General features: G+C 35.1%; 2 protein-coding genes across 5 annotated transcripts in view; both read right to left on the bottom strand.

Annotated features, from left to right (window-relative positions):
* Positions 1–6,151: 6,151 nt before the first annotated feature.
* Positions 6,152–68,432, bottom strand: LOC145684305 (uncharacterized). Of its 4 annotated transcripts, none has more exons than XM_081756482.1 (2): positions 68,096–68,432; positions 6,152–9,276 (listed from the first exon to the last, which is right to left on the bottom strand). In XM_081756482.1, exon 2 carries the CDS (start codon positions 8,997–8,999, stop codon positions 8,001–8,003), a length of 999 nt encoding a protein of 332 aa, XP_081612608.1. In that variant the 5' UTR covers positions 9,000–9,276; positions 68,096–68,432; the 3' UTR covers positions 6,152–8,000. The 4 variants fall into 4 exon arrangements, with proteins under 4 accessions (XP_081612608.1, XP_081612609.1, XP_081612607.1 ...); XM_081756483.1 differs by lacking the exon at positions 68,096–68,432 and adding an exon at positions 33,261–33,373; XM_081756481.1 differs by having other exon boundaries at positions 6,166–9,276; positions 67,902–68,432.
* Positions 68,433–107,756: 39,324 nt separating this feature from the next.
* The window catches only part of LOC145684304 (uncharacterized), a 55,258-nt gene continuing 41,118 nt past the window's right edge, over positions 107,757–121,896 (bottom strand). Inside the window, exon 2 of the mRNA XM_081756480.1 lies at positions 107,757–108,240. Coding sequence (XP_081612606.1) covers positions 107,907–108,240 — 334 coding nt within the window. The 3' untranslated portion in view covers positions 107,757–107,906. The remainder of the gene's footprint in view (positions 108,241–121,896) is intronic.

Below are 121,896 nucleotides of genomic sequence, written 5' to 3'. Positions count from 1 at the left end.
CTCCGGAAGTCATAGAGATATGAAGAGGAAAGAACATTATTGTGTCCTTGAAGAACCGGGTAATAAATTTCTCAGCTATGTCTCTTTGACAGTTTCAGCATCAGCAAAGAATACTGCTAATTCCATCTGCCGGGAATTACAAGAAAATAATGTGAACCTATCAGATATGGTAGCTATGGGCTGCGATAGTACTAATACTAATGTTGAGTTGATTAGAGTGCTCGAAAACCATTTAGAGTTCCTTGCAGTGATGCATACGTTTATTGCACATCATTGAACTACTACTACGTTTTTTACTGAAAGAAATCCATTATGTATCTACTGGTACTTTGTCTGATCATATTGGCAGATCATTGGTGAATTGAGAGACGAATCCAGTGTGCAGCGTCGGAAAGATTTCTTCAGAACTCCCTACATACCTAAACGTGCGCCATCTCAGTTATGATCAAAGATATTTGTATGAAATATATCAATCTGTCATAAGAGGAAGCTGTGATAAAAACCTAGCAGATAAGAAACCTAGGAAACTTGCGCATACTCGCTAGTTAACAATGGCTTGTAGACTTTTGCGTCTATGTATATATACGCCAAATTCTTGAGAGAAGCTCTAAACTTTCGTAAAGTTCGTAGTAAAAGTATATGCACCAGTCTGGTTCAGCATAAAACTGAAACATCTTGCCAAATACGTAGCTAAACATTTGTTCTTGACCCAAGAAACATACAAAACTTTTATCAGTAAAGTAATTTCCAGAAATGTATTCTATTCGAATTCTGAAAATATTCTTATTGCCATGATTGGTGACTACAGATCAGCAACGTGAATCCTTGCTGCCGATAAAATCTTCAAATCCAGAAAACAATGTAACATTGTGAAACTCGTTCCTTCCAAGTGCCAGTGTTAAACTTCGAGGCTAGTAATTACACAGAAATGATAAACTAAAATGGGTGTAACAACAGAACCGCCAATACTGACTCATATTACAGATGATAAATTGCGGGAAATATGTTCTTAAGAAAGTACAAGTGTTGGTTGATTTCCCTGAGTTTCCATGTTATACGCAAGCAGTGGAAAGATTAGTGAAAATACTTAGTGAATGTTCTTCGTGAGTATGTGAGCCACGAGAAATTTCTTTATTTGTTCCAAATTTGACTTAAGAAAATACATGACTAGTTTTCAGATAAAGTCGCGGTATTTTGCTTGAAGACGTGAATGAAATTTATTAAACATTCAATCTAATACTGACGTAGCTGTAACATAGAATATGAACTTTGATAGCTTTAGAAATTCACCTGGACACGACAACGAATCTTAACACCTTCAAATTATAGTCTCCTTCAAGAGAAGAATTGCCTAATAATTACACAAATGAATAATAAACGTGTATTTATTCTCAAAATCTATCAAACTTAGGGCCCATTGCGCCCCTGCTAAAGAATATTTTAGAGAATTGAAATTTTGCATGGTAAAGTACTACGATATGATGCAACTTTTGCCCCCTATCCAAAATCGAATTTCGAAAAAAAATTTTTTGGCCTCTTTTCACTCCTCCCTAGTGTACAGTCGGTTTCCTGCAATCATCCAATCATTTTATAGTCTCCTGAATGAACTTTTAAAGGAGCGATTAACAGTAACATCAAGGGGCTGAAGCATGGAGGTAAGGTCCCCAGGAAAACAGCTATGCCAGTTTTACACTCATTTAATTTTCGCTTTTCACAAGGAGTCACGTGAGCTCGGAAGCTATCCCAAACTAACAAGCTCTTAGGTTTCAGCAAACCATCAGGTCTTCTATTGCCCACCATTCTTAGCCAGTCCAACACCAGATTCTCTTCCATCCATCTTTTTTCCTGAGTACGCACAAAAATGCCCGGCGGTATGTCTTTTGGTAGAGTCTTTCGGTTCAAGATAACGTAGGGTGGTAGTTTTTTTTTCCATCTGCCAGAACAGCCAACATAAAGGTACATCGCTGCTTCTCACCACCTGTAGTAGACACAGGCATGTCCCAGTAAATGGGTGTTTGATCAGCATTGGCGATTTGGGAGAGCGCATACCCATTGGCTTGTCGCTTACGGATAATAAATCTCTGAAACTTCAAAATTTCATCCTCAAAGTCTGCTGGAAGACGTTGAGCAACTATTGTCCTACGACGCATGAAACGTGCACAACCTCCAGGACTTGCCCGAAAATCGTGGCTCACTCCCAACCGACGGCCCTCTTCAAGAGCTTGAAACGGTATCATAACAACTGTAACAGCATAACCTGAACTTCTATTCTCATTAACGTTAGATAAAATATTTTCTTCCAAATGTGGATACTTACCTGCTTTTCCTCTTGCCCCTTGTTACTTAATGTTCATTCTTCTGCTTTTTCCAACGTCGCATGTTGAATTCATCCATGTGAAAATGACGTGCAGCAGCTCGGTTCCCGTTTTCCTCAGAGAATCGGATAACTTGCAATTTAAAATGTGCGTCGTAGCCGAGCCGTTTGGACATTTTCCTTAGAAGAAATCCACAAGACCCGCTCTTCGTAACGTATAGGTGCAGCGCACGAGACAGACTGCCTTCTCGTAGAAAAAAAACTCTTGAGTGCGCGATTGTTATCGCAGAGGAATCCTTTGTTCGTTTACCGGTAATTGTTGATTCAAATCAACAATAGCGGTATTTGAGTTAACGTGTTTGTTCCTGTGTGGAATTGTTGTTTCGTCTGATTTTGGCCTTGTGGATTTGTTTTCTATACGTGTTTCTTGTGATCTACGGTAAATACCGTACAAGAAACGCAAAAAATTAATACCGTAATTATCTTTAAGGCATTTTAAATCATTCCCGTGTATAAGTTGCACCTTATATTTTCGTTTGCTTTTTCATGAAAAAAATTGCGGCTTATACACGCGAGAATACGGTATATATATAAAAATCACTACCTTTTTGCATCAATAATTCTTGCACTACCTGGACGATCTCAATCGAGTTTTCAACATACATGACGTTCGGGTCTTGCGGAGTGATTTTATTTTTTCACTTTACGGTGCAACTTAGACGTGCGGAGATGGAGATACTTAAAAATGATAGAAAATAACCGATATTAGTGTCGAATACCTAGTTTTGGGGGTCACAGAGACGAACAGTAAAAGTTCTGATGTCGTTTAAATCCAAATCCTCCCCTTTATGTCGAAAATGAAACGTATTCTTTCAGTGCGAAGAAGAACGGGTTTTCTTTTAGTATATAAATAAATGAAAGTGACTATGGGTCTTCGTGACTCGTGAACCACCAGGCAGATCAAAATTTGAGTGGGCTACACAAGGACACCATTTTGGTATATTCACAATAGCAGTGTAGTTTTTCGCAGCTCAACTGAAAGAGGTGGCTTGCCAAAACCAGGGGAGGGAAAAAGCCCCTCGAAAGTTTCCCTGAAAGTTGATTCACCTAACTGATAAATCAAGTTTACTGACCCAGCCCATTTCTTTGTATCGTTATGCAACGTGTACAACATCTCGTGCTTCGTCCATTTTTGTTGCTTCTGTACAAAGAAGTGTTATATTCCACAGAATTACGTTATACGTGGAGGAAACACTTTTATGCAGCTTGCTTTTGCCCAACGCAATATTTGTATTCACGCAATATTTGGAAAACCTTGTACACTGGTTCATCACATATGATCTGCGCATTTTTGACACGTGTTAGATTCTTTACATGCCGCGAGACTCGTAGGCAAAGTCGTTCTAAACATAATCTGGTTATTTTACATTTTCACACACTCGTACCCTGAAAAGGAAGGCGTTCTTTTATCATCCGTTACTATTAAGCCAGAAGATTTATCTGTGAAACGTTAAAGAAGTCTTTTTATTTAAATTCTCATTCCAAGAGTATTTTGTAGTGAGACTCAATAGATCAATCACAGTAATGTACCTATCTTTCTTCGAGTTCTGTGTGTTCTTTTAACTTGAACAATGCACTATTATATTTAATGTTGAAATCATGTACTTCATTGTTTCTGATTTCCCTCATTCAACGCCTGATAAAATACTCAAAAGAATGCTCCAATTAATTTGGGAGTAACCCTTGCGCCATTACTTCACTATATCCGATTATACACTAACGGAATCTACTGAAATTAATGGCCATTCCCTTTGACCGGAATTCGAATGGACGTTCTGTCCTTGAGTTATCGATGTTTTTACGTTGCTCCGAGAAATTTTAGGGTAATCAAACACTGGTACAAAAAAATTTTATACCAAGTTGATCTATACTTTCTTTTTATCTCGATGTCAGGAATAACCTCTCGACATTTGTTATATTAAGTTAGAGCCTGTATATATACCGGAGATATTAAAACCACCGAAATTGTTCAGTAACGTAAATAGCTAAACTGTGAAAACGTCTTTAGAGAGTAACACATTTTTTCCTGTAATAATTTTTTGGTCAAAGTGAAGCTAAACATATACCAATAAATCAATACAGCTGTTTTAGAAATATAATAGGCACTGATTAATCGAACACTGCTCTAAACCATACAGGAACAATCAAACTGTTAAATAAAGAACTCAAAAAAATCTTGAATTGTTTATCTTTTTAAGGATTTTTGGTAACTTTTGTCACCATGTCGTAGTATCATCTTTCACGGCTTATTTAGGTCCTATAACAGGTATTTAAACCGGTTTATTTTTATTAGGCAAGTCAAGGATGCACCAAAGAACACACCAGATGCGTTTTGAGCCTGATGGTGAATTTGGCGGAGCCAAAACATTTTTGCGATTTCAGATTGGATCTTTGCATACCGATTGTGTGTACGCTCGGGTATTACTGCAATTTTTCTGACATTTCCATGTGAAACTGCAGCCGGAGAAGAGGTCCGAAAGTGTCCCGACGGGGTGATTTTCCGAGACAAATTTCTCGTTTTTCCCGATTTTTCCGCTTCGTGTATACGACGCGGACATGTTAGTGATACCGTTTTAAATGAACCGCTTTACTGTAGAAAACCACGTTTCAACCATGACTTTACGCCAAATAGTAATGTCAGTAAATTTTTATATATCTATATCTATCTATCTATCTATCTATCTATCTATCTATCTATCTATCTATATATATATATATATATATATATATATAGAGAGAGAGAGAGAGAGATAGAGAGACTAAATTCTCATTTTCAAAAATTTTTTCAGCCCTTTGTTTTCAAGATAGAAGATATAAATCTTGCAAACGTCTCACGAACGTTACAACGTATTTGCATCGAAAACTTCACATCACTGTCAACCCAGGCCCGGGACAGATTATTTTGGAGTGATTTAAGAAAGAAATTCTGTATATTTTTGGATTTTCCGGTTTATGTGTGTGAGATGGACATGTGAATGAAAACATTGAAAGTTCTAGTTATGCTGAAGAAGACGGCGTTTGATCCATGATTTTAGATGAAATAAGAATGAGGCATATATGAAAAAATGCCTCACTTTCACTTTCAACAATTCTCCCAACCTGTTTTTATAATACAAGAATGAGCGTTTCCACACGTATTACGTACAGAATGTCGTAATTTGTTAAAAAAAATCGATTCCTATGTGAGCCTAGGCCAGGAGCAGAGATCCGCAAATATTTCGAAAAAATTTTTTTCGAAAAATTTCCAGTTTCCTCCGATTTTTCAGTTTCTCGGTGTATAATACGAACAACGACGTGATACCGCTGGAAAGTATAATCGATCGTGAAAAAATGAGGTATGAGCTGTGATCCTACGATGAATATAAGGAAGGAGTATCTGTTTGAGTGAAAGTCCAAAAGTTACCTCAAAATGTGTAAATCCTAAAAGGCTTGAACTGCGCTATATCGATTGTGCTTAGTTTCTTCAAACTTTCTTGGCAATAAATGAGTAGCAGCACAAAAAGGTCCTACATTATATTACCAAACAGAAATACATATAATTCCTTTACTGGCTTTGTACACGTTTTTTAAAAAGTGATTGTTCTCTTTAACTGTTCTCTGCGAGAAGGAACTGTATGAATGTATATTGCCAAACTGGTATGTAGAAGAATTAGAAAGTATTTATAATGTGGTATTTCGAAGGCCGCATTTTGTAAGAGGACACAGTTCTTTTTTACCAATAGCCACTATATGAATATACTATACAAAACTGGTATACCGAAAACCAACCAACACCACTTATCTGTAATGTGATGTTTCGCAGGGCGCACTGTAAACTTTACGAGCGTTTTTATGAACAGTACGTATTTATGGTACTGAATTTTGCTATACTGTAGAATAAATAAAATTGTTTATTAATTTTTTTTGTGATTTCGCAAGGGCGCCTTCTGTAAAGAATGCACTGCACTTAACCGAGTGCTTTACCAGTAGAACAATAACTGTAAACATTCATTATATAGAAAATTCTTTCTATAAATGTGATGTTTCGAAGGGCGCTCCTGCATATGTCTCGGTGGGCGAGCACGGACGTGCTAGGAAAAGGCGAAAACGCTTTAATTTTAGATCTTGTCTTTGCAGAACAATATAATCAGGAAAACTTCAGGAAAGGTTTTACGGTCCGAATCACTGATTACTTCCAAATTGACGTTTAAAACGAAAGATCCGTAACTTGTTACTTGTCCCGCACGGCAACTGTGTTCCTCCAAAACCACTTGACCTCCACTGTTTATTAGCTCTCTCTTTATTACCCTTTTGTTACAAAATTCATGGAGAAAACCATGATCGAAAAAGCACTGAAGTAGAAAGATCAATAGTATCTTGTTTTACTTATTACGACTACTATATAACCCTTGTCGAAAAAGATTATTCGTATTGCAAAACCCATAACATTTAAGAAATGCCGTAATTTAACTGATCTTGAGAGATTAAATAACAATAATCACCCTTGTCTCTGTCGCATAATATATACTAGCTACAGACCCACGTCATACGAGTTTCCTGCTAAGTGGCAAGTACAATATGAATCCCAAGTTCAAGGCGCAAGATAAAACAACGAGTGCTCGCGCTTGACGTGATCAAAATTGTTGAAATTATGATTTTGCGATGATTTACGAGAAAGAAGAGTAAAAATAAAAATTGTCCCAAAAGATACTGTATGCGTAAGTAAAATATCTTTTTCAAGTAGAAAACCTCTTCAAGTATTTCAGCATTTTGACACATGATATCTCTAAAAACTTTTAGAGACGGAATAACAATACACGGCTGGTAATGAACTTCTGAGGAATTGCATATTCCAAAGATAATTTAGTAACACTCATGCTTTAGTTTTATCAAGTGATAGTGACAACGATACGGTGTTCGTCGTCCAGGTTTCCTCACGGTATGACATGCAAACATTGTGGTGTTGAACAAAGGTTAAGTAAAACCTTGAAGACGTCGTTGCAAGAAGAGTACAGCTCCATATTTTTACGATTTTGTGTTTTACACTGAAAGGTATCAAGAAAAATATTCTTTTTTTTATAGCGTTGTAACAGGCTACATGTTTTCTTCCTAGCACGAAATATTGTTTGGTTTATTATATGTATTTGAACAAAAACAAGACATCTTTAATACGTAGTAATTAATTGCACATAGTTAAAACAATATGATTGAAATTGGTTACAGAAAGTTGAAATCTAGCAATACTAAATAAAAGACAAGATCCCACAGACCTATCATTTGTGAGGCTTGTCACCTGTGTGTGTGTTACAGCGTTTTTCCAAAGAATATTTTTCAATAAATCCCTCACCACAAACTTCACATGTCTCTGATTTTTCACCAGTGTGTAATAACACGTCTTACCAAAGTTGATTTTTGAGTAAATCCCTTTCCACGAACTTGAGAGGTGTGACTTTATTTACCAGTGTTGATTAACACATCTTGCGAAATTTGATGTTTCACTGAATCAAATTCCACTGACTGGGCAAGTGTGCGCCTTTTCACCAGTATGTTTTAAATTATGTTTTTTTAAATTATACTTTTTAATGAATCCCTCTCCACAGATTTGGCATCTGTGAGGCTTAATACCTGTATGTGTGAACATGTGTCTTCAAATTTGAGGATGTTCAGAATATCTTTGCACAGACGTTGCACTTGGGAGGTTTTCATCAGTATGCACTAACACATGTGTTTCCAAACTTGATTTATAAACGAAACTCTTTCCACAGAGCTTGCATGAGTGAGAATTATCACCTGTATGTTTTAAAATGTGTCTTGCTACATCTGCCTTTCTAGGAAATCCCTTTCCACAAACATCGCATTTGTGAGGCTTTTCACCAGTATGTATTAAAATGTGGCTTGCTACATATGCCTTTCCAATAAATCCCTCTCCACAAACATCGCATTTGTGAGGCTTTTCACCAGTATGTATTAAAATGTGTCTTGCTAAATCTGACTTCCTAATAAATCCCTTTCCACAAACATCGCATTTGTGAGGCTTTTCACCAGTATGTATTAAAATGTGTTTTGCTAAATCTGACTTATTACTAAACCCCTTTCCACAGGTATCGCATTTATGAGGCTTAATTGATGTGTGTGTTAACATGTGTTTCCTCAATTCTGATGTAGTCCGGAATAACTTGGCACAGACGTCGCACTTGTGAGTTTTTTCACCAGTATGTATTAAAATGTGTTTTGCTAAATCTGACCTTCTAATAAATCCCGTTGCACAAACATCACACTTGTGAGGCTTTTCACCAGTATGTATTAAAATGTGTTTAGCTAAATCTGACTTATTACTAAACCCCTTTCCACAGGTATCGCATTTGTGGGGCTTAATTAATGTATGTATTAACATGTGTTTCCGGAATTCTGATGTTGTTCGGAATAACTTTGCACAGACGTTGCACTTGTGAGTTTTTTCACCAGTATGTATTAACATGTGTCTCTCCAATCGAGATTTTTGAAAAAAACCCTTTCCACAGACTTCGCACAAGAGAGCCTTTTCATCTCTGTGTATTAACATGTGACACTTTAAACCATGGTTATGTTGAAATACCTTACCACAGAATTTGCATTTTTCAGGATTTCCACCAGAGTGTATTAACATGTGTCTATTCAAAAAAGATTTGTAAAGAAACTTCTTTCCACAAATTTGACATTTATGTCGTTTTTCACCTATGTGTATTGACAAGTGTTTTGCGAAAGACGTTTCTTCAGCAAACAACTTTCCACATTTTTGGCACGTGTAAAATATTTGTTGCTTAGCCAAAATTTGTCTTACCAAATGTGATGGAGCAAAACCTTTGTTAAGGGTCTTGCATGTATTAGATTTGACATCTGTTTGAAAAATAGAATTCTTCTGTGTAATAAACACATTGTATTTTCTGCAAAGGACATAATTAAGGAACTTGTAAGGAATTTAGTAAATAAGGAAACGGAAATCGAGATATATAATATGAAAGACTAATGAAGTACAAACGCTTAAATGTAAAATACAACAATAATGAGAACTTACTTTCGTTATAAGTGTTATTGATACAGAATAAATTTTAGTAATTACGAGGACCTGTTTTAATGATAACTACCGAACACTGTTATTATGACAAATAAAGAGTAGATGGGTTTAGTGTTTATTAATAATTTTTCAAATTATATATAATATAAAACTTTAGGCTGTATAACAATCTTTATTAGTTTATAATATCCTCTGAATGCTGAGATACATGAAATTTTAATCCATATAAAGATCTTTACGTCTGTTGAAATATATCAACGTGATAAGATATGATAGTAAACATTCGTTTTGATATTTTACCATGTATTTCTTAAACCAAAGAAGATCTCGTGGTATATGACTTTTTATGTATATCTACGTAGTTTTAAAGGTTTCATATATAACTTCCTTAAGCAAACTTTTGGGGAAGTAAAAAATGTGATTCTATATGAGTAACATCGTGAGGAAAATACAACATTTCTATATCCCAATAATACGGAAACTTGAAATGGATTTCATGTACAAAATAAAGCTTTTGGAAATACCTTCCTTCCTCGCCTTTACCACTGCATTATAAAATTGTTTGGCCGCTTGAACCAAATAAGGAACTTCTGCATAAATTCGTCAAAGCATGACTGACGACGAAAAAGTGTTGATATTTGTAAGAGGATACAATTTCGTTTAAATTTTTGCAGGAATTTGCATTGTGTACTTTTACCAGGTTATAACAAACACTAAAGAAAGGGAATATATCCTTTACGTTAAACATTAGTACTGATTTGGTACTATATGAAACTCATTCATATTGTGATTAACCGAACCCGATGCCCCATAGCCTCTGAAAGAAACCTTCACTGCTTCATTTCATTCTGGTCTAATGGAAGCCACTCTGGATTCATATAACTTACTTCAATATGACGCTGCTGTATATTGTAATTTTAACGGTTTTGGATATACTAAACTGTCTGCAAATATTTTTCTCGAACAAAAATTTTACGATTTCCATGCGCATTATTAAAACAAGCGACGTGACGTATCGCATTACTAGAACAAGCAACGTGAAGTATCATAAACACCAGGACATTTTTTCTGTATAAAAATATATGATATGTTCCTATTATAGAGATCAACTATCCCTATAGCGATGTACATTTTCTTTTAGTTCACCTCACGCTAGACAACTTACTTAAATTTTGGTTTTAAAATTCTTGAGTCCGTTTCCTATGTGTGTGTTAATATGGTTTCCATATAATACGATATCCTGGACCTCTGACACTGTTATGTTATCCACGGTGATTAAAGGCAACATGAGTGGAAGATCTTTCTTTGCACAACGTGGTCTCATGGGAATTATTTACAGTTGAGATATTATCATGAGAATTTTGTCAAAAACAGTTTAACATTCGTACTCAATTGCAAGAAATATTGAAAGGTAGTGTTGTAAAAAAACGTTTTTTTTTTCTCTCTGTTAAGTTTTATTCAATAAAAACATTGTTCTTTTTCATGTTTTTTTCAAATACCTGTTTTTTTTCTGGCAACTATTATTTATTGATTTATGTTGCAGATAATTGAAATAATCAACAGAACTTGAGAAGCACTCGTAACTTACAAATCGTTTGTTTCTTTGTACCTATACGAGCAAAATTGTGTGATTATTCCATTCTGCCCCAGGTCATTTTCGGCGTTTTCCTACATTTCCAGTTAGTGACTTATTGCTCAAAAACTATTCATTCGATTGATATGGTTAAGGTCTTGTTTTTTAGAAGATGGATGTGGCTATTTTTTTGTGTAAGTTGCACTGAAGTGTTGCCAACGGGTGGGAAATTATTGCGGGAAATGTAGAGGTGAAAATTTACAAAAAATTCCCTAACCGAATTTCAAAATTCTTTGTATCTAGCACCACTGCTGCTATATGGGTTGAAGTCACCTAAACAAGTCTTTGGTGTGTTGACAAGGTACAGTGAAATCCTAAAGTCGCTGGCTTCCATTTAGAGAGGGAAAGAAAAACTTCTGTCATATACATGAAATTTTGACACTTTTTACTCCTCAGAAGCAAAAATCAAATATGTTGGGGCTACAGCCTCTCTAATTATCCTATTGAAACTTTTCACGATGCGTTCTGTAAGGCAAAGAGGACGCTTTCAGGTAGTGGTACGTTTGTTTCAATGTAGCCAGTGAGAGGGCAATTATAGAGGGGAAAATGGAAATTTTCCGAATTTTTCACATAATAGCGGGAATTAATTGTTTTGGCTGGAAACGCTGCCATCAGACAGACGAAAACTATCTGAAAATAAACCGTAGTACTCCGAGAATATCCTACAAGTATCATGGCGATATATAACAAACCGAGCATGAACTTTTAAAAAATATCTCATTGTACCTCAGAAATTCACCATTTCCAGAGCAGGGTTGATTATAAACCTCAACTGTAGTTCCCCTAATTATTCTAGTGAAACTTTTTATGGTGCGCTGTGTAGGCTAAGAATAAGGCTGTTAGACACTGGTACGTTTGTTCGAATGTAGCCAACAAGAAGGAAATTATCAGGGTTGGCAAGGTAATTTACTTGTTACGTATTTTAAATTAATTACGCGTAATTTACTAGTAATATACGTCATGTAGAAAACCAGTTTTTTACGCAGACGTAGAAAACTATATTTATTTCATTGAAACTAAGATCATTTTAAATAGTCGGTTATATTGTAAGCTTAGTTTTCTTATTTAAGCATTAAAACTATTATATTCTAAAAATTATATTTAAAAGTAATCATTTCATGCCAAATCATAGTAATAAAAGATAATTTTGGATAGCCCCTTAAAAATATGTGTTGGTTCGGATATGTTTGAAAATATCAAGTAACCTTTTGATTATAACAATTTATTGTTATACCTTTGCAGCTTTTAATATAAAACTCGAAACATTTCATTATACTTTGAAACTTTTATTAGAAAAGAAAAAGAGATTGACTGTTAGGCTGATTTCATTTTCATATTACACACTAACTCACACACATAACTGATACGAAAAATACTGAACAGAATATTGAAATAATTTAAATTTTAGAATAAACTGATTTCTTTTATTCCACGTGCCAACGATACTATATATACCACTTCAATTAGCACTGGGACATATTGAATTTTCGATGTAAATGTTATTAGATTCTCATTTTAAACACACACAACTGAAAAAATATAAAAGCATCCAACAGAACATTATACTACATTTTTCGGAATGAACTCATTTATTTTGCTCTTTTCTTCCAAGTTCAACAACAACACTAAATATATTACTTCCCTTAGCACTTGACTATCATTTGAACTTTTAATTTAGAATGTTTTTATGCTCATAATAAATAGACAAAACTGAAGAAAATACTCAACAGAATATAGAACTACTCGTTTCTTCGGTTTTTTTTTTTTGGAAAGAAACAATTTGTCTTCCTTCCTAGTTCGAATACTGGATATATTTCACTTGGTTTCAATAACACTGAGTATATCATTTCAGTTACAACTTAGCCATTATTTTAATTCTAAAAAAAAAAAAAAGAATGTTACATGCCATTTCCATTATAGTTTGGTACATTTCGAACACAATACTCTTATTCATAACTTGAGTGGTCTTGTAATTTGAAGGTGTAGTATATTTGAAGTAGTTTCTTCGAACGTTCGAAGCTGAGCCGGTTCCTTGTGACGTTATGAACAAAGGACCAATTTGAGGAAAGTCTTTCAATTTGCGCTGAAGATGCTAGGATGTTCAGTAACTTCATAGCAAATTCTGACAACTCCTTATATTGCCGAGTAGCGAAATACCAGAATATGCGTGGTATTGTAAGTCCCTTCTTCATAAGTTCTTCAAATTTTCAACATTTTCCCCGATATTGCTGGTAGCTAGTTATTCCTGAAGGGCCAAGGTTTTCCAGCAGAAACTTCTCTACTTGTTCGTGATGCTTTTCTCAGACATTGCAGAGAGTCGTCAGAAACGGAGACCTTGAAAGCTTACCATTGTTGTTGTATTGCACAATAGTTTCTCCCACGGCTTCTCTAGCATAATTTTTTTCTCGAATACAGAGGGTTTAAAACATAAAACATGATGAAATGGGTTTTGAACAGTCACGCGTGCAAACCGTATTATACAATGCTACTTAACAAAGCCAATAAAAAAATTCCTAGTTTATGCTTACGGATTAAGTTTTGCAAAATCCAGCTAGATTTCATACAATTTTAGGAAAAAGTTTTTTAAAGCTCAGCGCGTAGAACATTTTCTTTTAATTTGTAGACCTGGTTCTAATTTTTTACCTATATTAGGTATTTTACGTAAATTACGCGTTTTTACGCGTATTTTACGCGTCACGTAGAAAACCTTTTTTACGCGTGATTACCCAACCCTGGAAATATTAGAAATAAAAAGAATTTTTTTTCCAAAATTTGCCTCTAAAATCTGGAATTAAAATTTTATGTAGCTGGCAACACTACTGTCAGACACACACAACTATCTTAAAATAAGCTTTGGTATCCCTCTAGTATATCCTACAAGTATTGTGAAGATATCTAATAAAGTAAGCATGTCAATAAAAAGTATTTCATTCTACCTTTAAAAATCACAGTTTTCTTTCCAATTAGAGAACAAGGTCTAACGTAAACTTTAACTGTACCTCCCCTAATTATCCTATTGAAACTTTCTATAGTGCGTTGCGTAGTGCAAAAACGAGACTTCCAGATACTGGTACGCTTGTTCCGATACATCCAACAAGAGGGAAATAATAGAGACAAAACAGATAAATTTTCCAAAATTTCCCCCTAAAATATGGAATTAAAATTTTCAGTAGCTGGCAACACTGCTACCACACAAACGCAAACTATCTTAAATTAAACATTGGTACATCACTAATATACCCTACAAGTATCATGGCGATATTTAAGGAACAAAGCTTCTAATTACCAAAAATATATTACGGTAAACATAAAAGTAGGGAAAAACTGGAAAAATCAAGGGTTAGAACCTAAATACGAATTTTTCGTGCGCCCCCTAATTACTTCATTGTAACGATCTGTACTTGTATTTGTCAAGTAAGGACAAATGTTCGATTGGCGTAAGTTATCTTGCACTCGGACGTATAGATAGGGATTTATAAAGAAAGATTTCTAATTTTTCTAATATAGGAGAATTTTGATTTCCCTAATTGGCAACACTGCGCGCAGGCCCATCCAATTGATGTCAGCAGTTAGGTATCCATCCGAGGTATCTACCTGGCAAGTCTTAAGGATGTCTTTCTACACTGGGAGAAAAGTAAAGAAAATTCGAAATTAGAAAATTCTCGAATTTTTGATTGGGGTGAAATTTGAGAAGGAAATTAGACACCAAAAGAAAAAGAAATTAATATGATAAACTATAGTCCAACCATATTTTGCAAGAATAATATCCTGATATGTTAATTAGTGTTCACACCGAAGCGGATTAAACAAGTGACACCCATGTGTGCCACTTTGGCCACCTGGGCCACCGAGTATACATTTGATTACATTTTTTTACTACTAACTCGTGCTGCTGTTGTAGTTATAGTCTTGACTGATAATAATATCGTTGTAAACAATAATTTATAAGGAAAATTTTCTCTCCTTTTTACATCTTAGTTCCAACACTGTTGATGAGAAATGCAGGGTGTTTCAAAATAAATTTTGGGGTTTTAAGTCTTCGTTGTACTTATTACATTTTACGTACAATTGTAAGCTATGCATCAAGTAAAAGAGCACCTCAAACATTCTTTGCTACAAGTGTTCAATGAGAGATTCATTCGTCACATAGCACACACCTAGTCGATAGGCGAGAAAGGCCCATAAACTTTCCGCCATATGGCACAAAACACATTGAATTTAGGGGAGTCTCGTTTCAACTGTACCATCTCCTGAGTATTTGCTGACGGCCAGATGCAAACATTATGAGTGTTTACATGAGTTCTTAGGTGAAAGGTTGATTTATCACTGAAGACGACACGATCCAGAAAATCTTCATTGTTATGCAGGAATATTTCACTTGCGGAATTAGCACGTAAACCGTAGTCTGTAGACTTTAGACCTGTATGCAACTGCAAACGATAAAGACGTAGCTGCAAGCGTCTCCTTACTATTCTTCATACAGACGGTTGCACTGTACAGATGTAGTCTTTATTAAAACACAAAAAGCTCTCTGCTCTCTAGTCTCCATCTTTGTTACTTGCTCCTTCTAACGGCAGACAGAAGAAACAATGCATGTACATGCGTGCGTACAAAACTGTTTGAGTTTCTCTTTCATTTGATATAATATTTACAATTGTAAGTTAATTGTAATAGATACTACAAAGTTTCAAACCCCTAATATTAATTTTGAAACACCCTGCATTACTTCAAATTGAGTCATTCTATAGTCATGCTTTTATGTACATATCATCAGGGCCGGTCCTAGTCAATTTGTCGCCTGGCATAATTTGCCGCCTCCCCCTTTCTCCAGAAAGAACATACCTTAAAAGTCATGATTTTAAGTATGCTACTCCAGCATGAACAACAAAGGTGAGGGTAAGTGCAGTCGCACTTAGAAAGGCTTAAATACTTACTAAAAATACAATCCCGTTGTGTCTGTTTTCTTCTTTAAATATTAATCTATTGTGTTAGTGGAAGATAAAGTAAACACACCTGCAGAGAAAAGATGGTAATCCTTTTTATAGAATCCACTATCGAGCTTCAATCTCAATGTATCAGTTTGTAATTCCAGTACAACTAGCTCTTTTATCTTTATTTCTTGTTTTTTCTTCTACATCTTCTAACATTTTTTAAAAAAAAACTTGTTTCTATTTTCAATGATAAGGAACTTGTTTGTGACAAAAGCAAGACTAGTTTCATATCAAAACTGTGATAACTTACTAAATGGAACAGATATTCACTACTATTCGAGAATTTAATTCTTGCATTTGACAACAATCAAGCAATTTGTGCTCGGATTTATTCGACCATTTGCTTTAGCATTGTCCATATAGCCTTAAACTAATGCAACCTAAACATAATTTATGAATTTAGTATTCAAATAGAAGGTCAGCTTAGTAAATGTAACTACCATCATCATGAAGTCTGTTTCCAGCAAGAAATATTTAATTTAAATAATATACTTATGACAGATTTTGCCGGACCATCCAAGCTTGCCGCTCCACGCAAATGCACGTGTTGCATATATGGTAGAGCCGGCTCTGCATATCATATATATCTAGTCGACAAATTATTTATATATGACATTTAGAAAGATACTATTAGGCAAATTAGTATTAGTTTTTACCTTTAGACAAGTTATTGGAATTTTATACTGTTCGTGACATTATTTTCGTACTTAGCCTGATTTCACGAAAAAACAAAATTTCATTTCTACTTTTATTTCTTAGTTGATATTGATGAAAACTGCTGAAACCCGAATTGTTAATAGGTATGATATTTATGTAAATTGTAAAATATTTGTAGCGTATCAGTATCTAGCGTTTAATTTATGTTGCATTTTACGGTGATTACACCTACATAAAAATATTTCATACTTAAATAGACGTAAGATGCATTACAAATGAGTATTAAAAAAAAAACGAAATTTAGAAAAGAAACAAGAGGCTTTTTTTTCTAAAAAAAGGTACATTCCTGAAAAAAATACGAACCGTTTTTTTTCTATTTACAACACTATTGAAAGGAAATATGTTAAAAGACAACTTTAGCTGCGTGATAGGCTTATTCCAGTATCTACATTTACTCCCATGATTACAGCAACAAATATCACTCACATAATTATTATAGATGCAAAGCAATTTTCCCTTACAACGTGCCGTAATTCGTACTAAGCTTTAGAATTTTCCAAACCAGGAAACTCTGGTGACACATAGGCCTACCTGAAATGGGTTCATTCAACGGGAAGAAAGTTTATTGAACTAATCATTCACGCTCTAAGAAAAAGATCATTACATACTTAAAACGTTTTGTCCCAAACGTGAATCGAACTCGTGATTTTGTGCTTGTAAGTCAGGCGCTTTTCCACTGAGATAATATCTTAAACTTTTATTTATAAGCTAGTTAGCACAAACATAGAAGCGGACAAGGTCTTGAATACATGTCGCCTGCTTATTTCAAGAGTGACGTAACTCAAAATTCTTAACTTTTCAGGAGAGACGTTTGAACTTTTGAAATGCAGTGTCTCTTCTATATATGGAAAAACAATTATGCCTCTCTAGCTCCCAGCATTACACGAGTTATCTGTACCAATATCTAAGATAAACAAGTGGATATCGTTTCATAGTGTGAATCTGTGACTATTAACCCTTTCACAAAGGAAGTCGTCTTTTGTCGACTTTTAAGAAAATTTCCTTAACATGCGAATGTCGACTATAGTCGACATGTTAAAATTTGTTTGTCCGTATCTTGGCTTTGTCGAGAGTAGTCGCCAAAGTTGTACCGTTCAATTTTTTGTGTTCTATTGTTTTCGATAAACAATAGAAATCACCCAGAAAACCTTTGGCGACTACAATCGACAAAACCAAGATACAGACAAATTTTAACACGTCGACTATAATCGACATTCGCAGGTTAGGGAAATTTTCTTTTCGTCGCCTTCCACAGTGAAAGGGTTAAAATATGCGAAATTTATATTCCAACTTGAAGAAGTACATCAGTAACTATAGGTGGCTATAGAGTAATAAGATCAACGATAGAAATTGTTCCTTGGATGCTGAATCCGTTAGCTTTTCGGTTCGTGATAAGCAAATCGTGAAATAAATCATCCTATTAATTTAAGATGCTATCTGTATCAGTGAGAACAATTCTGTCAGCTTTCTTTAATATATAAGCGAGAGGTTCACAGCCTTTCTTAAATTCGTTGATACTTTTATACATGTCCCGAGTCTTTTTACTTTTACTATTATCTCCAAGCTTCTTAATTCTAGCTATAAAAAATCGCGTTTCTTTCTTCTAGAAATTTTGAAAATTACCCCTGATGTCTGCGAAATTTTGTGTAGTTATTCCATTCGTTTTTTTTTTGCCAAGGTAATTTTCTCTATTTTCTCTTCTCCAGTAATTTAAAGCATTCCTGATCAAATCATGATTGTTCCTACGTATTTCCGCGGGTCCCAATTCCTCTTAATATATGCAATACCTGCATATACATGTCCGAACATATATACACCTGTATACAGGAATAGGTATAAAAAGCGTGAGTGGTTTCAAGTATTCAATTCAGAAATCTGTTCTTATAAGTGTCAACGTTCTTCATTTTAGATTTTTTGTATAAAAGTGATGGATATGGCGAATAAACGTGACGAAACTTTGAAAAATGGAAATTAATTTGATTTTATCAACCATTTCATAGTAGAATTTTATATTGACAAAAACGTTCCTTTATATTAAAAAAGAAAACTTTCTATAATCTGGCTCGAACTACTTCCCTTCTATTCTAGAATTTAAACAGGATTTTTAAAACACTTGACTAGGGGTACACTTGTAACATCAACTGTTTCAATATTGCTAATACAGTAAAAGCTCCTTATTCGCGCTTCCTTCATTCGTGTTTTCACTATTCGCGGATTAAAAAAATGCGACCCAATTCCTATATTCGCGGCTAAAGATTTGTTTATTCGCGGATCTAATCAGTACGTACATACATAATAATAAAAAGGATTCCAATAGGTATCCAGAAAATATACTTTGTAAACGTCGTCAAATGGACTAATAAAATGTAAAATAGACCTTATTACAACTTTGCCTAAAGTATGTTGTTAAATGATATCGCCGATGTAAAGGTTCTACTTTGACATAAGCCGCTTTCGCCGCGATCGGTGTTTTTGAGAATGTAAACAAACAGAATGAAACCAACCTTATTACTCAATTAATAAAGTATATTTTTAAATGCCGCTACATTATTAGACGTTCTGTCCTTTGGTAAGAGCTGCTTTGCGTGTTTTATTGTTTCGTCTTTCCATTCATTACAAAAATTGTGATCGAGTAACACGTCTCTACCGCTGTCTTCCTAATTTATTCAGTAATGTCAACTAAAAAAACTGAGAAACGAGTTTCCACATGAAAAAAATCTGTGTTACCGCTTAAAGTGAAAATAGAAATGCTTGATCGTTTACGCCTTGGAGAGTCATTTGCATCCATATCAGGCTCATTCAATGTCAACGAATCAACTGTAAGATCGACAAAAAAATCCGAAGATAAAATAAGGTCGTCTGGAGCTTCAACTTTACTGTCAGCGAAAATTGTTTGTGATCCAGCAATAGAAGAAACTGAAGTTGCGTTATCATTATGGATCGAAGAGCGCAATCAAAAAAGAGTGCCCCTGAGTGGTCCAATGGTCCGGGAGAAAGCAAGCCGTCTTTACGCTCATTTTAAAAGACCTGTTGGTAGTTGTAGTGGTGAATGTACAGATGGAGGATTTCAAGCATCGGAAGGTTGGTTCAATAAATTTAAGGTGAGATAATCATTGCATAACATTAAAATCGTTGGAGAAGCTGCATCTGCAGACACTGCTGCAACAGAACGATATCCAGAAGAATTTGCTAACTTAGTAGCTGATGAATGATACAAATCTGAGCAAGTATTTAATGCAGACGAAACTGCACTGTTTGGGAAGAGAATGCCGAAAAGCGAAAAGTCTGCTCCTGGATTTAAGGCAGCAAAGGATAGAGTTACACTGCTGCTGTGTTCTAATGCATCTGGAGATTGTGTCATTAAACCACTGATGCTATAAATCGTTAAATCCTCGGGCTTTAAAAAATCAAAACAAGGACAACCTGCCAGTGCTTTGGCGTGCTAATAAGAAAGCGTGGGTTACAAGCGCTATTTTTTGTGACTGGTTCCGGAATTGTTTTGTTTCTGAAGTTGAAACTTATTTAAAAAAACAGAATTTAGACTTTAAAGCAGTTCTAGTTTTGGAGAATGCACCAGGTTATCCTCGCGAACTTGAAACTATGCATCCAAATATAAAAGTGACATTTTTACCTCCCAACACGACGGCTTTGCTTCAACCTATGGACCAAGGAATAATCCAGGCCTTTCAGCTCTATTACATTAGAAGAACCTCAAAATCGTATTAGATAATATGGAATGTAATCCTGATATGAATGTTATGGAATACTGGAAGAAATTTGACATAGCAAAATGCATCGTAAACATAAAAGAATCATTGGAAGAACTGAAGCCACACACATTGAAGTCATGCTGGAAAAAACTGTGGCCTGCTCTGACTGCGTAAAATGACGAAGAATGTGTGCAAATTCAAACTTTGACTGCAAACATAGCCGAAATTGCGAATGGAATAGGATGAGATGGGTTCAAACACATTCAGGAATTCCTTGAATCGCAAAATGAAAATTTGACTGAAACCGACCTGGAGGAAATGTTAAATTCACAGCCCATTGAAGAAGAGGCTTCAACAAGCACTGGAAACGTAACATTTAATTTGAAAAATCTTAGTGAATGTTTAAGAATGGCAAATGAGCTTTGTGATTTCTTTATGAAAATTGATTCGTCTATGGAATGAAGTCTTATTTTTAAGAGGCAAATTGCTAACAGCACTGCTGAATATCAGTCTGAATTGAAGGAGCTTTTAAAAACTGCCAAGCAAGAAAAAAATACAAAATTTTTCAAACCATTGCCTAAGCCTGAAGATAATAATTAATCAATATGGTCAAAACTTCAATTACAATAAATTGATTCTTTTTACATATGTATTTGTTTTATTTTGCCACCTAGGAACGTATTCCCTATAATTCCATATAAATTACCATTCCGTATTCACGGTTTCTGTATTCGCGGCATATTTATGGAACATATACCCCGCGAATAAACATCACGCGCATACTGTACATCACTGCAAACTTAGGTTCACACATGGAGTTGCAAATAACCATTTTCCGTGTTTTTCAGTATCTTAAACTGAAGATATTGCTTGAATTTGCACACTGGAACTATACTTGAAGTGTGGATTGTCTATTCATCGCAAAAAAATATTGTTTTAAGTTCTTTTCACTTCATGTATTAATTAGTGTTCCTAATACCTGTGCACTTTGTCGTTTTCCGTTAAATTTCCCCCAGAATATTCTTCGCGTAATTATTTGCCTTACTAACGTTTCATATGAATAAAAGTTTTTTGCTTACACTTTCGTATTTCGCTTTTATTTTTCTTAAAAATCATAAATAATTATTTATTACTACATTCCTTTGTCAAGGAAAGTACAAAGACGCAATAATACTTAAGAAAAGTAAGTTATTAATGAAAATGTAAACGTTCAGTGTATGTGAATTTTTTTCTTTGCGGATTACTTTACATATATTAAACTATGGAATGAAAATCTCAATATTATAGGTGAAAAAGAAAGTTCGATGTCATTGTAAATGTTCATGTAATAAACTCATGTGCCATAAAAGTTAGTAATTACAAGGGTTGGTTCAAATTACAACTATCAAAAGCTGTTACTATAATAACTTAGAAACAAAAGAAGGGTATAACAGTTTTTATAATTTTGCACGAAATTTATCATTTTATGTTGTGTACCAATCTCTACTAGGGTTTATAATATCCTTTGAATGTTTTGAGGTATTAAGTTTTAGTGTACACTACGGTATCTATCCCTTTTCAAATATATCTATGTGATTAGATGTGATACATATAGACTTGTTTCAATATTTTAACATGTGCCACGTCTAAAACTGAAGAACTTTTTTTCATATCCCTTAAGAAACCTTATCAGGCAAACATGGTATTTTCATCATTTTCATTCCAAATAATAAAATATTCCCGTTTGTCATGTGTCCCTTTACATATGTTGAGTATTCTATCTCTAGAAAAATATATGCCAAAGAATCACATTTTCTTGTTGCGTAACTCACATTCATATTACCTGTTTCACTAACGAGTTTTTACCATACAAGACTTTCTGAATACACCTTATTAAGAATATCAACGTAGTTTTAGGGGGTTGATACATGGTATTATTTTGGTGAACACACACTTGCGGGAGTGGAAATATATGATCCTATACGTCTAATATTGTGATGAACAGTCAACCCCTATATCGTCGAAACTGGAAAAGGTGTTCAAATTTAAAATAAAGCTTTAGGAAATATCTTCTTATGCATCCCCTACCAATGCATTCTGAAAAGAGTAGACATTACATTAATTATAGTTCAGATAAAGTCCCTTTTCTTTGTAGAAATGCGTTCTGAAACTTGGCAATAGTTTACTCCACTAATAATTAACATCAACAACCTGCACAAATCTTGAACAATACTCATAACATTACTTCTGTTGTATTAATATAGCGATTTGTGAAATTCAAAAGTAAAGTTTTCTGTACATACTGTTGCAAAAGTACCACTCTCGTGATCAGGTGTGTGCTTCGCTAGCTAAAGGGAAATATAGAAGTTGCGCATACGTTCACGAAAGTATGAACAGCCCCGAACTTAATTTGAAGTTTCGATAGTAATACACAATGTGTATTTTTACCAGAATATAATAAACACTAAAGAAGATACACTTGACGTTTAGAGCAGATTCGGTAATATGCGAAACTTTTTCACCTTGCATTTAAAGAAAACTAGGCCCATAGCCTCAGAAATAAAACTTCTTTACTGGGTACCATTCTGGATTTATTCAAGCCAACCCAGACTACTATCACCCATTTTAATAGAATCAACACAAATTTTGCGATTTCCATACGTATTACTGAAATAAGCGACGTAACCCTATCTTGAACATTTTCATATCGTTATTTTAGTAAAAGTTTGACATGTTTCTATTGTAAATATACTTATAGTGACCTTTAATCTCATTAGTTCACCTCACGCTTGGTAAGTTACTTAAATTTTGCTTTCAAAATTCATCTGTCTTCCTTTTTCCCAGATAATATCGTATCTATATAACACAAAATCATGCACTTGTTGGAATAATACCTTACCCAGCGTGTCTGAAGGTGACGTACATGTGAAAATTAGCTTTTCTCAACGTAATGTTCGTGTGAATTGTTTACAGTCGAGATTATATCTTGTGAATCTTGTCAACATAGTTTCTCTTGAGTACTCGATTGCAAAAAATGTTGCCAACTCATACGTTCAAAGACAAAAGTGTAATTGCGTGATAGTCCTATTCCAATATCTACATTATTCTCATGATTATAGCCACGAATATCCCTCACATATATTATTATACATGCAAAGCAATTTTCTCTGACAACGTGAAAACCGTTGGTATTAAGTTTTAGAGTATTACAAACCAGTAAACTCTGGTGACATATACGAATAAAAGTTTATTCAACGGGACGAAAGTTTATTAATATAGTCATTCATCCGCTGAGGATGATATAATTACATACCAACGGAAATCGACGTCAGGACGTTGCGCTTCTACGCTCAACGGTTTACCACTGAGCTAATATATTTAGCTTTTATTTATAAGGTAGTTAGCACAGGCATGGAAGCAGACAAAGTATTGCACTCGTACGAAAAGAAGGAAATAGAAAAGTATTTATAAAACTCATCGAATCATTTTCTTTACAGTAGGATAGAAAAATACTCAAGTTAAGAGTTAAAAAAATATTTGCGTACATGAACAAAGTGATAGGACTTCCCAGGAATGTGCCAGATACGCAAGGTAACTTGTTTCTTGGACACTGAATCCATTTCAAAAAAGATACTTAGCTTAGCCTTATTCGTTTTCATCTATGGAGATACATGTTGAAAGAATTGTTAATTTGAAGCACTTCAAATCTGAATAGATCGTTACAGGAGAAAATAGAACCTGTCTGGTGATGCTGAACCGATTGCAAAAGACTTCTCAGGAAATATTACAGCTATTCTCTACGAAAATGTAATACCAGACGTACTAATAAACAAATTCCTTATTAATATAGTGATAGGGGTTGCAATGAAAAATATATGTACGATTGAGAAGTTGTACGCATTGCGCTTACCATTGTGTTCTCTGGTAATAATTTCTGAAGACAGGAATGAATAACTTAAGCCACTTCCTGTTTGAACTGAGGTTTAGCATAAAAGATAGAACTTATTCTTAGCAAAGTAAATTAATTTGAAAAAATAACGCATTTAGGTACATTTGACCGCTTTCGCTCTATAGAAATAAGTAATGAAACTGGTAATAATTATTATACTGGAACCATTTACTTTTTTGCTAGATTGTTGTTTATAGTGATGCTATGTTGTTTGACACGCTAAATCGTTTGTAAAAAAAAGCTCCTTCATATTAGTTACTCTTCTCCTTTTATGTTGATAAAAGCTAAAAATGCCATTTAACTACTTCTGGCCTGAAGAGAGCTCCAATGGTAAAGATGGAACATTTTCTTGGCAAGCTGATCCAATTGCAAAAAACACCTCATCTCGATATTTCTTAGCATTTTCGCTATACGGAAATCAGTACTGAAACGTAAGTAGTAGGCTGTCTGTAGGCTAAATGTTGAAATCGGAAATGGCTAATTTGTAAAACTTACGGTTTGAGTAGAGGGTTATCGGAGAACAAGGAATCTATTCTTGGGAAATTGAATCGATTGTATGAAACCATATCTCGAAATCTCTTAGTATCCTTACTCTATGAAAATCAGCATTGAAACCAGCCGTAGTATTAAACTTCAACCAATTCCGATATTGGTAGAATGATGTGGCTTTTGATATGTTCCCTTCAGACCCTGAATTGATTACAGAAAATCATTTGTCGTTAGCTGTTGTCTTTCTGATTCTATGGTGACTAATATTGAAACCAGAAATGGCTAATTTCAATCGGTTTGAATAGAAGTTAGTGGAAAATGTGGAACTTTATCTTGCATCCCCTAATCGATTGGAAAACCTCATCTCTATATTTGTTACTGTTCTTGCCCAATAGATATAAATATTAAAGCCGGAAATATTAAATTTGAACCACTTCTTGTTTGGTAGAGTGTTACCAATAGTCAGGGTGCCTTTGACACTGAATCATTTGGCGAAAGATTTCTTGCTGTTTCCTTTCTATTGCGATAAAAGTTCAAACAGCATTCAATGGCTAATTTAAATATTTCTGTTTTGAATAAAATTTAAATGCAGAAAATGTAACATGTGTTCGAAATGCTTCATCGATTGCAAAGTGCCGCTTCCTAAGTCTTTTACCGTTTTTGTCCTGCGGAAATCAATATTGAAACCTGAAATAATAATAAAATATTTCCGGTATCAATAGATTATTGTAAATAGTAATGGTATGTCGTCCAGAGAATCAGAATCCTGGCAACGAACTGTATTTATTTTACAGCAGGGGCACGCCAACGTTGAAACCGGCATTGAAAGCTGCAATAATAATACACTGGAACTACAAGTCGTCATGGCAAATTGTTTTTTTTTTTTTTTTTTTTTTTTTTTTTGTCTATTGACACCGAATAGTTTAGAAACAATGGCTTCTCGTTATTTGTTACCGTTTCGTTCTATGGGAATAAAGGCTAAAACTGCAATGACTAATTTGAGCTACTTTCGTTTCGGTAGAATATTCTAAATATCTTGAATGTTGTCTTAAAGACGCTGAATCGTTTGCAAAGAACAGCTACTTACTATAATACCATTTTCTTTGTATGGCGATAAACGATGAAACTGGAAACAGCAAATTTCAAGGGCTTCAGGTTGGAATACTGAGTTAATAAAAAAGAAGGAGCCTACTCTTTGGACGCTGAACCAATTACAGAAGACTTCTTTACGATATTTTTTAACTATATTTTCTGATACCTGTTCAAAGATGGACAAAATCGTTCTCCAAGACTTCCGACACTTATGCGCAAGCTTAGTTTAAAAGTCTAAAAAAATTATCTTTGTTCCTATTCACAGTATGAACAAAGCAAAGATACTTATATATGTACTTCTAAAAATTAGCCTTGATACTATGCCAGATACCAAACCAGTGGGGTATGCCCGCTTTAACGACACAAGAAGATTAAAAGATTTTTGGGTGTTCAGGTAAACCCAATAAAATTTTAAAACAAACTTTTTTTTTAATATCGAGATACTAATACATAATCCATTTCTAACACAGTTGGTGACACAGTATAAGTGGCTGAGTACGCGATTTGGCATAGTGTTTCCTACAAGAAAGCTGTGCCACCGGCATTGACAGTGAGTAAAATTCATAGGTGTGTAGCATCACTCGCAGTATTTTGTGCCTAATAAAAATCAATGTATATTGCTCTCAGAAGAACGTGTTGTCGTTGTTCTATTTGTTGTGCGAGCCTATAAGCTTATGTAACCGCAAATAACCCACAGTAACTACAAATTCAACAAATAAATAATTATTAATAAATGTGAACAGATAGAAAAATATTTTGAAAGAAAGAAACGAAAGTGTACACATACATAACTGAACCTGACTTCACGTAACCCAGCCTAACACATAGTCACTACCTAAGATAATGTACGAAAACTCCAGGAAAGCAATTAAAATAATATATGTGAACTTATAGGAGTATGTTTTGAAAGAAACAAAATTTGCCCCTGTCGTGATTCGATTTCATGTACAAGTACTTTTATTCCAGACAACAACACGTTAACTATAAGCACACCGAGTCAATCTTGCAGATATTGGTTTGACAATATGACGTCGGAGACGGTCAATTAGTTCACAAAAGAATCTGCGTACTTTACACACCATAACATCCTCGAGAGCACTTAATGGTGTAAGGAATAATTCACACTGTCGAAAAAAGGATCAGAAGTGTGACGTAACTTCCACTAATTCATGTTCACTTATTTAAGAAAATCTACAACAAATGCCAGAAGGCAATTATTAATAACAAATATGAACATATACAAATATAATTTTAAAGAAAAACTAGTACCAGCCAAAGCTGCCCAAACTCATGAGGTCGGCGCTCATGAGTTCGGAACTCATGCTCGCTCGACCTCATCCTCACGAAGTGAGCATGAGATCGAGTGAACGTAATGCCGAAAATATGTTGTGAGCGTGAGGTTCAGTAAGCATGATGTCGAGATGGTGATGAGATTGCGAGTTCGAGTGAGCGTGATGACGAAAAGGTGTGAGCGTGAGGTTGAGTGAATGTGATGTCGAATGGATGCTGTGAGTGTGATGTCAAGATGATGATGTGAGTGATGTCGAGTAAGCGTGATGTCGACAGGATGTTATGAGTGTGACGTCGAGTGAGCGTGATATCGAAGGATGTTTTGAGTGTGAGATTGAGTGAGTGTGATGTCGAAAGAATGCTAAATGTGAGATCAAGTGAGCATGATTTCGAAAAGATGTTATCGTTAGGTCGAGTGAGCGTGATGTCGAATGGATGTTGTAAATGTGATGTTTTAATCACGATGTGAGTGTGAGTTCGAGTGAGCGTGATGTCGAAAAATGTGATCGTGATGTCGAGTGAGCGAGGTGTCAAAATGATCTGATCGTGAAGTCAAACTGGCGATGTGAGTGTGAGGTCGAAATAATGTGATCGCGAGGTTGAGTGAGCGTAATATGTCAATTGTGTACCTTCAAAATAGTTTTATGAAAGTTAAATTTTGAATCTTTATACAAGGAAACATATGACTCTATGTTGGCCATTATCGGTTGCACTGGAAAGCGCCAATTAAAATTCTTTTGCAACAAATTAACTACTATAAATTGTTAAATCTACATATTTCTATTCCAGAAAATAGTATTCGTATAAGGTACTCTATAGGTAATAAGTGAGAAAAATGTATTTTTGCAATATAAAAACACTTCATATAATAATACTATTTCTTAGTTTGTCATATGTATATTGTGGTGGAGCTTCAACTTTGTAGCTACGTACTAAATGCTAGGATACGTCCTTTATTCTGGTATTCTTTCCACCTCCTACGGCAATAGGGGAAATGGTAAATTCTAGGAAAAATATTTATATTTAAGTTATCCCTCCCGCCCCTCTAAATGGCACAAGTATGCTGTTGTGAATTTACCAGCATGGTACATTCGCGTGTGGGCTGACGGGACACAAGATCCATTCTCGTAGGTATCAAGAAGAGAATTAATGTACAGAGAATTGGAGCATTGTGTTTTTAACATATTCTTCTTTGTAATATGAATTCGACTGTCATTTGTTCAAGTAACCTATTTCACTTTACATTCGGAGACAATTTTTTTTTTGGTAACTTGACCTGTCGTACATTGCATATTAAAGACGATTTACTAAAGGAGTTACAGTATGCGAGCTTACTAAGATTTAAAAACTAACATTGATATTGTATTCTGAGATCTGTAAACAATTAGTTCTTCCCAAAGTTACATACTAAATATAGTTAATTACAAGAGGATTAACGTAATTAATTTGCGATAATACTGTCACCTTATTCACCAGCACTAACTTATTACAGGTGGGAATGTTATTCGAAAAATATATAGTAGGGAGGTATTCTCCGTATCCACCCCATAATTTCGCATCCTGATGTACTTCCTGCGTATGCTATAATTCATGTCCCCGTTAACTCGAACCCGTTGTGTTTTTCAGTGGGGCAAAATTTAGTTTTTTTTTGTCTGTTCTATTCTAACAATGATTTTGATAATAAATATTCAGTGACTAATTGTATCCTTTAGTTTTCGTGTAGTGTTCTTTATGTATGTTGAAGGAAATTATTGTTGCTTCTTGGATTGAAGTTCTTCCTTTCAGTGGCAAGGCAATGTGAGACGTGGACCTTCAGCCAGGCATAGGCTGGCAAATCGGGACACCTAGGCATGTCCCGGTGCGCCCTCCGAAGCATCACATTATATAAAGGTACAAGTTTCTTTTAATATAATAAATTCCTACAGTTATTGACAAAGAACCCATGAAAAGTACAATGTGCCCATTACATAAGGCCCTATAGCGAAACCACAGCAAAGTTAAGCGGTTATATTTATTCTTCTGCAGACCACAGTTCTGTACAATAAATTCATACATAGATACTGTTATTGTTGATAAACAACCAGTGAAGACTGCAGTGTGTCCTTTATATAAGGCGCCCTGCGAAACATCACATTATAGATGTTTTACATATTATTTTTCTGCATCCCAGTTTTGTAAAAATTCACAGTTGTTATAGGGGGACAACAGGTAAAGAATACAATCACGTTTTAGAAGAAAGAATGTGTATAAAGTTACGTATCTATAAAACGAAACATTCATAGTATATCAGGTAAATTTCATAACGTGTTGGTCTATTTGGTAAAATAAAATAGGCATTACTTTCTGTTGCTAATATTCATTGCCAAACTTAAAAAAAAATATCCCCCAAAATTGAAATAAAAGTTTAACGTCCCACGCTATGCCGGCTAGGCTAAAGGAGACGGTGATTATGAGAAATGAATGAAATGGTGGAATGGAGAAAGTGGGAAGAAACGGAAGAACCCCGGGGAAACGCACGCACAGTCTTTGTCAACCAGAAAGTTCACTTGGCGGGAGCTGGGATCGAACAAAATATCCAAAATGTAAGCGCAACTGACTATAATGCAATTTTAACAATTCAAGTTATCTGTTCTTACTTTTTAAAGTATTTTATATATAAACTTCTATGTTCCTGTGTACTTTAAGGCATTGTTCGGGATTATCAGTGTTTTCCTAAAATATGCGGAGGTATATGTTGATTTGTTGGTATATTTAGCTTCATTTCGTTTGACAAAAATTTTATTACAGGAACTACCTGTCAGGTGACGACGCAGCGCAGTGTTGTTAACGGAAGTTTTGTACTACGTAAGAAGCAGTAGAATGGCAATGTGCAGTGAACTAAGCAGACAGCCAAACTCAGTGTTGGAAGGGAAAAATGCAGAGGTGGTACGTTTGATTACAATTTTAACTCGACATACCGGCTATCTAAAAGTTGAAATACAGTGAGGGTATGCTGCCTAAAATACTGCATTTCTATTTACATGACTGGAAATCATTGGAAGGCTTCTTTTTAGATACAGGGGGAGCATGGATCTCTCATCAATAAGTTTCTGAGAAAGAGTTCCTGTATGTTGTGTTATAGATAATTATACACGAAAATGTTCACATACCGAGATTTTTATATTAGTAATTTCCTGCGAAAAAGCTCCCGGAATTCCTACTCGACTGAGGAGTATTCCAGGACTCATAGTGATCTGGTCTCTTGTAAATAGTTGAAAAGTGACCAAAAGCACCCAAAACCAAAAGCACCAAAAAAGTAACCAAAAAGTAACAAAACTCTTATCATGGCCCTTTTTTTCTTTTTCAATTTCTCCATCTCCGTTTTTCTTTGTTCTTGTTGTTTCGTTTCATCTTTCCTTCTTTTTTCTTGAATTTCCTCCTTTCTTAGGTTTTCTAAGTATGCTTTGTAGTTACGGTAAGCAGACTTAGCAGATGTAAGAAGCTTCTCAGTAAGTGGAACCAGTTCTGACTTATTTCCGAATTTCTTCATCCCAGACATTATATTTAACTTAGCATTGAGAGTTCTCAAAGTCAGGAAATATTCAAATTAATCATCTAGTCTTAAGAACATCATACAAGAAGCATAACACAAGACGAACATGATGAACCACACAAACACATACACACACACACACACACGTTGAGCGGAGCGTTAACTATTACGAGAGAGAACTAAAAGACCATTATGATAGAAGAAAGAATAAACATAGAAGGGTTCTGAACCTTACATTTAGACCTTAAGCATCCACCAACCATCCACTGTGCTTTAGAAAGAATAAAAGCTGAAGTGAGAATAAAGCTGACTGTTTCACATGTGGCAGCAAAAACTGAAGTTTTCAAAAGAGTAATAAGTAAGAAGTTTCTGCCTTTTTCCATTTTTTTTTACATTTTTCTAAGGAAACTGCCAATGCAAACCATAAAACACACGTAAAAGTCATTTTACCTCCCCCCCAACAGTAACTTGATAGTGACAAATTTGAAAAAAAAAAGTAACTTTTAGTGACCAATTTGAAAGAAAGAAACTTTTAGTTTAAAAAGTGACTCGCTATGAGCCGTGGTATTCCAAACCTGTGGAAGAATTACCTTGACAGCAGACAACGCTAAATCCGCTCATTCCAAAACACGACATTTATATGAATTAACAAGACGCACATACACACATACGAAACAAACAATTCAATATGGCACACCAAAAAATAAACTAGATGAACTTCTTTGAATACGTCTCATTCTAGAAAGAAAGGGTAGAAAAAAGATAAATGTGCAAAGGTATTCTTCAATTAGTGTGTATAAAAATGGATTTATTAAAGGTGTTTAGCATTTACTTTAACATGACGGTATATTCTGATCACAGAAAAAAAGAGGCGATATACCTTCATCTCTGAATAAACAGGCGGAATGGCATACCACCGCATACCATCTCACTTCGACCACTGGCCAAAGGAAAATTGGGGATCGGTTATTTTCTATGTAATGCGAGCATGATAAATGTGGTAAGTATGTTGGGTGTGTTATGATATATACTGTTCAATGTGATGATATCTTACAACACTCACCAAAAAAGCACATCGGCGAAGATGAAAAGTGGTCGGAAGAAAATTCTCAGTGACAAGTCGCTCCGAGCGCAAGAAATATAGGAACTCGAGCAGTACCTCCCCCAGTTTGTGTCGATATTCACAGTTGGCTGTGAGTTACATAACGTGATGTACTACTATGAGCAAAATAAATGACGCGTCTCTTTATTTTGAAGTTTTTGGAAAATATCCACGTTTTCTTTACATGTTCGAAATTTCGGAAGGTTTCCCCAGCAGGAAACGTTAATAACAAACCCGTTTTTAATACTTGTGTTAGATATTAGCTTAAAATAAATAAATTAGAAGCAAAAACATTAAATCGACCGAAATTACAAAAATTATCAACTCTGCTAAAGTGGGAAATTTTCAAGAACGCGAGGAAATTCTGTAGCTAAACACGAAGCAGCGACATCTGTATCATTGAGAGAAATGTGGATTAAATCTACAAATATTACAATCTACAAATGAAATTTTTAACGAAACATTTTTAATATGTCTTATTACGTGCATATCTGCAAACTCCAAATATATGAATGTATGCCAAGTATTAACGTACGAGAGTTAATAGTGGAAATTACCTATGGGAAAGGACGAACTGGTAGCACGATCGTAATGAAAAGTTGTCTTTACCGTAGAACAGGTTCAGTTTACGTAAGAAACCAAATAGATCAGTTAGATAAAGCAACAAGTCTGAATGCCGCAGGTAACTGGTTCGAACCCCCGTAGAAGTGCAATTATCATTTTTATCACTATTGTTATTTTATTTATGTGGGAAAGAATCAAATTGTAACGTATGTGTAAAACTCCTGATGATACCAAAAAAAGAAAAAAAATGTCGTTGTCGCACTTGGATTAGTGTCCCCAATTTCGTTTGCAAACAGTTTCACAATTATTCCTAATATGATCGCTGGTTCATAACGAATGATTTCCGGTAAACGTTAATTCTAATTTGGAGAATTTTATAAATTTTCACAATGTTTATCATTAAATAGTCTTCTATCTATTTGTTTGGACGTTTTGATAACAGATTTCCTTATTAAATGTTTAATTTTCCCTAGATGTTTAATTAGGGAAAAGTTTTACAATTTTTTTTTGTTTTGAATTGAAATAGTGTTGAATTTACCACATGAGGTAAGTAGCCCGAAGGAGGAGAACTGAAGTAGCTGATATTCTACGTAAAAGCAACCTATTGTAGAATGATGATGCTTCTTACCTTCAGCACATAATCTTTACGTTAGAGAGTCAGATAGAGAAAAATCTTGGTTTTTCCTCCCGCATGACCACTCATCTTAACCTCTACATACCATGGTTCGTCTTACACAATTTCGGGACTTCAAAGACATTCATAATATAATAATAATAATAACATTCCTGAATATGCCATCCTTACCTAATGTAGTAACCTTAGACACCTTAGCTTAAAATGCTTTCTTTAGTAATAATTTAAGCAACCATGTGTGAGGCGGCACGACGTTTTATTTTGCACCTCTCATTTCAGTACCCTCCCAACAGAAAGTAATTTATGATAAGCAGGGAAGACAAAATGAATAAGAAATATATTTATAGCATTCACTCCCCCGTCATGATTGGAATATCAAGTTTCATTTTTTATTGTACCGAAGATGGCCCTGTGCAGTTAGGGGTAGGTAACTAAAGAAATACCTAATGTATAGCACCCATTGATTGTAATATTACCGCTTCTTCATTTGTTCCAGGGAGCCCCTACACAACTAAGGGTGACAAAAAGAATAGTAAAAATGTCTAATGCTTCTAGTGGCGGATCCAGCAGGGACTCCTGGGGGGCGGGAAGTGAAAGATTCTTTTGATGATCTGAAGCTGTCACAAATTACCACTTAACTAAACTAAAAATAATAGTGGAGTGAACCGGAACCTAATCAGTTCAAATTGATGCAATAGTGTAATTTTTGACTTCATATTAAAGTTTTGGTTCCAAATGACAATTTCAGTTCTAGTAGATAATGATGAAATCTGGGTGGCATCTGCAATGTATGAAAAATAATGACGTCTATATCGTGATCCTGTTGGTGACATCACGAGTCATGACCTAAATATAGCACAAAGTAAGCGCCAGACGCTGTTGGCTCTCGTAGCCGAGTGAGTCAGAGCAACATGCTAGTAAGAAAAATTGATTTTGGTGTGGGTTGAAACTCTGCCTAAGGAGAGTTATTTTCTTATTTTAAAGAATTTTTATAACACTTCTTTCGTTAAAATAAGATTAAAAATAATATTCAAAAAGTGATTTAACAATTATTTTTTTTAAAAAAATTCATCAAACTTCTTTCATTAAAGTAAGTTTGCTCTTGTACTATAGAGATCCATAGCAGAAGTAGTAGTAGTAAAGTAGTAGTAGTAGTACTAGTAGTATGAACAGGTTAGAATGCAATTCTTCATTCATTTGTTTCCGTGCTATATTGCCAAACGTAACTCGCTTACAAAGCCTTGTGGCTAGGGCTGAGTGTATTTCGAAAATATACTTGCTGTTCAGGGTGAAGTTCCAAAGTTTAGCATTGACTAGGAATTTTTGCTATTAATATTCCTTCTAACAATATTGCCAGTGGACAAAATTTAGCCTGTGTTGAAGCTTTTTATTCCTAATTTATGTTACTTTATTTTTTAACGGATATGTTAAAAATACATTTGTAAGCAAGCACGTATGCAGGAATTTATTTCGGGAACTATCCAACGCTATTTGGGGGATCCGATTTCAACATTAAAATAAATTATAATTAAATTTTTAAAAATAGCCCCCCAAATTAGGCTAAATTTTCAGAAAAGTTGGGATTTCAGAGGGTGTCCGGACACCCTGAACCCACTCCTAAATGCGTCCTTGTTTGTCAGTAACGTTTCCTCCTTTTGAAACCCTTAAAACTTCGAATATATAAAGGAAAACGAGTTATTTTCGATAAAGTATCACTTCAAGGAGACGTGATCTTTTTATTGCATATGATATGATAGTACCCGACCTTAACAAGAGCAAGAATTCCTTGCCTTTGGTTCTCTACGATCGCGCTCTATCGAAAGGTTAGGTTTGTAAAATATTACTCCTAAGAAAAAACGTTGCTGGCAGAGAACCGTGATGCTGAACACAACTCCACAGAAATGCATGCTGAACTTTCGTTTATAGCTACCCTTTGCCGATTTGCCCTCAAGGTCAATCGAGTGATAACGTAGTTCAGTCCCTGTTCTTAAGAGCCGGCGGGAGTCAAGTGACCTTGACAAATCGAAGATATCGCAGTGCAAAGTGTTTCCTTATTTTGGCAACAGATGGGGTTGTCGCTGAAATGCCGTCAAAGCAAATGCACCCGTCCTTTTCCTTCGTTTTCCCCTGCATGTGGTCAAAGTTGGACAGCGTAGGAGGGGGGTGGTTACAGCTGTAAACGGGACAGAAGAGTGAAATACTTTTCTTTTGGCTAAAAGAGAAACAGAACTGAAGAGCCGGCGGGAGTCAAGTGACCTTGACAAATCGAAGATATCGCAGTGCAAAGTGTTTCCTTATTTTGGCAACAGATGGGGTTGTCGCTGAAATGCCGTCAAAGCAAATGCACCCGTCCTTTTCCTTCGTTTTCCTCTGCATGTGGTCAAAGTTGGACAGCGTAGGAGGGGGGTGGTTACGGCTGTAAACGGGACAGAAGAGTGAAATTCTTTTCTTTTGGCTAAAAGAGAAACAGAACTGAAGAAACAAATAAATAAGAGGGACCAACATGATATCAGCCGTCAGCTCCCTGTCAGAGAGCCACTCAAATATCTACAACGGTCACAAACATACCATAGAGAACTAAAGCACTTGTCGCCTGTCTCTTTCTCAAAGGATTCTACCTATGGTAAATAACAGAATAGTGCGGGAAGAATCTGATATAAAATGAAGAACCATGCCAATATTAAAAACACACACACACACACACACACACACACACACACACACACACACACACACACACACACACACACACACACACACACACGGGAGAGTCGATATTCTAATTTATTTAGAGCCTTCGTGGTTTAAAAAAAAAAAACAACTTGGAATTGAAAGGCAGAAAACCCAGACAAAGATTTGAAATGTATTGACAATGTGAATCATTTTTTTAGTGGAGTCCATTTCCTTATTTTCTTTTCAAAATATGACCACCAGATTTACCCTCTCTCTCGCCTTCACATTCGAATGGTCCTGGGTTCGATACCAGTTGCTGACCATCCTGAGTTTTTCCTATTATAACAGGAAAAAGCCGCAATGTTACATTCAGCCTTGGGGGCCAGCTTAGAAGGACAGGAGGGAGCACATGCCCTGCTTGATGTTGGTTTTTATTGGGGGAAAGAGACCACTTCATTAACAATAGAATTAAAAGATGTGTCACTCATGTCCAAAATTATTGTCGCATGTCTATAAATATGTTATTGTAGGAATATAATTTGATAACGAATTCACCCGGTATTTCTTATAATGTTAGTATGCGTACAATCGGCAAAGACGTGTATGTGGCAAATTTCATGTCAAAAGAGCAGTAAATAAGAACAATAAAACGAAAACAAAACTTTCGTGTCCATTTAGCAACATTTTATTTTACTCATTCTAATCTTCGTATTTATAATTACTGTATTTTCCTATGAAATTTACCACATATATTTCCCGATTGTACACATAGTATCAGTATTAAAAGTCTCCTGCAAAATCATTATTACATGATATTTTTACAAGAAGACAGTTATAGAAATGCGACAATCATTTTAGACATGAGTGTACAAGGATGTAACAGGTGTTTGTTTCAAACATTAAATAAGTGTTCGTATAAATTGAACTTATTTCCTGACGTCATAGAACTAAGAACTGTTGCAGAGCGATGTAAGTCCGGTGACAATACAATATTCCATTCTTACTTTCATACTTTGCAATATATCTATTTATTTTAAAAGCAAATTTTAATATGTTTTTATTTTCAACTTCCTTATCCTAAAATAAATACTAGCCTTTAACCAGCCCTGGTATCCCTGGTTGCATATCACTTTAGGATTTGGAAAAGGTGTCCAACGAATTAAAAAAAAATGATAAGACACCTTTTAAAGACATTCTTTTGTTAATAAATTCCCACTAAAAAGTTAAAAATAATTTTGTTTATGCAAGACTAAATAAAAAGAATGGAGTGCGTCATTTTAAGAATTTATAAAGTAACTGTAAGCCTATATGAGAGCGCATCCTTTTTTTTTAGTCACGCATAAACATTTTTTTTTAAACTTTTAAGTGCGACTTGATTAATGAAAGTATATCTTTAAAATGTTTATTATTATCTTTTTTTATTATTGTTAATGTTTGCGTCCTTGGCATAGGGTGTTTATTTTGGTAAGGTACCGTATGGTACGTTTCTATACTACTAGGGTATATAAACATTTAGTTTCCTATGCGTTACTACATACATTAAAAAACATTTTTTTTAAAGAATTACTACCGAATATTACTACCGCTCCGCTAATAAGAGGGAGACAGATTGAGGATACCAAACACCCCTACCGTTGATTGAGAAATATTTAGGTGTCGACACTGATGAGCAACATCTACATATGAATTTGAATGTTTTGTGGGCTTTAGACAATTGATTCAGACCGGGAAACATGGGGGACAGAATGTTGGAAGCAAGTAATCCAGTCCCTAGTTTGAATGCCTGGAATAAGTAAGGACTCTTCCCCCCTTGGTAAAACCTGCCGAAATTGGAAGCAATATCAAAGAAGCACTGCTTCGAAAAAAGAGGAAGCAAACATGCATAAATAGTCAGAGTCGGATTTAGGTTTAGTGGGGCCCCAAGCTGTTGAAGGTAATGGGGTCCTTTATGTGTCCAGATGAACATACGCACCCTACATACAGCAATGAAGAAACTAGAGATAATTTAGGAAGCAGATTGGTAGAAGGAGCCCTATTAATTACACGAACATAGGCTACACAGCAGGAAGCACTGTTGCTACGTATATATAAATTTTACTTTATTTTTTTAAATTTTCTTATATTTTAGAAATCCAATTTTTCTTTAGATTTTGGGGCCCCCAAGAGAGCGGGGCCCTAAGCTATAGCTCGTTTCGCTTACACGTAACTCCGGCACTGTAAATAGTATACATATACAGGCGCGGATCCAAGGGTGGCTATAGAGGCTATAGCCCCCCCCCTTGACGCTCAGGTATACACTGGATAAAATGGGCTTCAATCCTGTTTACTCTGGATAAAGAGGCAAACTATGGTTTACCTCCTCCCTTGATCATATCCTGGATCCGCCACTATATATATATATATATATATATATATAGTGGCGGATCCAGGATATGATCAAGGGAGGAGGTAAACCATAGTTTGTGTATATATGTATATAAATGTGTGTGTCTAGTATGTTGTACGATGGAAGCTGATGAAAGAGCTTTATACCATATTATTCTTGATTTTTTGACAGGTAAACAAAGAATATTTCGGGAATTAATCTATCCTAAAGATTATAATAATGTATCTTATTTTTTCTCTTGCATGTATATTCTTAGCCTGCAGGAAGTTTTCATTTCTTTCTTGGAATAGATAAACGAAGACTTTGGTTCGGCTTCTCCTTCACAAATTTTTGTCGAAAGGTTGACTTTATCGCTACAAACACAAATTACTTCTTCTCACAGAAACCATCTACAAACACACTGTACTGCTGAAACAGAAACCATCAACCAAAGAGGTCATAAATTTTGCCATTCCTCGTGTTTGAAGTTCCTGTTCTTCACAATGATTTCCTTCCTCCCGCCCCTGTTAAGATGTTCAAAGTAGATTTTCAAAAGGACTGGCTCCCGCTGAGAAGGAAAGGGGGATGAGGAATGACTATAGTGCCATCTAGCAGTTATACGGCCAAGTACGTGAACACGAAAAAATCTGATTTCTGATTTCTGTAGATTCAATTATGAAGGATATAATTTCTCATCGATTGTGAAATGGATGTCTTTGGAAACAGCGAAAAAATAGTACAGTAGCGCACAAATACAAAGATTGTACTCCATTCTCAAAAAAGTCCGGAGTTTTTAGCTCTTTTCCTTACTGTAAAAAAACAGAAGACTTTTCCGTCTGATTTTGATCATTTTCTTATGGGAATTTGGATTATAATTATCTGTATTTATAAGAAGAAAATATCACGCACAGCGTTCAAATTGCACCTTTAAAATGAGATGCATCATATTTAGTGCGCTACTGAGACATTTTTGCGAAAGAACGAAATGAAACCGTGATTTGCCTAAAAAATGGTTGAGATCCCATGTTAAATTGAACACCAATATTCCGGCCGCTGTGGCGCACTCCTTCTCCCTCTTAAGTCGTGTTCGTATTACTTCGAACAGTTTCAACGTATTTGTTTTCCAACCTAAATAAGAACAGACAATGAGGGCCAATCATAGCATACATTTGAGCAAGTATCGTGAAATTATTATACACATTACCCAAAGACTCTTAATATATGAATCTATACATTTATTTATATAGATAAAGCAAACAGTTGAAACTACCTATCGAAAGAATAAATTAACAGCACGATCATAATGAAAAGCATGCCTCCTAATATACGAGACTTCTTTCCCGTAAGAAATCGAAACTCAGTTGGTCAGAAAAACTAGTCTGTACGAATTTGGTTGTTAGTTCCAGCACAGTACGCCTACGAGTAAGGGTTTTTATTGTTTCTTCTTTATATGTGAGGAAAAATCTAATTGTGGCACGACGATATTAAATGTATTTGGTTAGGTAACTTTGTCTTAGCTAAACTTTAAATATCAGTAACCGTGGAAATTATTTCACTAAGAGATCAGTTATGAACATTCCAAACACGTTAAACCAATGGCATAACATGAAGGTTAATCTCTCCTACGCAGCCCTTAGTTATGCGTCCGTACTTTCAGGGGAAGACCAAGGGCCGGGCAACCCTGGCGACTGGCCGGGGCGGCAGAGTCAGGGGATGCCAAAACGAGCCTAAAAAAGTAAATTTTATAATGTGTTTTCTAGTGACTTTTTTGGTTTATATTCTTGTAAAGTAGTGGCAATTAGATAATCTTTTTCCATTTCACCATGGAAGAAGAGAGTTTCATAGTATTAAGAGGGCTGTATCGACAAATGTATGACATATAGAATAAAGAGTGGAGGGGGAGTAAGTATTGTTTGTCTGTTTGCTTGAGTTTAGCCTTCCACGGTTATGTCTTAATGCCGAAAGGAGATGTGGATACTGATTATAGTGGAATCCGAACAACTTTTATCGTTCAACAGTAACCCACCGGGAATTAGACCCGAAACCACAGAAGACAGAGTCCCCGAAACCAGATCGTCATTTACCCTAGGTTTTGGCGGCGTTTACGGAATGCGGTAACTAGCTAATTGAGTGTAAAATGCACCAGTAGCAAAAATTCCCGGGTCACTCGTGGGGTACTAGTAATTTCCATATCGATCATGTAGAATTTAAGTGTGCCCAGCACAGCCGAAATGGATCCTCTTCCAGACCCATGCCGATAAACGATATAACTCATATTTATTGATTTGTGCAGATTCTGCCGAATTGGAACGTAGATTACTAATTTCTTTCGGAATTTGTGTGCTAACGTAACTATAAGTCGATTTAAGCCAATATAGCAGTCTATATGGGGCAATGTCGTTTTACCTAGCCTGTATCATTCTTAATAGTTTGACATCGCACCATCTGTAATAGGACGACTTGTTAACCGTTCTAGGAGGATCAACCTCGAGATCCATATGAATCGACGTCACAGTTTTCCATTTACCCTTCAACGGCCCACCGACATGTGTTGCTGGGGTGGTTTCGGCTTGTAGTTACATTATAAGCAGTAAAAATTGCTTTTTCCCTTTGATATAGTTATTATTTCCACTTTATTCTTAGTAATTTAAAACAATACTTCTCAAAGTGAGCATTAAAGCACCACGGGGTGCGTTCGAATTTCCAAAGGATAAGGCGGATTTTCATGTGTCCTTTACCTCCGTGAGTTGCGAGCGATTGTGCTAAACAGCCAATGAAATCACGCATCGGAGATGGCGCGCTACACTCGCGTCAGAGTAGAAATTTGTTCAATTCTGACTGAAGTAACGCGCGTACATTGTTGTAGTGACTGACTAACATGGCGGAGGTAAAAACAACGTTTGAAGAACTACTCGTAGAACAAGTAAGAGAAAACGAAATTTTGTACAACCTTAAGCATCCGAAATACAAGGATTCAGTATTAAGGACAAAAACATGGCATCAAATTGCTGAGAATATTGGTATCGATGGTTAGCACTTTTATATTTGTGTAGTTAATTAGTTGTATTACCGGGAACAATAGATAGTAAATACAATAACTGTTATGTACAAATTATCAATTCCTATATTAAATAAAAGCAATGTAATTTGAAACTGCTTTAGTATGATTTATAAATATTTTTATTTGTTTTATAAAATTTATTCGGATCGGATTTTAATTCAAAGAAAAGGTTCCTGTATATTCCGTATTCTCGTCGAAGCTGGAAAATGGGGTGAACCCACCACATTTTCCTAACATACTTCCAACGGCGGCGTTTTGAAATATAATATATTCCAGCTAAAACAATAGCTCTCCTTCGGGAATCCATTATCACAAACTAAAATCGCAAACTTTCTATTTTACGCATGCGAATTAGCTAGGAAGTAGTAATTTGGCGCAATACACGCACGGATGTATGTAAACGAAAATAATTTACGGTGAATACGCTACATGTGATGCTTCCGTTCTAACGCGGGCATGAAAATCCGCCTATACACTGGGACAAGAAAAAAAAGAGCAATTGGGAGCGTTCGAGATTTCATGGCCGTTTAGACTTTTTCTTATTATTGGACGAAAGTAATTATTTATTTTACAAATTATCTAAAGTTTAGATTTCTTTAGTAACTCTACGGTGAGTTATCTCAAAAGGTTAATATCTACGGGAGAGAAGAACAGTTCAATCTCTGTTTTTCTTGCCATCTTTTACACTTCGTTATACTGTAACGTAATTACATCATTTATACGACAGCAACGTGTCACTCATTGACCGTTTGACGTTGAGAATGGACATAGATATTTGTTAACCACATTGACTTGGCACCTAGTCTTCCATTCCAAGCGCTGCTATCGGCTGAAGGAATTCCACTCTCTTTCGTCACCCGCTCTCTCGCTTAACAACAGCAAACCCTCATTGGCTCAAGCGTGGGTGTGTGAGCTTTAGTTCGCATTTTGCCACGGCTCAAAACATTTTGGCAGCACTATAGTACTGTTCATAAGGCAATTCTACTGTTTATAAGAAAACATGGTTAACTTTGTAAATTTACCAATATCATCATTACAATACGATAACCATTATGCGGTTAAATCTACAGAATTAAGCTAACTAAAGATTGTAGGAAAATATAGGAAAGGAACATTAATATAAATGGGATTCTCCATGATTAACTAACTAAATAGTTCTATGGCCTATGGAGACCGAAGGTTCAATGCCACGTTCACAAAATATCTCAACTGACTTTTATCCTTATCCAACTGGATCCTGTTTCTAGCCTGTATTCCTATTTCTGCAAGATCCATCTTAATGTTCTCTTTCCATCTACGTTTAGGTCTTCCTAATGGCCTATTTTCAATTGGGGCTCCAGTTAAAATTTTGAAAGCGTTCCTACTTTCTTCTATTCTGGCTACATGGCCTGCCCACCTGAGCCTCCTAGCTTTAATGCCTCTAACAATGTTAGGTGAGTAGTAGTGATGTGAAGTGGAAAAGTTTCTGTTCTAAGAAAATATCAGTAATCAAGTAACAATTCCTTAGCAATCATAGAATTGGTTGAATTCATATATAGAAATGTTAAACAGTGAAAGATCGTTTAAAGAATCTGAAAATTTTCATGGCTCAGACAATTGTCACTTCTATGTAGGAACAGGTGAAATAATTTTCCATGAATCGAAATATTTTCTCTTATATGGAAAAAATGAAGAACTTTTTATGAGTCGGAAAATTTTCATCATTTTGAAGCAAAAAGTAAAACAACTTTTGGTGAATCGGAAAGTTTTATTGCTCTGTAGAAACAAGTGAAAGGGATTTTCATAGATCGGAAAATTTTCATCATGATGTAGAAACAAGCGGAAAAAACTTTTCACAAGCCGGACAATTTTGAATATCATGTATAGTGATGTTAGTTGGAAAATTTTCCACTATATTTAACTGCACATAGAGCTACAAAATTGAATTTCTGAAGAGGAAAGTTAGTCAGCAACAAATTATAATTTTCCAATTAGCTTTCGCGAACCGGAAAATTTTCTAATATTTCAAGTTGGGAAGTAAAAATATACAGTGTTTCTCTTCCTTTGCGAGCTAATTCATTGCTAAGCGGTTAGCATACGCGCCTTTGGCATGGAAGACCTGGCTTCAATTCCCAGCGGAAGCTCATGTAGTTCGGATTCCACGTTAATCAGTTGGTCCCGTCTTATATAGTCTCGCTGCTGAAACGGATGTTAAACTCAAAATCAACTCAATTCAACTATTCTATCTATCTATCTCTCTCTTTCTCTTTCTCTATGTGTGTGTGTGTGTGTGTCTCCGAAGTGCAGAGAACATGCATGGAGTTCAAATAGTACAAATATCCCATTCTATTATTCAAAATTTCAATTCATTAAAAGTCATGAATATTTTCTAATTCATAAAAACATACTCCACTTATTCCTACATCGTTGTTTAGCCGTCAAATTAATTGCTAATAAATATTGTCTTAAAAAGTTTCATGAAATGAAAATCTAACGATTCTTCATTTCAAGAATGTTTCATAACTTCAATGCGTTGTTCCCTCAGAATTCACCTTTGATCTTACAATATGAGATTTCGTCAGTTTAATACGCATAATACGGTTTTCTCATAGCTTTACTACTTTTATACATTTACATACTCCAACATTTACAAATAAGTAGATGTAATATAAAGTGCCTACTGTAAATTTTTGACTACCCAAAATTCGAGTTTAAGTAACTCATGAAAGCAAATACTGACCATTTTCTGGAAATAAACATTTATTTATTCATATATTCATTCAGAAGAGAAAGTGAAATATAACTATTAAGGAAGTTGATTTGTGTAGTTGTTCTTCAAATAAAATAATAAAAGAAACATAAAAAGCTGCACTATTAGCGCTACGTTCTAAAACCAAGTAATTTCATTTTAATTTACAAAATAAAAAACATATTTCTTTACTTGTACTAACGAATCGTCATTATTTCTAATACATTTTTATACATAATAATGGTAGTTTTACAGTACAAATAAAACTTTCCGATTCACAAAAAGTTGTTTTACTTTTTGCTTCAAGCTGATGAAAATTTTGCGACACAAAAAGTTCTTCAATTTTTCCATACAAAACATAAAGTATTTCGATTCATGAAAAATTGTTTCATTTGTTCCTACATTGTACTGAAAATTGTGTGAGCCATGAAAATTTTCAGTTTCTTTTAACGATCTTTCTCTTTTTAACATTTCTATACATAAATTCAATCTATTTTATGAATGCTGAGGAACTGTTATTTGATCACTATTTGTTGTGAACGGAAAATTTTCCCGAAAAATATAGAAGAAAATTTTCCACCTCACATCACGGCTTAACAACGATGTAGGAATAAGTGGAGTATGTTTTTATGATTCGGAAAATTTTCATTACTGGTGAGCAGTATAAACAGTGCAATTCCTCCAAGATTACTAGTAACCAAAATAAAGAATCAAACTACACATTTCCTACCTGTTGTTCTGAAGAATCTTAGCAAATTAGTAGTGTTGTTTTAATTTAAGGCGTACAGTTACACTATTTTAAAAAAAATACAAATATTAATCTTTAATACCAGACTATAGGAATTTATATCGGGATCGGCAACGTTGAAAAGGAGGGGGAAAGAATTATATAATTAAATGCATGCCGAATGTGCTAAGCTGCGATAGGGAGTCATCACCCAGATTACAACTTTGCCGATCGTTGCACTAGAGGAATTTGTCCAGGATGGTTCGGTGTCGGGCTAATAACGACGAGTATGTTTATTTACATCACCGTTAAAGAAATAGTAAACTTTCTGAAAGGAAATTACTTAGGAAACATCAGATCCTGCTTATACTTAGCCAGAGCCCATTCTGAAAATATTGCATCTGGCGTTCTGGGTGAAAGTTCTATCAGACTAATAGAAAAATATATATTCCCGTTTCCACACTGATGGTAGAATTTTTGAAACAGTTATTGAACTACGCTCGAAGCATGGGCTTAAATAGCGCCCCTGCAACTCTGTGGCGTGGGGACCGCACAAGCTGCAAGGCCAAAAAATATATAGAAACTACGCAGGGGCGGACCAGACCAAATTTTCACCGAGGCAAAGTGACCTTTTGGCGCCGTCCTCCCCCTAGTACTAGCCTATATTTTACATTTTGTCATAGTCTTTTTAATATTTTATACATTTTCAAGAATTCATTCATTATCTAGGAAAACTTTACAAAGAATTCTATTACAATATTAACTCCCACCTACTCCCACAGCGTTTGGTCAAGTGGCTAGCACGCCTGCCTTCTGTGGTTTCGGGACCCATTCCCGGTGGGTTACTGTTGAACGATAAAAGTTGTTTGGATTCCACTATAATCAGTATCCACATTTCCTTTTACCATTAGGGCATAACCGTGGAACGCTAAACTCAAGCAAACAAACAAACAAACAATACTTACTCCCCCTTCACTCTTTATTCTACAAGCCATATCTCCATTTGTCGATACAGCCCTCTTAGTACTATGAAACTCTCTTCCTCCATGGTGTAACGGAAGAAGATTATATAATTGTCACTACTTTACAAGAATATAAACCAAAGAAGTCAGTAGTAGCTCGCGTTGAGACACGGGGCGCATAAAATGGCTTCTCTGTCCGTACTTGTGCTATCGTTTCTGCTTTGTTTGTCGAATAGTGCAGTTTAATTTTTACTTCTGTGACTTCTTGAATTGGTGAAGTGTGCACTACAAGTACTTTGTTTCACTTGTGTGCAACAACACATATATATATATTCTGTAGTTGACGTGTAACGTCGAGTGTACGCAATATGAGGTCTAATACACTCAGAATTAATTTCGTAACTGTGCGTCAAAAGCCTACATCTATTCATATTCATGAATGGATTCGAAGTGTTTTCAAGTTGACAATTGACCAAGTGTTAAGTATAGAACTGGACTTTGTTCATAAACTTTTATACATCAAACTAGTTAAAATGTTATGTGAAGGTATTCTTGCCGGTACCAATGGCACCGTGACTTATGCCAATACTGATGGAGATCATTTGTTACCAGATTTGGCAGACAACTCTGTTGTTGTTGTAAAAGTGTCTTTATGTCCAATGGAACTTAGTGATACCCTGTTAAGTCGTATACTCTCCCAGTATGGGGATATTCAAAATATTGCTGATGAACAGTACTCTACTGATCATATTTATGTTATTTGCACGGGTCGCAAACTAGTCAAAAAGACTGTTGAACGTAACATTCCATCATTTGTTATTGTTTATGGTTACGTCTTTTTGTCAGTTACGCCGGTCAAATCCAGATCTGCGCGGTCTGCAACTCTCAGAACCATTTTGTACAGGAATGTCCTAAGAAGAGAACTCCACTTTTACCCAGGTCTACTTCTGTGTTTCCCGGTGTCCGCATGCCGTGCAACCTTCCAGTGGAAACATCAGCTACCGATACCGGTTGTTACAGTGCATTTCCTGTTCTACAAAAGGATACCCACATACCCACACCGTCCCCGATTTTGACACTTGAAAGTGCTGCATCTAGTGCTCCCGACATTCATCCCGTCCACCCTTCCATTGCTGACAGCTCACATAGTATGGAAGTGACACCTACTCCTGATGCTGACGAGACAAGTGTTCCATCTCCAGTTCCTGTGACTGACCAGCCACTTCTACTAAACTCTGGGGTAGGTGATAGAAATATAATAGAGGGGCACGGTGCTACCCCTTCAAGCGTTCCTCTCGAAGTTGGTTCCATTGACACCATTGGTTTTGAAGATGCTACTAGTGACACCATAAGTGATTCCGATCTGAGCGTAGCATCCTGTGGAAAGCACAAGTTAATTCAACTTCAGTTTAACAGTAGTGCAGTGTCTAAAAATTCTAAAGGTAACTGAAGTGCTGAAACAAGTGGTAGCAATGTTAGAAAACACGAGGTTCGACCAAAAAGTTGAAATCTGTTGTTCAATCAGACGGCGAATAGTGCATTGCCCACCGTTGGTATCAATAATTTATATTGTTTATATATTTTTTCCTTGTTTCTACTTTACACATGTTCTTTTTTCCGCATTGCTTTACATTCATGTATTTACTTTATATATATTTTTATAATGTTTAGTTTTCGTTTTGCCAGAGTCAATTTAAATCGTCTTACTTCTCCCGACAAATTACATGCACTACGAGATTTTATATATCAGGAAGAAGTTGATATTCTGTTTGCTCAAGAGGTGGCAGTATCCGATTTTCAAGACATTCCTAATTATTCATGTGTTTCACGCTTCACTGAAAATAGTTTAGGAACTGCTATTCTATACCGCAGTGATATTGACTTTCAAGAGCTTCTCCAAATGCCTACTGAACATATCACCTTAGGAATACTGGAAAATATACGCCTGTGTACAGCCTATGCTCCGAGTGGTTCGAGTCATGCACGAGAGCGCAATAGTTTCTTTAATACTGAGCTTGCTCAAATGTTATATAATGGTTCTTCTCCTTGTATATTAGCCGGAGACTTTAATGCTGTTTTGGCACCAATAGATATGACCCCAAATTATATCTTCTCAGCCAGTCTGTCCAATTTAATTGCCACCTATGATCTAATAGACGTGTGGCGACACTTATTTCCAACTACGCCTGGCCATACTTTCTTTACAGGGACGAGTTCCTTAAGATTGGATAAATTCTATATCAGTCGCACTCTTCTACATCAGGTTCAACACATGGCTGTGGTCACAGTCTGTTTTAGTGATCATCATGCTGTACTCATGACCATCAAACTACCAGCCCACAAATTTCTCAAACGTAGCCCATTGTGGTACTTTAATACGTCAATTTTACGTGAGCCCGAATATGAAGCTCTGATACATGCTGAATGGAAAGGCATCCTTCATATGAAACAACGCTACAAACGTTCTCTCATGCAATTTTGGGAAAACCGTGTTAAACGAACTTTTTAATCTGTGATCAAACAATATTGTCGAACTCGAAACGCCGATCATTATCAGCAATATCACTACTATACTGGTCTATTGAGGGATTACATGATAGAACAACAACGCGGGGGTCAAGTACGACCTCAAATTCAGCACATCAAAGCTCATTTATTAACGCTGCATAAACGACGTATGCAAGGTTTTATGATTCCTAGCAAAACGCGTCAGTATGATGTTTTGTTTTTTGATTATTATAAACAATTATATACTCAACCTCCTACTTGTTGTACTGATTCTTCTATACTAGAGTATATTCCGTCTGTTTTAACGGATGATGATCGAGAGAGTCTGTCGGGTCCGTTCACAATAGACGAGGTCAAACAGTCCATCTGATTAGGCAAACTAGGAAAATCGACAGGTATTGATTCTCTATCACTAGAATTCTATGTTACATTTATGGATATTTTAGCTCCCTTTCTCACCGACCTTTTTAATGAATACCGCACACATTTTGTTTTAGGCCAGTCTCACAGAACGGACATTACTGTTTTGGTCCCCAAACATTCATCAGCATCTAGTGTTACAAATTTCAGGCCAATAAGTCTCTTCTGCACGGACCTAAAACTATTAACTCGTTGTCTAACGGTCAGAATGAAAACATACGTTGAGAAGCTGTTAAGTTCTTGTCAATACGGTCTTGGCCACAATAACCCTATTTATAAGGTCTTATCAAATCTCAGAGATTTTATTTCCTTTCATGAGCCCGCCGATCCTTTTTCGGTAGCAATTTTATCCACAGATTATTCCAAGGCCTTTGACAGAACTAATCACAATTATCTCTTCCAAGTTTTAGCTAAATATGGATTTGGTGACCTTTTCATTTCTCTTATCAAAGGATTTTTACGAAACGAAGAAACGAATTACAACGTTGAAGCTAAATGGAGGTTAAGTGCTCCCATCTCTGTTTGTAATGGTATTCTACAAGGGGACACACTGTCTAGAATTTTATTTAGTTTACTTTTAGCGCCTCTTATATATGCGCCACACCGCCTACTCCCTGGTGTTCCTGTGTATAACAACAGTAGCGGTGCAATCATACATTGATGACACACACTATATATTACGCAATGACGCAGATCAGGAATGTATACAGAAGCTACTAAACTTGATCAACTCGCTTCAGGCGCGCAACTTAATAAAGCAAAAACAAAAATGTTGTGTTTACATGAAAAATATCAGTCTCTGTATAGTAGAATATTTGAAACTGTTCCATCAATCAAAATACTTGGTATTGTATGGTATTCTACTTTACAACAGACTATCACGAAAACATATGAAGCCATAGCCTCTAAGATCCGAAGTCTTTTAATAACACATAAATCACGTAATCTTAGTCTTTTCAGTAGAAATTTGTTTCTTAAAACTACTGTGTTTAGCTTACTATGGCATTTTGCACAGATTTTCCCGTTACCATAGCCTATCTATAAGTCTTTAAACAGTCAGGCGTTGTTTTTTCTCTGGCATAATAAAGCATTAAGAGTAGCTCAAACACAACTACATTTGCTTGCAGCAAAAGGAGGAATATAGTTTATGGATATTGGAATTCAGTCACGTGCTCTGCTTGTGCATAGAAGTTGTCGTATGCTTTGTTCCTATCCCGATTTGATTACTGCTACGGTTTTCAATATCTGTTTTCAGTGTATTGAGCTTGTGTTTCCGATTCCTATCTTTCCTTGGGTGATTAATTTCCTTCACCTTCGCGAAGTAGTACTTGATATGTTGTATGCAATATTCGGTCGACAGCAGATCGAAATTTCGTCAGTCAAAGAAATATACTGGCACTATCAGAGCACGTGCGTACCTGTTAAACCACAAGTAATAATTCACGTGTCATGCAAAAACTGGAGTAACATTTGGAAAAACATAACTGCCAAGTTTCTAACTCACAAACAGAAAGAAATGTGGTATTTTATTGTTAATAATGTATATGAAACGTCTGCTAGGCTCTTTATTCTAGGAATCACATCTACAAATGTATGCTATTATTGTAATCAGATAGACACTCTTGAACATCGATTCCATAACTGTTTTGACATACCATCCATTTGGCAGAGTTTTAGCACTATACTTAATAGAATATATCGTACTTCACCCAATGTTTTTAGCGTACATAATGTAATATTATTTCCAGATTTCATTACTTTCCTAGCTATAAACATAACCCTGTGATCTGGTTTACTGTACAAACTATCATGTTTATTCTTGTAACAGCACGACCATTGTGAATTCAAATGTATGAAATGTATTTAACATACCAGGCTATGAAGCTCTCTCCTGCATGTAAACGAAAGTATTTTGCCAACTACTTATTTGGAATAGCCCCCACAATTTTTTATGACGTAAGCAACAAACAAAAATGAACCGGCCCAGTGAGTTTTTCTTGAATACTGTTTTACACTTTCAGTGAGGCTGTGAATTGTAAATATCCTTGTAAATTTCACTGTATTTCAATGGCAATAAAGTTTTTAAAAAGTAGAAAATATATAATAAAATTTACTTTTTGAGGCTCGTTTTCTTGTCCCTCTGACTCTGGCGCCCCGGCCAGTCGCCCGGCCCTTGATCCACCCCTGAAACTACGGACGCATAACTAAGGGCTGCGAAGGAGAGATTAACCTTCATGTTATGCTACTGGTTTGACGTGTTTGGAATGTTCCGTAACTGATCGGTTAGTCAAATAATTTCCACGGTTACTGATATTTAAAGTTTAGCTAAGAGAACGTTACCTAACCAAATACATTTGATATCGTGATGTCTCAATTTGATTTCTCTTCACATAAAAAGAGGAAACAATAAAAACCCTTACTCGTAGGCATACTGGGCGCATTTTCGCCGATCCCAATAGGTTAATCCAAAACATGGCTGAAGTAGCATTCTTATTGGCCACGTACCGATTACGTCGCCTACTATTACTACGACTACTACTACTACTGGTTTTGCTATGAATCTGTATAGTACAAGGGCAAACTTATTTTAATGAAAGAAATTTAATGGAAATTTTAAAAAAATAATCGTTAATCACTTTGGATCTGTATAGTACAAGGGCAAACTTATTTAAATGAAAGAAGTTTAATGAAAATTTTAAACATTAATGGTTAAATCACTTTCTGAATATTATTTTAACAAAAGAAGTGTTATAAAAAATTTAAAAATAAAAAACCTTTCTTAGGCAGGAGGCAGGGTTTGAACCCACGCCAAAAACTATTTTCCTGATTAGCATGTTACACTAGCTCACTCAGCCACGAATGCCGACAGCACTTCGCGTTTACTTTGTGCTATATGTACGTCATGACTCGTGATGTCGTATGTTTCGGCCAATCACATCAGTGGATATCTTAAGCTCTTGGGATCCGCGAAAATGCCTACTAGGCTCGAACAAACAACCAAATTCGTACATACAAGTTGTTCTGACCAACTGAGTTTCGATTTCTTACGCGAAAGAAGTCTGTTATATTAGGAGGCATGCTTTTCATTATGATTGTTCTGTTAATTTATTCTTTCGATAGGTAGTTTCCATGTTAGCTTTATCTATATGAATAAATGTATATATTCATATATTAAGAGTCTTTGGGTAATGTGTGTAATAATTTCACGATACTTGCTCAAATGTATGCTATGATTGGCCTTGATTCTCTGTTCTTATTTAGGTTGGAAACAAATACGTCAAAACTGTTCGAAGTAATACGAACACGGCTTAAGAACAGGGAAAGAAACTGACTTATCACTCGATTGACCTTGAGGGCAAATCGGCAAAGGGTAGCTATAAACGAAAGTTCAGCATGCATTTCTGCGGAGTTGTGTTCAGTATCAAGGTTTTCTGCCAACGGTTTTTCTTAGGAGTAATATTTTACAAACCTAACCTTTCAACAGAGCGCAATGCTGAACTCCTAGTCAATGCTGAACCTTGAAAGTTCACCCTAAACAGCAAGTATATTTTCAAAATACACTCAGCCCTAGCCAGAAGGCATTGTAAGCGAGTTACGTTTGGAAACGTCGCACGGAAACGAATGAATACTGAATTGCATTCTAACCTGTTCATACTACTAGTACTACTACTACTACTTCTGCTATGGATCTGTATAATACAAGGGCAAACTTACTTTAATGAAAATTTTAAAACATAATCGTTAAATCAGTTTTTGAATATTATTTTTAATCTTATTTTAACGAAAGAAGTGTTATAAAATTCTTTAAAATAATAGAATAACTCTCCTTAGGCAGGGGTTGATCCCACGCCAAAATCAATTTCCTTTACTAGGATGTTGCGCTAACTCACCCGACTACGAGAGCGACAGCATCTCGCGCTTACTTTGTTGTATATTTAGGTCATGACTCGTGATGTCACCAACAGGATCACGATATAGACGTCATTATCTTTCCTACATTGCAGAGCCCCCCAAGATCTCATCATTGTCTACTCGGACTGAAATTGTCATTTGGAACCAACACTTTAATATGAAGCCAAAAATTCCTTTAAAATAGACGAAAACTTTTAAAGTTCTAAGAAATTTAATATTTTTGCCTTCTCCTATAAGGGGGTTATAGCCTCTACACCGAAGAGCCCCCGAGATTTGATCATTGACCACTCAGATTGAAATTCTCAATTGGAACAAAAACTTTAATATGAAGTCAAAAAATTAGACTTTTACATCAATTTGAACTGGTTGGGTTCCGGTTCACCCCACTATTATGTTTAGTTTAGTTAAGTGGTAATTATGGACAGCTTCACATCATCAAAGGAATCTTTCACTTCACCGTCCCTTCCAGGAGTCCGTGCTGGATCCGCCACTAGAAGCATTAGAAACTTTTCCTATTCTTTTTGTCATCCTTGGTTGTGTAGTGGCTCCCTGGAACAAATAAAGAAGCGGTAATATTACAATCAACGAGTGCTTCATATTAAGCTAACCGCACGAGGCCATCTTCGGTAGAATAAAAAAAGCTACGTGATATTCAAATCATGAAGGGGGCGAGGATGCTATAATTATATTTCTTATTCATTTTGCCTGCCCTGCTTATCATAAATTACTTTCTGTTGGGAGGGTACTGAAATGAGAGGGGCAAAATAAAACGTTGTGCCCCCTCCCACACAATTCCTCAAATTATTACTAAAGGAAACATTTTAAACTAAGGTGTCTAAAGTTACTACATTAGGTGATAATGTCATATTCAGGAATATTATTCTTATTCTTATATTATGAATGTCTTTGGAGCACTGAAATTGTGTAAGACGAATCATAGGATGTAGAGGTTTAAGATGAGTGGTCATGGGGGAGGAAAAACTAGGAGTTTTCTCTATCTGACTCTCTAACGTAAAGATTATGTGCTGAAGGTAAGAAGCATCATCATTTTACAATAGGTTGTTTTTACGTAGAATATCAGCTACTTCAGTTCTCCTTCTTCGGGCTATTTACCTCATGTGGTAAATTCAACACTATTTCAATTCAAAACAAAAAAAAAATTGTAAAACTTTTCCCTAATTAAACATCTAGGGAAAATTAAACATTTAATAAGGAAATTTGTTATCAAAATGTCCAAACAAATAGATAGAAGACTATTTAATGATAAACATTGTGAAAATTTATAAAATTCTCCAAATTAGAATTAACGCTTACCGGAAAACATTCGTTATGCACCAGCGATCATATTATGAATAATTATGAAACTGTTTGCAAACGAAATTATGGACACTAATGCAAGTGCGAAAACGACATTTTTTAAATTTTTTTTGATATCGTCAGGAGTTTTACACATATGTTACAATTTATTCATTCCCAGATAAAAAAATAAATATAATAACCCTAGTAATAAAAATGACAATTGCACTATTACTGGGCTACCTGCGGCATTCAGACTCGTTGTTTTATCTAACTGAGCTATTTGTTTTCTTACGTAAACTGAACCTGTTCTACGGTAAAGACGACTTTTCATTGCGATCATGCTACCAGTTCGTCCTTTTCCATAGGTAATTTCCACTATAAACTCTCGTACGTTAATACTTGGCATAGATTCATATATTTGGAGTTTGCAGATAATGCACTAATAATACATACTAGAAATGTTTCGTTAAAAATGTCGTTTGTAGATTTAATCCACATTTCTCTCAATGATGTAGATGTCGCTGCTTCGTGTTGAACTGCAGAATTCCCTCGCGTTCTTGAAAATTTCCCACTTTAGCAGAGTTGGTAATTTTTGTAATTTCGGTCGATTTAATGTTTTTTGCTTCTAATTTATTTATTTTAAGCTAATATCTAATACAAATATTAAAATCGGGTTTGTTATTAACATTTGCTGCAGGGGAAACCTTTCGAAATTTGGAACTTATAAAGAAGACGGAAATATTATCAAAAAACTTCAAAATAAAGAGACGCGTCATTTATTTTGCTCATAGTAGTACACAAGTTTCGACAGCCAAACTGCCAATAAGGTACCGCTTTAACACGACAAATGGGGCGGCGGTCTTGCATGATTACTGATTACTCAAATGTGTGACATGGTCGGAAGTAGTTTGTCCACGAGGTGAGGCGAGGTATTTTATAGAAGATTCATATTTCGATTCTTGAAGATATTTTTCTAGTCTCGACTTGATCCTTAAAAGGAATTTCTTGTTTTGTTTTGTAAATTTATATGCAAAATTTGGCTCTATTTTTCTTAATTTCATCTAGACGTATCAGAATGTTTCAACGTCACGAGAGGTCTATAAAGGGTGTGATATAAGAACATTTAAATCATATTTATAATTTGAGTATATTCTGTAATGATTTGCATCTCTTTAAATGTTTATAAATGTTCCTAGTTATGTTTTTCAATCACTTTATCAATTTATATTCTTTATACTATGAATCGTATAAGACTAAAATAGTGTTTGAGATATAAGGTTAAGTTACAATAGCTGTTGTCCAACTCCTTGAATATATCGAAAAAGATATGAAAAATGTAATGCTTCTCATCTCGTCTCGAATTTTAAAGATCACATCTCGTATTCTTTTCCAGACGATTATCGTCTCATGGGTAACACGAGACCCTAATGGGATCTTATTTTAAACAGCGGTCCGTGTTTATATGTCGCATACATTCAACGAAGCATATCACCTGCAGTGGCTCCATCCAACTGTGAAACATATTAGTGGCTCTTTGATGCTGTGGGTCGCAATATCCTGGTTTCCAGTGGGTTCTCTCCTGACCCGGCCCCGTCGCGAATCTCGTGTGATTATGTCACCATGGAAGGGGACCATGTGCATCCTATGGTTCAGATGTTTCCGGGCAGTGACATTATATTACAAAGATGATAATGTGCCCGTCCACAGAACTGAAACTGTTGCGGGAACATTTGAGGAACGTTGAGATGAAGTTAAGTACGGCCTACCCAATCTCTGAGCTTAAACATGATTGAATATCTGTAGTCCGTTTTGAACACACGAATCCGGAGCAGATTTTAGCATCTATCCTCTCTTACAAAACTGATATTCGATTTGCTATCATTTAAGACTTCTATGATACCATTCCACGTCGCATAGTGATGTTCTCAGGGCGAACGGAGGTCTAACGCTACATTAATCGAAAGTTTCACTCTTTTCTGATGTTGCCACTAAATCGATATTTTTACTGTTAAACGTCCCACAATTATACACCAAGGATAAGGGACACGGTGGGAATGAGATGAATGACAATATCATAATAATGAAAGTGGGAGGAAACGGGAGAACCCCGAGAAAACTGATGCACACAATATTTGTCCTCCACAAAGCCCAGTTGTCAGGAGCTGCGATTGAACCAGGGGATCCATGCACGAAAAGCGAGCTTCCTACCACTCAGTCAAAGCAGTTCCCGATATACAGATAAATATAGGTGTATATATAGGTGTTGAAATGACCGAGAAATTCGTCGTATGGAAAAAAGCTCTATATTTTAATCCTTGGCGAAATACATATGTGTAAAAGCACTCAGCATGAGGGTAATTGTTTACGCTGTAGAATGAAGAATTGTGCCTTCATTTGTAGTTTCAATTGCTACCTTTTAAACAATCTCTATGAATAATCTGAATATTCATTGTAATTCAGTTTCAATTACAGCTCTTCACTTTTTCCTATACATCCTTCTTGAAATAGTTCACTATTAAATCAACAAAGCAATTCAATAGCTCTAGCTCAGTTGAAATTCATATTTTTAATGAAATCTGTGCAATCTTTGTACAATAACAACTAATTTGTCGATAAATTAATATAACAAAAATGCAATGAAAAGAATAATAATATAATATTTGAATCATTGGAATGTCATTTGATTTTTTTTCGCGATCGTTTTCCCTGAGGATAAAGCGATCCCAATATCTTCCCATAGTTCGTTTGGATTCACGTATTTGTATCAAGATCCTCATTGATGGCTTGTTAAATTATGTCTGACAACGAAAACTATATACTTGAACGTGATAACCAAAATTATTCAGAAATCGGCGGCGACGGGTTTTTGTTATTCATTCCAGAATAATGATTTTACGTTCTGATGTGGTATGTGACAAACTAAAATGATCATTACTATCAAATGTTTTAATACAAATGGAGAGCTGACTGAAGTTAGCTCTCAACCATCGCGGAAAGAAACATCCTCTCCATATAAATTAACGAGTAAAAGAGTACAGAAGTGAAACATTTTCAAATTTGTCTAGTGTTAAGAAGGGTAATCAATTCTTGAGAAAGACTGCAAGCAGTGTTACTGTAAAAAAACGATTATAAGTGAAACAGCAGACCGTCCCAAGGTAAATATAATTGGTGATAGCCATAGTCGTGATTGTGCTCCAGAAATCAAACATATTTTGGGTAATGGCTATGAAGTATGTGGTATAGTAAAGCCGGGTGCAAGGGCGAAAGATATCTTTAGCATAAGTCATTCTTTAGTACAATGTGATTATCTTGTGGTTTGGACTGGAGCTAATGATGTAGCAAAAAATGAATCGGGTGAGATATTTAAAGAAATGTGTAAATTTTTAGAATCTGTGAAAGGGGTGAATGTTATTGTAGTAGGTATACCTTATAGACATAATCTAGCCAATTTCTCTTGTGTAAATGATGAAATATGTAGAGTAAATAACAAACTCAGGAAGTGGGTGAAGCTAGACCCAAACTGTACATTTGTTGACGATGTAAAGAGATCTTGCTTCACAAGACATGGGCTTCACCTAAATAAAATAGGTAAAGAAAAAATGGCAAAAACACTATCAGACATGATACAAAATAAAACCAAACTGCAACCAATTCCTCTGCCATTGCATGAAATTAATTCCCCAATCATCTCTGATGGTCAGACCAATATGCCAGTAATGACCGATACAAATATCCAGGTATCAGCAATAAGTAACGATTCAAGTGCAAATGTAAAAAGTAAAGATTCAAGTGCAAAGGTTCTAAGCGACCCAAGTGCAAACTTTGGGAAGGGAGAAAAACAACAGAAACCAATGAGAAACAAAAAGCTTAAAAAAATTATCAGATGATATTTTAGTGATGATAAGCACAAACAAAACAAACCAAACATAATTCCAATAAAAGTCTATCACCAAAATGTGCAGGGGTGGAACACTCAAAAAAGGCTTATGTTAGAAATAGCGATGCTAGATGATTTATGTGATGTAGATATTATATGCTTAACTGAACACTGGCACAAGGTAAATGAAATAGAGTACCTACATGTAGAAGGTTTCAAATTACTAGCAAATTCATGTAGATGTCACATGAACAGAGGGGGGTCGTGCATATTGGTTAAAGCAGGCTTGGATGGAAACAAAAATACGAAATTTGAAAATTTTAATGTAGATAAACATTTTGAAAGTAGCATAGTAGAATTATTGCAATTAAAGTTAGCTATAGTATGTGTATATAGAACACCTGACGGTAACTTAGACTTATTCACAAACAAACTGGAAACAATTGTTAGATATTACCAAGAAAGAAGAAAAAACGTAGCAGTAATAGGGGATATAAATGTTGATTTTTTGAAAACTGAAAAGATTGATTTTAAATTTAATGCTATGTTAGAAACGTATGGCTTGAGAGCAATGGTACGAACACCTACTAGAATAACCGAAAATAGCAAAACAGCAATAGATCAACTTCTGATAAAAGACTTAATATTAAATAGTCATGTAGAGTAGTAAACACTGGGTTTTCTGACCATCTCGGTCAACTCTTCACTATTAATGTACCAATAAATAAAAGTACGTCTTTAAAACGGGAACAAGACAATATACACGCATATAGGCGGAATTTCAATACAAATAATATTATGCACTTTAAAATGCTAATTAAAGATGAAAATTGGGAAGAAGTATTTTTGCACAATGACGTAAATGAAGCCTGGAGCGTTTTTCTTGATATCTTTAGTTACTATTTCAATGTAGCTTTTCCCAAAAAGAGTGTTAGTTTGCAAAGAAGAGCTTCCAAACAATGGTGTACTCAGGGTATTAAAATTTCCAGTCAAAAAATGAAAACACTAAACTTGTTAAGGAAGGAAGGAAATACTACTGAAGCATTCGAAAAATATTACAAGAAATATAAAAATATATATAAAAGTGTAATTATAGCAGCAAAACAAATGCACAACGAAACTATAGCATTCGTACAGCATTCGTCTAATAAGACCAAAGCGTTGTGGTCATTAGTAAATAATGAACTAAAAATAAATCAAACAAGAGAAAATATTACTGAAATAAAACTCAATGATGAAGTAATTCATAACCCACAAATGATTTCAGACACATTCAATTCTTATTACACAAATTTAAGTAGAATATATGACAAACACAAAAATAGCAACCAATTTGGGAAAGTTAACATAAGAAATAATCTAAATTCAATGTATATATATCCTGTATATATAACCGACGTAATGAAAATTATCAATCAAATGAAAAATAAATGGTCAGCAGGCAGTGATGAAGTACCTCCTGCGGTTATCAAAAAAGTTGTAAACAGTTCTCTAGCTGAAGTTTTATATATTTAATAAACCTTTCTTTCCAAACAGGAGTATTTCCTGATAAATAAGGTTACCAAAGTCAAACCAATTTATAAAAAGGGAGATAAAATGGATATCAGTAACTATAGACCGATTTCTCTTATTACAACATTTGCGAAAATATTAGAATTAGCAATGAACAAACAGGTTACACTGTATTTACAAAGTACTGGAACAATTTCAAAAGATCAACATGGATGTATTCAAGGAAAATCAACGGAAACCGCTATTTGCCAATATCTGAATTACGTAAGCGAACTACTAGATAAAAGAAATAAGTGCGTAGGATTGTTTTTAGACCTTACAAAAGCGTTTGACTTAGTGCCTCGTAGAGAACTTTTATATAAAATACAGAAATGTGGAATAAGAGGAGTAATAAGAAACTGGTTTCGTTCATATTTGACAGATAGAATGCAGGTGGTGGAAATAACTAGGGTAGATGGGAAAAATTCAAAATTAACTACTTTCACATCTACAAGGAACAAAATAAAATGCGGCGTACCACAAGGATCAATTCTTAGGCCATTACTGTTTTTGATATATATAAACGATCTCCCGGATAATTTAAACTTTGCAAAAGCCACAATATTCGCGGATGACACAAGTGTACCAATAACAGGCGAAAACCATCAACGGTTAAATACTAACATAGAAAAAACCTTGTCAATAAGCTTTAAATTAACAAACAACAATCTAGATAACGGAAGTATAAAAATAGGAGAAAACGAAATAAAACAAGTTAGTTCTGTAAAATTTTTAGGTGTACATATATCAGCAAATTTAAAATGGGATTATCATATAGAAAAAATTGCGAATAGGTTAAGAAAAATGTGTTTTGCCGTACAAACCATCAAAAATACTATAAACCGAAATACAGCAAAAATATTATATTACTGCTCATTTGAATCTACATTAAGATATGGATTAATATTTGGTCTAGGAATTAATTCGTGCGGTTGGTACGCACACATTGAAGCTGTAGTACAAACACAAAATACATAAATACCTTAAGAAAAATATTGTCCATCGCTAGCCACCACTTTCGCCCATCTGTCAGGCAGTGTACGGATTCCGTGGCGAAAGAAGTCCTCATCCTTGGAAGCGATCCAGTCAGAGACCCATGTTTCGATATCTTCTGAAGAAGTAAACCGCTGCCCAATCAAATCGTTGTTCATGCAATCGAACAAGTAGTAGTCCGAAGGAGCAACGTCTGGTGAATACGGCGGGTTGGGTAAAACTTCCCATCCGACATTTTCTAAATAGGTTTTGACCGGTTTTGCGACATGTGGGCGAGCGTTATCATGTTGAACAATAAGTTTATCATGTCTGTTCTCCCATTCTGGTCGTGTTCTGGCCAGAGCTTGCTTCAAACGCATTAATTGTCGTCGATAACGTTCTCCATTCATAGTTTCACCCGGTTGCAGCAGCTCATAGTACACCACACCTTTCATATCCCACCATATGCACAGCATAACCTTTGCACAGTGAATATCTCGTTTTGGTTGTGATGGACCTGGCTCACCTGGTTTCACCCAGGCCTTTTTTCGTTTAGGGTTCTCGTAATGGATCCACTTCTCATCACCCGTAATAATTCGATGCAGAAACCCCTTTCTGCTCTGTCGTTGAAGCAGCAATTCGCAAATGGTTTTTCGTCTTTCAACGTCTCTGTCTTTCAATTCATGTGGAACCCAATGTGACATCTTTTGAATCATTCCCATGGCTTTCAAGCGTTTGGAGACTGTTGTTTGATCAACGCCTAATGCTGCTGCAAGTTGTTCCTGCGTTTGACACGAATCCTGCTCGAGCAATGCTGTCAATTCTTCGTCTTGAAATTTTTTTGGCTGTCCAGCTCGCTCTTGGTCTGCCAAGCCGAAATCACCACTTCTAAACCGTGCAAACCACTTCTGACACGTTCGCTCAGCTAGAGCATGGTCACCATACACTTCCACCAAAATACGATGACTTTCAGTCGCACTTTTCTGCATGTTAAAGTAATGCAGCAGGACACCCCGCAAAAACACTTTATCAGGCACAAATTGCGCCATGTTCACTTAACTACAAACTGGTGTTGTTGACGCTTTAATCCACTGCCCTATACTACGAACGATACGCGATGACAGGGGTTTGCAACACATGTGTGGATACACGGAACTGTGGGACGCTCCGTTCGTTGCGCCATCTCTTGTCCACCCGCACGAATTAATTCCTAGACCAAATATTTTGGGGAAATACTGTAAAAAGTAGAGATATATTTGTTCTTCAAAAAAGAGTTGTACGAATCCTAGCTGGTGTAGGACCCCGAGAGTCCTGTAGGAAATATTTTAAAGAACTAGCTATACTATCTTTACCATGTTTGTATATATATTGCTTAATAGAATTTGTAAGATCCAATATAAATGAGTACACAACAAACGGTAACGTACATGGATACAACATAAGAAAAAAGACTAATTTTCATCCACCAAATCATAGAACAGCAATGTACGAAAAGGGAGTAAAATATGCTGGTATTATGCTATACAAGAAGTTACCAAACAAATTAAAGGTAATCAAGTCTAATGTTACATTCAAAAGAAAATTAAAAGAATACCTATTGTCACATTGCTTCTATACAGTAGATGAATATAATCAATTAAATAGTCGCAATGTAAATAGTAGTAGCAAAGTAACAAGATAGGTTCATTTATGTATAAGGTATGCTGTAGTATTGGTATAATGATATTTCAAATTATTGTAATGTATAAAAGTATGAATTATGTTTAACAAATATGTGTAATTTATGTACTGCATCAATTAACTATGACGAATGCCATGTACTATCGGAAAATTATTTCCAAGTTTGTACAGAATGGAGGATAAATAAAATGAAATGAAATGAAATCATTCTTTCAATTAAGTTTTAATTGTGGATCAACTGTAAAAGTGTACAGAATTACGAAACTTTGAATACTTGGTGAATATCAAATAACGTTCGGTTTGCACAAATAATGTGCATAAATATATATATATTGTTTTCTATTCAATATTTTTGTGCTATATAATGTTTGTTCTATAGTATAGAAATCGTAACAAATCTTGTAGGACAACGAATTGAATATCTTTTGAAATTGCGTACAGAAGTAATGCATGACTAAACAGAAGCTGAAGAAAAATATACTATCAACTATCTTACTGCAGAAGTTTCAAATCTATATGACAGAGTAGTTCAGTAGGAAATTACTCACGAAGGAATATATGTACGCATTTTTGGTGTACCGCATAAGGAAGATAAATATAATAAAGAATCAGTAATCTCACCGTTCAGGAAGAAAATGAATGTTAAAGTTTCACCAAGTGATGTTTGTCGTAGCCATCGTGTTGGCACCCATGGCCCAGGCAAAATCAGACCTATCATAGGTAAATTTACCAACTATTAGGAAAGAGTTAAAATGTTCGCAAATAAAAATAAACTAGAAGGAAATAAATTAATTCGTATTCATAAGGGCCTTTGTTCTGTTTTCAACAATACAAATTAACACGAGTTCTGCTTGAGTTTAAGAACACTTGGACGGGGACATTATTGTAGTGAAACATGAAAACATTAAGCACTAGTATAATACCAGTTCTTCGCACGGGGAGCGGTTTCATTTTGGACATAAAAACTCGAAATCTGTCTCCAATTAACTTAGGAACCCCAAAACTGTAAAATCTACACTAATATTGGACATTTTAATTATTTGTGCATGTCACCACCTCCCTTAGGAGTACTGGTGGGTTTTGAGTTTGTATTTAAACAGCATCGGAAGTGTCACTATACATCTCATCAACCCCGAAAGCTATGGATTCGACAGTAATATTTTCCCCTACCTCGTTTTGCGAGGCACGGCATCGCAAGTGTTACTATTCATTTGAGCAACCCCGAAAACTATGAATTCGACACTGATATTGGTCATTTTCGATCGTTTTTAAATATTTCCCTTTCCCCAAGTTACAGTGCACAACATCGCAAGTGTCACTGTTCATCTCAGCGATCCGAAAACTATGGATTCGGCACTATTATCGAGCTTTCTTATATATATATCCCCTCTCACAACGTGCGGGGCTCTATTTGGCTTTAAATTGCGTAGGAAATGTCACCCTTCTCCTCAGCCACCCAGAAAACTATAGATTCGTCTTTACTATCGCTCATTTTAATCTTTTTTTTTAAACCTTTCGTAAGTTGCTTCGTCAAAGTGAAATGATACAAAATATCCCAGGCCCGAACTCCATTTATGTTGAAAGCTTCATCGAAATAGGTTGGGTGGTTCAAGATTTATTAAGTCACAAACACACATACTTTATATATATATATATATGTTGATTTTTGAATATCTCGCCTTCCTCCCACCCTAAGTTCTAGCGTCAAGTGAATAGATAGAACACTTCGAGATCAGAATCTAATCTATGTTGAAAACTTGATCGAGATCGGTTGGGCGATTCCAGAAATTAAATGTCACAAACAGTGACTTTCAATTTTATAATGATTATGTTAGTAGCTTTGCTTAGATTGAGAATATTTAGGTGTAATATGGTAGCATGTCGTGTGAATAACTATGAAAACTTTTTACCAGTATGTTTCTCTTCAGTTTATTTCCTGCTTTGTTGCTAATCTTGTGAATCATTTTCATAATTCAGTGCATTTAACATATATAACAATAAAACTCTCAATTTCTATATGTACTTCAGCTCCTTATTATTGAACAGCTAGTGATGTCTGAATTACTTACAATTTTCGTGTACAGAGTTTACTGCATCCTATTTATGTGTCAAATATATTATAGGGTGTGCTGTTGTGTAGCTTGTATATTCAGTGTCGGGAGGAAAAGCTTTTTTCTGCGTGTGCGTGTTCGTGTTGTTATTTCACTAGTATCACGGTGTTTTGTCTTGTTTGTATTTGATGAATATTCTGTTAAGTACAACTATCGATTGCTTTGTATATATGTAGTGGGAAGGAATTCCGGTATAAATTACATGACGTATTTTTTATACTATTTTCTCATTTCTGGGAATATGATAGTGTGTGATACATTCGCCAACATAAACATGGCAACTTTAATTTGTGTTTCAGTGAGCTTAACAATTCCACCCTGATGGAGAGTGACAATGACATTCTTCCCTCCCTTTTGGAAACCACCCTTTGTGACCAAAGATCAGAGCTTGCTGAAGGCAACTTTAGCACTGTTCATTTCAACGGGCGAAGCCTTCTTTCACATTTTGTGGAAATTGAAAGCATTGTGCCCTCTTTTAAACATATGTATGCAGTACTTATTTCTGAGTCTTAACTACAGGATTTGTTCTCAAACAGCCTTGTTCGTTTATCAGGTTTCCATCTCCTTACAAACAACAGAACGGGTAAAGGCAGCGGGGGTGTAGCAATATACTTACGAGACAATTTCCAGTTCAAACTTCTCTCTCAGTCAGCTGGTATATATATTATTTCAGAATATATTACACTCGAAGGCATTGTAGACTACCAGACATTGCTCTTAAGTGTCGCATATCGTCTCCCCTCTTACATGCTTTACAAACTTCTTTCATGATAATGAAAAAAAAATAGATCTGCAGCTTGACGTGAAATCCGAACCCGGTCTCCCGTATTAAAAGACCGTACATTAACCTTATAGCTACGAGTAACCTATGAAATAGTGACAAGATTAGCAATGATTTACCAATATTTGCAATGTAATTTTCTGTGGTGAATACTGCAATCAAGGAAGAAGAATGGACGGTAAATGAGAACTTCTAGTGTATGATTTGCATCGTGATGCGATTCAATACGGTTTTGCTGCCATCTATAAGTTATGTATGTGGCATTGAATCACTTTGCCCTCAACAGGCGAGAAATAATCTAATAGTATCAAAGTTTAACTTTCAATTGAAGTTGATTGATTGATTAGATTTTAACATCACTTTACAGCACCAAGCCTACACGAGAGATCTACTGCTTAATGTGGGATCCTTGATTTAGAAAGTCTTATATATTCTTGGACAATGGTGTAAGTCAGTGCATTTCCAGGCTTTAACCCGCCTATAATCAAGATGATGTGCAAAAATATACATTTACAATATTCAGATACGATATTTACACAAACGCTTGGAGTTATACAAACTTAAGAACTTGAACTCCGCTTGACAAATTCCTGTGTACTCCACTAGTCATGGGATCCAAACTGCAATCACATCCACAGAAAGCACAAAGGGTAGTTACTTGGTCATGAAGATATATGGAAAGTACAATATAATGTGATAAATAAGAGAAAACGACAATTCTAAAATCGCTGGTACGAACGAAGTTAACATAGCAAGAATATAATAAATTGAAGTTACGAGAATAACATCCTACTAGAATCAAAACTAACAAAACAATGATTGCTTGTTTCTACAGGTGATTTACCAGGCGAGACAGTGCTCAATCTCTAATCATAAGTCTATTCATGAATACTAGTGCTCCTCTCGAGATGAGAAATTTCGCATCTGAGAGAGAGCTCATTTTGAAATTTCAGAGGAGACGAGAAATTTCTTGTGATTCGTGGGGAACACCAGTTCAACCAAGTTTTATATCTCAACCACTGTTTGTGTTATATAATTCATAGCTACAAAAAAACCCTGCAAATTGATAAAGTGATTGCCCAAACACAATGAAGAGCATTTTTCAGCGTTTAAGATACAAAAGTAGTTACATTGTACCTTCCAATAATAAATACGATTTAAATGTTGTTATATCGTACCCATCGTGAATTCTGATAAACACTAGATTAAATTAGAAACAAAATAAGGACAAAAATTAACAAAATGAAACAATAAGAGCAGTTCTGAGCGTAGAGACGAAACTGAGAAGAATCCAAGAATCGAGACAAGAGTTCGACAAAAAGCTATGAGACGAGACTAATTTATTTCTCGTCTCACAGCAACACTAATGAACAGTTTTCGGAATTTAAAATTTAGGAATAATTAAGAATTATGAAAAGGAATTTTATATAGAAATATATTCATAGCTAAGATCATTTCAGGTTATAGCAGCGACATTACCTTTGAAACTCTATATAATGTAGTTTACACTTGAAATGGAAATTATTCAATGCAAACTTGAAAATGAAATTCAATACCAAAGTTTTTTTTTCCTTTTACTTTTTGTATTCCATTCGATAAAGTAAAGAAATATATGTACTCAAAACTAATATGAACACGTAAAAGGAATCACCCTTATTCGATATAATTTTCCCGAAAATCAAATTCAAGAATAAAGTTATCATCCGTACAAATAAGGTATCAGCTGCGTTGGAACTTGAAGGCGTGTAAATTAGTTCCTGGGTTTCAAAGTCTCCTTAAGTGAAAGTCAGGTCAAAATGAGGTCAACGTGAATTTGAGTGAGCGGGATATCGGATTATTGTGTGATGAATTCGAGTGAACGTGATGTTGGACTAGTAATATGAGCGTGATGTCGAAAAGATTTTGTGAGCGTGAGGTTGTGTTGGATGTTGGGGTGAAGATATGAGTGTAATGTCGAAATGATATGAATTTGACCTCGAGTGAGTGTGATGTTGGGTCGACGATGTGAGCGTGATCGTGATATCGAAATGATGTGATTGTGAGGTCGAGTGAGCGTGATGTTGGGTTGACGATGTGAACGTGAGTTCGAGGGAGTGATGCCAAAGTGATTTGGGTTCGAGTGTGTGATGTCGAAAAGATGTGAGCGTGAGGTCGAGTGAGCGCAATGTCTAGATGGAGCGTGATATCAAGATGATGTGTGAGTTCGAGTGAGCGTGACGTTAGTTTGGCGATGTGAGCGTGAGGTCGAGTGAGCGGAATATAGAAATGATGATGTGTGTGAGAGTTCAAGTGAGCGTGAGTTCGAGTAAGCGTGATGTCGAGATGATCTTGTGAGTGTGAAGGCGAAGATTTGTCGTGAACGTGAGTTTGAGTATAGTTAGTCCAAAGTGGGTAGTTTGGGTAGCAGACAACATTTGAAGCCGGGTTGTTTCATTCAACAAGCCGACACCTTACTGATTTATCCACGTCAGAGTTTACAAATTGCATTTTGGAAGTTTATACTCTATTTCTTTTATGTAACAATGCTACTAGATGTCATTAACCCGCGGATTGTAACATTTTTTATAAGAAAAAGTAGATGGACCCTTTCTGGTGAACAGTGTACGAGGTAAGTATGCAATCTGCATATGTATGGATCCTTACAATAAATCTACATGAATTTTTGTATGGAGTTATCTCTGTTTTCTGCTCATGTCTTTGGAAGCCTTCCGGGAAAGTATGGTTGGTCACATTCGAGATAAATCGTGGGTACATTCACAAACATCCATTTTTTTTCCAGTAAAACACATTTCACGGTTGAAATTCGGAAATCACTGGATCCTCTTCGGTCATTCTACGTATTCTTTTGCAGAATATTCCATTGGAGCACTATCGTAGATTACCTATACTGTATATATGTGAAAGAATTCGTGGGAAATGTATAATCAACAATAAAATAATCCTTACTTCATCGAGATACAAACTGCCTAAGATTTGTATGGGTGTTGCCGATTTCTTGTGTTTTAGTGTACAGATAGTCTGTGTGCCGTGGGACTTGCATATTGTAACTTATTAATCTACGATCGAGGTATCTCTCATACCTAACAATTTCTCTCGAAATATTGCTTTCTACCTTTAAAATATCCGAATTCAAATAAACATATTATCAATCTGAACCAATTACTATATAGAAATTTTAAAATTACCTTTCAGGCCCAACTGAATTTAAACTTTCTGTTTTTAATTGTTTGGATTCATTAGAGTGCGACGCGCAAATTTCTTTAACCCCTATTTTTCTTGGTGTTTCTATACTATTTTCACATCCAGAATCTTCTACTGAAGAATCTGATTTTACCGTATCAATGTCTAACTTCACATCCGTAGAATACGTAACTACAACCTTCTCCATTGTTTGCTGCCTTTCCGTTGTAGTAGATAACATTAACTCTTTGTTGTCAGTTATCAGTTCGTATGTCCAGCCTTTCCCTTCAATTGGAACTTCTTGAGGAAACCCATATTCGCTTTCTTCTTTGCACATAAATTCCAACTTAACAAATGCCTCATCAGCCATTATGACTTCACATTTAATACGAGTTTCCAACTACGCTTGATACTTCTATTTATTTTATGCTGCCAGTGTAAATGAAATGACTTCCAAGAACGTTATTAGAAGCTATAAAACACTTGCAATCAAACAAACTCAACACGTTAAACGCCTTCGTTGTGTCTTATCTTGTCTTTATACCAGTATCGTTCATATAGGAGGTGCACCAGCAGTAGAGTCCTGTGTGCTACAACACACGGAGGATTTGTGAGCAGGAACAAAATCGAATAAAATACAAGACACAATCGGGAAAGAGGTCAATGTCAGGAAAAGGTCAAAATCGGAAAAGAAGTTCAGACAGTGAAAGAGGACTGAAAGCCAAGTTTAACAGGGCAAAAAGTTTGAGGAAATTGGAAATGTAAATAAAAAAAAAGAACAAAATGTTTAAAAAAGAAGGGGATGTGTGTACGTGTAAATGTAAAAAAATGTAAGTGTAGTATAGGTGTATAGGAATTCCCACTCCACTCTCCTCCTCAAGCCCGTCTCACACGGATCTGAACTAAGTTCTCATCCCAGGTTAGAACTTGACAGTGTTGCTTAACTCAAACTTCCATTGATTTTCTTTTATTCTAAGGTGATGTAGGGGTCTTACAGTTAGACGAAGCTTAAAACTAGGTAGGCTTTACCAGTAAAGCCTCTCGTGGTGGTTGAATTAAAGAGACGAAAAACACTTAAAAATGTGTTACGCACAGAGCAATCAACTGTCGTAATTGTAAATACTATTGTTTTTCTATTTTAGAATATGATTTCATCCGAAGAGGATGAAATAGCCGTAGCAGTGATATCTGCTTTGTTGTTGACACAAAATCCACCCTCCCCTCCCTCCAAAAACGAGAGAAAGAGTGAAGCTGCTGGATTAGGGAGTGAACTCTTCCCCTAGTTGCTAAAGTGAATATTGTATTTCATGATTTTTTTTGAAAACGTTGAATGAGAAAGCGTACTTGTGTCCCCATGTATTATATTATATGACATTTATTGTTAGAAGCTCCTCATTTCAAATCACTATATTGATTTCAAATGTTCAGTACTCTTTCTCTCTCTCTTTCATCGAGGATCGAAGCCGGACCCCATGTAAGATGTGTTAATTAGAAATGAAATTCACTTTTAACAAGTTTTAGGAAAGCTAAAACTTCACAGCGCTTTGTAGTGTGAAAAAATACGCATAAAATGCAAGATTAGTTTGAGGTTTGGATGTTAATTCCTTTCTGTATCAAGAAAGAGAAAGAAAGAAAGAGAGAGAGAGAGAGAGAGAGAGAGAGAGAGAGAGTGAATAAAGAAGAAGAAGAATGCAATGTCATAACATTTGCCGTTGCGAACGAGTAATAAACGTGTCTTGTTTCTGAGAAGTGTTTTTGTCATAATCTGTATTCGTTCGCAGAGAAGTACGACGACGTTACGCAGACGAGCGGGAAAGGCTTTAAGAATTTTATTACTAGTTGTCCTACACTGTGGCAGAATGCTTACGGCTGGTGCATGCGGTCCTTAGTTCGAACTCCGAACAAGTAAGCTTGTGGGGAACAGCATCGTGTCTGTGGGTTTTCATGGCCTACTCACACATTCTCATTCTACTAATTATTTAATCCTTAATTTGCCTTAGTCATACGTCTCCCTTAGCATAACTGACATAATAGTGATACGTTAAACTGAAATATTTTCTTTTTAGCATTAAATTCTGAATTCGAAAGGTACATCTTGTTAGATTTTATAGATTTATCTCGCTTCTTATATAAGAATTCAAAAAATATAGAAGTTGTTTTCGGATATCGCGTTTCCTGGTTCGTTCTGGATTGGAACCCCTGAAGGCAATTATGGCGGTTTAACATATACAGCGTTTTTTTAAAGGAATAGATTGTCAATGACGTAAACTATATAGGAGTAGACTTGCAAAGACGAGTACATTCATCTTTAAAAACTATCTGTATACATATGTGTAGTGGCGATCCTTAAGATTAGGTCAACATTGTGATTACTATTATTCGGGATTCTAACACCAACTTCCACTTGATTCAGTTCGGCATACATTTGGCTCGAACTCAAAATATTCTTTATAGGTGGAATCCATATATATACAACCACTCGTCGACTCTATATTCATATCAGCCATCTCATACATATCAGACAATATACAAATTTACGGTACACTACTTCAAGCCTCAACTAACAAAACAAAATACAGTTTCGACGTCATCACAAATAGATCATATTATATGCATTTTATTAACTTAATTGCATTTGTTGTTTAATTTACAAACGAACGCATGCATATATAAGTACGTATTAGATGATCACTTAGCACATCGTAAGGTGAGATGAAGTAGTTGAGGTGACCCGAAACTTATTTATTCAGACATAGCTTCCATCTTATTCATATCACAAGAAATACACAGGACACTGATCAATAATAATCATTAACAGGAATATACAAACTTTCTCAAGATTTATCAATCAGTGAACTACACAAATTTAACGTTTTCCACTATGTTCAGTTCGTCGTTATATAATTAGATCTTTTTTTTCTTATCTTACAATTTTCAATCAACAACAGTATATCTATTCTTTTCTTCTCTTCTAATATGTTGGATTATAAACCTAACATCATAAATATATTTATAACAGTCGAAAACGGACATAATTATATTGTAGAATATTACAATAATCAGATTTATATAGATATTCATAATTTTAAGGAAATAGATTAAATAATAAGTCTAATTTTAAATGTTAAAATAAACGAAATCTCTTCTAGAATGATATAGATTTATGGCCTTTCTGAACATAAAACATCTTTGGAAATAAACAATAATTCTCCAAGTTAAATTTTTCTTCTTATGTAAATAACTATTACGGGAGATGAAATGACACTATTTAGTGAAGCGCTAAAATGTCTGTAACGGAGCGAGGCCAAAATTTGGTCCGTTACAGATTTGCCGGCCCATCATAAAAAAATTATAAAATAATGTTTTATAATTTTTTTTTCAAAGTTTCATTCGTTCTGAATTACATTGGGCATTAAAGGGTTAACCTAAGTTCAGAGAAACTGGCAATATCTCGAATTATCATTTGTTTAAGAAAACAACAATAATTAATTTAAGCCGTAATTCCTAATCCCTAACCTACATTACAATCCCTAACCTACGTAAGTTACATACAATACAAGTAAGTAAAGATTTCATCATTGCGGTTTACCTTAAATAACACGTAATCAAGTATCCTACCATCTACTACATCTTTTTCACTAATTGACTTGACAATTTCTACTTCAATCTCTACTCATGTGTTAGACCACATTGATGTCATATTATACTTGACTAGATATAATAGAATTTAAATTAGATTCATCTACGAAGTTCCTACCGTTATTTACATAATTACATCTTGAATAGACGAGTTATCTACATATTATATTAACACTATTTACAAAGTTTTACATCTCGCCATATGTACTTTTTTCTTTCTTTTCCTCTTCTGTACACAGTACCAAACCAGTCTTCTCAAAATGTTCACAGCTGCTATTAACTTTTCAATGTCCGTCTTATTTCTCAAGCAACTGCATCCCCTAGCTTTCTGTTTTCTCCATTTATGTTCATATTTAGATAGAGCAGACTTCTTCCTATTTCGTTTCTTCATTGGTTTTCCTTTCCAGTGTCGTCCTTTCTTCTTCCAGACACCGTGCTGTTTTTTCCCGACTTCTCTCCCTTCTTCCTTCGAAAACATACATGTCCTTTTAGATTTTATTTTCTGCCTGTTTCGACTACGGTTCAATTCCTTCCACGGATTTTCTCGGATTCCGCTTCTCTTCCTCCTTCGACATCTCTTAACAATGTCATACCATCTTTTTCTTGTTCTCTTTCGGAGTGTCAGTCTCACTGAAGTTAGCAATTTTGTTCTTTGTGTTTCACAGGCTCTCTCACATAAATTCTTCTTATCTTCCTTCTTCATCATCCATGGGTTTCTAGTTTCACACTGTCCCTTAACCTCTTTCAATACCTCTGAACAAGTTTTCTTATTGAAGCCTGACTTTAATATCATCCTTTCACTGAATTTGATAGTATCCTTCTTCTCCGTTTCCTTCCATTCCTTGATCTCTCTCCTGGTTTCATCCTGGTTCCTTTTTATCTCTCCATTAAGGTCTTCATGCCAGCGAATTCGGAAAATTTCTCATCCAGCCATTTCATTAGCACTCGCAATTCACCCGTCACTTGCGGACTTCCAGCTAATGCTGTTTCAGTTCCGGAACCTTCACTATCAATGACCTGTACTGGCAACATTGATTCATCAGACTGTACAATCAGGTGACAATTCTCACATACCCATGGGCATTCATGCTTAGCTAACTGTTCATATTCTTCTGGTTCCAAATCTAAACAGTCTAGGTGGTAAATATTACTACACTTATCACATTTCACTGTGAGTTCATTTGCAGATCTCCGAGGATCACAATTACATCCGAATTGGATCTGGGTTTCAATATTCCCAGAAACAGTCTGCTTAACTTTTGAACGCGTCATTCTTTTGTAAGTCAGGTCCCCCAACGACTTTTCACTCACCATTTTGCTAAAGATCTTGAAAATTCCATTTAGTAAAATTTACCAATCAACATCGGATAGCCAACATCAAAGAATGTCACTGAAGTGTCTCAGCGCCCTCTAGCGACGATCCTGGCTGGGTCGCCATTTTATAAGAATTCAAAAAATATAGAAGTTGTTTTCGGATATCGCGTTTCCTGGTTCGTTCTGGATTGGAACCCCTGAAGGCAATTATGGCGGTTTAACATATACAGCGTTTTTTTAAAGGAATAGATTGTCAATGACGTAAACTATATAGGAGTAGACTTGCAAAGACGAGTACATTCATCTTTAAAAACTATCTGTATACATATGTGTAGTGGCGATCCTTAAGATTAGGTCAACATTGTGATTACTATTATTCGGGATTCTAACACCAACTTCCACTTGATTCAGTTCGGCATACATTTGGCTCGAACTCAAAATATTCTTTATAGGTGGAATCCATATATATACAACCACTCGTCGACTCTATATTCATATCAGCCATCTCATACATATCAGACAATATACAAATTTACGGTACACTACTTCAAGCCTCAACTAACAAAACAAAATACAGTTTCGACGTCATCACAAATAGATCATATTATATGCATTTTATTAACTTAATTGCATTTGTTGTTTAATTTACAAACGAACGCATGCATATATAAGTACGTATTAGATGATCACTTAGCACATCGTAAGGTGAGATGAAGTAGTTGAGGTGACCCGAAACTTATTTATTCAGACATAGCTTCCATCTTATTCATATCACAAGAAATACACAGGACACTGATCAATAATAATCATTAACAGGAATATACAAACTTTCTCAAGATTTATCAATCAGTGAACTACACAAATTTAACGTTTTCCACTATGTTCAGTTCGTCGTTATATAATTAGATCTTTTTTTTCTTATCTTACAATTTTCAATCAACAACAGTATATCTATTCTTTTCTTCTCTTCTAATATGTTGGATTATAAACCTAACATCATAAATATATTTATAACAGTCGAAAACGGACATAATTATATTGTAGAATATTACAATAATCAGATTTATATAGATATTCATAATTTTAAGGAAATAGATTAAATAATAAGTCTAATTTTAAATGTTAAAATAAACGAAATCTCTTCTAGAATGATATAGATTTATGGCCTTTCTGAACATAAAACATCTTTGGAAATAAACAATAATTCTCCAAGTTAAATTTTTCTTCTTATGTAAATAACTATTACGGGAGATGAAATGACACTATTTAGTGAAGCGCTAAAATGTCTGTAACGGAGCGAGGCCAAAATTTGGTCCGTTACACTTACTATTGGTCATCTTAAAATAATAAATAATCTGGAAGCAAATGTCTCGTCTTATTCTCTTTATTTTCATCCTAATACGAAATATGTGCACGGTAGATCACTGGTAAAACCTTCAAATTTCGTGCATGGAGTCCTTGGTTCAATCCCAGGTCATGACAAGTGAACTTTGTGGTGAATAAACATGGTGTGCGTGGGTTTTTCGTCGTTCCAAGTTTTATTTGACCATTTTCATTCATGTCTCACCATCATCGTCTCCTTTAGCCTAACCTGTATAACCGTGGGATGTAACACCTTACCTTCGAGCTAGCAACGACTTATTCTTTCAGATGGATATTTAGTGTAGTAGAGCAATGTTCCGCAACCCTTTTCTACTCGCTGCAGGGCATCGATTATCCATGACAACTTAAAATGTATTATTACGACACTGTTATTTTAAATACATACTAGAACAAAAAAATACCAAAATTTTCACAAACACTAACGTAGTTTTGTGAAAACCATTCTAATCCTAACCATCTACTTTGCTACTTTGGAAATTACACGACGATCTAAAGCATCACCATTAGCATCATCGTTAAGGGAGAAAATACATCGGAAATCATTTGCAGAAAACGACGTAGAAAAAGCGGAAGAAGAAGAAGAAGAAACGGAAAAAGTAGTATTTCTTATAAGGAAAAGGAAACGTGCGTGTAAACGTCCAGTATGGTCCAATACATCTAAAAGCTTATATTGAATCGTAAATCTTTAAATATTTATTTTATTATATGAACAGAAATTCTGATAATACCCATTAAGAGAGAGAGAGAGATGAAATCTTTCGATTTAACGTCCCACAAGTTTGCCCGTTTTCGGTATGAGGACACATGATTAAGACAAGTGAATGACGAAGGAATAATAGGTGATGGAATGACAATGTGGATGAACGTTCTATCAGTGAGTCATTATGCATCCTGAAACCCATTGAATTTGTGAGTAAAAGAAGGATACAAGTGACAGAAAAGATACATGTTCTTCTAACCTGACATAATTGCTTTAGAAAAATAACACATAAAAATGAAAAGTACAGCATCACATTATTATTATTTTTTGTGTGTGAATTTTTCCCATATATCTTAAAAGTGGTTTTATATAAGTTATGCAATATCAAATAACTGTAGGACGATAAACTGTGTATTTGTTTCTTTACGGTAAATGTTTGTCTCTCTTAGCATCAGTGCTGAAAACAACAAATTAGGATTTCAGTTCACAGGTAAAGAGCAACACACATTAAAACAAGTGACTTCTATCCACAAGAAATTTAAATGTTTCTCCTTTAGCCTCAATCCTGAAAACAACAAGTTAGAATTTCAGTTTACGGTTAAAGAGCAACACCCCAACAATACATCTTGCTTCTTCAAGCGTAAACAACAAATCATATTTTCTAGATGTACCAATTTAAAACATGGTTCACATTTTATTAAAGTAAAACATCAAATTTTATTTACAGCTAATTTAAATTCTTTTTCCTTTTATTTTCTAATATATATTATTTACAATTTTCTCTTTTTCAATTCATTTCGGCTTTTAAGGAAGTCCAAAAATCACCTCATCCTTCAGAATTTGTTTTCTTCTTTGTTTTCTTTTTCCTTTTTTTTTTATCATTTCACACTTTTTCGCATACACTTACCATTTAAGTCCCATTTTACCCTCAAAATCGTTTTATCTACACGTTTTCTTTCTTTTTCCTCTTGATAAAGTTCTAGTAGCGTCACATTGACAGAATCATCACATGTGTGCCATCTTTTTTATCAATTTATTGTTTGGACACGCACTAGAAATATAGTACACTTTTTTATTTTCTCTTCTTCTTATTTTGTCTTCTTAAGTTTCTAAACTGGTCATTGCAGCACTATGTGGGGTTGGCATAATCTTTTCTGGAAATAAAGAAATAATAACACTGGTCAACAAATTTTAACTTTTTATTTTTTACAGAAACGAAAGTAGCCAATCTTTATAGATTTCGAGGCGCTGAACACGAATATCACACTTATAATTAGCTGGTAGCTCAGGGTTGCCAGTAAATAGGGAATTTACCTAAAAATCATTTTTTTCACATTTGTTAGGTTTTACTCAGGAACGTATAGTTACGTCCCTATTTATCGTTGCGAAATGTGTTATACCTCTTTGTATTCGACGATGACCGTATTTTTTGAAACTTTAACAATCGTTACGGTAACCGGTACCGTTGGGAAATTATATACCCATATATTCGAAAATATCCTTTTTTTAGAGGAAAATCCGAATTTTTGTTTTTTACTGGCAACCCTGCTATGGTAAAATTATAATTTATGTTTGAGAAGTAATCTGTCAATATTGGGAATGTTTTCTGCAAATGTCGTCATGATCGAAGCGAGCCGAACTGTAAAAGAATATTATTCTTTCTTTTGAAATGCCGAAATTTTCCCTACCTTTACAACATGTACATTAAAAATGTAATATTGACTTCCGTATGCCGAACAGAACTATAGGACAATACATTCAGACAATGTAACTATCATTTCGGTAGATACTGGGGTGGGGGATTTTATGTACTGAAATATTGCACGAAAAGTTCCCTTTCTGCAAAATTCCGACTTTTTCTACCTACAGCTGGCAATCCTGCAATAAACAACGGCACTGGCAATCCTTGGATAAATATAATCATAAAATATACATTGACATCAACAATTTATATTCTATTGACATCCACACAAAAAAATGTTTTTCCCATGGGATGACCGTATTGTGAAGAAATTTCGAAGGGGTAAATGTCACACATACTTAGGGAACAAATGAATTGCGTTGTTATAATAGCAGTATACAAAGAAATGTAACAACGGTTTTGCTGCCGTCGTTAAGCAAGATGCACTTGTTGGATCTGGCAACATTGCGTAAAGCTCACTCATGTGCCCACGATCCAATCACCTGATCATTCGACAGGCTGAAACTTGTTGGCGGCGTGCGTGTGTGTGTCCGCGCTCTCTTTTGCTGTACTGTAATGTGTCTTGGTTGCGAGGTGGTTGGTGGTTAATGTATATATAGTAAAGTATTTGAATTAAACTGTGAGTATTTGTGTAATTTGAACGAGTGTCGGTTTTCATGAAAATGCTCCGCACTTGCAAGAACAATCCTGATAATTTTTGTTACATTTGTGCAGACGCTATTTGTGGTAATAGAAGGCGACCACTTACTGATGCAGTAAGGAAAGCCTATTCATTTTATTTCGGTTGTCGAGTGGGATACCAAGACAAATCTTATGCTCCACACGTGTGTTGTACGTCGTGTTCTTCCGTACTAAATGCTTGGATGCATGGGAAAAACGTCTCCATGAAGTTTGGCGTGCCTGCTATTTGGCGTGAACACACAAATCGTGTGTCTAATTGCTATTTTTGTATGACACCATCCTTGAAGAAAGGAATCAATACCAAAAGGAAGAGAAATATCGAATACCCTGACATCCCATCTCTAATTCGCCCTGTGCTTCATGGACAAGGACTGCCAGTTCCTGTTCCCCCAAACGCAACAACATGAAGCAGTGATAGCGAGAATGCTGATCCTACACATCCAGCCGAAGATGTGCATCCATCCACCAGTATTCTTGATCCTTCATTTACGCCATCTTCATCCAGCGAAACACACACAATCACACAACGTAAACTCAGTGATCTGATTAGGAATTTAGACCTCCCGAAGTGTAAAGCTGAAGTGTTAGCCTCACGACTGCAGCAGTGGAACCTTCTAGCTGAAACAGTGCGAGTGTCAGTTTTTCGGGATCGTCAGAAAGAACTTGAGAACCATTTCAGTACTGAAGGTGACATTACATTCTGCAGTGATGTTGGAGGTTTGTTTCATGACCTTCATATTTCATACAAACCGGACGAGTGGAGACTATTCATAGATGGTTCCAAAACAAGCCTGAAGGGTGTACTGTTACATAATAATAACGAAAGATCGTCCATCCTTGTCGCATATGCTGCTTTAGCGAAAGAAACGTACACTACGTTGAAATCTGTTCTACGCGTCATTAGTTACAATCAGCAGGAATGGCTAGTATGTGGAGATTTCAAAGTAATTTCGATTTTGTTGGGTTTGGAAGGAGGTTATACTAAGTATTGTTGTTATATATGTGAGTGGGACAGTCGCGCAAGAGATAAACACTATACACAAAAGGAGTGGCCTTTAAGAACAGCTCTGATTCCTGGCTCAAAAATTATTGTCAATGAACATCTAGTGAACCCTCAGAAATTTGTTCTCCCACCATTGCATATTAAGTTGGGACTTATGACAGCGTTTGTAAAGTCAGTGAACATTAATGAAGCAGCATTCGGATATTTGTGGATGAAGTTTCCACGATTAAGTACAGAGAAGATCAAACAGGGAATATTCATTGGTCCACAGATACGCCAGCTCCTAAATGAACCTGACTCTGAGGCCACTCTAACCCCAGATCAGCTGCATCCGTGGCTTTGTTCCCGTAATTTGACAACATTGTTCTTGGGAAATAAGAGAACCGACAATTACAGGGACCTTGTGGATGAATTAATTCATGCTTATCAAAACATTGGCTGCAACATGACACTGAAAATGCACTTTTTTCACTCACACCTCGATGTCTTCTCAGAGAACAGTGGTGCTTTCAGTGATGAACACGGCGAGAGATTTCACAGGGATATTTCTCTCATGGAACATCGATACACGGGTCGGTGGACAGCTGCAATGTTGGCTGACTTCTGCTGGACGCTACAGAGGGATGCTTCAGATAAACCTACAAGACGAAGGCAAAGAAACGGCGCATTCATTGAAGGTGAGTGCATTCATTTGTCCTAGGCAATAAATTTGTGTACAATTTACTTTTGTGCAGGAATGCCGAAGGTCCGAGGACCAATTTCTTTTTTTGGCCAAAAATGTAGTAGACGGGAAATTTGCGGTATTTCGGTTCAAAGGATAATATTTATTCTCAGTTCGGTCTTTTTGATGGCACATAACGTTACCAGTCTTAGAATAACTTTTCCAGCATTCTTTCCTGTTATTTATTGCAGGATTCCCAGCTGTAGGTAGAAAAAAGTCGGAAATTTGCAGAAAGGGAATTTTTCGTGCAATATTTCAGTACATAAAATCCCCCACCTCAGTACAGACTACCGAAATGATAGTTACATTATCCGAATGTATTGTCCTATAGTTCTGTTCGGCATACGGAAGTCATTATTACATTTGTATTGTACATGTAAAGGTAGGGAAAATTTCGGCATTTCGGTAGAAGGGATAATATCTTTTTCCACAGTTCGGCTCGATTCAATCATGACGACATGTGCAGAAAACATTCCCAATATTGACAGGTTACGTTTCGAATATAAATTATAATTTTACTATTGCAGGGTTGCCAGTAAAAAATAAAAAATCTGATTTTTTTCTAAAAAAGGGTTCTTTTCGAATATATGCGTATATAATTTCCTAACGGTACCAGTTACCGGAATGATTATTAAATTTTCAGAAAGTACGGTTATCGGCGAATAGGAAGAGGTATAACACATTCCGCAACGATAAATAGGGACGTAATTATACGTTCCTGAGTAAATTCTACCAAAATAAATGTGAAAAACATGATTTTTTAGGTAAATTCCTCATTTACTGGCAACCCTGAGCTACCAGCTAATTTTAAGTGTGATATTCGTGTTCAGCGCCTCGAAGTCTATAAAGATTGGCTACTTTCGTTTCTGTAAAAAATCCACTGTAGACCAGTGTAATTTTTATTATCACAAAATACAAATTAAACTTCAAGAATTACACCTATCTTAAGTTATAATATACATTTGTTTTCTCTTTTTCTTACTGTATAGCAACATCGCAAATAATTTTGAATGCGATTATTTACTTTTTACGAAAATAATAACCATATTGATCAAACCAACCTACTTACCTACGAAAATATCTGAGTTTGTGTTCGTTCAATCATTTTATCTTAAGTATTCTTAACATTCTATCACTTTCTGTACACTTTCTTACTATAATAACAATCTTCATATTCTTAAGAAGATATCAAAACTAAATAAATCAATACCTATCCATTAGGTTTCTTTTCTCTTAAGCAAATACCACACGATACCAGTAAATATCGTAACTCCATGCAACTTAATTATTTATTCAAAAACTATAGTTTAGTTCTTGAAATACTATACTAATTTATGACTCGTATACCTTCGGTGTTGAACAAAGCGCTAAAACTATATATAGTTAGCACGAAAAATCAAAGCTAAGTTTTCCCTCCTTCCTTCTTTCTTATTTTTTAAAAAAGAAATTCATACAGTTAATACCATAATGTATCATTTTTACCAATGGTATTCCTATACTAACCAATACTTTACTCTTCATTAAAACAAAAAAAAAAAAAAAAAAAAAAAAAAAACTGAATATTGTAAATTTATGCATTCGACTTATACCTTGTAACACCCGAGCTCAATTCCCGGTGGTAACATATCATTTCAATTCCTCGTTTGAATCTTGCAAATATAGGTTTCCGTCTCATACAGCCCTGCTGATGAATGTTATTAATATCTTTAACACCCCGCAGTAACTTATTCGTACAGTTTGAATCCAAATGTTTGTATCTCACATCCAAAAAGGTTTTTCATTAATGTACTCTAGCGGGCAAACACCGTATATATGGTTTTTTTCTTTGGCTATCACTTTACCAGTAGTGTTCCTATACTAACCAATAATTTTCTTTTCTTTAAAGCAAATAACCGTTCCACTGAATATTGCAACTGTATACTTTTGACTTATACTTGTAACACACGAGTTCAATTCCCGGTAGTGACATATCATTTTAATTCCTCGTTTGAACCTTGTAAATATAGGTTTACGTCTCATACAGCCTTGCCGATGAATGTTATTAATATCTTTAATGCCTCACAGTAACTTATTCGTACAGTCTGAATCTCTAATGTTTGTATCTTACAACATAAAAGGTTTCACGATTAATGAATTCTAACGGGCAAACACCGTATCTGTACGTTTTTCTTTGTTTATCTTAACCTATCTTAAAAAGAAGAAAGAAGCAAACGTTACATGATGAACATAAATTCGTTTTACCTAAAAGTAATAAGTAATTAATAATATTGTCACACATATTCTAAAAGACGAAAAGCAGTTATGGATCTTTTTCTTATCTGAAACATAGATATAAAACTCACCTATTCGTATAAGAGAAAGAGATGCATCACTGCTCTTTGATCAGTTTTTCGTCTTCGGACAGATTTGAACGTAGAAAATCTCGCTCCAAGTAATTTTCAGCATGTCTTGAAGACGTATCCTCTTTTAATTTGTACTGTAAAGAAACAAGATGAAACGTTACTTTACGTGGTGAACATGAATTTGTTTACTGAAAGAAAATCAAGTAGTTTTTCATCTTATCACATATCTTAAATAAAAGGAGTTATTTATCTGTTATTGAAAACAAATATATAACACTTACCTATTTGTAGAAGGCAGATGCGTCACAGTCCTTTGAGCAGTTCATCTTCTAACAGGTTAGAACAAGATAATCCTGTTTTCATTTCTTCTTCATCTTCGTCTTCTTCATATATATATGTGCATGTATATGGAAATTGTTGAGTAAAGTACTATCTAGTTTCATATACAGAGTAAGGTAAGGGAAATGTCTAAGTGCTAGGTTTGAAGTACAGTGAAATAATGAAAAGCAAATGAAAAGATAAAAGAGGAAAGCAGAAAAGTGTTTTGAAAGTTATTATTTTTAAAAGTAAAGAAACCACCTTGTGTTTCTTGAGGGGCGTGATATTGGCTTCTTGAGAAGTTTTATAGAGTGCAGCAGCGGTCCTCACCCGCTGCTGGAAAGTAATTACTTGAAAAACGAAAGTATAATATTAAAAGAATCGAATGACTTCATTAAAAGTTTGAAATCTATTGTACACGTTCATCATCATCAGCTTTAAACACCGCAAGTTTACTCTTTTAAAGAATGAACTACATATGTGTGAAGATAAACATTAAGGGCCTTATGCAGAGTCGTTCTGACAAGTGATTAGTGCAATACTAAAGAGCTCGACTAACATATGTTTCCTGCAGTAGTCAAAACTTTAGTATGACGCTAATCATACGTCAAAACGTCTCTGCATAAGGCGGTAAATCACTTGTTAAGACAAACATCAACAAAAGTGAGAAGTGTTAACGTGATGTTCTCACATCAAGTGACGTAATGCTGAACAACAAAAGAAACACTGGCCTATCCTATATACAGAAGAAGACAGGTATATCAACGAAAACAAGATAATTCTTATTCATTATCAATTTTTCTTTAAAAAATCTAGTCTAGAAGGATTAGGCTAGACTAGTGTAAAATTTGCGAAAATTTAGAACCTGCTGGTAAAAAACCGTTTTCCGGTTTCTTTCCAGGAAGGTTGGGAAAATAACAAAAAAACTTTGTATTAAGTTAGTTTTAGTAGTAATGAGACCTTTTTTTTTTCGAACGCGTGCATGAGAAATTTCATATAGCGAAGATGAAAGAAGTATTCGAAAACAAAATTGTTGTAATTATTCTTGAAAATTAATAGTCTGCATTTATTTCCTTTATGTGCCTTTTAGTCGTTTACACCTGAATGTACATTAATTACAGAATTTTTACAATTGCATACACATCTACCATCATGAAGCGTTTCTGTTTTGCAACAAATAGGGCTCTTGAATGAAACTGAGTCCTAAATGTGCTCTTTGATCTGGTGAAATTTTTTTGATTTTAACCAAATTATTTCTTAAAAGAAAAAGCAGTAGGCAAATTTCTCTATTACTCATGCACTTAGATATATAATTACTATCATTTCATATTCAAATACAGAATTTACTCTAAACTTTATGTACAAAGTTTTGTGAGTAAACAAACGCCTTTTTTCTACTGCAACAAATTATCTATACATATAATATGAAAGTGAATATATTTGCAATTTAAAAACTCTTCAATCACCAGACTGATCTCAATAATAATTTTCAACATGGATGAATTTAAGGTCTGGGATGGATTTTAACATTTCACTTTGAAGGTGCAGCTTGGAGGAAGGAAGTGCGAATATATATTGAAAATTACCGATTTTGGTGTCGAACCCATAGTTTTCGGGGTTGCTAAGATGAACAGGGACATTTCCGATGAACATTAAACTCAAATTCAGCTCTGCAACTTGGGGGAAGGGAAAGTATATAAAAAAGATGGAAAATAACCGATATCAGTATCGAATCCATAATTTTCGGAGACGCTGAGATGAACAGTGACACTTTCGATGCCGTTTAAATCCAAATTTATCCCCGCAAATTAGATTGAGGGGGTGGTATACTATATAAAAATGATGAAAAATGATCGATATTAGGGTGAATCCAGTTTTCAGGACCCCTGAGATGAGCAGTGACATTTCCGATGCCGTTTAAATCCAAATTCATCCCCGTAACTAGGTGGAGAGGAGATATATAAATATGATCGAAAATAACCGATATTAGTGTCGAATCCATAGTATTTAGGGTCGCCGAAATGAACAGTAATGGAATCCATGGTTTTAGGGGTTCTGGGATGAACATTAACACTTCCGAAGCTGTTTAAATCCATATTTAGCCCCATTAGTACTAGTGAAGGGAGAAGGTGACATGTAAAAGTAATTGAAAATGACATACTAGTGTGAATTGATAGTTTTTGGGGTCTCTAAGTTCATTGCTGACAGTTTTGATGCCCCGTATACCCAAATGAAACGTATTCTCCCTGTGCAAAGAACGGGTATTTTGCTATTCTTTAATAATAACGAACGGAAGTTACACATGTTAAATTTATTAATATATTTGTCGCTGCTGAAATTTACGCACTTGTACGGCGTATGTGCGTATATGTAAATAAGATCCTGTCTCTTTTTGAGTTGTTTGAAAAATATACAAATAATAATCAGGGATTTTTTTATCAGAAATCAGAAAACTAAAAAATAAAATTAAAAGCTGTTGCTTTAAATATTTTTCCTGCTAGCGAAATACATTGTATACATTCTGCAGACACCTTACAGAAAATAAGATTAGCACCAGGCGAAGAAATAGTTTTTAAATTATATTTTCCAGGTTTTTGTAATATTTCCGAACAAAGTATTTTTTGTAATGGGTTCAAAATTTCCGGAAATTTTACACAGTACAAGGGAGATACGTATCTCCATAAAATATATATTGTAGAGGATACCAGGCTTAGCGCCTATTTTGAATTCTTCCTGTATGTTGTTATTGTTCTTCAAACAAGAAATTGTAATTATTAAATAATAAAGAAGAGACTTCCCTATGTTGTCACCTCATCCCAGTACAAATTCATGCTTACCATTCCCTTCCTAGTTTCCGTAACTTCATCAAAACAAACTCTGCCACGCCGTTTCAGCAATTAACAAACTTCCCTATTGACCAAGATAATTGTGATGAGCTAGTCATCCACGTGCGGAGCACCAGGAAGAAGTAAAAGCAAGGAAGTAGAACAAAACCAGGGGACACGGGACCCTCGAGGAGAGAAGTGTGACAGAAGCCGCCAGAAACACACTTTGGACCGCTATTCAGAAGAGTCGTCCTAACAGCAATTGAGAGACAGTCGGCACGCCTGGGCTCTCACCATCCACTGCATGACAGAGGTGTCATTCCGAGGAGGCCAGGACATCTGGAAGCTGTTGCCCTGAGGTAGAGATATTCTTCACTCTCGAACGTGAGGTCCGGGATCGATACCAGACGGAAACACTCAACGGATTGGAGGATAAGGCTTCACCCAATATTTGAAGAGGCTCATCACATCGAAATGGTTGAGGTACAGTAAGACCCTTTCCTTTCCTTACCTTTGCGTCTCTGTGATCTCTTCTATTAGAAAACATGCATTTCATTTCATTCATCCCCAATTAATTTCTTCAGCGCTGTACTGCTCAGATCCCCACGCACTTTTTCTCTTGCCATGCGAAGTTCTATCCCCACATTCTTTTAGTAAAGAACTGATAATTGAGACAAATAACTGAGGTTGTAACCCCACAGTACAGTACAGCAAGATGGTGGAGATGTGGACCTTCACTTTGTGAAGATTTTTGAGGCCTTTGCCTAGCATTTAGTTATTTTTTTCTGTCCTAATGTAGAAATGCAGCTTCTGTGAGACATTATTATTATAAATTCCGAACCATAAGACTTTTAAATTTATTTCAATCAGACGATTTTTTATCATATTATTTTTTTGTTACAATCCTGTTACATCAAACCATGTCTTTTTTATTATTTATTTCTTTGAAGTGACGCAAAGATTGGGTTTATTTTAACTTTAAGTATGTTGTGTAGACACTGATTTTATATGCATGTTTACTTAGCATTTTCTGCTTGTTTCGATTATTAGCTGAACAGTATCTACAACCTTTTGATTAAACGATATTTCCACTACGCAGTACTTTGAACCTATAATTTGTTCATCACCGATTGCCATTCCAGTTACTAGAAAATTTTATACCAATCTTAAGACAATTTGCATTTATCTACCCCAGTTTCAAGTATTTCTTATTCTTTCACACCGGACAGTTTAAACATGGCCAAGAATAATAGTGAGAATGTAGAAGGTTTATTGACCTCGATTCATACGATAGTAAGGCCCGAACCATTTTTTGCTAAATTAGAAGAAGTGAAATGCGTGCTCGCGAACAAGGAGAAACTGAGAGCATATCTGATTATGTTTATTCTAAACTCAACCTCATTTTGAGGGTAGACCCTCAAGCCCCCCAGCGAAACAAACACAATTAATCATAGAAGGGTTGCAACCTGAGTATTTTAGGGCCGTTATTCGCAAGGAATATGATTCAGTTGAAAAACTGATATCAGACTTAATAACTGAGGAAAAAACAAAGCTCTTATTAGAACAGAAAACCATCGAGAAATACAATAAGCGTAATTCGTCAATATTGCAGTCTTCATTAATTTCTAGCAATACGAATGTTGACCCGATGAATACGCATTCTTGCTCTCAGCCTACCACACAGTCCAGAGCAGTTGAGAAAATTTCTGCTCAGAAAAATGCTGACGCACATATAAACTCTCAGGTCCCTGACTCCAATGCACTGCAGCAAATACGGCAACAGTTAGAGAAACTTTCTTTAAATATTACGTCTCTCACTGCAAATCAAGGTCAATCGACAAACACAGTAAATGCAAGTTCATCTTTTCGTGGTAATAACAGAGGAAGAAGAGGCCGAGGTAGAGGGGAAACCAAGTTCGCTACTACGACAACTATGCTCAAAATCAAGGGAATAATGGTGACAGGGGTAACGCGATTGACAATAACTCGAGTGACCAGAGTTCAAGCCCTGCTGCGGGGACTTCCAAACCACCACGTTCTCCTATTGTCTGTTGGCGCTGCCAAGGATTAAATCATATAGCCCGAGACTGTCGCGCATTTTTAAACGAAGAAACGGAATAGTTGGTCGGGACACAACTATTCGTCATTCTGTGTTACAAGTAGTGATGGGTAAATTCCCGGGAAGATATTTTTCGGGAATATTCCCAAAATGGGAATTTAGGGGGCCAAAAACTAGCAAAATGTAAGATGATGTTCGGAAGAAATGAGTTGATAGTGATGTTCAAGTAGTCAAGAAAGTATCGAATACAATTTTTGTTAGGGCAGTAGAGGATTTATACAAAACGGAAAGGTAAGTGGAAGTTATTTATGTGAAAAAAGAAAGTGAATTGTTGCTAACGAAGATAGAAAACAACGTGCCATGTGGGGCTCTAACCCGCCTTCATTCGCTAACGCTCGCTCTGCAATGCCGTCTGAATTTAATGTTGGTAACGTAATTTAACGTATGAGACCATAAAACAACCGAATCGGAATAGAATGTCGCAAAAAAGTAGGTGCAAAAGCTGGCCCCAAATGCTAAAGAACAGCCAATATTAGCAAAGTACTAATTTACAAATGATGAAAAGGAACCATTTTGTAAAGTAATTTAGAGTTATGCAGAAATAGAGATGAAGTACTATTAATAAACCCTGAACCATCATTAGTAATAGACGTCGGTCTGTCTCCTCTCTCTGACTCGAATTTCTGAAGAGGTACTCGGACTTCTTTTACATGTGAATTAACGTAGAGAATTTCGAGTAATAGGTAGAATGAAAGGTCGTGTATGGCAATGTTACGTGCTAAAATATAAAGATAAGTAAGTATCTTGCAAATTTTGTGAACATAAATTTGTATGCGCAAATATTGATAAATTGGTCAGACATGTATCTTCTAGCATTTACTCAATCTAATTGGTTTATAACATTTATAAATTTAATGTTTATAATATCGGTGATAGAGTCAAGTTGAGCAAATCCACTTACATTAAAATTTAAACTGTTACTGTATAATTTACAATAAAATTTTTCACACACATATTTAATTGATAGAACATATTGTAAAAAAATATACATTTATGCGTACTTTAAATATAATAAAGTGTTAATAAACTAACATAGTACTGTACAGAATATACATTTTAAAGAATCCTCTGTGAACACCAGTAATAATATGCTGTGATATAAAAATTATTTCAACTTTGAATTCATAATATAGTAATAGAATGCAATTTTCTTTCTGATTGAACATAAATTCCCATTTTTGGGGAATATTCCAGAAAAATATCTTCCCGGGAATTTACCCATCACTAATTATATGGTCATGTATAGGGGTCAAATCCCTATCATAATACATGGGTACATTGGTGTACCCCTTTAAATTTTAGGAGGAGTACATTGACCCGCCCTTTCAATTTTGAAAATTTTCCAATTTAAGCATTTGGTATCAGTACAGGACCTCAATATGTATCATGATAAATTTGGATGGTCCACCTCGTTCCCTTTCATGGGTAAAAAATTGCCGAAATATAAACGTAAGCTATACGTTGTACCGCGTGTTTGGTTTTGGCCTAAGTTATCCACTTTTATGTGGTCCTATTGTCTTATATGATTATATGGGTATGTACAGGGGTCAATTATCTTACATAAGACATATGTACATTAGTGCACCCTTCTTAAAATTTTGGAGGGGTACATTGGCTCACCCCTTAAATTTTGGAATTTGTTTAGTTTAAAAATTCGGTAGCATAGCATAAGACCCCAATATGTACTACTATAAATTTTGGTGGTTCATCACGTTCCCTTTCATGGGTAAAGAACTATCAAAAAATTTCGGAGGTTATTGGCCCATTTTACTTCATTTGATGAGCTCTTATTACCTTATGTGATTATATGGGCATGTATAGGGTTCTATTTTATTTTTTTTAAGATATAGATACATTGGTGCATTTATTGAAAAATTTGAATGAGTACATAGGCCTCCACCTTAAATTTTGGAAATTGTCAAATTTAAACATTTAATCTAGTACTATAGGACCCTAATATGTATTAGTATAAATTTGGGTGGTCCATTTTGTTCCCTTTTATGGGTAAAAATTGTTAAAAATTCAAATTTTGGAGATTATTGACCCCCTTTGATGCGGTTTTAATACCTTATATGAATATATGAATGTGTTCAGGGGTCTATTTTATTTTTTAAGATATAGGTACCTTGATGATTCCATCTTAAAATTTAGCAGAGGTACATTGGCTCACCCCTAAAGTTAGGAAATTGCCCAATTTGGTATAATACTATAGGTTCTTAATATATAACATTATAAATTTCGTTTGCTTTCATGGGTAAAAAATTGTCAAGAATGTAAATGAATCCTTTGATAAGGATCAATATGTGCAGAGGTTTATTACCTTTATATTTTTATGTTCACTTTCAAATTTTTTGGGGGTACACAAAACCACTCGTTAAATTTGGGAATTATCAAATAACAAGTTGGTGTTCCTTTTAGGGCCTAATATTCAAAATTTAAAGGTTATTGACCTATTTTATCTTCTTTGATACGGGTTTATCATTGAATGAGTACAGGATTTATTATTTTTTCATAGGATACAGGTGTATTTGTGTACCAATTCTAAATTTTGGAAGGGGGGACATTTCTTATTGTCATATCAATAATTGGTAATTGTTCTTAGAATTGAGTGGTATCTCATTCATTGGGTAAGTCACTGTCAAATATTAGTATAATCACGTGATCAGTTATTGACCTATGATGGGATTAGGAGTCCAGGACATTGGTACATTTAAACTTTGTAGGATAATTTCACCAGCAAGATATTATAAGGATATTATTTTACCAGCAAGATATTTCCCCATGGAAGCTTCAAAACAAGAAGAACTATTACGTTTTTTAAACACTAGATCTATATCTTTATGCTACAGAAGATTCTCGGGTCGAAGTCATCAATTTGAATTTAGGACACAGCCGGATCTGTGAATTTGGTTTCGTCAGCAATTGTGATGAAATCATGAATTCAAACGTCAGCACATTCCTTTTGAATGACGTCAGCCGTATCTGTATGCTGAAATCATTAGTCACAGAATGCAATCTATGAATTTGGTTTATTTAGCAGATTTCTTTCCAATGACGTCAGCAATAACTCTATGAAATCAGCAAGTACCGTGTCAGCCCATGAAATCATTCGAGCAAGTGCGTTTCGGGAGGAAAGATGTGTACTTCTAACGATAAAGAATTCCTCTTCGCAAGCTATTATCCAATAAATAGATTTAAAAGAAAACATGTGACGCTTGGTAACTGTGCTAAAACGTTTGAACCTGTGATTCGATTGGGCAAAGCAGAACAATTTGGTGTACAACTGAACTTTGAAGAATGGCAAATATTATGTACACGTATCGACCAAATGAATGATTATTTTCATGATGAGCTAAATATGACCATAGTCAAATCATTAGGCTCAAATCATGAAGTGGTTCTGCGTACAGTCCTCGAGAAGAAGATGGTGCTGTTACGTAAAAAAAAGTACATTGCATGAAGCCCACAACATGGTGTATCTAACGCAATCGGAATGGACCAAATTCATCAATGTATTCTAGTGTGCAAAACATGCAGTGGAAGTGTGCAACGAAACAAGTATATTCCTGAAGAAGTACTATTTTCAGTAATGTGTTATGCATATTGTACAACATGTATCTAGATGTTCTGATGGTTTTCAACATCGTTGGTGGGTGCATACCTGTATTGATAAATAGTTTATTTGTGATCAAATGGACATTGAGTTTCCACCAATTGACATTACAATAGACCTTAAAAGACTTAAGTTGGAATTAAAAATTATACGCTAAAGACAAACTAGTGCAAGAAGTTCAAAATACGTACATTCTATTGACAATATTCAGATCCAATATCTGGTATGGATGTATGTGATTAACCAGTGCAGTGTAATAAAGTGATACATTTCAATTATGTGTTTTTTTCATTTCAAGTAAAGCCCCATGTTCTGACGTGTACTATTGCATCATGATAAACAATGTTGCCAGATGCTTTTGTTCTAAACAGTTCTTTACTAATGAGAGCACAAACTTAAAAAATGTCAAACAAAAAATTTAGGAAAAAATTTTTCAAACAAAATATTTCAAACCGAATTTTCAAACAAAAAATTTCAAAAAAAATTACAAACAAAAATTTCAAAAAAAAATTTCAGACAAAATTTTGAAAAAATTGTCAAACAAAAGTTTTAAACAAAACTTTTCAAACAAAATTTTGAAAAAAAAAAGTTTCAAGCAAAAATTTTCAATATTTTGAAGCAAAAAATGTAAAAAAAATTTCAAACAAAAAGTTTCAAACAAATAATTTTACGTTTCACGGTTAACCGTCAAACATTATCTGGTTTTTAACTATTCGATTAACAAATAAATGGTTTTGATTATATTTATCAGTGAGTGCAAAATACTGAACGAAAGTGTTCAAACCAAGAATTTTAAACAGTAATTAATAAATGTTAAACCAAACTTAAAACTGAATGCAGCAAAGATTTGAAAATCAACCAATCAGATTGCACGAAAGATAGTGATCAACCAATCGGATTGCATGAAAGATAGTGATCAGCCAAACTAATTTCATATAAATTAACTTTTTCCGTGTCAGATTACGTCACCTTGTGATTAAATTTCAGTGTTGTAGCATATATTTCCTTCAGACTATGAGTCATATGATTCAATAAGTTTACCCATCAGATTTTTGAAAACTCAAGGGCAAATCAACCACCACCAATGATCTTAGACTACGAGCTATGACTAAAGTTCAAAGTATTGTTTCAAATTTCGCGCCTCATACTAAAATTTTATCACAATTCCCAAATTTAAAGAATGGTCCTACGTATCTATCTCGATATACCTGAGTCTTAGAATTATTCATATCATTATACGTTGAATAAGGTCAATAATCTCCGTCAATTGTTTACCTTAGCAGAACCAACTGTTGTCTAGAAGTGTGTACTCAAACTTAAGAAGTACCACAACAAAGGAAATGAATCCCTGTACACTACTTCATCAAGCTCAATCACGTGGTACATTGTATTGCTTACGTTTATATTTGGTCTATGGGCGGGAATAATCAAAACCAATGACGTAATTTCGTTTTGACAATTCTCAAATTATCTTACAAAGTTTAAATGTACCAATCACCTGGACTCATAATCCCATCATAGATCAATAACTGATCACGTGATTACGCTAATATTTGACAATGATTTACCCAATGAATTAGATATCATTCAAAAATGAAAATGAAATGAAATATTTGAGTTTTGCGTCCCACGGTTATGCCGGTCAGGATAAAGGAGACGGTGATGAGTGATGAATGAAATGGTGGAATAAATAAAGTGGGAGGAAACGGGAGAACCCCGAGAAAACCCACGCATACGGTATTTGTCCACTACAAAGTTCACTTGGCGAGGGGTTGGATCGAACCCGGGACCCCATTCACCAGACTTTAACGCTCTACCGCTGAGCCCTGGCGTCCCGAGATACCACTCAATTCTAAGAACAATTACCATTGATATGACAATAAAAAATATACCCCCTTCCAAAATTTAAGATTGGTGCACAAATACACCTGTCTTATGAAAAAGTAATAATTCCTGTACACATTCAATGATAAAGCCGTATCAAAGAAGATAAAATAGGTAATTAACCTTTAAAATTTGAATATTTGGCCATAAAAGGTACACCAACTTATTTGATAATTCCCGAATTTAAGGAGTGGTTCTATGTACCCCCAAAAATTTAAAAGGGAACATAAAAATATAAAGGTAATAACCTCTGTACACATTCATCGTTATCAAAGGATCCATTTACATTTTTGACAATTTTTACCCATGAAAGCAAACGCAATTTATAATGGTATATATTAACATATAATATTACACCAAATTGGGCAATTTCCTAACTTTAGGGGTGAGCCAATGTACCTCTGCTAAATTTTAAGATGGGATCATGAAGGTACCTATATCTTAAAAAATAAAATAGACCCCTGAACACATTTAAATAAGGCATTAAAACTGCATCAAATGGGGTCAATAATCTCCAAAATTTGAATATTTGACAATTTTTATCCATAAAAAGGGACAAAATGGACCACCCAAATTTATACTAATACATATTAGGGTCCTATAGTACTATATCAAATGTTTAAATTTGACAATTTCCAAAATTTAAGGTGGAGGCCTATGTACTTCCAATTTTTCAATGAATGCACCAATGTATCTATATCTTAAAAAAATAGAATAGACCTCTATACATGCCCATATAATCACATAAGGTAATAAGAGCTCATCAAATGAAGTAAAATGGGCCAATAACCTCCGAAATTTTTTGATAGTTCTTTACCCATGAAAGGGAACGTGATGAATCACCCAAATGTATATTAGTACATATTGGTGTCCTATACTATACTAGAGAATTTTTAAACTAAACAAATTCCAAAATTTAAGGGATGAGCCAATGTACCCCTCCCAAATTTTAAGAAGGGTGCACTAATATACATGTGTCTTATGTAAGATAAATGACCCCTATACATACCCATATAATCATATAAGATAGTAGGACCACATAAAAGTGGATAACTTAGGTCAAAACCAAACACGCGGTACAACGTATTGCTACGTTTATATTTCGGCAATTTTTTACTTATGAAAGGGAACGTAGTGGGCCACCCAAATTTATCATGATACATATTAGGGTCCTATGCTATAATATCAAATGTTTAAATTGGGCAATTTCAAAAATTGAGGGGGTGTGCCAAGGTACCCCTACCAAATTTTTAAGGTTGTGTACCAATATACACATGTCTTATGAAAGGTAATGAACCCTTGTCTACGCCCATATAACTAAGGTAATTAAACCTCATCAAAGTTGACAAATTAGGTCAAAACTCCCCGAAATTGGACTTTTTGGCAATTGGTTACCCATGAAAGGGAACGAGGTGGACCCCTAATACTAACAGTTACATACCATGGTTCTAGGCTACCACACCAAATTTGTAGATTTGGCAATTTCCAAAATTTAAGGGGGGTTGTCCTAGATACCCCTACCAAAATTTAGGGTGTGTGCGAAGGTACCGCTGCCAAAATCTAGAGGGGGTGGTCGTTAGTACTTCTAGGTCATTGACCTTTGACGTCACTAACATTTTGCTGACGCGACTAGCCATAACGGGGCCCAACTACTCCAAGAATAAAGTTAGCAAAGCCCCCCACAAAACAAAATCTTAAATATGCCACTGACGTTAAGTGCATTTTAGAACGTTAGCAGGAAAATAATGTAAGGAAAATTTTCACAAATTGTACTAGAAATATTATGTTGAACAAGGGTAAATGTGAGGGGGAATGCGGGAGTTCGCCGTGCCCCGACCTCCAAAAAGATATGAACGGCATCTTTCTGATTCCTAAACAATACAATGGGCAAAGATAGAGAGGGGGAACGACGTGGTATCATGCAGCTAGCTATCGTCCCCCCACCTTTGCAGATCAATTTTTACCCCTGGTGTTGAATGTAATGTAATATGTTTTCAATGTTGAGAGAGAAAATGTGTTGGTTTAATACTAAAAATGTTTTACACACATAATAAAGAAAACATGATATGAAATGTATTTTATATATTTTACCAATATTTTCCAACATGATATTTGTAATCTTTTCTATTGTTACGAGAAAACATACGAAATATATATATATATATATATATATATATATATATATATATATATATATATATATATATATATATATATATATATATATATGTATATTAAATATTTTAAAAATAAATTCGTTCGTAATCAAGGACGGAATTTATGTACAAACATGAAGAAAAGTGAATTTTATTACTATATTACGATTTCAAAGGTAAATTCGTTTCTTATCGCCGTATGTTGTTTACTGCTATGTCCAGAGGATTCTTCAAAATGTATATTCTGAACGGTATTATGTTGTTTTATTAATATTGTATTATATATGGAGAGTATGCATAAATGCAAATTTACTTACAATATGTTGTATGCAAGTAAATATGTGAAAAAAATGGTATAGTAAGTCCATATACTTTTACACCGTTAAACAGTGCTACAACAAGAAATCGGTACATCAGCTTACATCAAAATGTAACAAATAATGGTTCCAGTAGTCAACTACCCCAAGAGCTCAAGCTATAATCCATGAAATTTCAGGAATTAATAATTATAGCAAATTCTAATAATTTTAGGTTCAAGTAATATTCCCAATATCGAAATATATTTTTAAATTTTAAGACAAAAGCTGGAATATCCAAGGTGACTGTAATGCAATTTAACCTTCAGGTTACAGTTGTCAAATTATTTGAATGACAATCTATAACAGATTCTGAAAATATAATTAACTCAAAATAGTAAAATCACAGAACAGACTCATCCAATTTTAGATGTTTAACACTAAGTTATTTCCATAAATCACAATAATTAGTTGCTAACAACGGATGAATATTATACACCATTATTATACCTTTAACAACACTTGGTCAAAAGGTCCGACCAGTTTCAATTTTCCCTGAATTTTGACGTAAACCGTATCTACAGAATATCACGTCGAAAACTCAGTCACTAGATGGAATAGTTACCAATTTATCAGTGTCACCCACATTTGTACATTCATAACATTTGTTTGACTTTTTTCTAACATACAACACACTACTATTGGTATTATAAACATATTAAATGTTTTAACGTTATAAACAAATTAGGTTGGGTAACTGTCACAAGACACATGTCTCACCATGTTTTAGAAGACACATTTGCGGATACATATTTATGTTCACAATATTTGCAAGATACTGGCCTAGTTTTATAATTTAGCGCTTAACATTGCCACACACGACTTTTCTTTCTACCTGTTACTCGAAATTTCATGCATTAATTTACATGTAAGGGAAATCCGAGGACTTTTTCAGAAATTGGAATCAGAGAGAGGAGACAGACCGACGTCTATTACTAACGATGGTTCGGGGTGCATTGATAGTATTTCATCTCTATTTCTACATTACTTTACAAACTGGCTCCTTCTCATCATTTGTAAATTAGTACTTTCCTACTTTCTAGTGCAAATGGAAATGGAACTTAAAATATCATATTATGAGTTATATAAAGTACTGTCAAAGAATTTTATCCTTTTAATCTCCAAATTAAAAGAAATGAAATCTTTGAAAATGAGTTTTACATCCCACGGGTATGCCGGTTAGGCTAAAGGAGACGGTGATGATGAGTAATGAATGAAATGGTGGAATGGAGAAAGTGGGGGGAAACGGGAGAACCCCGAGAAAACCCACGCACACGGTGTTTGTTCACCAGAAAGTTTACTTGGCGGGAGCTGGGATCGAATCCGGGACCCCAAGCACCAGAAGTGAACGCTCTACCACTGAGCCACCGCTGCCTCCTAATCTCCAAATTATTTAAAACCTAGAAGTAAATAATAATAAATGAAAATAAATTAATTAGACAATTGGTTCTTATAATTTGGAAGATAAAGTAAAGAAATGGAAATAAATTCCTTCCCTGGAATTTATATGCCAAGGAAAAAACCTGGGAATATTCACATTTTTATTTTCCTTCCCACCGGATATATTTCTACTGCCCACCATTAGGCATCACTAGGAGGGCGCGTGGACTTTTTCCGACAAGGGCCACTGGTATCTCATTTTCACAAATCAAGTTGCACAGTTTTCTTTGTACAACAAGTCAATAGTATTAATAATTAAACCTTGTGTTCTTTCATCTGTATATTATTCCGATTTGTTCAAAGTATTATATGAAGTTCAAGGAGCACCAGGGATTTATTTGTAGCCAGGGAAGCCTGGGAATTTCCCCCCTTCTAAGTTTTGGTTTCCATGTCTCTAGGTTTAATTCTATCTTCCCAGTCTGGGAAGATATTTTCCACCTTTTTAAGGCTATACAATCGGTTTTAAAGTACAATAATTCAACTCCATATTTTAGTAACAATTCTTTATTTTTTAGTATGTTTATTGTTGCGAGCTATTCTGGTCTTGTTTATAGAATTGTTTTCCGAAGAAAAATCTTGTAACTGATACCACTGATTATCATACTTCATCTGAGTAGCACAGTAATAATAATAATAATAATAATAATAATAATAATAATAATAATAATAATAATAATAAAAACATTTTCATTTAGTAGTGAGCAGTCACTGCAGTTGTGAATTAATAGTTTCTTTGTAGACAAGCACCTTAAAAAGAACATAAGGAAATGGATATTAGACTATATTTTAATAAAGGAAAAGCTCCTGACGATTAAAAGGCAAGTAATTCCGTTACACAAAGTAAGAAAGTAAGAAGCTTTCGTGTTAATTGTGAATGAAATTCGTGTTAAAAAGACAACTGTGATATTTAGAACTGCCTATGTTATTGCGCAAAATCGTCTGTCGTTTACCGTGCATCTTATTAAATAGTAAGAAATAAATGGAATGAACCACGAACAAGTTCTCTACTCTAATGTTACGTGTTCAAATATTATTGACTTTGTAGCTACAGAAATGAACGAAAGATGATCCAGTATCTTGAGAATTTCGATCAACCCTTCGCGCTAATGATGGACGAATCCTTCACTGTGTCTCATAAATCTGTTTTCATTGTGTATATCCGTACTGTAGTTAATCAGGTGTGTAGCAATATATTTTTAGGTGAGATATAGGTAACAATAGGCAGAGAGGATTGTGATTCCATAGTTAAAATATGTGAAAGTATGAATCTTTCCAAAATGATATTACGGGAAAGACTTATAACAGTTTGTATTGATGGCGCAAATAACATGCAAGGTGAAATAATGGTGCCGTTTCTTTACTCCAGCGAGAATTAGACGCCAATTTATTCGTGTTTCACTGCATAAGTCATAAGCTGGAACTGGCTGTTCAGAACGTTGTAAATACGATTTCAGATATGGTTCATTTTCAAAGCCTTGTAGAGCGATTGCACGTTGTTTACTCAATGTCCCCGAAGAACAGGAGAAAAATCGAATTAATATCAGGAGAACTAAGTATTCGCTTCTATAATATTACTAAAGTTTTTGATGTATGGTGGTTAGGCTCTTGATACCGTTCAGTAGAAGCATTGCGAGAAGTCCTTATCCTGCTGTACTGGAACACTTTTGAGAAACTTCTACAAATTTGCAGAGAAGCTTTCAGCAGCGTGCAATATTTTCAGATCTGTACGTAAAACTCACTAAGTGGAACTTTGTTTATGAAATGTTCATGATTCGAGATGCGCTGGAACCTCTACATATTCTTAGCCTGTTTCTACAAGAAAAGTCTGCATCCCTTGTACAGGTAATAAGCAAAATTGAAAAACTGTAAATGTTCTGGACGCGTTGAAAGAAAAAGGGGCATGTCCATGGAATAATTACGTCAGTTTGAAGAAACTGGTCAGTTTTGGGGAGTCTCACTAGCAAAATCTTTAGACAATTCTCTTGAGAAGTACCAGAAAATAAGATTGCAAGAGTCTAGCAGATAACATACGCTCGAAACGTTCAGTGGGGCCGAGGTTTTGCTACAATCCAATTGGCGAGAAGAATCGTCTGCAAGAAAGTTAAACGGGGACAAAGAAGTATGCAAATTTCAAAAATAAAATAAGAGAATTAAAGTTTTCTTCTGATGATTCAGCCAAAATTCTGTAGGAATTTCGAGAGCATAAGATGTAACCTAATATTGGCCAAAATCTACAAAATCTTAATATGGAAATCAGTGTTCTTCCAGTTTTTTTCTTCAGAGTGTAAGAGAGGCTTTTCCAGCATACTGATACTAGAAACCATTTATCTCTAAAAACCCTCGAATTTATTCATTTCATAAACGTTAATGGACCAGATATTACCTCGTTCAATACAGAAAAGTATGCCATCAGCTGGATAAAAAATGGACATCATGACATCATGCTACTACCAACAAACCAACTGGGAGAAAAACGGTATCCGATGTAAAAGAACCTCGTATTGCTACACTACTCTAAAGTGAGGTACGGTGTGAAAGTATTGTTAATTTCTAAAGACAGTGTTAGATAGCATGGCGTTAATCATGCTTCAGCTTAACCCTGTCTTTGTTCAATTCTGGATTCATTTTAACACCAGTATGTTTCGTTGGCCAAAAGTTTACTTTTAGCAGAACATTAATAGGTGCACACATCCCTGCATCTAATTTTATTAAGTACAAGGAACAAAATGGTACGAAAACTTAATTATGATAATGATGAATGACATTTAGTAGCGTCTTTCCCCTTCTATTTAATAAAATTAGGCTCAAGTATATGTGCACCTATCACTGTTCTGCCCAAAGTAAACTCTTACCTTTTGTTGTATTTATTGTTCGGGCGGGGAATTTGGTCTTTAAGGACCAAATTAGAACAGACTAAGAATTACCTGTCATAGCAAAACCGTTTTACGTAGGAATGTGACACTTGTTATCACAAGGTGTGCAGATTGCAACGCAATTATAGGGCTTTTACACTTGTCCTTAGCAGTAGGACAAAAAGTAGTAAGGTAACTAACGCATGCAATTTAATCTACCTAACCAAATCTTATCTAACGTACATATCCGTATTTATCATAAAATTGTTCTTAAAAAAAAGTTTTAAAAATGATGAACTTGGAGGGTCTCCTATTAAACTAGTACCATAATTTCAAAGTAGATAGGTTTAAAAATAACGTTGTCCCAACCCCACTTTATAGTTGTTCTGTTATACGGAACACAATATTGCATAAATATTCCCCCTTCTACAAAATCCACAAATAAATCACTGAGGAGCACATATACTATATTACAAGCAGATGTTCTAGTGTACTACTTTTTGATGTTGCTAGGTCTTTCACCTTTTCATTCGAAACATTCCTTAACAAATCTTTTTTAATAGACATCAACATAAATGTTTCCAAATGTTCGTGAGATATAATACTACTTAACCTATTTTTAATGTATTTCAATTTTGAGAAGCTTCTCTCGTATGTTATCTGAGTTACAGGCAAAGTCAGTAGAAATTTGTATGCTAGTAGCAAACCTGGATAAGCATTACCGTACAAATTACATCTCTGCAAAATTTAAAAAATTAAAGAAAAAAAAAAAAAAAAAACACTTTGGACAATTTTTACAACGCGTTTTACACTCGCCTTCCTTCTGAAGAAATGTGTTTTCTTGTAATGCTGAATTACTTGTGTCATCGGCACAATCTGTCGTTTCTTCTCGGTTGCAATCGTTCGTCAAAACTCACTTTCAAGAATTCTCACCACCTTGGAAAGTCGAAGAGATTTTCATAGAATCCTTGGAAACTCCTTTACTGAACTTTTTCAGAAAGTAAGTAAGTTTATCGGAAGCTGGAAGTTCTCTTACTTGGTTGAAGTTCCTACCGTATTCAATATTGTATTGAATGCTTCAATGCAATACCTTGTCTTCGGATCAGAAGCAGTTGACTCTTCACATTCATATGGAAATATTCTTTTCCACCTCCTAAGGCAAATTGTCGAAAGGTCAGTAGACACAAAGAAATCACGTTCTAATTCTTCAAATTTATTATTGGCCAATTCTGCAAACCTCAATGCTGCATTCTTAACAGATCCAAAATCAGCTTTCTGGTCTTTCAGTTGGGACAGAGTAGTCTGATCATTCAATACATTTACAGTACACAAGCACCCTGTGTTTGAAGATAGTTTGATAGAGGGGTCGTCACTTGAAATATTCTCAGAAACATCTATGCTGTCAGAATTGTTTTGAACATATTTTATATATGCTTTCGCTTTATAACTAGCTTCTGGTTTGATATGTGCAGAAGCAATTGGCTTCATTTTTATGATCAACTCTATATATACAAAGCACTTTCTGGGTTTGAAAAATGACCAAATTTTTTTCTCCAAAGTAGAATGTTTTCCACCATCTTGTTTCCGTAATAACTGTAAGATGACTTTGCTGACATTTGATCTGCCAAATGCCCATTCGCAGATAATATTCACGAATAAATATCGCACAGTCATTCAGCAAAAAAAAAACAATGAAACAGAATCAATACAACTTTTGGTCAGATCACATATAAGAAGATTGAGTATACGAGCTTTACACGACACGTGTAACTGATCATACATGTTTTGAAAAATCCGAATATTGTCCTTGCATGTTACTTGCGCATTCGGTTGAATTTTCAATACACTTCTTAATATCAAGGTTTAACTTCTGCAGAATTTCCCACAGTAAACTGCAGAAATAGTGGACATGCATTTTACAATGCCAACAATTTTTTCTTTAAGAACGGTTTTAACAACATATCGTAAAACAAAAGGGCACTGGCATGTTGAGTAGTATCCAGTAGAACAGAAAACATTCCAGCTGAGACACTTCTTTCGAAGTATGTTCTTTGATAAGTCTTGATAGCATCGAAAACAGATTCATCGTGTTTTTTGAGTTACGTGACCATCATCCTGCTTACTTTCTCGCACATTACTCAGTTTACTCTGTTCGATGACCTTCTAAAAATTACTTTTAAGCGGAAGATCAAATTTGCTTCGCAAAAGAATAATATCCAAAAGGTTTCCATGATTTGTAGCTGTATCTTCCAATCTATAGGCTGCTTAATTTCCTTTTCCTCTGTAAGTGAGCTCTTTTTTACCAACGAGTTTTAGCAGTTCGACAATTTGATGCATTATCTGGCTGTTCTTCTCAACCTAATACTGCCGCTGTTTTATGTATCCATGAGGAAGTAGATTCTTAAAACTATGTTCCCTTTAGCTAGATAATAAACATCCACGCTGGTCTGATGGATTTTGGAGGACTCACGTTCTCGTATTCGCGGACTAATCTCTAAGAAACGTGTTTGTTCGATGTGCAGAATAAGAATAGAAGTGCAGTAATAGTAATTCGATGTGCAGTAATAGAAGTAAAAATGATAACAATATGACATCCAAGCCATGTCGGTGAAAAAATGAAATCTTTCAGTTTTACGTTCCACGATTATGCCCGTTAGGCTAAAGGAGACGGTGATGATGAGTAATGAATGAAATGGTGAAATGAAGAAAATGGGAGGAAACGACAGAACCACGAGGAAACCTACGCACAAGGTGTTTGTCCACCAGAAAGTTCACTTGGCGAAGCAGGGTTTGAATCCGGGATCCCATGCACCAGAGGTGAACACTCAACCACTGAGCCACCGCGGCCTCTTCCTGTTGTTGCCATCTGCTCGTTTAGGCCTATAAGTAAACTCAAGATTAAAGGGTATGTTCTATTTTGGTTGACGGAGATGGATCTCAAAATCTTGAGAATATCATTCATTTGTGGACGTATGAAGGAGTTCTGGCTCTGTTCCCTACTGCATCACGCTTTTCAATGTTTTCACTGACTTCGAAATCGGCATCGCGAGAAATAGAGCTTTTCTGTTCATTTTCTTCTTTGATAGTAACAATCATAGCTGATGTTGGAAGCACACTAATTTCAAGACTCATGGAAGTGGAATCTTCTTATTCATTTTCCACTCTGACAGTGGCATTCTTAGGAGGTGAGGTTGGATCGCTAACTTCAATAAAATATTCAGTCTTTTGGCAGTCAGTAGCTGATAGGCTTGCAGGTTTGGAGGCACTAAATAGATAGGTATATTATCATTTTGCAGGCATCAGCATTTGCATCTAATAACTTTGCCTTCTTTCCACGACGCCGCATTGATTTTACGATTTAAGGCTTGGTCTATTCAGTCCAAAATATTCTTTTATGTGCTGCATAACGGGGCTGATTCGTTGAGGGGGCGCTCCTGCTGTTCGTAATATAAGAAATATTTGGGATAATTTTGGAACTGGGGGTCCAAAATCAGATAAAATCACCATGTTTACAAGATAAATTAGTTCATGTTACGTAAATGTAGTTACTAAGTACTAAAATAACCTAACCTAAACAAAACTATCCTAACCTACCCTAGCCTGAACCATCAAAAACAGAAAATATAGAAAGTACGAATTATAAGGGAAGAACTCTAGTCTCCCAAAACCAAATATCCTAATCTAATCTAACCCAACTCAAACCAAACTAACCTAACCTACCTAAACTATCCAAAAATACAGAAAATATAGGAACAAAGCACGAAATTTGAGCAAAATATTGTGGCACCCCAGTTCCAAAAATATGCCAAATATTTTTAAAACGCCTATTAATTTTGTATGGAATGTTTTGGTTACCTTGTACTGTAAATTAAATGAAATATTTTGATACAATATTTTACAATTATTTCCAGAATATTTTATAGAACGTTGAATTAATTCTCTCACGAGAGTATCGTAGTAGCATTATTACCAATCATTGTACTAATTATAGCAGCATCAAACAAATATATTTGTTAAAAATTTGAAAATTAAGAGATCCTGTATGACATCGCATAAACATCTATGTGTGATTGCAAATTAGCATCGCTACATCAACCGTCATTTGTTTATGAAAAGAAAATGTAGATTATATAATAGGAGCAGGTTTAGATGCGCATTTGATGGAAACGGAAGGAGAAGTAAAGAAAAATGGGCAACTTTTAAACTCATTAGTAGAGGATTTTAATTTAGAAATAATGAACATAAAACAAACACCAGATAAGAAGACATACTTCAAAAGAGAGATAGCTACTACTATTGATTATTTTCTTGTTAGTGAAAAAAGCAGGAAAATTGTTAAAGAATTTGATGTTGATGAAGAAGGAATCTATAGTTCAGGAAGTGATCATAGATTAGTAAAAATGGAGCTATTTGATCAGGAGGACAAGATAAATTTTTCACCAAAAATAAAAAATAAAATAAAATAGAATTAAAAAATAAATAAACAAATAAAAGAGATCAAAACAAACTTACTATTAGAATATTAGAAAAAGAAGGTACAATGAAATCATAAAGAGAAGTTAGAAAAAGAATACATAAATGAGTAAAGCTATGGTAAAAAAAAAATAAAAGTGCTGCAACTGAAGTTATAAATGCGAAGGAAGGCAAGAAAGGTTATAGAGAAAGTAGTATGTTCAATTGGACCAAAGATATAGAAATAAAAATTAATACAAGAAAAAAGCCGAACCTATAGATTAATACTAAAGAAATTCAAGAAAGGAGAAATTCGGAAAGAGGATTTAATTCAAGCATGGAACAAATATATAAATAGCAAGAAAGATGCACACAATAGGAAGAAAAATAGGGTAAAATGAAAGAAATAAGAAATTTCAATGAAGAAATAGCAGAGGAAATTAAGTCAGGAGGAAGAGAAGCGGGGAAATTTTGGAGATATTTCAGATAAAAACAAAAGGAAACAGTAAAAAGACATTCTTAGAGATGAAAAGGGACAAATGCTGAAAGGCAGGACGGAACTTGTGGTGTACTTAATAGATTGGGCGATGAAGCAAAATTATGAAGAACGGAAAAATGAAACCAATAAAATAGAAAAAGTAAGTAATAAGAGTGCAGAAGAAGAAAGTCAGGAATTAACCTATTATATTGAAAATATGGAAATAGAGAAGGCTAGCAAAAAGGTAAGAAGAGGAAGAGCAACAGGAACAGATGAGGTGTCAAATGGGATGTTAATAAACCTAGATAATAAATCTTTGGTACTTTTAAAGAATATTATGAGTAATATACTTGAATCAAGAACCATTCCTCCAAGTTGGAAGCAAACAAAGATAAGTTAATATATAAAGGAAAAGGAATAGATTAACATGACACAAAAATTATAGACCAATACCTATTACGAGCTGCGTATACAAGTTCTTTGCAATTATTCTAAAAAACAGATTAATGAACTGGTTAGAGAAAAACAATATATTAAGTGTTACAAAATGGATTTAGAACAGATAGAACAACAACAGATAACATTTACATTATAACACAACTGATAGAAATATGCAGAGAAATAAAACAAGTTTTAATAGTAGCATTTACTGATATTGAAAAGGCGTATGACAGTCAAGAGAAAGATATTATAGGAAGTAAAGGAAAAACTTAGGAATATCAAAGAAATTTTTTATGCTTCATAAGGAACTATATAGGGATAACAAATACAGATATGAAATGGGAAACATAAAATCAAAATGGATAGACAGTAAGAAAGGTTTGAAAAGAGGATGTCCTCTATCACCAGTTCTATTCCTGATATACATACACGAAGTGGAAGAAGCATTGTTCAAAACAAACATAGGGTTAGAATTAAGATTGCAAGGAAAAGAAAAAGTAAGAAAAATCCCTGGCACTCTATTTGCAGACGATGTAGCGTTGATGAGTATTAGTATTGAAGACATTAAGGAAAAGTTAGAAACAGTAGTTAGGAAAGGAGAAGAAATTAGTTTAAAAATAAATGAAGAAAAAGACAAGTTCATGGTTTTTAGCGGAGACATAGAGGATCAAAATATACAAGCTGAAAACAGTATTAAGCAGGGCTGAGAAAAATAGAACTTTGAGAAATTACACTTGACAAAGAAGAATACTTGAACAGAAGAAAAAACTGAAAAATAAACTACAAAAATAGATAGCAATTATAAAAATTAAAGCAATGTGGTAATGCAACAGATATGAGGTGTCAAGTATACTAGGAAGCAAGTAGCAGTACCAGCGCTAACATATGCAAATGAAGTGATAACTAACGGAAATAAAGCAAGTATATTTTACAACAAGCACAAAATGAAATAGAAGGTTTGCCCTAGGAAGAAATAATTTAAGTTTAAATATTACAATGACAGGAGAGACGGGATTTAGTGGTTTTGAAGTAAGAGAAGTTATGAGTAAAATAAAATACAAAATAACTTGGAAGATTAAAATTTATGGTAGAAACAAGATTAGTTAAAGTTGTGCATGAGGCCACTAAACATATGAGAAAAGCGGAGAACACAAAATTCTTTAGGAGAATTAGGAAATTAGAAAGAAAATATGGTCAAAGTACCCGCTGGCACAGAGAAGAAATTATGAAAATTCGGGAAAAATCACCGAAAAAACAATTAAACAAAAAGCGCAGGAAAAGTGATATGAAGATGTTGTCGAGAAAAGCAGTTTGAAAGGAATATAGACATAAAAAGCGTTACGACAAAATAAATTATATGGACAATGTTTTACGAAGCATTTTACTTTTCAAAGCCAGATCAGGGAGCCTTGAAACAGGGAGAAGATTGAAAAAATTAAAGAAGTGAAGAAAATGCCATTTACGTTTTAAAGAATCTGAAAGACTAGAACAGTTATTGTTAAAATGTGAAGAAACCCTGAAGGTAAAGGAAACATGGAAATGGAACGATGACTTGGAAAAGGAAAGGAATTTGGGTAAATTAGTTTGGAGGCTAAGCTTCAATATAAATGAAAAATAACTGAGAAGGAAATAAAAAAAAAAAACAAAGAACTTCTTGAATTTTGGTGGAAAAAAAAATGGAAATCGTTAAATAAAAAAAGAGCATTATATTACTCTTTCCTATCTTATTTTCCCCAGGAAGTAAACTTCCGAAGAGAAGGAAGGGAAATACCTTGAACCTAAACCTGAACCGGCATTCCATGCGCGCTACGTTGAATTTGAGGTAAGCTGTAATTACGTAATAATCAAAACGGAGCCGAAAATTCAAAACCAGTTCTTAGTCCTTTCGATTTAAATTATTTTATTTAAATCAAGAAGTGATATAAGGTCTATGGAATCTCAGCACACGAGGACTTTGAAGTCTGGTGCAGCTATCAACCGCTCTAAACAGTGAAGAAGACAAGGTTAAGCAAAAACAGTGAACAACATACATTAAAAGTCAGCAATTATAAGGTTGAGTTGAGTTGATTTTGAGTTTAACGTCCCGTTCAGCAGCGAGGCTATATGAGACGTGGACCTACTGATTAACGTGGAATCCGAACCACATGAGCTCCCGCCGGGAATCGAACCCGGGTCTCCCACGCCAAAGGCGCGTACGCTAACCGCTTAGCCACGGAGGAGCTCTCAGCAATTATAAGGATTACCTAAAATTAGCAACCTACGATTAGTAGCTAGGTTGTTCGCTTCTGATCCCTGACTTAACACCATGCGATTTCTAGTTATGGGGAAGGTAAACATGCGCAATTACAGTACGAAGTTTCGGGATTTTAACGATCTAAATGACCTATAATGGATGTAATATCACTTATTCCCCTGAAATGTGTGCAGGTACTTCACATGAAACCGTCGTTGTATTTATGTCTTGAACGTAGTGGTGAACAGGTTAAGGCGACTTCAGTGAGCTCGCACGTATTTAGTACTTGTAGCAAGTATATCATATCACTGATATTTTTCCCGGTATAGATGTATGTACAGATTAAATATTTCTTTCTCTTTTCATTCAGTCATACGATTTTGACTAAATCGCATAATTTTAAGATGGTGTTTAGAATATAAAAATAATGATACCCAGGCCTGAAAACATCATATTACTTATCAAAATTAAAAGCGAAATGTTGTTAACATTGTATATACACGTACTAATATTCAGTTTTTAATACATGACAAACTAGACACACAAAGCCACTTTCGCACGACGTGCATTACGAAACATGAAATTGGAAGACATCCCATTTCGCACGCTTTTACACATGTGACGTGTTTTGTTTACGTGTATCAAGCAGTTAGAAAAACCTGACGTTTTTCGTAACTCCCCTTCCATGTGTGTGTCAAAATATGCATTTCCAATTGTGTCTTTGAAAATATCTCTTACCACAAAAACTGCATGTGTAATTTCTTTCAGAATGGGTTAACACGTGGCTTTCCAAAAGAGTTCTAGTAAAACTCTTTTTACACACTTGGCATGTATGCGAGTTTTCACCTGCGTGTGTTAACACGTGCTTTTCCAAAGAATACTTTTGCGTAATTCTCTTGTAACACAACTGACAATTGTGAAGCCCTACACCTGTGTGTGTTAACATGTGCCTGTTCAAGTAATTTTTTGTAGTAAATCCTCTACTACATGCTTGGCATGTGAAAGGTCTGTCACCAGTGTGTATTAAGATGTGTGATGCCAAATTTGATTTGCTTCTAAATCCCTTTGAACATACTGCACACTCATGGGTGTATTCACCGGTATGTATCAACATGTGTCTGGCTAAGTCAGAATTAGAAATAAAACCTTTACCACAAACTCGGCATGTGTGAGGTTTTTCAGTACTGTGAATGAGCACGTGTCTTGCCAAACACGAACGCAGCTTAAATTTTTTCCGCAAACATTGCACTTGTAAGCCGTTTCACCTGTATGTATTTGCACGTGTGATGCTAAAAGTGTTTTCTGTGTAAATACCTTTGAACAGAGTTTACACTTGTAAGGTTCTTCACCTGTGTGAATTAACGTGTGTTTTTCAAATTAGAAAGATCTCTGTATTCCTTTTTACAGACCATGCACTTATGAGGTTTTTCACCTGTATGTGTTATCGTGTGTCTTGCCAACTCCAACTTTCTAAGAAATCCTTTTCCACAGACCTTGCACTTATTATTTTTTTCACCCGTATGTATTTGAGTGTGTGTTGCCAAATACGACTTTCTAGTGAATTCCTTTCCACAAAATTGACACTGGTGAAGTAATACCATTTTAAAGCTCATGGAAGTACGAGATTTCTCATCTGGAAGTGTTTTCTCATAACTGATAGCATCTCTTCGTTTAATAGCGGCTCTGCCTTTTCTGGAAAGAATATGTTTATGAAGCTTGTGAGGAATTGCGTAAACAAGAAAAAGAAATCAATACAGATAATGAGGAACAACAAAGAAATGGAAAATGCTTCCATGTAAGGTATAGCAATAATGGGAAGATACATGTATTGTATTCGATTTTAAATTGAATCATATATATGAGTAAATGCCAGGTACTCATAAGTTACAATTCGTGATTAGATGAAGTATGGTACTAATATGCTATTTTGTCAATTTTTGTAGAAATATGGAACACAGAACTATATTATATTTTCCAGTATGCCCTTCCTTTTTCTATCTCAAATTGTATATATATTTACATATGCGATAGCAGTTTTAAGTTAATTCCAAAATACCGCCGTCAACTAAAAAAAAATAAAATAAAGAGTTCGTAGATATATTGTAAATTTTTACTACAAACTCTGTTTCCTTGTATATTTACTTTCGTTGGAATTTATTAATAAAGTTGTGTAGTAAAAAATAGTTAATATTACTTTTTAAATCAAATAAAGCAAAATAAGAAAATCATAAAGAAAACCTTTTACCGTTATGAAAATGTAGTCTGTTAAATAATTACTTGAATATGCTGGGGGAAGTTTGAGGGAAAATGATTTGCCACACGTATTAGGAAAACTCACATATACGTAAAATTGAAAGTGTAGAAAATGATATATTTTGGGATGAACATACAATTCGCAGTTCAACGGCAGTTTTAGTATCCGAAATCCATTAATATCTTATGTTGAAATTACAGAAGACCAAGAACGATTCTATTAGCAACATCACAATGGATTTCGTAGAAGTTACCTCTGTGGTCAAACGTGTTTAGTAATGCTTTCCAAAAACTAGAAAAAAAGGGCGGAAGTTTAAGCCTGAGTATAGTAAGTTGTTTTATTTATTTTCTTTGAATATATGGACGAGTATTTTAAATTCATAAATGTCTAATTTAAATGTTTGAAGGAGGAAATATTAGTTGAAGAGAAACCTGTCAAAACTCAGTCATATTTATTCGCCAAGTCCATCAAATATAATACGTTATACAACGAAGACAATATAAGGAAAGTTAACATTCTTATAATGAGAAAAGATTTTGATTCCCGGCAGGAGCTCATGTAGTTTGAATTTACGTTAATCAGTACGTACAAATCTTATATAAACAGGTTTCTCAAAGAGACGTTGAACAAGCATCATGGGCCCTTGGTTCGATTCCAGGTTCCAACAAGTGAGTTTTGTGGTAGACAAACACCGTGAGCGTAGGCTTTCTGGGAGTTCTGTTCTTTCCTCCCATTTTCTTCATTCTACCAGTTTCATTCATTGTTCGTCACCGTGTCCTTTAGCTTAGCCGATACAATCGTCGGACGTAAAATTTTGTAATTCATGTTCTGCACTTTTATAAAGAGAATTGAACAATCATATTGAAGATGTGTACTTCCTAAAATTGAACTAAATCTAATTTACAGTAATCTGTAATATCTTCAGTTTCTCATTTATTTACATTGATTGTTTATTTGTTTTCGTAAATGTCTATACATTGCATTTAATTAGGAAATCAGTTTTGTTACAAAAGGTAATTTATGAACATGAAATGTATAATAATGGTTATATATGAAAGAGTTTGCTCCACCAGTCTTGCAATAGAGAGCAGTTGAAACCTTCAATCCCATCATCCTACTTATTTCACTTCAATGTTCATGTTCACGTACTAAATTGGTCCCCTATATACGTTGATATACGGTACGAAAACAAGCAAATGGAGGGAGCTCATACAGTAAAGTCATGGACTGCTAACGACGGGGCTCGTGTTCGAATGTTGTTGCGGCAATTTACTATAATTTTTTATGGTACTCGGGATTCAATTGCTACGTGCATGTTTTCACTTCTGGTGAAGCATCTGAATCTCTTCTATTCCTATCAGTATTTGCAGTTCGTTGCTCCAACAGTTTATAAAATAATTTTGGTTTTCGCCAAAAGATAGGAAACGCTCATGATTTTGATATATGTTGTTTAACTTATAGCAAGAAATTCACAACTATTTACTGAGAGGGAAGATCTAATATGGTATACTGTTCAACTTTCCTTCAGACAATTTTAAACGTACCAAACAATATTTCTACGGACCCTGTAAGTGCCTCTACAGACACGACAAAATCAATCGAAATGGCTTTTACAAAACATACCGTTCTGTGTTTTCTGGCTCAGGACAGGTTTCAATTTATCTTTATTTCGTATCTTTTTCTCCCATGTCTGGTGTCATTAGACATGAGATTTTTGACGCGAATAAACAAATTAATTCTTTCCATTGTAATCTTTGCAAATTTCGATGTTTTTGATAAAAATAACACTTTCCGGTAAAGCTACAGAATCATGTGGATCACAGGAAGAACAACAAGTGTAAATTCTAGTTTTTGGTTTAGAATTAAATATTCGTTTCGAGTGCTATATGTGCTATACAGCGATTAATTTTAGATGAGAAGAGGAAACTATGTAATAACTTCTTTCTCAGGGTTGCAAGAGTAGTTTGCAAACCTGTATGAACATAGAAATTATCATGGGCATTATCAGGCAATATTGATTTGAGAAATACAACCACTATCATTTGTATGTCAAGTAATGTATGAAAAAAATGTAATAATATTTTAGTATCAAACCTTAACGAACTTTTATATAATATATGTATTCATGAAAATAGTCACTACTTCTTACATACTCAGTTGCTCTTCCTCCTCTACAAAATTTCCAGTAAAAAATCTTCCTCTAGAATAAACCATATACGCTTTCATATTGGAAAACCGGGTTTGCTTTCAGATTCAAACTTACATGTCTCGCACCAAAGACGCGAGAGATTATGATTTTTTTAAAAAAATAATCATTGGACATATTTTCTCCTTGATGTGATATTTGTTTTGAAACCTCTACTTTCTGTTACTTTACACATTAGAAAAACATACATTTAAAGAGCCACTCCCAGAGACCGAATCAAACCAATGACAGAGAGAGTATGAGTTCTTTAATCTGAAATCTTGTGTTGGCATAGTTATATCAGGATCCTGCTAACAGGTGAGTATTCCTAATAAATGAACCGATTGGCTAAACTGAGTATTATTAACAGTAAGTATCCCGATTTAAAAAAAATGAAATGAAATCTTTGAATTTTACGTCCCACGGTTATGCCGGTTAGGCTAAAGGAGACGGTGATTATGAGAAATGAATGAAATGGTGGAATGAAGAAAGTGGGAGGAAACGGGAGAACCCCGAGAAAACCCACGCACACGGTGTTTGTCCACCACAAAGTTCACTTGGCGGGAGCAGGGTTTGAACCCGGGACCCCATGCACCAGAGGTGAACGCTCTACCACTGAGCCACCGCGGCCCCTATCCCGATTTAAGTCCAAACTGGAGAGAAAGTAGGAATTTTGTATTTGGAAACGGAATTTGATTAGGATTTGAATATATTTTGTAAAATTCTACAATTATGAATTACACGTGCAATTTTTAAAGTAAAGCACAACCATTACATGTGGAGTGGTAAAGAGACACGAACACGGAGCTAATGGGGTAGAGGCTAAACCCCCAAAACAATCGTGGAACCGCCCATGTAAGTTTCTCTGGAATATAGACGGTTGGTTTCACGTTGCTGTTCATCTCGGAAATCCATCCTCACTCTAATAGTGCTAGCGTACCTCATGGCACCATCCCTATACATTTATCCCTATGAAAGCAGATGAAATATTTATTTCTACCAGTACGCAAACACAACCAACAGTTTCGTACACTTCTTTTGATCGCAAGATCAATAGAGATATTTCCTAATGAAATTGAATTTATAAATAATAGTAGTACTTTACGCATCAGATAAAACATGCTATGTGTATGTAAATATTTTAAAAAAGAAATAAAATGTTATTACAACTTTTTAGGATTTCGATTTAATTTCATATTAAACAGTATTTTTATATGATTGCTCGGATTGTTTTATAAAAATATATTATCAATTACAATAGCTATTGTTAATCCGAAACAAAATTATAACTATACATATAAAGCAGAAACTTCAATCCTTATTTTGTACGTGTGGTTTCAATTTGATATTAACTTAGAAATCTGTTTTCTCTTTAGAAGTGTTAGTATTTTCCACATTCTCACCCACAATTTACACACAAATGGTGAATAAAAGTGACACATATTTGAAAAGCTCACAGTTTATCTGATTTTGTTTTTATAACTACTTCACATGTTCAGAATGTAACTTTATCCTTATATTCTAATAAATTCCGGAGCGATGACCAAACCTTCGCTCACTAAGTTATAGCGAAACCTCGTTTTAATAGTTTTACGAAAAATGCTCGAGGCATAGTTATGCACTGGCAATGCATTTAGTGATTTATTCGAGAGATACAAAGCACTTTACATCGAAACATTTTCCTTGTTTCTTTTTTTATATTTTTTTCAAACAATGCATGAAAAACAAAATTTTTCTCTATGGTATTCAGAAATACTGTTTCAACTCACCTCAAAACAAGAATCTGTTTTTGGTGTGATATGCGATGTGTGGTAATTAGTTTTCATACTATTACTAGTAGCAAAGAGCAGACGATACTACCTTGCGAGAAACAAGATAGAAACCGCTGCTAAGCCCTATTTCTAATGGAGTTTTGTTCAGAAAAAATAGTATACATATCAGAAAGAACATAGATAGATAACATGGTGACAATAATAATATTCTAACAATATTAGTGACACAGATTCTTGACTTTGTGCTAATGGCGCGCTTTATGATTAATCCAATCTTCGTTTATTATAAGTAGCTCGATTGCTGCTACTTCACTCCTAAAGTGACGAGAGTCCTTACTTTCTCACGAAGTCAGAAACTATTTTATTCTCGCGTTATTACGGATGAAATATATAAATAAAACTGTGAATTATACAAAACTTTTCTGTTCATTTCCCAGATTTGACCTTGGGAACTTTCACTTATAAATTTGATACTTAAATTACTACACAAAATTGTTATTTTTGTAACCCTTGAAAGGAAGTAGATTTGAAAGGTATAAAGAAAATTCCTTGATTCAGTAAAGAAGGCATTCTTTTAATATGAATTTTTTTTGTAGAAGGATTAAGGATATCTTTGCAATACCGTTGCGTATATTACGAGCTCTTGATAATGTTTTATTTTATTAACTAAAGGCTATAGCCAAAAGCTATATTAAATAAAGAAATAAATGTTTTATGTTAACGTCCCACTAAAGTGTTCATTCTCACTAAGCGGTAAGGTTTTAGAGCAATAGTTCGAACGTATGTCTGAAGATGTGTTAGTTCGTAGGTGTTTTTTCTATTAAAGCTCAATAATATATTCATATAGTAATGCCAAGCGAGCGACATTGAGTGAAGGCGGATTGATAGCTTGATTTATTGCTTTCTTTATCACGATTCAATTAGTATGCGGAGCAATGTTCTAGAACCCTGCTCCTTTAGGCTAAAGGAGATGGTGATTTAAGCAAGAACGATGATGGAAGAATTGACAAAAACAGAAAGTTGAGAGAAACGGGAATACTCCGAGAAAACCCACTGACACAATATTGTCCAGCACAATCTTACTTAGACTCACAGACACTTGCGAATTAGAGGTAAAAGCTTTACCAAAAATGTACCATGCTCCAAAAATTAAAGAAGAAAGACAAGTAGCAGGCCTTAAATAATTGAATATTATATTTATTAAACTTAATGTTCACAAAGCTTCTTTTCTCAATGTTTTGTAATTAATGTCGCAAATTATCCGATACTTCGTAATACGTGTCATGGAAATAAGTGCTTGTTTCTCGCTGGGTAGGATCGTCTGCTCTTTGCTACTAGTAATAGTATGAAAACTAATTACCACACATCGCATATCACACCAAAAACAGATTCTTGTTTTGCGGTGAGTTGAAACAGTATTTCTGAATACCATAGAGAAAAAATAATTTGTTTTTCATGCATTGTGTGAAAAAAATATAAAAAAAGAAAGAAGGAAAATGTTTCGATGTAAAGTGCTTTGTATCTCTCGAATAAATCACTAAATGCATTGCCAGTGCATAACTATGCCACGAGCATTTTTCGTAGAACTATTAAAACGAGGTTTCGCTATAACTTAGTGAGCGAAGGTTTGGTCCCCGCTCCGGAATTTATTTGAATATAAGGATAAAGTTATATTCTGAACATGTGAAGTAGTTATAAAAACAAAATCAGATAAACTGTGAGCTTTTCAAATATGTGTCACTTTTATTCACCATTTGTGTGTATATTGTGGGTGAGAATGTGGAAAATACTAACACTTCTAAAGAGAAAACAGATTTCTAAGTTAATATCAAATTGAAACCACACGTACAAAATAAGGATTGAAGTTTCTGCTTTATATGTATAGTTATAATTTTGTTTCGGATTAACAATAGCTATTGTAATTGATAATATATTTTTTATAAAACAATCCGAGCAATCATATAAAAATGCTGTTTAATAAGGATGAAATATTTCAGTTCGAGATAGTGAGCTTTACATGCTAATCATAATCAGAAATGAAATGAAATCTTTGAGTTTTACGTCCCACGAATATGTCGGTTAGGCTAAAGGAGACGGTGATGATGAGTAATGAATGAAATGGTGGAATGAAGAAAGTGGGAGGAAACGGGAGAACCCCGAGAAAACCCACCCACACGGTGTTTGTCCATCACAAAGTTCACTTGGCGGGGGCTGGGATAGAACCCAGCTAATCATAATAAATAGTTAAGTCAAAATTTAATATTATGCCATTATAAAAACGTTAACTGGATAATAAAGCAGTTCAAGACATTATTATTACTTTAATCTGTATCATAGATTACAATCATCATCAAAAGAAATCGAATATTCGTACCCTCAAAGGATTTTATTGAGGAAGATTTGACATGAAGAGACAAGATAAATGATTTTAACAATAAAATATATTATTCGCTGTTTTTTTTACATGGGATTACTAAAATATTAAGTTTCACAAAAATTAAGTTTCAAAGAGGAAGTCAAGAATCGAAATTGGGATGTTCAATTACTAAATCAACATGAAAAAAAATTGCCAAGCTAATAGTAACTTCAGAGGTTAACGTCGCTGAGCATTGAGACTATATGAGAAGTTGAGCTACATTCAAAAGAGAATTCCAGACCTTTCGTAAAGCGTTCAAAGCTGTTCCGTCGGGAAACGAGTACGGAATCTAGTGATTTACGGTCACGACTTTCAACGTAATTAAGGATGGGCACAAGTCAAGTTCAAGATAATTTTCTTGCGTCGAGTTCCGAGCCGATTCTCTTTTTCAGGTCGTGTTAGACAAATGGCTCGCTAGTTAAACTCATCTTAACTCGTTTTGAGATGATGGCCTGATTATACTGGAAAGCGAAAGCCGTAAGAAATATAAGCAGCAATGTGCTATACTTTTGTTTATTCCAGTGCTTAGAATTCGTCTCGTTTCGATAACGATATGACAATAGATTTTTATAAGAAGGCAGCCTCTAATATCGTTAGTACCGATATATGTATATAGTGACGTTGACACCATCAAGGCTGAGACCTGCGAAGTCGAATTTGGGTCCAAACAGAAGACCAATCCTTGTAGTGATGTCAATCGTTTCGGCTCAATTCAACAGTGCGAACAGCTCGAGCCGGTTCGGTTTGAAGAAAGAGGTAAGGAGATATTCTGTGCGCGCCAACAACGAGGTCTATTTGCAATTATCTGCTGACATAACATAATTAGAGAAACAAACCAAAAACGAAATACAATAATAATAAAACTAGGAATAATTTAATTAAACTACAAGAAAAACATCCACAAAAGAGTTAGAATTAAATTGCATGCAAATCCTAAAGCTCGCCTAAAAGTAGCAGCATTCTATGGAGGAAACAAGTGTGGTCACCAAGCGGCAAGGGCACGTCTTCTGGAAGCTTGTAACGTTGTTGATGCCAAGCCAGAGCGGAACAATTGACGAGATTCGAATAGATAAAAGATCTCTACTAAACACATATTGTGGAGCAGGATCGCCACGTAAAGATATACGTACTTCAAATGAATGTGTCCAATACACAGCCAAATTTAAAGTATTTCTTCTCGACGAGATTCTTGGAAACGAAAGGTCCAGACTCCTAATCGTGGTTTAATGGCATGCAATTTGCTGTAATGTGCGAGATACCATTCCTACTGCCTTTGGTGTAAACGAGAGAGGTGAACAATGGGTAAAAGTCTGTGCTAGGGAGTTGCGTCGCCAGTGCACCTTGAAGAGCTGCATCTTTTGCCCCACAGTCCGCCTGCTCATTACCAGGAATGTTAACACGGCTAGGAATCCAATGAAAGTGGACAACTGAGCCGGCACGAAGTGAAGAATGACATTTTAATAAAATAGGTTCAATCAGAGTATGCCTATTATAAACATTACTAAGGCTGGTAAGAGTACTCTTTGTGTCAAACACGATCAGAATACAGGCACTGTTATGAGACACAGCATAGTCTGAGGCTTCAATAGCCAGTAGTTCATTCTGGAACTGAAGATGGATGCAAACGAAGGGAGTCGGTAACCATAGTGGACAGGGCCAAATACAAACCCACAGACAACAGTCTTCAAGTATCGAATCATCTGCACGAAACTTTGAGAAGTCAGCATAGTGTTGTAAGAGAGCGAAACTCCTGACGATATTGGTGATCAGTCGTGATAAACTTACTAAACCACACCAACGGAAATGATATAGGAGGACAATGAAGCTGCCAGGGTGGAACGGGAATAAACGGATAAGTATCCGGGACAGCATGAGCTAGGATGACAATGAAACTTCCAGGGTGGAACGGGAAGAAACGTATAAGTATCCGGCGCAGCATGAGCTAAGTCATCTAACAGTTGTAATGCACGAATCGCAAAAGGCCGGCCGACACGAGGCCATGCCGTATAGAAACGATAGTGATCACACGCTTCAAGAACGAAAGAAGAAGGGTGACCAGGAAGTGCTTTAAGGCGTGGTGGAAGTGGTGACCAGGAAGGCTTAAAATAACAGAGGATCAAACATCTTCTGCGGTGATGAAGAGAAGATTAATCCGCATCAACATTCAGGCTAGGTATATAGAGGTTGTTCAGTCTACATTTTGCCAATTTCGATTTACCTAAAAATTTAGAAGAATCCACGGCGCCAGGTCCGTAACTGCTCCATGTGTTTCCCTTGGTTCCTAACAATAGCCAGACAGCGTAATTTTCACTGTAATATGTTTCTCTGAAGAACTGAGACGAGAACCTTGTGACATTCCCTTTGCACAGCTTTCAAAAGTCCTTCCACAGTTCTCACACCGTTTTCCCAAAGCCCGCTTCAGCAATCCATATCCACAATAGTCTAGAAGACTTGCATCTGGAGAGTTAACAGTATCATGTCCCCATGAACATGAGGAATGAAAAAATTAATTAAATACTCACGTAAATTTTGAGATGTTTCATCTCTGAACACATTTTTAAAACTGACCCTAGAACAAAAACAAGAAACTAATCCAAGAACATAAACAAGTCCTATGACCAACACGTAAATGGAATTTCCAATAACAATCAAAATATGATATATAAACAATTTCAAGGTGATTACTGTAACGAAAAAAGGAAAACAAGAGCTTTCCAAAAAAAATCTCCACAACAGTATAAAAACTAGCATTTCGAACGATAAAACATCATTCGATCGTGTTTCATCAATAGTGCAATTCGTGAATATCCGATCCACCTCATTTGGTAACTACCGTCTTCCATTGCCTACAGGATGTCTCAGCTGAAGCCGACAACCATTAAGGGACTCTTCAGCTTGTTAGTATGCTCAGTGCATATAATAATTACATGACCAATTTATAGTGTAAAAGGGACTGCATAAAAGCATGAGAACGCACGAGAGTTATCAAGGACAGACTACTTGATAATTACCCCGTCCATTGTACTACTCGATTTAATGTTGTAAATATCATTTACATTTTCTATATTGTTCAATTTTAGGTGATGGATATATTCATTCAATAAACGCTATTTATGCATAGCTGCTGCTTTGCTTCTTGAAAGATGATGTATCTTCCGTAATACTTTATTTCTCAGACCATATTACGTGACAAATAAGCAAATTTCAGCAACAACTTAACAGGTACCTCATTGAAAGGTATGACCTCTATCTCCTTGTAGAATACGAGGGACGATTGTGAGGTATGTGATGAGGCCTTGTCCATGTGAATGCGCACCAGATTGGCGTCATTTCCTTACATTGTTGGAATCTCATGTTCGTAAATCGGCCGCATGATCTGCTCCTGAAAATACTGCGAATTCATTTTGCACCCTACGAATCTTCAGTTTACCTCGGTAACAGTAGCCAGTAACGACGATGAACACTTTTGGGAAATATTCTTTACAGACACGGACCCACCTTCTGAAGTTTTTGGTGCCTTTCTCTCGGTACATGGTTCTCTTGGTTTGCCGAAGTCGGAAATGTAAATCCATGCTTCTTCGAGTTTACGACGTACACCCAACTTTGTTTTGCCAGATGCCGTTCGTATAGTTTCCGGGCGTTACACTGTCGTTCCTTTTGGTGGGCATTCGTGAGAATATGGCCGCGAGCTTTCATGACCTTTTTGCAGCGTGAGTTGGTGCTGTAAGGTCCGGCTCACAGTTCCCAAAGACACGTCAAGACGATTAGCTATACACCTTTGTGTTGGCGGATTTTCATGCACTTCCATTTTGCGAAGTTTCCTTTGCATGGTGGAGGTGGCCTTGGTGCATTCCCGCTTCCTAGGCAACTTCGTTGGTGATCCAAATGGTGGAGCTTCATTGCCCTTGTACTTTTTAATATCATTTTTTATTCCAATTAAACCGATGTTGCAACCATTCTTCTTGCACTGTTTTCTAATGACAGAAATACTAAGTGGGCGTCATAAAGAGCCGCGACATAGCTTTCCCAAAACCGGCTTAGTTTGAACGGTATTTTGGTCACAGAGCGGAAACCCACACAGTCGGAAACAAATTTAACACAACATACACAACAATGGTCCTGTTCTGTCCGTTATTGTCGTCCGCGCGGAAAAACAACTCTGTTCCTAGTGTCAACAAACACTGTGTTTCGGGGCTAATATGCAGGGATGTAAATATAATAGCACACAGTATCCGTTGCTTCTACCTGCTATCTGAAACAGGTAGGAATACCTTAAACTCCTTCTATCTCCACCAACCTACAGAGTAGGATTTTTATATACCAACATGCGAAAGGTGATACAATGATAACTAAGACTGTTTATCTTTATGGTACTCATTTATTAATTAGCGTTTAATTAGTAGAGTTTATGATGGTGTTGTGATGTACGATATTAAGTAAAAATGTTAACTCACATTTCATAGAACTGTTTGTGAATTGGTCAACGTTAGAATATCAGAGATGTATTAAAGCATACCTTGATGATCTGAGTTCGAACCTCTGGCTGCGAAGTTCGTCTTCTGACTTCCTCACATTGGATGGATGTCCACTGGAACGTAGTTAACCAGCTGATCTCAATAGTGGCTCTATTGAGAATGATGATACTTGGAGACTAGCGCTGCTATGGATCTCCCCGAGACTGATCCCATAGACTGATCCTATAGACTCCCTGAGACTGATCCTAATTCAGTCCAACAATAGCTTTTTATCATCGTCTTCATGATGACGAATTTTGTTGTTCTTGATTACGAATTCTGAAATTTTACATCTCTGAGCCGAAATTGTGCTTATTCACAATTTCTGCATTTTCTTTCATTGACCGAATTCTCCAGACAGCTTATGTCTGCGAAATTCACACTTTTACCTAATTTTGGTTATGTGTATGTGTTGACATAATTTCTACAACGTTTTACATTTATCTATTTCGTATTGTTTTTGTTATTCTTATGACACTGCAGACTCGTGTCTATTTCTTGAAGAAACAACAAGCATCAGCAATGCGTAATACGATGATATAACATGTCTGCAACCTAATTACAACAATTCAAAATAGTAAACAAACATTTTAGTATTTCCTTCTGAAACCAATTAATGATATGAATAAATTTAGATCTTAACCTTTTCCATAATTTTGGAGTGCCGTGACACGCATAGCGTGACACGCCCCACTTTAAACTGAGGCATCTCCGATGCAGACTAGATCTTTGCAAAAGATCGGCTTTCGGAGAACTCACTGTATATGAAATTTCAAAATTATTAATTATTAATTCCTTTTTAAATCGAAAGCCAAAAATTATTGTTGAGAAAACAAACAAAAATTAATGATTATTAATTTTTCACAAATTTTCCTTTCCTCTCTGTTTTTTTTAAAGTTCATTCAATTCTTTCTCTTTATGGATCTAACTCTGTTTAATAACAGTATACTGCATGTATCTGCCATCTGTTGTCGAAACTCAACAGTACTTGAACTTTGTCTGTCATCAACACACTACTGAATGTTTCCAACCTAAGTCCTTTCTTAGGGAAATTGAAACTGATCTATTAATATTCACTTTATATATACACACACACTAGAGTATATCTTTATACACTTTCACTTATGATTTTTCATCTTAAATTCACCAAAACACTAAATCACTAACATAAACAGCATTATAGTTTCAGCAAACTTGCACCAAATTGATCAACATAGTTGGCAACTCAATGTCAACTTCGCGACAACGCTTTTATGTTAAAAATGATGAGCTTAGCAAAAACTTCCTATTTCTCATTCTCTTTCTTTCTTCGACTTCCGTTTAACCTTGACCAGATTATATATCCGCTCAACGTGTAAACGTCCTTCCAACACTTGAAGACCCACGTCCACTCTTTCACTCTTTACAGTTGTACTGTATGAATGAATCGCACCTCGATATATAAGTTAACCAATTCACAGTGAAAATGTGAAAATGTGACTCTGAATGTGTTACTTTTTTTTTTAAATGAAGTGTGCAAAATACGTGATGCGTGCTTATTTTTACGTGTGTGACAGTATTATTTTTTTTCATCCTCTACTTTTTAATACATCATCTCTACTTTTGAATGGTAAGTACCCTACTTTTTATTATTGATATTATCTATTAAACACTATTTAAAATACTATACATGTCTTATTTAAAAATATTTTTATTCTTATTATTAATTATGTTTCCCGTAACCTATTTTCTTTAATTATTCTTATTATTAAATCACTTATTTTATCACAATTCACTGTATACAAAACATATTTACAGATTCGGGATTTTTACTGATGCAGATTCATATTTCCATGAATCTGGGAATAGGCTTTGGTTGTTTCCTTGCGGCCTGACTCGCAAGACATCTGATAAATACCATTTTGTATACAGTTACTTTATTTATTTAATTAACTTTCGTTACTCCTATTTATTTATTTATTTACAAAAAAAATTATTAAATCTCCATTCTTCTCCATACTCAAAAATATTATTTTTAAATCTGTCAAAATCGGGTATAAATTAAATAAAAATTGATATCTTTAGATGTTATTTCGATACTCAATAGTACATCTATTGTACTCCATATTCGTCTATTCCTAGTTCTTAACTTAAACGTCTTTAGTTGCTGGCCTTGCAAACCAAAAACTATCTAAGTTTTCGTCTCTGTCAGGGTTAATCAATAATAT

The sequence above is a fragment of the Thermobia domestica genome, chromosome 4 (assembly GCF_964235325.1).
Source record: "Thermobia domestica chromosome 4, izTheDome1.hap1.1, whole genome shotgun sequence".
Taxonomy (NCBI): domain Eukaryota; kingdom Metazoa; phylum Arthropoda; class Insecta; order Zygentoma; family Lepismatidae; genus Thermobia; species Thermobia domestica.
Note: the sequence above shows the minus strand (reverse complement) of the source record. Positions and strands in the feature narration are given on the sequence as shown.

Excerpts from the sequence above, each read along its gene's own strand:
- LOC145684305 (XM_081756481.1), bottom strand. The coding sequence starts at position 68,266 with ATGGCTGATGAGGCATTTGTTAAGTTGGAATTTATGTGCAAAGAAGAA. Across the intron at positions 9,277-67,901 it reads AATTCAGTTGGGCCTGAAAG|AAAATACAATGTGTTTATTA; the intron begins GTAATTTTAAAA and ends TGTCCTTTGCAG.